The sequence below is a fragment of the Patella vulgata genome, chromosome 3 (genome assembly GCF_932274485.2).
Source record: "Patella vulgata chromosome 3, xgPatVulg1.2, whole genome shotgun sequence".
NCBI classification, from domain to species: Eukaryota; Metazoa; Mollusca; class Gastropoda; family Patellidae; genus Patella; species Patella vulgata.
The window spans coordinates 86,732,309-86,876,487 of NC_065881.2; the positions used below are offsets into that span (position 1 = coordinate 86,732,309).

At 36.8% G+C, this 144,179-nt stretch overlaps 2 protein-coding genes and 1 long non-coding RNA gene across 4 annotated transcripts; 2 read left to right on the top strand and 1 right to left on the bottom strand.

The window, feature by feature from the left end:
- Window positions 1-13,125: 13,125 nt before the first annotated feature.
- Window positions 13,126-83,548, top strand: LOC126814983 (prestalk protein-like). Its single transcript, XM_056099463.1, has 27 exons — window positions 13,126-13,230; window positions 24,047-24,229; window positions 24,817-24,888; window positions 25,895-25,957; window positions 27,909-27,968; window positions 28,173-28,235; window positions 30,218-30,280; window positions 32,115-32,141; window positions 40,004-40,135; window positions 40,854-40,925; window positions 41,281-41,349; window positions 46,653-46,709; window positions 47,017-47,085; window positions 49,202-49,267; window positions 50,360-50,419; window positions 51,218-51,244; window positions 68,926-69,108; window positions 69,953-70,024; window positions 70,577-70,633; window positions 70,872-70,934; window positions 74,071-74,136; window positions 75,008-75,067; window positions 75,785-75,811; window positions 78,630-78,761; window positions 79,469-79,540; window positions 82,162-82,224; window positions 83,448-83,548. Exons 2-27 carry the CDS (start codon window positions 24,175-24,177, stop codon window positions 83,546-83,548), a joined length of 1,851 nt encoding a protein of 616 aa, XP_055955438.1. The 5' UTR covers window positions 13,126-13,230; window positions 24,047-24,174.
- Window positions 83,549-88,605: 5,057 nt separating this feature from the next.
- LOC126814984 (uncharacterized) lies at window positions 88,606-89,991 on the top strand. Its single transcript, XR_007677822.2, has 3 exons — window positions 88,606-88,666; window positions 89,401-89,427; window positions 89,949-89,991. It is a non-coding gene; the product is annotated as an uncharacterized LOC126814984 (long non-coding RNA).
- A 2,672-nt stretch (window positions 89,992-92,663) lies between these two features.
- On the bottom strand, window positions 92,664-105,010 carry LOC126814982 (scavenger receptor cysteine-rich type 1 protein M160). 2 transcript variants are annotated; one of them, XM_050540482.2, is made up of 9 exons: window positions 104,992-105,010; window positions 104,659-104,745; window positions 102,016-102,336; window positions 100,788-101,114; window positions 100,047-100,367; window positions 98,434-98,748; window positions 97,454-97,762; window positions 96,170-96,511; window positions 92,664-95,334 (listed from the first exon to the last, which is right to left on the bottom strand). In XM_050540482.2, the coding sequence occupies exons 2-9, from the start codon at window positions 104,726-104,728 to the stop codon at window positions 95,285-95,287; spliced, it is 2,055 nt and encodes a 684-aa protein (XP_050396439.1). In that variant the 5' UTR covers window positions 104,729-104,745; window positions 104,992-105,010; the 3' UTR covers window positions 92,664-95,284. The 2 variants fall into 2 exon arrangements, with proteins under 2 accessions (XP_050396439.1, XP_050396440.1); XM_050540483.2 differs by lacking the exon at window positions 104,992-105,010 and having other exon boundaries at window positions 104,659-104,967.
- Between the last annotated feature and the right edge of the window lie 39,169 nt (window positions 105,011-144,179).

The window sequence follows — 144,179 nt, forward strand, 5'->3', positions numbered from 1 at the left end:
TTTGATATACTGGACTACACACATTATGAAATTGTTTTTTTATTTAATTTGTAAAGGGATAATTCCAACAACTTTTAAAAGCTTCACGAGAAAACATGACCTAAGACCACCATCACGACCCAGGGCGAGCAAAGTGAATGAAAATAATATAAATAACATATCAACACAAGAAGAAATAGCCAATCAAGGTAAATTGTAGTCATAAGAATGTCCAATAATTGCTCGTTATTGCGACAGACACCAAGGTTATTGACGGATTTCTTTTAAATATGATATGGTGATTGGGTACCTTGTGACGTTTGGTACCATGGTTAGTCCGTCGCTACTTCGTTATCGCGAAAGACACCAGGGTTGTTGACGGATTTCTTTTAAATTTTAAATGTTGTGTGATAATTAGAGACCTTCAGATGTTTGGTACCAGTGTTATTCCCCACTCCCCGTTTATTCTGTCACAACAATTTATTGTTCACTTGGAAATGACTATAATATCAACCAATCGATCATTTACGATCCATGGAGACGCAACCGTTTGGAGAAAAGTTTGAAAATTCAGCCGTGGCAATGACACGCGGTATTCCCTGCAATGCTAGTCCGTAAAAAACAACAACTTCAGTGTGGTCCAATATGGCCTGATCTGAATTAATCGTTAAGTACCGGTCGTCGCGGAGTATGGGGGCCTATTACATACATACAGTTAAACCAGGGTGTGTACGAGGACACACAACACATCCCTATTTTCATACTAAAAATATTTGGTGTACACAAAGTGGTAGGAATACACTTCGACTGAAACACCCTGTAGTCCTAATGAAATACAAAATGGATACACACTGTTTAATTAACGTGTGTTGTTTAATCATAATCAGAACTTATATACTATAATACTTATCAATTAATATTTTACAGATCGGGTATGCAATAAAACACAGTGTGAAATGAATGGTGGTCATTGTTCAATATTGCTCTGTGCAACATTCGGTTAGTAAAAAATCTTGGTCTTCAGTCTAGTATTCTACCATCTTTCTTACCAAGCATATTTTAATTATCTAACACAATTTGTATTAAAAAAATCATAGATTATTACAGTGACAACACGTGAAGACAAATTCCTTATTAACGCTATAGTCAGTGTCTGTAAAGTGATGCCGTGTATTGGCCATATTATTTTGTCATGCTGTTAAACGTACAGTCTGTAACTATATATAGACTATACTTGGTTGTAATACCTGTATATAGATAATATTCCAGCCCCATCATCAAGGTGCATATTTCTGTAATGATATCAGGACAATATATACAATATGATGGGGTCTTTATGTTTTCTGTCTTTCAGAATCAGATTGTGGAAGTGTTGTTTGTAATGAGCTGCAACTGTGTATAAATAATACGTGTACAGAGCCCGGTACGTGTATTGAGTATCCAGTATTTACATTATTTTCAGCAGTGCCTATTTTAAGATTGACGAAGCACGGTTTCCGGAGATGATGAAGGTTTATTGATAGGTATTCCCCCCCCACCCCATTTGTGTTCCGACAAAATGTCCAAAACGTAACTTGATATGCTCAATTTAGCTTCTTCTATCGCCTATATCAGCTCTACGATATCAGAATAAACCTTCTGAAATCGTGACCAATTAGTCGTGACCAAAACGGCTCACCAGAAGTGGAGTAAAAACATCCGGAATTATCAAGAAGCTTACACTTTTAAAACCAAACACGCGGCTGCAATACACAATACGCCGAGATGTTTTAAGAGATGTCCCAATGCCTCGTATCGAAGATGAACCTGAAACCTGTATCGCGTTCACAAGGTTTTTGGACAAGTTTGTTAACTCGAGAACGGAAGGTCACGAATGGTGAATATCGGTAGGTTTTGTCGTCTCATGACCCCAACGTTTCACACCATATTTGAAATAAAAAAAACACAGTTAAAACGGTACCGTCTATCGCTTTCACGATCCTTTCGAGGGGGCTTAACTCCGGAACTGAAGTTCGCGGAATGCTTATTATCGATAGGATTCGTGCTCTCAATTCATCACACTAGAAATCTCACAATCTCACAAGTTAAAATACGCGTTATCGTCTAGTGTCTGACAGGAAAGTAATTTTTTCATCACTCTTTCAATATATTACTTATTCTCTGGCACATTCATGAATAAATGATTTAGAAGAGATAAAACACTCTTTCGTTTGAACAAATAAGGGGGGTTGGATGGCCGAATGATTAGCACTGCGTGCTTTGACATAAGGTCTGCCATTGAGTCAACTGGAGTAGTTTCGATTCCCCGGTTGTACTAGACAGGGAGCAAGGTCGCCTGTCCAGCCTCGTGGGTTTTCTCCTCCGGTTTACTCCCACTGCTAAAGACCCCTACGTGCAAACGAATTATTGAAATAAAATTGAACCATGTGTTAGTCCCGAAATGACCTAGTTGTGTCGAGTGGACGTTAAACCCCATTCCCTCTCTCTTTGAGCAAAGCAATATGTCGCTATCAGACAAAACCTAATTTCGAAAAATATACTACTCTCAATTTATTTTCTTTATCGAAGGCCCGTTCGGATTAGCCATACTACGCACGAGGTTGCACTAGGGTCGCGATCATCGATCGATTTTTCTTATTGCACAATATGCTTATACTCGATTGTCCATTATTGTATAGTGACTTTTTGTATGCCAGGTTGATTTCCGCTCATGTCGTCATAATGTTCCGGTTCGATGAATTTCGAGAAATGTATTTGGAGAAATGTTTTGCAAGATATGCATTTTGACATTTGTATTTGGAAATTTGTTGTTTGAGATTATTTTTAGTTGTATTTCTTTGATGAAATGTAAATGTAGGCTAATTTTTTGATTTTCTAAAAATAAATTATCTTTATATTAAAATACAATTAACTTAAAAAAAAAAAATACATTTTACATATCTAATATGACAAATGTCTGATTTGTGAAACAAATATTGATTTTAAGATATTTTAAATTACTTTCCTGTCAGACACTACACGATAACGCGTATTTTAACTTTTAAATCCCCGCGCCCACCACTAACTTAATATTTAGCGTCATCCAACTGTAATACCCTTTTCAAGCTATGTAAAATTAAATGTGCAAGAATATAATTTACATTTCTGAAAAGGTAAATGAAACTTCTTTTTAGTAGTATTCTGTGTGATATCTGGAATGTGGTAGTATGACCCGTATTTTGACATTTAAGACCCCACCCACCCCCTACCCTTCACTTAACAGAGTTTAATACCGTACACCTTTTCAAGTTATTTCCTGGCACATTTATATTTACATACCTTGAAAAAAAAGATCAATGTTTCACGGTGCTAAACTTTATTAAGTGTGTTTGGGGTGGGGGGGGGGGTCACGGTGGCTAAGTGGGTAAGACGCTGGCTCGCTAGCCCGGAGGTCGGGTGTTCAATCCCTGCATTGGCCGAGAACGTTCATCTTGATTCCCGTGTACACATTGGCGTGCACGTAAAAGATCCCTTGACAGTTGGAATTCGATATAAGAGTAGGCCGTAGTGCCGTATTCCCGTCTTCATTAGCTCAGTTCGGAGCAGAAGAGTGGGACGTTAAACCCCATTTCATTTATTAAATGAGGGGAGGAGTATTTAAATTTAAAAAAACGATCTTAATAAGACATTTTCGATATCTATTTATATACTTCCGGAAGGTATTTATATTTACATAACTTGAAAAAAGAAAAAGACTGACTGACACGTAAATGGGGGGGGGGGTGTATTTAACGTCAAAATACGGACAATAACACGAAATACAAGATATCGGGATGCATACCATTAAGAAGGTCCAAAATACATTTTAAACATTCAAAAATAGTTTCTAACATTTTCATATTTACGTACCTTGTTAAAGCAGATAACATTTGGATCGTCTGAATTCTATTTAGTGAAGGGGGGGGGGGCGTATTCAAAAGTCAAAATACGCGTCTTAATACGAAATTCTAGTCATCGTGTAATGCTTCACCGGAAAGTATTTGCCTATCGCTCTTTGAATATACGAGTATTAGCTATTTTACTGGGACATTCATGATTACATGATTTAGAAGAGGTAAAGTCCTCTTTCGTTTGTGCAAAGAAATATGTCGCTTTCAAAAAATAACATAAGTACTGAAAATAGACTATTTTCAATTTATTTTATTTAATGCTAGATCATATTAACCAATACAGTATGTATTATATACTGTATATTAGTACATGTATATTATATATAGTATATTAGCTCGAAACTCGGCTTTTGCCCAGGGCCAAAGATCTACTTACCGGCCACCTTCCTATCTTGCATGCTTAATTAGCACATATACAGAGTTATATGGAAGCGTAATAGAGCCACATATTTTTTTTATTATTCTATTTTCAATTTTTCAAGTTACTATCTTGAATTTTTTAAAGATACTAACTTGAATTTTCAAGATACTAACTTGAATTTTCAAGTTATTAACTTGAATTTTCAAGTTATTAACTTGAATTTTTCAATTTACTAACTTGAAAATTCAAGTTAGTATCTTGAAAATTCAAGTTAATATCTTGAAAATTCAAGTTAGTATCTTGAAAATTCAAGTTAATATCTTGAAAATTCAAGTTAGTATCTTGAAAATTCAAGTTAGTAACTTGAAAAATTGAAAATAGAATAATACAAAAAATATGTGGCCCTATTACGCTTCCGTAGAGTTACCTTCCATCAACTGTTAATTGCAATAAACAGCTCAACATTGGTTTTTGATTGTGTTTAACTAATAAATTATCTTAAAGGAGAATGCTATTGTTATTGTAAAAGTTTAAATTTATTAATTACTTAGTTCATGAGCTGAATCTAACATATGTTTTAACATAGAAAGATATCACAACTGCTATATCTTGATAGATATAATAGTATTATTAAAATCACGTTCGTAAGCATATAACTCGAAATGCTCCGAACAAAGAGAATGAGAAGCGTAGGTGTTTGTTGATGGAGATCATGTTCGCGCCTCGTTGACATCATAGTGTCATGCTGGTTAATTCGATACCGCATATGTGGGGTGGGGCGAAATGTGATGGGTGGAATGTACACAGATACTTATTTAGATAGATTGTCAGTATATAGCATATCACTGTAAGGTTGATATGGTTGACTAAGCAACAGATAACTGTTATAATGAAAATATACGACACTAAGTCGTCAATTTATAAACATAAAGTGTATAAGTTTGTTAACATGGTTAGTAGTCATTAAGTAGGTGTTTTGTCACTAAGGTGTTACAACTGTGACTATTGAATGATATACACGACTTTTGTCCACGTTTTTGTATTCAGTAGTAATAGTTGTTATAAATGGTCACGCTTCCACACTAGTGGTGACATCTTTTACAGGTAGTTGCACACCTGCTAATTAATGACAACTGTATAATGTCTAACCACTTTCTATAAATACTAAACATTAGTTTAGAATAATGATTACTATTATGATTTAATGACAAAAATTGTCAACGGTATCATATTACCAATGTACTGTCAGTAAATGGTATACTGTCAGTATATATTATACTATCAACATATAGTATATTGTCAGTATATATTATACTGTATGTATATAGTATACTGTCAGAAAAGGAACTATATGCCAGCTGCATCCTCTACAAATTTTGTTAACAAAGTAGGCATTATGATCTAAATAGTGTGACAATTGTTCAACACTGATTATTCCGTTGACTGATAAACTATGTTTTACTTAATTTTTTTTAGATACTCTTTACAGTACTGGGTTATGTAAGACCGTTAAATGTTATACCACTGATCAAGGTATGCCACATCTGTATGTTTGTATACAAATAGTTACAATGATATATTAGGACGCAGTATGTGAAATTTAGATAAAGACCTGAAAGTTCTCGCTATAGTAGTTTAAAAATAGATAATGAACAATGACTGTATTGAAAATTTCAGTACCAAATTAAATTAATCTTAGCGAAGTTATGACTTTTTGGAGAATAATGGAGTCATTGCTACCGTTGTTATGATAATAAAAGACTTTCTGGCCACGTCATTATCCCAGGACAGTGATTTGTCTTTACTAAAGTCGAAAGTTAGATGAACTTAAGTTAATCCGGCTATGTTTGTGATTACAGGTGAATCATGTGGTTCTGGATATTGTACTGATAAATTATTTGAAAAGTGTATTAATAGCGTTTGTAGAGGTCAGTAAAATGTGAAAATATTAACAATTTTGGGTTTATGATTGGGGTGTTAAACATGTAAAATTGATATACTTGAGAACGGGTTTGTTACATTATCACCTCCTACATCCCAGGGCTTGATGAGTGGATATTTAACATGTAATATTGATATACTTGAGAACGAGTTTGCTTTATACGTCCTTACTATAACAATACACTGTCTGCAATACGGCACCAAAAAGGTATAGGTATTCGATGTATTTGCTCCACGTTGTATTAAATTTGACTTCTCCACGGACCTAATATAACTTTAATATAACTACTTTGTAACTCAAGAACACGTCGTTCTTCTGAAATGAGTTGTATATCAAGCACAGATACATAGGCACAAGCCGTAAATGATAGTTTCTATTAAGGTTTTACTGATAGCTACAGATACAATTGTAAATAGATAAACAGTAAATCCGTTTCAAAATCACACCAGTACTTTGGGGGTTGACCTCTCAATTGTAATACTATGTATAAGTTATTTAAGTTCTCTAAATGATGTTCTGTTTAATATAGAAATTCGTTACCTACATGATGTGTGACGAAAACTAGGCTATAACTCACTGATATTTATGCCAGTATCCATTTCTGGAAGGGTGTTACTATCGTCCAGGCATCGGTTGCAGAGATTAGTACAATTAAATAGAAAAATGTTAACGTTAAATGGTGCCCAAACGAAACACTTACCAAAAAGTGGTAATTGTCCCGCCCCAATAGCTGACGTATCTATACTTTTTATATAAAAAGTATATAAGGAGGTTAAATTATCCTTCAGACATCATTTAGACATCATTTAGACATCATTTAGATGGGCATCATAGAGTGATCCCTGGTGAACGTGTAGCGGCTTCGTCTTAAACGCCGGGATTCAGACATAATACAGGGTTCTTGGTTAGAGATCAGGATAGAGACAACATGTAGTGTTTCAGCCGTTAGGTCTGAGTTCTGGGCTTGTTAAACGCATACTGTAGATATTATAGTAAACCATACCGTACTATCATAGATGTTGTAGTTTCCTGTACTATCATAGATGTTGTAGTTTCCTGTATTTCATATTTAAACATAGTGTCCCAGATTTATTTGATGATTGAGGTTTTATACACAACGTGGAAGTCAGAGTTAATTCATAATTGACACATTTAGAAAATACAGTTAAGGTCACATTAGCGTGCACGTGGCAGATGCCTTGGCATTTGGAATTCGATATAGGCCTCATAACACTCTATATGGCGTATGTCCGTCTTTATTTGAACAGTCGGAGCAGAAAGGTAGGACGTTAAACCACATTTCAGTTCATTCTCATACATCAATACCATTGTGTTTGAATATTAACTTTTACGTACCTTATTACTTATATAATAAAATTGAAACCTAAGTCAGGAGTATGTAAACTTCAGTTTATCAAATGTGTATCATCTCGATCCATACAAAATTTTATACACTCATAAATAGTCGGTAGATTGTTAGCATAATGCAACTCACTGACGGTCAGTTGTAGTACTATGCCCTAGCGGCAACCAAAACAAATAGGTAACACCATGGCTATGGGTCGCTGGCTAGGTCGGAAAGTACAAAGCAACAAAAACATCCCACATCCAAAGTGTGAGCCATACTAGCCTTCTGATTGTCTAGTATTGTCTCTGGTTATATTGTAATTCTTTACTTTAGGACTCAACTTTAAATATTGTGCATTTCGCAGCTTGCTAAAGTTGTGATGACAGGAATAACAATACCACCGTTTGTTTCTACATTGTATGCCAAGCACTGGCTGGATACATAGGTTACAAGCTCAGATCAAAATAAGTCATCCTCTCTATCCTACTCCCATCCGAACTCGCCAGTGCGAGTCTGCTGATAGAACTTGCTACATCTTCCCCTCTATAATCTACATGGTATTCTGAAAATCGGCCACAGCTCTGATGGTTTTCTAACCTTAGGTTTCGCGGCTATCGTTTATTTAATTGGCCAAATATGACGTAATTAATTATAATGATTGGCTCTCAAGAGGCGAGCACTGTCCTTAAATGCACAATAGGATATAATTTATCCTTGACCTTAGATTTCATATCGTTCTATGGTTTCTATTTCAGTACGGTGTGATTATTATGGTAATTGTCTACATGGTACTTGTGACACAGGAACAGGCACGTGCAACGGTAAATATGCTAGTTCTTATTATGTTACAGATAGATGGCAACAAGATATGTACCAAATGAATACAGGAGCTCAGACAGTTCCATTAGCATCATTACAACATGGTGTTAAGTTATATATATATTTTCACTGAGAAAGTATTTAATTCAGAACATTCTGATCTCACTGATCTAACCCACCACATTATGCTACCCTCACTAATCTGACAGTTTCTTAACGACATGCTAATCTCACTGAACTGACCCACCACACGGTTTGTTAACAGCATGTTACCCAGCACACGTTTTTTAACAGCATGCTACTCACCACACGGTTTGTTAACAGCATGCTAACCCCACTGATGGCCTTTACCATAACGCTATTTAGAAATCTGAACGGCGGGTCACTTTCTTTAGTCTTGTTTCAACCAATAATGGTGTGAATAGTAGGACCGTAGCGTCGTTGGCTTCGTATTGCGTCCAATTCAAAGAGCGCTAAAGGCGCTCTTTGGGAGAACCGATTGTTTCGCCAATAGGCAAATTGACCATTGAATGCGTCGATTTGTTCAGGACTGTCTAATATCTTTGGTATCAACATGTTACTTTGTTGATGTAAAATAATGATTAATATTTACAGTTCCGTGTAAAACTTACGATGACTGCCATGGTACACAATGCATCGGCGGTTTCTGCTCTGGTAAGTATACAATTTTGTAATTCAACCCAACAACCCACTGCTTTGATTAAAAGTCATCTGTTTTAGATGTGACTGCAATTACTAACTTAATCGATTTAATGAGTAGTAGTAGCCCAGAGTGGTGCTTTTGTTAAACTCCCCCTCCCCTCCCCCGAGGTACCAAGGAAGCCAAAGAACTATTTAAATGATCAGTCTTTCTTTCTGCCGGTCTCGTGAGACTTTTATTTCACGTTACTTTGGTGCTAAATCAGAGAAAGGGAGAAAATCAGCTTCACGTCCATTATTAACGCCATTTCGGGACAAGCGCATAGATCAGTATTATTTCGATAATTCACTTGCGCGTGGGGTTCGTTAACAGTAGGTGAAAACTAGAGGACCCGGAGAAAAGCCACGAGTTTGGACAAGCCACCCTACTCCTTGTCACAAACAAGAGGAGAATCGAAACCATCCCACTTGACTAAATGAAACACCTTATTATCTAAATCCGATAGATAGTGACGTAAGTGTTTATCAGAGGTACTGAAGGTATTGGTCGGTCTTTACCGTCATTGATCTCTCTATCTCTCTCTCTATCTCTTTCTCTCTCACTCCTTGGAATAACCGAACTGATATCACTCCTGATTTCACTACAGAAAGCTCAATCAATCATAGTTGACGATAAACGAGTTTTTATGATAATAATGTTGTTTTATTTATTCCAACTATTTTTGTATGTAATAACGTTCTATTTTGCCTTGGTGACGTAAAGTTTGGGTCAGATTAATATTCTGTTATTTCTTTAATTTTTTTCAATTGCAGCCCCAGCATGTGGAGAACCATATTGCCGTAAGTAAATATACATTTTAATGTTTTCTATAATTTAGAAAACTCAATAATTAGAACAATAGTGGTGGTTATCATAATCAGACCATTTTATTGGTTTCTTTAATTAAGACAACTGATTTATTAGAGTTTAAATTATTAGAGTTCAGATTATTAGTGGTGGTTATCTCCACATAACATTTTTTACAGGGTTCATGTAAAGTCCCACTGTTACATGGCCATCATTATCTCCCAGAACATTTTATACAGGGTTACATGTAAAGTCCCACTGCCAAATGGCCACCATTATCTCCCCGGGACAATTTATACACGGTTACATGTAAAGTCCCACTGTTACATGTCCATCATTATCTTATATAAATGTTCATTTCTTGAGCGACAAATCCATCCATAAGCATGCTCAAAACGCTTTTAACAGCAATAAACTATATACATGTCAGTTCAAACATTTAGTTAACATAAGATTGTTTGAACGAGTGAGTTTTTAATTGGGATTTAAAACTTGTAAGCGTTTTGCTATCTCGAATATTTTGAGGTAAATTGTTCCACAGTTTTGGTGCAGCAGTACTAAAGCTTCTATCCCCGAACTGTTTTAATTTTGATGATGGAATACACAAAATGTTTAGATAATGGGATCTCAAACTGATATGCAGTTAGTAGTTCCGAAATATAAGATCTTGAAGTATATACGTGCATGAATCTGAAACCAATGTATTGATTTCAAGACAGGGGTGATGTGTGACGACTTGTTTGTTCTGGATATGATCCTGACAGCTGTGTTCTGTACTTGTTGGAGTTTGTGCTGTATGACTTGTGTACTACCAGCTAGTAAACTGTTACAATAGTCAATTTTTGATAGGATAGGTGATTGAACTATTGATTTTGTGGCATCTGTGGTATTGATGTTTCTAATACCGCTAATACGTCGCAACAGGAAGTATCACGATCTACACAGATGATCAACCACACCAATGGTTACACTTGTTTCAGTATGTTTCTATCCAAGGTTTTTTTTTTAGTAGTGGTCGCAAAATGGCTTGTTTGAAAATACTTGGGAACACACCATTTCAAAGCCTGTTATTGATGATACAGTAAATACCGATCTGTTTATGTCTTTAATATTACGACAGATTCGTTCAATACGCACATTAGATGGTTTCTACATACACCTATCCATCCTAACAAGGAAATGGTCACATATTTGAATATCACAAACTGATATATCGCTAATGAGGTTACATGTTTCAGGAGAAATAACGAAATCCAGGGTATGACCCAGTCTATGTGTAGGGTAGGAAACATATTGTATCAAACTAAATGATTAAATAAGTTTTCTAACTTACTGTGTAGTTGAATTTGTGGTGTCTTCATAATGAAAATTAAAGTCACCAAGGAATACTGTGTTATCCTTCTTTTGATTCCGAAATAGAGTTTCAAACTCATCCAGAATGCTTGCAAGAGGGAAGTTGTTCTTTTTGGACACAGGTGGACGATAAATACATATAACATGAACTGACACATAGTAGGAAATGATTATAATATGAAGTGATTCGAAACAATCGTATTTCAAGTTTTAGTCCCAATTTGTGGATTACCGCTAAACCTCCCACCAGTTCGATTTAACCAGCCTTTGTAATCTCCAAAATTTTTGAATCATCTCCAGATTCCATGAGCCACGTTTCTGTCAAAAACAAGACATCGGAATCTTCCTCAAGTAATATATCCGCAACATCTAAGGTTTTGTTGCGATACGATTGGGATGTGGGCTGTTTAGGGCGTTACCTTTTTTGTATTTAATTACTTCTGTAGCCGCAAAATTGACCCTACGTGCAAAACGAGTAGTACGAACATAATGTTTCGCTGCACTTCACACACATCAGTAAAATAGTTTGATCATTATATTATGTTTTTGTGTTTTTATTTTACAAAAGGTCCATCATGTAACGGACGTTACTGTGTTTCCGACCCTAAAGGTAAGTTGAATTTAATATAAATTCATCAGGAAGCCATTGATAATATTTAATGTTGCAAGAAACATGTAGAAGCAAATCGGTGTTATTTTTATATTTTATACTATTATATATAATAGTATACATTAGAACAACCACTTATGTAGTACTATCAGTTGTTCAATCTTCAAGATTCAATCTTCACGCTGTGTTTTCTTCCGTGACGAAGTTACAACTACAGTTCGGGTTCTTTTCTTAAAATACTTTATTTCTACAAACTGGAAGTGTTACAATTCTTCCTAGTCTCAAATAACTAAATGACTGGTGTGGCCGGCGGAGTGAGCTCTGTCGAATGCTATTTCCCCACCCTATTTTATAGGTGCCTATTCCTTTGTTTGAGGTGTTAATCTAAAGACTAATAACAACTACGTTCTAAATATGGAAAGGACATGCACCCCAAACTGAACATCGCCAGGGATTGTTACCTTATTTGGTCAACAAATATGATATATGTTTTATAACAAAGAAAAATGTGAATGACCAACATGCTCATTAATCTATAGCTCAGTTAACGTATCAAAATAACCGGCATATACTTTCCATATTTGTGGTTATGAAGTTAGAATCAATAATATGAAAGATAACGCTATTGTTCTAGCCATCATATTTCTGCATTCTTGTCTTTAGACACCATGTCTGGTTATTGTCACAATATTCATAGCCAATTTAATTTGCGTTTCAGAATTTAACTTATACCATAACTAATATATTGACAATGGAGAATAATTAATCAAAATCCTAATATTATTTTACATAGATGTTTCAAAGCACAAATTCTTTCCCTCCATATTACTACATTACCTCCCCTGCTTTAGGATTTGTGCTACTTATAAGTTATGAGACTCCTTGAAAATTTTCATTTTTTTTTTTTTTCTAAGTCAACATCAATATAATTATATAAGTATTAATGCAACATGCAACTATTTAGGATTACTATACGATTACCATTCAATAAAATCATAAAACAAAATCATCAAACAACAACACATAATCAAAATCAAAAATTGCATGCGAATGCTATCCAAAAGTTCTTCCATGCACATCAAGGTCTTATGATAATTCTCTTTAACTTGAATGTATAATAGAACTTTTAAGCGTTCATGATTGACTTTTCTTCCAGTTCCACACACATTTATTCACTATTGATAACCAGTTTGCTACTACACATAATGTGGTAAACCACGTGACACCAACACTATCAACTTCCGGTTTATGTTTTACACTTCACTTTATGTCAAGACCTCAACAAAGCAAGTACTCTTAATTTAGTAACAGTGTTGATTTATCCACTCGTTCACTACATTTGGCGTCGCCGTACAAGGTTTTTTTGTATAAAGTCATTCATGGTAAATTGTTTTATATATGATTTACTGTGATATTTTGCTGATCAACATATATTGTTTATCAGCGTTTACGAGAGATAGTGTTAGATAGAGGAAATAGTTTGCTGTATGTCGTTTGCCTGTCTTCATTAGCCTAGTACAGGAGCAGAAAATTGGACATTAATCCCCATTCTATTTTCATTTTTATAGAATTGTCGTATATAGAAACTATACTGTTTGCTTGCAATATAAAACAGGGTATTATATATTGATATTCTGAATATATTGAGAGCGCACATCGCTACGTCCTTAGAATTGTATTACTACGCCAACATCATCGTCTGCTGTATATGTTCGATAGCGTTCAACACATCATTGGGCTTTTACGCTTTTTGATTGCCTGAATGTTCACATCCAGTATAGCATAGTGGAAACTAGTAATACATTTCTTTAATTCTGATTTATATCGAAGTTCGAGATAATTTATTTTCTACAAAAACTATCTTTGTCATCGGTGTTGAATTGCTACTCACCTCAAGTCGTCTGCTTTGTTTATACGCCGATAGCGTTCTCAATCAGTGGGGATGAAGTGTGAATAATCACTCACTGGTTTACTGAATGTTCGGATCGGGTATAAACTATAACTGAGTAGTAAAAAGCAATTCGATTCTTTATTTGTTAAATCTACAACAGGAATCTAAATTAAATTTGATTAGCCATAACAGAATAAATCATCAGACATCCATAAATATTCGATATTTCTAGTCTGAGAAGTCACGTGACCAGTAAGTTCTGTTCATCTTCACAACTCTTGACTCCATAACCTATTGTTTTGAGTTGACCTTAATAGCTGACTTTATTGTTGGTCCACTAAGGTTAATTCAGCTTCAGCTTCATTAAAAGTGTTCACCATTTTGATCTAGTCTCTATTTGTAACTACCAGTATATAACCTAATATTCTAGGCTTACCTTATAAATTTAAGGACCCCTTTCATTCACAACACCAAATAATCTAAAGCTAACATTGTAATAAAGATGGTTATATACATGCAGACTGCCACCGTGAAAGAATTGGTGAAATTGCCTACCATTGATCACCCAAATGCAATGCAAATAATATCAATAAGGGAGAGGGACGGTAAGCTAAAATTTGAACCTCTTGAAGAGGCAGACGGTTTACCAACATTAGAATGGGAAAATTGGGTGGAGGAACGAAGAATTACATTTCTACTTCCAGAAGACGAGGGGGGAGTTAGTAGGGATCCTTCGTATTTTTATGCCCGACTGAACGCATTAGAGCATGTCATTAATACCAAATTTGAGCAAGTCATGGATGCAATAAACAGGCAGACCAATGCCTTGAGATCTGAGTTTAAACTCGGTAATCCAGCGCCCTCTGATATTCCCGAATACACGTCATCACCCAATCACCTGTACCAATTTCCCAAATCCCAGGCATTTGAAGTAGATAAGGGGGTTCACAATCCAGATGCTCCTTAATTATTAGGTCCGTCCATGTCTACACATAACTTTGTCAAAGTTGATCCAGGAATAAAATTAATATCAAGTATCACCAAACGTAAACACGAGGCTGTCACGAAATGGCCTGTTCCTTTTAATAGGGATAATTTGATCCCCTTTCTTGGATCTATCAATTACCACCGTGGTCATGTTCGGGCATTCGCAGCTCTTGCTTTTCCCCAATATGAGTTGTATCGCAGCAAGTGCTCATACGGATGGACGGGCATACATGAGGAACACTTCAATCAGTTGGAGATGACAACAACGAATGTACATTGTGTTGATTTCCTACCTCCTGGGTATATATTCACCCCTGACACTGAAGCTTCTCATCAAACAATCTATGATGGGTTGTCTCAATTTCGAAATGGAGAAGGGGTGACGACCAGGAAGGAATTACCTGCTATTGCCAAGTTCTGCAGAGAGATTTGTCATCTTCGAGTCGATAATAACAGTCTTGTCTGGTTGTTTGCATTGGAGGTCAAATGGCAAGGTAGTTAGAGGAGATGGCCGCCAAATATAACATGCAGATTATGGATCGATGTGACTGCTACCATGTTGGAAACAAGATTGAGAATATTTCCCGTGGAGGTTGTCATTTCTGCCTGCGACTTCATTTTCAGTTGGAACGGTTTAACGATGACGTCTATGTTGTTCCATTTGCCGTTCGTCATATCGAGGTTGCGTTGGTGGAAGAAAATAACAGCAATGTTTCTAACCTGCGTGCTATATTATCGATGGAAAGCGGAGTCAGGTAGAGAATACTGTCTTGTCCCTGAATGCTTGAGGTCGGAGGTTCTTCACTTCTGTCAGTACTCAACAACAGACGGACATTTCGGTAGAATAAAGACTTTACAAGAGCTTCCCCAATCGCTTTATACCGCTTATATGATGATGTTCCAGCCTATCGGTATATTGTTTGGTACTTCTACTGAGAAACTGTCTGGTCATAATGCTGACGAGTTGATGCGTTTCGTAGCTTCTGCTCTGGTGGAGGTTCATGGGCATGTTTGTCAGTACCTTATGGCTAACACACTTCGCCAGAAACATTCAAATGGCATTGGTCTCTATTATCATTACTTCGCTGTGGGAGACCTTGATTACATTGCTGATCTAGGCCAAGGGTATCAGTTTCCATGGAAGGAACCTTTTCTGGTTGTACGGTCCCACTCACCATTGTATTTGATTAGAGACAGGCGCGGAGGTGAAAATATTCTTCATAACCGTGTCGACACAGATACTTCCTGGTGGCTGAAACGAAATAGACATCGTTACGATGACCCGTGGGTAGTAGATGGTCAACTCTCTGATACCAATGGATCAACTGCAGCCACAGATGTATCTTTCTCAGTTCCTGTTGGACCTACTCTTCTTGAGGATTCTGTGATTGTTGGTTCAGCGTGTCCTGCACCAGCTGACATTCACCTAATGAATTCATCCTCCGGATTGGATTTGAACCTTCTGGATGGCGCTCTACTTCCACGTTTCACCAGAAATCCACTACGCGTTCTGGATGAAATGTACACAAATCATCCAAACTTGATGACTTCGTGTAGATTTTCTCATGCGGGTAGCATCTTAGCCAGTCTGACAGAAGTATGGAATGGATTGGATAGTGGTCTTGGATGGACAATTTTAAATCGTGTTATGCGTAATTTTGTTATTTTTAATGTCTACAATGGGCGAGTTTAATCAAGACGTTTAAAATATACGAGTATGTCTACGTCTCATTTCTGAGGGTTCATGCTTTGGCAGCTCTCAGGATTGTCAAGGTATTTGGATAGCTGAAACTGCCTATAGATTTTATTTTATTTGGGACCTCCTTGTTTGTTTTATCAGAAACTTCCGAGTTTATTTAAACTATGGATTTAATGACTTTTCTTTTATCTTGGACCATTCCTGAGTCTATTTTATCGTGTACAACAAACATTTTTAACATTTGTGTGTATCAACACTGTTTTATGAACAATTGGGAACACTCGACATTTTAGAATTGTGTATACTAACTGACATTATTTCTATTTATATATATATATATATATATATATATATATATATATATTTAATTTGTATGTTCGCCTCCTAACATCAATGCATGTTCGGCTCAACAAGATGGGGAGAATGTGGTAAACCACGTGACACCAACAATATCAACTTCCGGTTTATGTTTTACACTTCACTTTATGTCAAGACCTCAACGAAGCAAGTACTCTTAATTTAGTAACAGTGTTGATTTATCCACTCGTTCACTACAATATTATAGACCACGTGACCTAATGAGTTTTATCTCTATGGTTTATTTTCTGTCATAAAAACTCAGCTCCCGCGTGTTGGGTCACACAGTTGAAATTCTTGTAAACAGCCGAGGTGGAAAGGTCCACCTATGTTAATTGTCAATGATAATAGATGACAGTGTAACAATTAACACTAAATAATCACTTCCACATTTAGATATCACGAAGCTTCCTCGACGTGCTGGACTGCTGCAGTGTTCTACTGGACTGAATATGGATAACACTATCAATAAATGTTGATATATATCGCTATATATGACACAATCACAATATCTAGATAAGCTGTTGAACTTCACGGGCACAAATAACTGCTATTTATCATTATACACACGAAGTCTTTACTTCATGAGTTATTCTTTCACATAGCATAACATTTAAGATAAGCCACATACGCTGGTCGGTGATAACAACTCATCAGTGTACAGGAGCATTGTTATTAAAAACAGACTGTTGGTGATTTTTTTTTCCTTGTCAGTTCTTACGAGGATGCCTTAAACATCTCTTGTAATGCGGTCTGTGTCTGTTCTTCCCGAATTCTGTTACAAAGAGTGATAGGAACTGTTGTCGTCCTTGGTGACTGATTGATGGTACCAATTTCAGGTGTTGACAAGGAGTTTGTAGTATGTGGCGAGAGAGATTCTAATTCTTCTCCATCAATTTTCAACTCGCCTTTTTCAGGAACAGCCAAGGGTTTCTCTTCACTGGTCTCTGTTCGATTTCCACAGATTTTCATTCCAAAACAATGACATAAATTTTTAAATTTTGGGTTGCGTTTATAGCAACATACAATTCCAATAAAAAATAAAAGCGATGAGCCAATAAATATTATTATATAATTCCAGATTGGCCAGGCCTTGTCTTCTTCAAATTGCCTCAAATTATGCAATTCATAAATCAAACTTTCCATAGAAATTTCTCCAACACTTTCTAATTTTGGGGACAACTTAGTAAAGGTATAGTTGATGAGAACTTTATGCAAAGGCCTTTTTTATATTCTTAATCATTTTAAAATCACCTTAATTAATTAATTATTTACGCAAGAAAATATAATATTATAAGAAACTGGCAATAATTTTCAACAACTGTTTCGTCTTTTTGTTCGACGATTTTTTTGGTTTGGATGTATCATTATTCTTTTCATTTTAATTATTTTGATCATTATGAGCCTTCAGACGCTTGGATAATTCCATTAAAGGAACATCTTCATCGCCTGATGTGCTATCATTTCTTTCCCGCCTTAAACGTGTACTAAGTTGGGCTAAAGGTACATTCTCATCGGACTCGCTAGGTTCTATATCTGAGCTAGAATCAGAGCTCGATGGGTCTTCTACATATTGAGCTTTTCGCAGTAACTTTTCCTTATCGGGTTGATTTTCCGGAATTTTCCAATCAAGTTTTGCTAAACGTAGATCTTGTGCGTTCGACTTTGTCGTTCGGCCCGTTAACTGATTATGTATTATAAAGGAAACCGGTGACGTTTGCTCAATTATCCGATAATAAGGAGTCCATCTCTCCTGTAATTTATGTTTTCGAAGATGGTTTTTATAATATACAGGGTCACCCACCTTAAACGGGGTATCGACTGCATTTCTGTTCGCATATTCAGCATTTTTATGCTGCCTTTTCCGTAACCTTTTGTGAACCAAAAGAAAAGCCTGATGTTGGTTCTGGAGGGCTATTTCATGAGGATCGCTGCCTAAATATTTCCGTCGTGGTTTCAAAATGTTATCCAACGGCAACACAGGATCACGATTATACAATAAGTAAAAAGGAGAAAACTGGGTAGTTTCATTTACATTAAATCGAATAGCGGCCAAAGTTTGATTCAAATATAAATCCCAGGTGTTAGAATTTTCGGCAATCTTCTTGGATAATACGCTATTGAGCGTTTTGTGGAAGCGTTCAACGCGCGAATTTCTTTGTGGGTGGTAGAACGAGGTAAGGACATGTTTAATATTTAATTCTTTAAGTGTTTCTTCCACGAGCCTATTGACATTTTCAGAACCATTATCCATAACCAATTCCAACGGAGCCCCATACCTGTGGAAAATTTCCTCTAACAATAAGTAGACAATATTCTCAGCACACTTGCTCTTTACCGCAAAAGCTTCACCAAAACCAGAAAAATGACAAATAAAATAGGAGGTTTTTGTTTAGTTAAAGACCCCGATTGACATAACACGCATTCGTTTACATGATTATTAATGCGGACATACATGTTAGGGAAATAATAATGTCTCTTAATAGTATCGTGTGTTTTATCCACGCCTAAATGTCCGTTATCATCATGATATTGTTTTATAACAGTATTTTGGAGGTGTTGGGGTATATATAACCTCAATGTCGGATCATCATCGGGACTTGAGATGAAATATAATACTTTGTCTATGAGGAGAAATCTATTTTTTGTCTTACCACCACTTGAATTTTTCTCTAATTGTTTTATGATTGCTACAATTTCCGGATCTTCACTTTGTTCTTTTTCTATATCAAAATTATCCACATTTAGGTCTATTTTATCCGATAAATCTTTATCTGGGAGAATACATTTCGCGTATCTTTGCGGATCAAATTTATTTGAATTGAATGCACTAATCTCAAATATATTATTATTTGCGCGGGGTTCGATTGTTCCACTGGAACTATCATTATTATTTGATACTTTTGACGGAACCCTAGAAAGAAGATCGGCTATAGAATTTTGCTTTCCCGGGACATATTCTATTTTACAATCAAATCCCGAAATTCCCAATGGCCATAGCTGAATTTTCTTGTTTTGCATTGGTGATTCCAACAAATATTGCAGCGGCTTATGATCAGTTCGTATCGTAAATTTGGCATTATGCAGATAATAATCCAACTTTTGTAATGCGTAATGAATTGCATATGCCTCACGTTCTACTACACTCCACTTCATTTGTGAATTTGACAGTCTGTGTGATAGAAAGAAAATTGGCCGTTCTACTTTTTCTTTGTTTTCATCCTCATGTACCTGTACTAAAACTGCTCCTATCGCCGAATCCCTCGCGTCTGTATAAAGTATATACGGTAAATTTGGATCTGCATAAGCTAATAATGGAATCGTCGTTAAACTTTCTTTTAAAAATTCAAAAGCGGTTTGACATTCAGATGTCCATTTAAACTTGGCATATTTTTTTTGTTAATTTGATTATAGGTTCAGCAATTGTCGAAAAATTTGGTATAAATCGTCTTTAATAACTACACATTCCCATAAAACTCCTAACTTCTATTACAGTACGAGGCTGGTCCATATTTTGTATCGCACGAACTTTATCTTCATCAGTTTTAATTCCTTAAGGAGTGATCACAAATCCTAAATATTTTGTTTCTTGTTGGAAAAAATTACATTTAGATGGTTTTAATTTCAGTCCATGTTGTCTTAACCTATCAAAAACAATCTTAATATGTTCATAATGTTCTTGATTCGAACAAGAGTATATCAGTATATCATCAATATAGGCTATTGCAAAATTTTCGAGCCCCTTAAGAACGCGTGCCATCAAATGTGAGAAAATACTCGGACAATTGTTAATTCCAAATGGCATGACGTTAAATTCAAACAACCCTCTATGGCAGACAAACGCTGTCTTCTCTTTATCTTTTTCGTCTACCAAAACCTGCTAATACCCTGATTTCATATCCAAAGTTGTAAAATATTTCGATTTGTCTAATCGACTCAACAGATCATCGACGAGGGGCAAAGGCCAGCTCATTTTATTAAATTTTCGAAAATCAATGCAAAATCCTTTTGTTCCATCTTTCTTATCTACTAAGACAATAGGAAACGACCAAGGACTGTTGCTTTCTTTTATTATATTATTACGTAACATCTCGTCAATCGCCTCATCAACAACAGGTCTAGACGTTAATGGTGTTCGATACGCCTGCTGTTTAATGGGAAGATGATCACCTGTATCGATGGTCATCTTTACCGTATCTGTATGTCCTAACTCTGAGTCCCTTACCGCAAATAAATCATGATTTTCCTTCAAAAGATTAAGTAACTTTAATCGCTCAGTATTTGGTACATTAATATTCGCAAATTTTTCATTTATATTGGCATTACCCACGTGCGAAGTCTTCTGTAAGACTTGGTCTACTGACGCTATTGTACTGTCAATCTCAGCGATAGCGCGACCAACAACACACCCCTTGTTTAATCGAAACGTTTTGTTTGTACTATTTACAATACAAATTGGAATCATTTTACCCAACTGTTTAACCTGTTTCATGCTGAACACCGAATGTCTCACCATAAGTCCTGGTTCGTCACTCACAAACCCTTTAGTGGCTTGTTCAACCATGAATACGTCCTGCCTACTGTCATAATTATGTATCTTCAATTTTGCGTTAATGATAAACATCCTCTGAGGTTCTAAAATTACTTCGTTTGCTACTCGCAAAACAGAAGATATTATTACATCATTATCTAAGGAAATATACGTTTTACCAATTTTCATACATCCTAAATCAAAAAACAGTCCACAACCATGATAAACAAGAAAATCTCGACCTAAAATTACGTTTCTATTCATATTGGAAACAACATGAAAAGCATGTCTAACCTTTTTACCCTTAATTTGAAATTCCAAATTTGCCCAGCCTAATAATTTCAGTTCAAGTCCATTTACTGACTGTAATGTAATTTTACTTTTATTTAATTTTGGTTTATATTTTAAAGAATTATACACGTGGTCAGTAATTAAAGATACTTGTGCCCCTGTGTCAACTAATGATCGAAAAAAAAAATTTCTATTTTAATTAAACAAGAACTTGAACAACCAGATATATTTATATAACATAATGGCTTCTGATATTTACTCTTCCCGTCAGCCTCCCTGAAAGAGTTTCTTAGTTTTCCCGTTTGCACGAAGTTTTTGACCTAACCGATGGGGCTCTTTGATAAAACTTCGGATTTAATTTAATATAGTCTTGAAATTCCCTACAGTTGCGTTGGAAGTGTCCTTCTATTCCACAGAACCAACACGCCATACCTCGTCTATTACTCGCTTTAACCTCATTTACTACTCGCTTTTGACGACAATCGCGGCTCACGTGACCTCGACGATAACAAATTCCACACGTGCGGGGTCTTATATGGCCAATATCCATGGGTTCATGTTCCCTACTGTTCTGACTTGGTTGGGTATGCGGCGCTCCTAATCTCAACGCAAACCTTTTTCTAATATTTTGTTCCTGCCTAGCCATCTCAACTGTTGCGATAAATGTTTGCGGATCTTCACGCAATATTTTTGTTTTTATGTACTCTTGCTGCAGACCGTCAACGAAAAAACTAATCAATTGCCTATCAAATTCCGGCTGTCCGCTATAATTTGAAAAGGCTTCATCGGCCAAGGATAAAATCCTCACCGCGAAAACCTGTACATTTTCATCGGGTTTTTGTTTAATTTTCCGTAGTAACGCCAACGCTTGTTGGGTATCCGTAATTTCTGAGAAAGTGTTAATTAATTCTGTTTTTAATGCATCCCACGTCACATTTTCATTCGCTACCATCTGCCTTTGAATAAAATTACTCACCACTCCCCTACTTGATTGAAACGCTACTAACTTTACCTTATTCTCCGCGACTGCAGCGAGAACGCAATATTTTTAACCCAATCTTTAAATTGCTTCGGGTCGCCTTTGTATGGTTCAATTATATTCGCGACCGTATTCGTGGAAATCGAAGAAGACAAGCCTGACAATTGGGTACTTAAATTTCTGAAAATTTCCTCAGCCATTGTTTCAGATAGAATTTAGCGAAAACCAAAAAAGAGATACTCACAGAATAATTAATACTAACTGTCCTGGTATACGGCTCCAAATCTAACTGTAGTACTATCAGTTGTTCAATCTTCACGCTGTGTTTTCTTCCGTGACGAAGTTACAACTACAGTTCAGGTTCTTTTCTTAAAATACTTTATTTCTACAAACTGGAAGTGTTACAATTCTTCCTAGTCTCAAATAACTAAATGACTGGTGTGGCCGGCGGAGTGAGCTCTGCCGAATGCTATTTCCCCACCCTATTTTATAGGTGCCTATTCCTTTGTTTGAGGTGTTAATGTAAAGACTAATAACAACTAAGTTCTAAATATGGAAAAGACATGCACCCCAAACTGAACATCGCCAGGGATTGTTACCTTATTTGGTCAACAAATATGATATATGTTTTATAACAAAAAAAAAATGTGAATGACCAACATGCTCATTAATCTATAGCTCAGTTAACGTATCAAAATAACCGGCATATACCTTCAATATTTGTGGTTATGAAGTTAGAATCAATAATATGAAAGATAACGCTATTGTTCTAGCCATCATATTTCTGCATTCTTGTCTATAGACACCTTGTCTGGTTATTGTCATAATATTCAAAGCCAATTTAATTTGCGTTTCAGAATTTAACTTATACCATAACTAATATATTGACAATGGAGAATAATTAATCAAAATCCTATTATTTTACATAGATGTTTCAAAGCACAAATTCTTTCCCTCCATATTACTACACTTACTACTGCTACAAAACGTTATATAAAGTTTTTGATGTACTGGACTAAATGCTAGATCATTATGACTCTTTTACTTTGATATACTGGACTAAATGACAGATCTTTATGACTCTTTTACTTTGATATACTGGACTACATGCTAGATAATTGTGACTCTTTTACTTTGATATACTGGACTACATGCTAGATCATTGTGACTCTTTTACTTTGATATACTGGACTAAATGACAGATCTTTATGACTCTTTTACTTTGATATACTGGATTACATGCTAGATCATTGTGACTCTTTTACTTTGATATACCTGGACTACATGCTAGATCATTGTGACTCTTTTACTTTGATATACCTGGACTACATGCTAGATCATTGTGACGCTTTTACTTTGATATACCTGGACTACATGCTAGATCATTGTGACTCTTTTACTTTTATATACCTGGACTACATGCTAGATCATTATAAAATTGTTTTTTTTTATAATTTATTAAGAGGTTACACCAACAACTCCTACAAATAACACAATAAAAAATGACCTGAGACCAAAGGAAAAAGAATATTCAGGCCCCAAGAAATTGTCCAGTACGAATGTTGATGGATTACGATCCAAAGCGGGCAGAATGGATGAAAATAATACAAAGAAAATATCAAAACAGGAAGAAATAACCAATGAAGGTAAGTTGTAGTCATAAGAATATCCAATAATTGCTCGTTATCGCGACAGAGACCAAAGTTATTGACGGATTTCTTTTAAATAAGATATGGTAATTGGAGACCTTGAGACGTTTGGTACCAGAGTTATCAACCAACCAATCGTCTACGGTCCATGGAAACGCGACCTTTGGGAGAAAAGTCTGAAAATCCAACCGTCGCTTTCACACACGTTTTCCCGGCTATGCCAGTCCGTAAAAACAACAACTTCAATGTGGTCCAATATGGCCTGATCTGAATTAATCGTTAAGTGCCGGTCGTCGCCGGGTATGGGGACCTGTTAAATGCATACAGTTAAACCTGGGTGTGTACGAGGACACATAACACATCCCTACTTTCATAATAATAAAAAATTGGTCTACATATGTGGTACACAAAGTGTCGGCATACACATCGACAGAAACACATTGTACTCCTAATGAAATACTTCTTTGACAAATACAAAATGGTCATACACTTTTTAATTAACGTGTGTTATTTAATCATAATTGGACATTATTTTATCAATAAGAATTGATATACTATAATACTTATCAATTAATATTTTACAGACCGGGTATGCAATAACACGCTGTGTGATATGAATGGTGGTACTTGTGGTGTATTTACCTGTAAAACAGGCGGTTAGTAAAAAAATCTTAGTCTTCAGTCTAGTATTTTACCATCTGTCTTCCCAAGCATATTTTAACTATCTAACAAAATTTGTATTAAAAACATCATCGATTATTATATTATATATTTTATCATATGGAAGCAGTGACAACACATAAACACCAATCCCTTAGTAACGCTATAGTCAGTGTCTGTAAAGGGATGTCGTGTAATCGCCATACTATTTTGTCATTGTGTTAAACTTATAGTCTGTAATAATATATAGGCTATACTTGGTTGTAATACCTGTATATAGATAATATTCCAGCGCCATCCCCAACGTGCATATTTATGTGTAAGATAAAGCAAGAGACCGAGGTTATGCTGGGGAAAGAAGAACTGAAGAAAATAACCCGAGAAGTGAATGCATTTGGATTCTGATGTGTTGATAAGGACTTTCCATCGCACGCACCATTCGTTAACCTTGTCAAGCAGTAGCTGTAGGCATCTTTTCGCTAACAGTATAATAGTATCCTGTAAGCATATAGTATCCTGTCAGTATATATTACAGTGTATATTATAGTATTTATCTAGGTCTCGAGACAACATCAATTATGTGTTATGTCGAAAATAAATTAGAGGCCAGCTGCATCTTCCACAAATTTTGTTAACAATGTAGGCACCATGATCAAAATAGTGGCCTACACAGTGTGAAAATTGTTCTACACTGATTATTCTGTTGACTGACAAACTATGTTTTACTTATTTTTTCTGATATTGTTGGAATTACTGCATTCCATACAGACCACCATTTTGGTTATTTGGTTAAACGAGGTATGCTAGATCTGCTTGATATATTAAAGACGCAGTATGTAAGATTTAGATAAAGACCTGAAAGTTCTCGCTATAATAGTTTAAAAAGAGATAATGAAAAATGAATGTATTGAAAATTTCAGTCATGATAATAAACATAGTTTCTGATCCAGGACAGGAAAGTTAATCAGACTCTTTCTAACAGGATTGACTTTGTTATTACAGGCGAATCATGTGGGTCTGGACATTGTCCTGTCGGTGCAAAGTGTGTAAATGACGTCTGTAGAGGTCAGTAAAATGTGATAATATTAACAATCCGCCCCTGGAAAGCCTTATTTATTTCAACAGGGGCGGTTTACTGCAAGGTCAATAAATGCAGAGAAAAATGACTTAAGCAACTGTGATCTATTATATAGTTTTGATCTCGTGTTGATCACTGGCTTGAGCAAATATTACTCTTCAAAAAAAGTAGGGGATATTGAAATGCAAATACCTATGGACACTTGAGAGTATGATCACAGATGAAGAACTTATCGCCCCAACAGAACCAATGAGCTGTATGTGCGACACGCAAAAGCGCCATACACGTGGGAAGGGCACATTGACAAATTTGACACTTCAAGGAAGGGTTGATGAAAACTGCCGCGTGCTGGTTTATCATATCCATGTTTGCTTTTCTATCGGTTCTTGCATAAGATTTACTGTTTAGCGTATCTTTGCTTAGGCGTGTTACGTTTAATTTGCAATGAGATGTCTTCAACATGATAAACGTCTACGTGCTATTGGTATGCTTCAAATGGGTTCTACACAGCGAGCAGTAGCCAACATGCTTAATGTTTCACTATGGAACCGGTACCAATAAACACACAATGCTGATGATAGACCTCGTTCAGGTCGTCCCAGAGCCACTACACAAGCCCAGGATCGATACATTCGTACTCAGGTCCTGCGAAATCGAGGACAAACGGCCAATCACCTTTCTGTAAACTTGTACTAAGTTACAGGAATTCGAGTTACACCCCAAACGATTAGAAATCGGCTACATGCAGTACATTTGCATGCGCGACGACCGCGCTATGCCCCCATCAACACTCGCCAGCACATGGCAAACAGGCGCCCATGGTGTAGGCAGCGTAGAAATTGGGGTAATCATCGATGGGCGCGTGTAATGTTCTCAGATGAGTCCAGATTTACTCTGGATTTCACCGATAGGCGTGCTAGCGTTTAGAGGCGTGCTCGCGTTTGGAGGCGTGTAAATGAGCGTCACGCTAACGTTAACGTCAGACAGCATCCAGATTCGGGCGTGGGTCTGTTATGGTGTGGGGAGGAATCACCATGACTTGCATATTGGTGTGTAATACCGTGACCACATCCTGGAACCGATAGTTCTGCCCTTTGCAGCTCGACGTTTCAACTTTCAAGATGTTAATGTCCAGTAACTCTATTAATTGATTGGCTATTATTATAATGTGACTTTCAGCAGATAACCCTGAGCTTCATCTGGATACCAATAACTCAAAGAGCTTAAAAAGTGACTTGAGCACTTGTGTTATGACCGTGATGAATAGGTAGTCCGGTGTATTTGCGTCACGTTGTGTTAAATTGAACTTCTCTACGGACTTAATATGACTTCAATATAACTCATTTGTTCTTCTGAAATAAGTTGTATATCAAGCACAGAGTCATAGACACAAGCCGCAAATAATAGTTTCTATTTAGCTCTTACACGTAAAAAATGTGCTTTTACTGATAGTTAGATATACAATTGTAGACAGCAAATACGTTTCAAAATCACAGCAGTACTTTGGGCCTTGACCTCTCAATTAAACCCCGTCAGTCGGATGACACGAAAAACCGAGGTCCCGTGTACACGTTAGTGTAATACTATGTAGAGGTTATTTAAGTTCTCTAAATGATGCGCTGTTTAATATAGAAATTCGTTACCTACATGATGTGTGACGAAAAGCAGGGGACTATTAAAATGGGTTCGTCCGTCTATCTGTAAGCATATAGTATCCTGTCAGTATATATTACAGTGTATATTATAGTATTTATCTAGGTCTCGAGACAACATCAATTATGTGTTATGTCGAAAATAAATTATAGGCCAGCTGCATCTTCCACAAATTTTGTTAACAATGTAGGCACCATGATCAAAATAGTGGCCTACACAGTGTGAAAATTGTTCTACACTGATTATTCTGTTGACTGACAAACTATGTTTTACTTATTTTTTCAGATATTGTTGGAATTACTGCATTCCATACATACCACCATGTACGTTATTTGGTTAAACGAGGTATGCTAGATCTGCTTGATATATTAAAGACGCAGTATGTAAGATTTAGATAAAGAACTGAAAGTTCTCGCTATAATAGTTTAAAACGAGATAATGAAAAATGAATGTATTGAAAATTTCAGTCATGATAATAAACATAGTTTCTGATCCAGGACAGGAAAGTTAATCAGACTGTTTCTAACAGTATTGTCTTTGTTATTACAGGCGAATCATGTGGGTCTGGACATTGTCCTGTCGATGCAAAGTGTGTAAATGACGTCTGTAGAGGTCAGTAAAATGTGATAATATTAACAATCCGCCCCTGGAAAGCCTTATTTATTTCAACAGGGGCGGTTTACTGCAAGGTCAATACATGCAGAGAAAAATGACTTAAGCAACTGTGATCTATTATATAGTTTTGATCTCGAGTTGATCACTGGCTTGAGCAAATATTACTCTTCAAAAAAAGTAGGGGATATTGAAATGCAAATACCTATGGACACTTGAGAGTATGATCACAGATGAAGAACTTATCGCCCCAACAGAACCAATGAGCTGTATGTGCGACACGCAAAAGCGCCATACACGTGGGAAGGGTACATTGACAAATTTGACACTTCAAGGAAGGGTTGATGAAAACTGCCGCGTGCTGGTTTATCATATCCATGTTTGCTTTACTGTTTAGCGTATCTTTGCTTAGGCGTGTTACGTTTAATTTGCAATGAGATGTCTTCAACATGATAAACGTCTACGTGCTATTGGTATGCTTCAAATGGGTTCTACACAGCAAGCAGTAGCCAACATGCTTAATGTGTCACTATGGAACCGGTACCAACAAACACACAATGCTGATGATAGACCTCGTTCAGGTCGTCCCAGAGCCACTACACAAGCCCAGGATCGATACATTCGTACTCAGGTCCTGCGAAATCGAGGACAAACGGCCAATCAGCTTTCTGTAAACTTGTACTAAGTTACAGGAATTCGAGTTACACTCCAAACGATTAGAAATCGGCTACATGCAGTACATTTGCATGCGCGACGACCGCGCTGTGCCCCCATCAACACTCGCCAGCACATGGCAAACAGGCGCCCATGGTGTAGGCAGCGTAGAAATTGGGGTAATAATCGATGGGCGCGTGTAATGTTCTCAGATGAGTCCAGATTTACTCTGGATTTCACCGATAGGCGTGCTAGCGTTTAGAGGCGTGCTCGCGTTTGGAGGCGTGTAAATGAGCGTCACGCTAACGTTAACGTCAGACAGCATCACAGATTCGGGCGTGGGTCTGTTATGGTGTGGGGAGGAATCACCATGACTTGCATATTGGTGTGTAATACCGTGACCACATCCTGGAACCGATAGTTCTGCCCTTTGCAGCTCGATGTTTCAACTTTCAAGATGTTAATGTCCAGTAACTATATTAATTGATTGGCTATTATTATAATGTGACTTTCAGCAGATAACCCTGAGCTTCATCTGGATACCAATAACTCAAAGAGATTAAAAAGTGACTTGAGCACTTGTGTTATGACCGTGATGAATAGGTAGTCCGGTGTATTTGCGTCACGTTGTGTTAAATTGGACTTCTCTACGGACTTAATATGACTTCAATATAACTCATTTGTTCTTCTGAAATAAGTTGTATATCAAGCACAGAGTCATAGACACAAGCCGCAAATAATAGTTTCTATTTAGCTCTTACACGTAAAAAATGTGCTTTTACTGATAGTTAGAGATACAATTGTAGACAGCAAATACGTTTCAAAATCACAGCAGTACTTTGGGCCTTGACCTCTCAATTAAACCCCGTCAGTCGGATGACACAAAAAACCGAGGTCCCGTGTACACGTTAGTGTAATACTGTGTAGAGGTTATTTAAGTTCTCTAAATGATGCTCTGTTTAATATAGAAATTCGTTTCCTACATGATGTGTGACGAAAAGCAGGGGACTATTAAAATGGGTTCGTTGTCTATCTGTCTGTCCGTCACACTTTTTGGGACACAATAACTCTCCTTCTAATTGAGCTAGAATGTTCAATGCTTTGGGACAAGATAACATTGATTCTATCTGATAGAGAGTGATGAAACTTAGTGTATAGTTGATAATCAGTTTGATTGCTCGATACTTGTGAGAAAAATAGATGTGCGATTAATTAATATGTGTCATCTATTTATTTGGGGATTTCGGCGGGGGACATCAGCCTCACTGTTGACTTGTTAGCCTTGTGATCGTCTAGTATTTCATATCGTTATATGTTTTCTATTTCAGTCCTGTGTACTAATGATTTATGTATGTTTGGTACCTGTGACACAGCAACAGACACATGCAACGGTAAATATACCAGTTTTTATTATGTTACAGATAGGTGACAACAAGATATGTACCAAATGAAAACAGGAGCTCAAACAGTTCCATTAGCATCATTACAGCATGGTGTTAAGTTATATATTTTCACTGCGAAATGTATAGAATTCAGAACATTCTTATCTCACTGAGTTGGAATTCAATATAATAGTAGGCCATTGTACCGCTGTTCTCTCATAACACACTGTATGGCGTATGTCCGTCTTCATTAGCCCAGTCGGAGCAGTAGAGTGGGACGTTAAATCTCATTTCATTTTTGTTAACGCCATGCTAACCCCACTGCTGGCCCTTACCATAACGCCATTTAGAAATCTGAACAGATCACTGTCTTTAGTCTTGTTTAAACCAATAATTGTATGAATGAGCGCTTGAATTAAAATCACCATAATGTAGCAATGACAGCGATAGAGAATCTCAATGCATGCCATGACGACGAAATATCAGATGTTTCCTACCTTGTTGCCGACAACTGTTCCTTGGTTTTCTTCGACATGTTCATGTCAATGAAATAAGATGGGATTTAACGTCCGACGGTTCAGCATCGACTGGGCTCATGACGACAGTGTGTTCTTATATACATACTCTTGAATCAGTTGCAATCTGAACTACGTACATCTTGACCCAAACTACACAATTACGTAGTTGTTTGTTTCATTATTTCAAATTCCCCTACAGTCCAGCATTGACATAAAAATTTGCTTATTTCCAAATCACAAAATCACACCCACCACATAACCATACGGACATAAATGTCTAATTACATCTTCTTTGATTGAGCATAGGTGAATTGAAGTACCCCCCCCCCCCCCGCATATGCGAACTAAAAAGAAACCTTGACATTATTGTATCCCTATATGATATGACTGTCTAATATCTTTGGTATCAACATGTTCCTTTGTTGATGTAAAATAATGATCAATATTTACAGCTCCGTGTAATACTCCCGCTGACTGTGGTGGACAGCCATAGTACCTTTGATTAAAGGTCATCTGTGTTGGATGTGACTGCAATTACTAATTTAATCGATTTAATGAGTAGTAGTAGCACAAAGTGGAGCTTCAGTTATCATCCCCTCCCCCGAAGTACCATGAAAGCAGACAACTATTTAAATGTCTTACGTCACTTTGGTTCTAAATCATGAGAGAGATGGAAATTAAGCTTCACGTCGAATATATATTTCGGGACAAGCACATGGATCAGTATTATTTCGGTAATTCACTTGCGGGTGGGGTTCCTTAACAGTAGGTTAAACCGGAGGATCCGGAGAAAATCCACGAGTTTGGACAAGTAACCCTACTCCCTGTAAATTACAACCATGCCACTTGACTCAATGAAATACCTTATGATCTAAATCGATAGAAAGTGATGTACGTGCTTTTCAGATTGGCCGATCTTTACCATCATTGATCTGCCTATGCGTGTTCCAGAATTTGAAATGATGGCAGGAGAGCGCCCATCTTGGTGTCTATATTGCCAATGAACATTTATCATGCCAATAATTTGCCACCACGTAGCCTCTAATAATTTGCCACCACGTCGTCTCTAATAATTTACGGTGGTACTAAGTGCTACATGTAAACATTACCAACTTGAACGTGGCAGTATATGCATAGGGTGTATCGAGAGAAAATCATTGGTAAAAATTTCAATAAATCGTTAAGAAAAATGCTCTATTTTCTTAATTCACTTTCTTAATGACTTTAACGTAATCAATATAGCTAGTAGTTGTAATAACTTTCTATTTTGTTTTGGTAACGTAAAATTTGAATCGGATTAATATTTTAATTTTGTTCAATTGCAGTCCCATTTTGTGAAGAACATTTTTGCTGTAAGTAAATATACATTTTATTGTTTTCTCTAATTTAGAAAACTGAGGTGTTAGAACACTAGTGATGGTTATCTATGGAAGGATAACGTTGTCAACATTATTTCAATGTTCACTGTACAAAATAACAGTAATGTATTATTGAAAAGTGTATTCTGTATTTTAACACTTTCACATTGGTATTGTGGAGCAATGGAAATTGCAAATTGTAAACCTAAAATACATATTTTGAACTGCGGACACATGTATTTAGCACCGTGTACATTGAAATAATATTGGCAACGTTATCCTTCCATAGTTATCTCCCTAGAACCTTTTATACAGTGTTACGCAAAGTCCCACTGCCACAGCTTCTTTTTCTTTCCTGGATCTCGCCATTTGCTTTCCGACCCTGTATCAGGACTTTACATGGAGAGTACACGAAGATTTATGTGGTAGTGACCACTTTCCTATCTTGATTAATAATAATTGCCCCTCTCCGGTCGAAAGACCCCAGTGGTGGAAGTTGCATAAGGCTGACTGGACTCTTTTCAAATCTTTATGCCTCTTCTCTTTTGGTGCAAAGGAGTAAGAAATGCAGATGAGCCCATAGCCTTATTCACTTCAATTCTTCAAGATGTAGCTTGCAATGAACGATGGTCACGACGCCATGAGCTAGGCAGGAAGGGAAGTTTTATTACTCCAGACATGCGTACAGTATACCTTCGTTAAGGGGAAATAACTCCAATAACTAAACTATCATGTTATGATGTACAAATACATTGCATCCTCTTTCTTTATTTTTTTTAAAAAACTGTAATTAACATTTACTTGAAATAGGGTTGCATCAACCATTTAAATTCGAAAAATATTTATGAAATAACTTCAGAACCTTAAATACAGTATTAAGGTATATTTATGCCGAACAAGGTTAGATATTCAAAGTTCTCTTCCACGAGCTGACTAGATAAGTTCACTAGAACACTGTTCAATAAAAAAAACAAAAGAACAAAAAACACAGTTAATGAGTATCAAGTTCACATATAGTCTTTCAGGTAGCTTGGTCTACGGATTTCTCGACCACGACGTGTCGTATACGTTTGTTCAACATTTTTGTTGAGCGTGATTTGTGACTGCTTTGGATCTGTCACGGACGCGTGTGACTTGTTTCTATTTACGTTTTGACTCGCGGGCACAGGTGTGTCCATTCCGTTCTTTGGTATGTTTAAACCCTGGGGATATAAAACGGTATCAGAAGATACTTTTGCGACATATCTGTGTGGTTCTTCTCGCGTTTTCATGAGTAGTTCTGTATTCCTCCGATATTCGTTCGCTCGATCACCTGCTTTGACAATGTACGATCGCGGTTAAGTCGTTTTTTTCACTAATTCGGCTGGTCTCCATCCTTGAGGTGTTCGAATTCGTACTGCGTCACCTGGATAAATTTCCTCCTTAGCTTTAGTTCCCTTATCGTAGTAGACCTTCTGATGTTGTCGATGACGTAGCAATCGATCCTTCACTTTGCACGGATCTGACGTTTTAGGTTTCCTTAGGTGTTCCGTTATTGGGAGTAGTGTCTTCGCACGTCTGCCCATTAATCGTTGCATTGGTGATCCAATTTCTTCGTCACGAGGAGTGTTTCTCAACTCGAGTAAACATAAATACACGTCGTCTCCCGTTTGTAAGCACTTCTTAATAATGTTCTTCACCGTCTGTACTGCTTTCTCAGCGAGTCCGTTCGACTGTTGATGTAAAAGCGACGATGTCACATGTTTTATACCGTATGCTGACATGAAATCTTTAAATTCTACGCTCGCAAATTGCGGTCCGTTGTCGCTGATAAGAGTGTCCATGATACCATAACGAGCTATATTTTCTTTTAGGTGCTTGATAACGGTTTTAGTTCGGGTATCTTGTAGTAGTGGAGCGACTTCTATAAAGTTTGAAAAATAGTCGACCATAATCAAATAATGGAGCCCGTCGTATTCACATAGATCAGCTCCTACTTTGCTCCACGGTAGCGTTGGAATCGGCTGAATAATCATCGGTTCCTTGGGTTCTTTGTTCGGTACATGAGACACGCTCCACATCGGCTCACCATGTCCTCAATCTGCTTATTCATACCGGGCCAAAACACTAGTTCTCTGGCTCGTTGCTTGCACTTGACGATTCCCATGTGTGACTTGTGAATAATATTGAGGATAACTGATCTCAACTCTGCAGGAATGCACGTTCTTTCTCCGCGGTATACGACTCCGTTGTATGTCGAAAGTTCACCGCGATAGTCCCAATACGCCAACGCTTCTGGGGATACGTCACCTCTGTTTCCGGGCCAGCCATTGCTGATCACCTGTTTTAAAATTTGAAATTCTCTGTCCTTTGTTGTTGCATCCGCGATTCTGACATGGCTACTACACGATAACGTATCGGCCGTGAGCACCATTATCTCGTGATCTATTGTGTTCTCTCCGACTTCGTCCAAGGGTAGTCGGCTGAGGCAGTCTGCGAGTCCTATGTCCTTGCCTTTTCTATATACCAATTTAAACTTGTACGGTTGTAGTTTTAGCACCATTCTCTGGATTCGCATAGGCGCTGTATGAATCGGTTTACGCATTATGTTTACCAGTGGCTTGTGATCTGACTCGATTGTAACATCAGATTTTCCGTAAATAAGATTACGAAAACGTTCGCACCCGAAAACTACTGCCAACATCTCTTTTTCGATCTGCGCGTATCTCTGTTCGGCTGGCGAAAGAGCTCGTGACGCGTATGCGACGACTCCGTCTTGAAGAATTGCAGCACCTAAACCTTTCATGCTGGCATCCACTGTTAAGGCCACGGGTTTCCTCACATTATAGTATTTAAGGACTTTGGTTGACGTTAATGCGGACTTGACGTTTTCGAAGGCCTGTTTCGCGCCTTTGGTCCAGTTCCAATTTTCTTGCTGCTTAAGATCACGGAGAGGCGCATTGAGTTCGCTTAAGTTCGGAATAAACTTAGACACATAGGCTAACATGCCCAAGATAGTTTCAAGTTCGCTGTGGTTTTCGGGATCCTTCATGTTTAAGATAGCCTCTACTAGTTTTGGTGTAGGCTTTAAACCGTTTCCGGTCAGCCGGTGACCTACATAGTCCACTTCAGATTGTGCGAACTCACATTTGTCTCTGTTAAGCCTTAAATTTATTGACCTAGCCTTGGCAAGAACTTTCCGAAGTCTTGCATTGTGCTCGTCCAGTGATTTGCCGTGTACCAATATGTCATCTACGACGACCTCGACTCCGTCTACACCTCCAAAGTGCGTAACCATTTCTCGCTGGAACACTTCTCCTGCACATTTAAGGCCCATCGGCAATCGTAGATACCGATAACGCCCGAAGGGCGTATTGAACGTCGTTACATACGAACTTTCCTCGGTTAACTTTACTTGATAGTAACCCTTGTTCGCGTCAAGCTTAGAAAAATACTTACTGCCATGTACTCTTGTTACTATGTCATCGATGCTGTTCATCGGAAAATTTTCTCTCATTATGGCTTTATTCAAGTTAAGCGGGTCAATGCAGATACGGACTCTTCCATTTTTCTTCCTAACGCACACCATACTATTAACCCAATCGGTTGGGCGCGTTACTGGGGCAATTATACCGCATTTCTGTAAGTTGTCAAGCTCTTGTTTCACCTGATCCCGAATCGCCGCTGGTACCGGTCTCGGCGCGTGTATCGCCGGTTGTGCCGTACCATCAATTTTGATTTCATACTCGCCCGGGAGACATCCGATTTCTTCCCCGACGACGTCACTGTAATCCTTGATCAGATCTAGCGCCGTCACACTGTTTACTCTGGCGATTAATCCTAAACGCGTACTATCTTCTCGGCCAAGTAAGTTTAAGTCTCTCTTCGTGTTTAATATCTCGAATTCTATGTCATGCGTTGAATTTTTGTACGTGCATGGCAGTGTTATCTTTCCGACCGCTTTGATGTGATTACCGCTTACACCGTTAATGAGTACTTCACTTTCGTGTATTTCAGCAACGTCTCGGAATTTGGCTGCTGTTTCCGCAGACATTACGTTACATCGTGCACCGCTATCTATTTCAACCGTTAACTCTTTATCGAACGCGTGCAGCTTGACCGTCCATTCATTATCTGAATGTGATTTTCCTGTTTTTGTGGTAAATACGTCACACGTAGAACAATGGCTGAACATCTCGTTTAGTCGGTCATTATCGTCTTCCTTGTCTGCGTGATGCACGGCACGATTCTCTCCACCGCGTCGGTTAAAGCGTCGTCGTCCTCTGGTACGACCATATCCGCTTCCTCTGGCGCTCCGGTATACGCTTCCACGGTTGTAACTGCGACGAAAAATACCACGACAAATATCAGATTGTTTAAAATGTCCTCTTTCACCACAAATGTCACAACTTTTACTAAATGCGGGACAACGTCGGTATTCGTGATGCCTGCAACAATTTACAAAGTATGGATGATCTCCCTTGTACCCTTGACCCCTGGATGGTCTGTTTGTCGGTCCGCGGCTTGTGTGTGCCACGTTGACAGCAGGGTTTTCCGCATCCAATGATTTTAAATGTGTGTTCGTTAGTTCGACTTGACGGCATGTTTGTATCACTCGGTCGAGTGTTAACACTTCAGCGGGAATTTCCATTAATTTCTCGGAGCATTTTCGGTCGTTGACCCCGTTGATCACCATGTCGCAAATGAATCCTTCCTTTTGTTCGCCATATTGGCAATGCTCTGCCTTACGTTTTAACGTTGCTATAAAGTCCATAATTGACATTGTTTCACGCTTAGTGTTCAAAAATTCTTGCCTCTTAATATTTCTGTATGTGTGAACGCCGAAATGTTGATCAAATTTCCTAAACACAGTCTGTAAGTCGTACTTGTCTTCGGCTACTCGTGCGACCACGTTGTTTTCCTCGTTTGCTTCCACGCCTGGTGCCCAAATAAACGAGTCATAAATTTTCACAGATTCTCTTCCCATATTGGATAAGATGACTCCTACCTGTCGTCTTCCTGGTTTGCTGTCCAGTCCAAGCTCATCCAAGTGTATTAAAAAATCACGCTTGTACAGTTTCCATTCTGGAGCACTGGATTCAGCTGGGTTGAATTCAGACAACTTTCTCAACCCCCGTTGACGACATCTTTTATTACTAGTTGCTATGCCTGTGGCTTACAGTCTTATGCACCTTCGTTGATTCAATATTTTTACCTTTTAAACATCTGGGCTGGCCGATGTTGTAGGATTATGCTGACACCATGTAATGAACGATGGTCACGACGCCATGAGCTAGGCAGGAAGGGTAGTTTTATTACTCCAGACATGCGTACAGTATACCTTCGTTAAGGGGAAATAACTCCAATAACTAAACTATCATGTTATGATGTACAAATACATTGCAGGCGATTCCACAAACCACGCCTGAAACAAAACGTTTCAATAAACAATGGTATAATGACGATTTACATTTTTAAACACTCTTAAAGGAGCTAAATCGCTAACATTTGGGACCTAAAATTGACACAAGTGGGTCGCAATTCATATAATAATGTAATATGAATGTATATAAACTGATTTACATTCAATCGTTTCCGTTTTTACTCTTTTTTTTCAAATCAGTTATGTTCCGTGAAATAAGACAGCAGTCTCAATCGAATGCAAATTCCTAGCGTCTGGTTATTCCAGTCTACATACGCAATATGTCTAGCCTCGTTCCTCGAGTCTCTTGCTAGAACTGGGGCTGAAACGCATTATGGTACACGATTCGTGTACCAATGGTAAAATATTTATTTTGTCTTAAATATTAGATATCAGAAGCCAATCTTTTTCCGGTAAGATCACAGCATCAATGTTGTTTTAAATTGACAAATAATTCGTGTTTTCAATGTTGAAGATTTTGGATGATATTGAGTTAGAGACTTAGCTACTTTAATCTTAATTTTACTGATTCTTTTAACCCGATTTGAGTTGATGGAAATTTCCCTTCTTCGTGGCATGAAACCACAATAACTCCCATACGAATCCTACCAACTATCGTCCGATCGCTTTAACTAGATGTATTTGTAAAACCATGGAGAGATTGATCAATCGAACGGTTGATTGGTACCTTGAGTCCAAATACCGTATTACTGACCTCCAATGTTTATTTCAGTCCCAAAGGATCACTCTTTATCATCTCTTTCCATTTGAAACGTTTGTCCGGGACGCTTTCATCCAGACAAAACATTTAGTTGCAATATTTATCGATCTGGAGAAAGCTTATGATACTACATGGAAACATGGTATCATGCGCGACCTCCATAACCTTGACCTAAGAGGTCTCTTTCCTGTCTTCATTAAAATTTCCTGGAAGATAGGTGATTTAAGGGCTGGGATCAATATTCTCTGACCCATGTTCAATTGTGGATGAAACCAAATTTTTGGGGCTAATATTTGATAAATTATCATTTATCCCCCACATTAAAAGCCTAAAAAGGAATGTCTGAAAGCCCTCAACATATTGAGAATCTTATCAAATACTGACTGGGGAGCAGACCGTAAGGTCTAAACTCGACTATGGGTGTATGGGACTGCAGGGGAGTTTTATCCCAATGAGCTCGACACCATACACAACCAGGGATTTAGGAGCATTTCATACATACATCTCCAGTAGACAGTTTATACGTCGAGGCGCATGAGCCCTCACTGCACAAAAGACGTGATAAACTGATCCTGCAGTATGCTACGAAAATAGCAACTTTACCAAAACATATTCCATATCACACCATATGTAGACCATATCACGAGCATTTATATCTGCTCAAGACTAAAGTTAACCCACCATGCGGTATTCGCATACAACCCCTTTGTCTGATACTGGTATCAGCCATGACAGTATTCTGAATACCACCATGGGCTATATCTCCCCAAAGATCGATTTCGATCTTACTCAACATAAAAATAGATACTAGCTCTGTGGTGTTGCAGTCGCTCTCAGATAGCTACGGTCTAGGTATGGTTATTATACTCACATTTATACCGATGGTTCGAAAGATGGTGATCGGGTAGCTTCGGCTAACGTCACGCCATCCGAGACCATTTCCGTTCGTTTTCCACCTGCGACTTCTATTTTTACTGACTTCTATTTTTACTTGATTGTATTATCATCACATTTAAAACATATAATCTTTTCTGATTCTTTGTCCTGTTTACAAGCAATAAATAATAAAGAGCTTCAACACCCATTAGTAGCAGACTATCATATTTCATCTTGAAGCGAGACTACTGCTATTATATGATTGGTTATACGTACATGCCTAATGACGTCACAGTAATTTCCGCTCACGTGTATTTTAAACAATAACAAACTAGCCTTGACTCTAGCCCTCGTGTCCTGTTATTCTTATAATACTGATAACGAATTAATTTCGTTTCAAATAAACAGACACAAACCGTTATGATTTATACATATTTTGACAATGAAGAAAACACATGATATACGTGTTTATCAAATTATAGTTCATGTCCGTTGGTGTTCATGAATTTGGAACAAATATTATATCGGGGTCCTAATATTGTTAGAGATGACTGTATAGCCATTATAATCTTATACCCACGATAGCTACGTGTAAAACTATGACAGTCTTATAACCATGGTAACGTTATAAATAAACTAACATTGATTGTTATAATCAACACAGATTTATTAAAGATACATTATGAAAGAGCTAAATCTTCCTGTTACGGGTCGTTCTCTTGACCTCATGCCATGCTAGATCATGCTGACTCCTTTACTTTGATATACTGGACTAACTGCTAGATCATTATGACGCTTTTACTTTGATATACTGGACTACACACATTATGAAATTGTTTTTTTATTTAATTTATAAAGGGATAATTCAAACAACTTCTAAAAGCTTCACGAGAAAACATGACCTAAGACCACCATCACGACCCAGGGCGAGCAAAGTGAATGAAAATAATATAAATAACATATCAACACAAGAAGAAATAGCCAATCAAGGTAAATTGTAGTCATAAGAATGTCCAATAATTGCTCGTTATTGCGACAGACACCAAGGTTATTGACGGATTTCTTTTAAATATGATATGGTGATTGGGTACCTTGTGACGTTTGGTACCATGGTTAGTCCGTCGCTACTTCGTTATCGCGAAAGACACCAGGGTTGTTGACGGATTTCTTTTAAATTTTAAATGTTGTGTGATAATTAGAGACCTTCAGATGTTTGGTACCAGTGTTATTCCCCACTCCCCGTTTATTCTGTCACAACAATTTATTGTTCACTTGGAAATGACTATAATATCAACCAATCGATCATTTACGATCCATGGAGACGCAACCGTTTGGAGAAAAGTTTGAAAATTCAGCCGTGGCAATGACACGCGGTATTCCCTGCAATGCTAGTCCGTAAAAAACAACAACTTCAGTGTGGTCCAATATGGCCTGATCTGAATTAATCGTTAAGTACCGGTCGTCGCGGAGTATGGGGGCCTATTACATACATACAGTTAAACCAGGGTGTGTACGAGGACACACAACACATCCCTATTTTCATACTAAAAATATTTGGTGTACACAAAGTGGTAGGAATACACTTCGACAGAAACACCCTGTAGTCCTAATGAAATACAAAATGGATACACACTGTTTAATTAACGTGTGTTGTTTAATCATAATCAGAACTTATATACTATAATACTTATCAATTAATATTTTACAGACCGGGTATGCAATAAAACACAGTGTGAAATGAATGGTGGTGATTGTTCAATAGTGTTCTGTGCAACATACGGTTAGTAAAAAATCTTGGTCTTCAGTCTAGTATTCTACCATCTTTCTTACCAAGCATATTTTAATTATCTAACACAATTTCTATTAAAAAAATCATAGATTATTACAGTGACAACACGTAAAGACAAATTCCTTATTAACGCTATAGTCAGTGTCTGTAAAGTGATGCCGTGTATTGGCCATATTATTTTGTCATGCTGTTAAACGTACAGTTTGTAACTATATATAGACTATACTTGGTTGTAATACCTGTATATAGATAATATTCCAGCCCCATCATCAAGGTGCATATTTCTGTAATGATATCAGGACAATATATACAATATGATGGGGTCTTTATGTTTTCTGTCTTTCAGAAACAGATTGTGGAAGTGTTGTTTGTAATGAGCTGCAAGTGTGTATAAATAATACGTGTACAGAGCCCGGTACGTGTATTGAGTATCCAGTATTTACATTATTTTCAGCAGTGCCTATTTTAAGATTGACGAAGCACGGTTTCCGGAGATGATGAAGGTTTATTGATAGGTATTCCCCCCCACCCCATTTGTGTTCCGACAAAATGTCCAAAACGTAACTTGATATGCTCAATTTAGCTTCTTCTATCGCCTATATCAGCTCTACGATATCAGAATAAACCTTCTGAAATCGTGACCAATTAGTCGTGACCAAAACGGCTCACCAGAAGTGGAGTAAAAACATCCGGAATTATCAAGAAGCTTACACTTTTAAAACCAAACACGCGGCTGCAATACACAATACGCCGAGATTTTTTAAGAGATGTCCCAATGCCTCGTATCGAAGATGAACCTGAAACCTGTATCGCGTTCACAAGGTTTTTGGACAAGTTTGTTAACTCGAGAACGGAAGGTCACGAATGGTGAATATCGGTAGGTTTTGTCGTCTCATGACCCCAACGTTTCACACCATATTTGAAATAAAAAAAACACAGTTAAAACGGTACCGTCTATCGCTTTCACGATCCTTTCGAGGGGGCTTAACTCCGGAACTGAAGTTCGCGGAATGCTTATTATCGATAGGATTCGTGCTCTCAATTCATCACACTAGAAATCTCACAATCTCACAAGTTAAAATACGCGTTATCGTCTAGTGTCTGACAGGAAAGTAATTTTTTCATCACTCTTTCAATATATTACTTATTCTCTGGCACATTCATGAATAAATGATTTAGAAGAGATAAAACACTCTTTCGTTTGAACAAATAAGGGGGGTTGGATGGCCGAATGATTAGCACTGCGTGCTTTGACATAAGGTCTGCCATTGAGTCAACTGGAGTAGTTTCGATTCCCCGGTTGTACTAGACAGGGAGCAAGGTCGCCTGTCCAGCCTCGTGGGTTTTCTCCTCCGGTTTACTCCCACTGCTAAAGACCCCTACGTGCAAACGAATTATTGAAATAAAATTGAACCATGTGTTAGTCCCGAAATGACCTAGTTGTGTCGAGTGGACGTTAAACCCCATTCCCTCTCTCTTTGAGCAAAGCAATATGTCGCTATCAGACAAAACCTAATTTCGGAAAATATACTACTCTCAATTTATTTTCTTTATCGAAGGCCCGTTCGGATTAGCCATACTACGCACGAGGTTGCACTAGGGTCGCGATCATCGATCGATTTTTCTTATTGCACAATATGCTTATACTCGATTGTCCATTATTGTATAGTGACTTTTTTGTATGCCAGGTTGATTTCCGCTCATGTCGTCATAATGTTCCGGTTCGATGAATTTCGAGAAATGTTTTTCGAGAAATGTATTTGGAGAAATGTTTTGCAAGATATGCATTTTGACATTTGTATTTGGAAATTTGTTGTTTGAGATTATTTTTAGTTGTATTCCTTTGATGAAATGTAAATGTAGGCTAATTTTTTGATTTTCTAAAAATAAATTATCTTTATATTAAAATACAATTAACTTAAAAAAAAATACATTTTACATATCTAATATGACAAATGTCTGATTTGTGAAACAAATATTGATTTTAAGATATTTTAAATTACTTTCCTGTCAGACACTACAGGATAACGCGTATTTTAACTTTTAAATCCCCGCGCCCACCACTAACTTAATATTTAGCGTCATCCAACTGTAATACCCTTTTCAAGCTATGTAAAATTAAATGTGCAAGAATATAATTTACATTTCTGAAAAGGTAAATGAAACTTCTTTTTAGTAGTATTCTGTGTGATATCTGGAATGTGGTAGTAGTATGACCCGTATTTTGACATTTAAGACCCCACCCACCCCCTACCCTTCACTTAACAGAGTTTAATACCGTACACCTTTTCAAGTTATTTACTGGCACATTTATATTTACATACCTTGAAAAAAAAGATCAATGTTTCACGGTGCTAAACTTCATTAAGTGTGTTTGGGGGGGGGGGGGGTCACGGTGGCTAAGTGGGTAAGACGCTGGCTCGCTAGCCCGGAGGTCGGGTGTTCAATCCCTGCATTGGCCGAGAACGTTCATCTTGATTCCCGTGTACACATTGGCGTGCACGTAAAAGATCCCTTGACAGTTGGAATTCGATATAAGAGTAGGCCGTAGTGCCGTATTCCCGTCTTCATTAGCTCAGTTCGGAGCAGAACAGTGGGACGTTAAACCCCATTTTATTTATTAAATGAGGGGAGGGGAGGAGTATTTAAATTTAAAAAAAAACGATCTTAATAAGACATTTTCGATATCTATTTATATACTTCCGGAAGGTATTTATATTTACATAACTTGAAAAAAGAAAAAGACTGACTGACACGTAAATGGGGGGGGGGTGTATTTAACGTCAAAATACGGACAATAACACGAAATACAAGATATCGGGATGCATACCATTAAGAAGGTCCAAAATACATTTTAAACATTCTAAAATAGTTTCTAACATTTTCATATTGACGTACCTTGTTAAAGCAGATAACATTTGGATCGTCTGAATTCTATTTAGTGAAGGGGGGAGGGCGTATTCAAAAGTCAAAATACGCGTCTTAATACGAAATTCTAGTTATCGTGTAATGCTTCACCGGAAAGTATTTGCCTATCGCTCTTTGAATATACGAGTATTAGCTATTTTACTGGGACATTCATGATTACATGATTTAGAAGAGGTAAAGTCCTCTTTCGTTTGTGCAAAGAAATATGTCGCTTTCAAAAAATAACATAAGTACTGAAAATAGACTATTTTCAATTTATTTTATTTAATGCTAGATCATATTAACCAATACAGTATGTATTATATACTGTATATTAGTACATGTATATTATATATAGTATATTAGCTCGAAACTCGGCTTTTGCCCAGGGCCAAAGATCTACTTACCGGCCACCTTCCTATCTTGCATGCTTAATTAGCACATATAAAGAGTTATATGGAAGCGTAATAGAGCCACATATTTTTTTTATTATTCTATTTTCAATTTTTCAAGTTACTATCTTGAATTTTCAAGATACTAACTTGAATTTTCAAGATACTAACTTGAATTTTCAAGTTACTAACTTGAATTTTCAAGTTATTAACTTGAATTTTCAAGTTATTAACTTGAATTTTTCAATTTACTAACTTGAATTTTCAAGTTAGCTAACTTGAATTTTCAAGTTACTAACTTGAATTTTCAAGATACTAACTTGAAGTTACTAGTTACTTTTATCCGTTACATATCCGTTACATTTCTGGTAGCCTATATTTGTGTCAAGGCTGCTGTGTGGGCGTATTATCTTTCTTGTATGGCCTTTTACTACCCGGAATTTTCAAGTTATTGACTTACAGGCTTTAAAATTTTTTAGAAAAGAATAAATTAATGGCCCTATTATCCTCTGGGGGGGGGGGGCAGATGTCCTGGGGGGCAAGTGTCCGGTGAGTAAATGTCCGGGGGTAGATGTCCTAAGAGGGAAGATGTCTTCAGGAGGAAATGTCCTGGGTAAAAGTCCTAAAAGGGGGGGGGGTATCCGGGGGCAGATGTCCGGCGGGGGAGATATCCAGGTTGGGTGGGGTGATGTCGTGTATTACGTCAATAAAGACTATTTTTAGGACTGGGAACTGGGACGTTTGATTCGTCATTACGCACCAAATTTAATTTTTCTTTTTGTACTTCAAAAAGGTTTTCTATAGGGCTCAAAACTGTTAAAATGAATGAATGAATGAATGAATGAATGAATGAATGGTGTTTTATGGCTCGTCGACACCGTAATAATCTGGTCAAATTGCGCCAATCTATGTGCTATCGGAGATGATTTGCCTAATGCGCGGGGAGTAAATTCGCTGCAGGGGGAAACCGGAGTACCCGGAGGAAACCTGCGTGATCGAATAGGCTACTTCCGCACCTTGTCATTGAGGTCGGCGAGAACGGGATTCGTACCTCGACCAACCACCCGACCACCCTCAAAACTGTTGGACTAGTAAAATAGAATTTAATGAGATGATTTAAACTAAAGGCAGAACACTAACACATTTAGAACTTAGAATAAGGCCTTTTTTGAACCAGCGAGAGTGGAATTGTCCTATTTAGTATCTTGAAAATTCAAGTTAGTATCTTGAAAATTCAAGTTAGTATCTTGAAAATTCAAGTTAGTAACTTGAAAATTCAAGTTAGTATCTTGAAAATTAAGTTAGTATCTTGAAATTTCAAGTTAGTAACTTGAAAATTCAAGTTAGTAACTTGAAAATTCAAGTTAGTATCTTGAAAATTCAAGTTACTAACTTGAAAAATTGAAAATAGAATAATAAAAAAAATATGTGGCCCTATTACGCTTCCGTAGAGTTACCTTCCATCAACTGTTAATTGCAATAAACAGCTCAACATTGGTCTTTGATTGTGTTTAACTAATAAATTATCTTAAAGGAGAATGCTATTGTTATTGTAAAAGTTTAAATTTATTAATTACTTAGTTCATGAGCTGAATCTAACATATGTTTTAACATAGAAAGATATCACAACTGCTATATCTTGATAGACATAATAGTATTATTAAAATCACGTTCGTAAGCATATAACTCGAAATGCTCCCAACAAAGAGAATGAGAAGCGTAGGTGTTTGTTGATGGAGACCATGTTCGCGCCTCGTTGACATCATAGTGTCAGTATATAGCATATCACTGTAAGGTTGATATGGTTGACTAAGCAACAGATAACTGTTATAATGAAAATATACGACACTAAGTCGTCAATTTATAAACATAAAGTGTATAAGTTTGTTAACATGGTTAGTAGTCATTAAGTAGGTGTTTTGTCACTAAGGTGTTACAACTGTGACTATTGAATGATATACACGACTTTTGTCCACGTTTTTGTATTCAGTAGTAATAGTTGTTATAACTGGTCACGCTTCCACACTAGTAGTGACATCTTTTACAGGTAGTTGCACACCTGCTAATTAATGACAACTGTATAATGTCTAACCACTTTCTATAGATACTAAATATTAGTTTAGAATACTGATTACTATTATGATTTAATGACAAAAATTGTCGACGGTATCATATTACCAATGTACTGTCAGTAAATGGTATACTGTCAGTATATATTATACTATCAACATATAGTATATTGTCAGTATATATTATACTGTATGTATATAGTATACTGTCAGAAAAGGAACTATATGCCAGCTGCATCCTCTACAAATTTTGTTAACAAAGTAGGCATTATGATCTAAATAGTGTGACAATTGTTCAACACTGATTATTCCGTTGACTGATAAACTATGTTTTACTTAATTTTTTTTAGATACTCTTTACAGTACTGGGTTATGTAAGACCGTTAAATGTTATACCACTGATCAAGGTATGCCACATCTGTATGTTTGTATACAAATAGTTACAATGATATATTAGGACGCAGTATGTGAAAGTTCTCGCTATAGTAGTTTAAAAATAGATAATGAACAATGACTGTATTGAATATTTCAGTACCAAATTAAATTAATCTTAGCGAAGTTATGACTTTTTGGAGAATAATGGAGTCATTGCTACCGTTGTTATGATAATAAAAGACTTTCTGGCCACGTCATTATCCCAGGACAGTGATTTGTCTTTACTAAAGTCGAAAGTTAGATGAACTTAAGTTAATCCGGCTATGTTTGTGATTACAGGTGAATCATGTGGTTCTGGATATTGTACTGATAAATTATTTGAAAAGTGTATTAATAGCGTTTGTAGAGGTCAGTAAAATGTGAAAATATTAACAATTTTGGGTTTATGATTGGGGTGTTAAACATGTAAAATTGATATACTTGAGAACGGGTTTGTTACACGGCTGTACATTATCACCCCCTACATCCCAGGGCTTGATGAGTGGATATTTAACATGTAATATTGATATACTTGAGAACGAGTTTGCTTTATACGTCCTTACTATAACAATACACTGTCTGCAATACGGCACCAAAAAGGTATAGGTATTCGATGTATTTGCTCCACGTTGTATTAAATTTGACTTCTCCACGGACCTAATATAACTTTAATATAACTACTTTGTAACTCAAGAACACGTCGTTCTTCTGAAATGAGTTGTATATCAAGCACAGATACATAGGCACAAGCCGTAAATGATAGTTTCTATTAAGGTTTTACTGATAGCTACAGATACAATTGTAAATAGATAAACAGTAAATCCGTTTCAAAATCACACCAGTACTTTGGGGGTTGACCTCTCAATTGTAATACTATGTATAAGTTATTTAAGTTCTCTAAATGATGTTCTGTTTAATATAGAAATTCGTTACCTACATGATGTGTGACGAAAACTAGGCTATAACTCACTGATATTTATGCCAGTATCCATTTCTGGAAGGGTGTTACTATCGTCCAGGCATCGGTTGCAGAGATTAGTACAATTAAATAGAAAAATGTTAACGTTAAATGGTGCCCAAACGAAACACTTACCAAAAAGTGGTAATTGTCCCGCCCCAATAGCTGACGTATCTATACTTTTTATATAAGAAGTATATAAGGAGGTTAAATTATCCTTCAGACATCATTTAGACATCATTTAGATGGGCATCATAGAGTGATCCCTGGTGAACGTGTAGCGGCTTCGTCTTAAACGCCGGGATTCAGACATAATACAGGGTTCTTGGTTAGAGACCAGGATAGAGACAACATGTAATGTTTCAGCCGTTAGGTCTGAGTTCTGGGCTTGTTAAACGCATACTGTAGATATTATAGTAAACCATACCGTACTATCATAGATGTTGTAGTTTCCTGTACTATCATAGATGTTGTAGTTTCCTGTATTTCATATTTAAACATAGTGTCCCAGATTTATTTGATGATTGAGGTTTTATACACAACGTGGAAGTCAGAGTTAATTCATAATTGACACATTTAGAAAATACAGTTAAGGTCACATTAGCGTGCACGTGGCAGATGCCTTGGCATTTGGAATTCGATATAGGCCTCATAACACTCTATATGGCGTATGCCCGTCTTTATTTGAACAGTCGGAGCAGAAAGGTAGGACGTTAAACCACATTTCAGTTCATTCTCATACATCAATACCATTGTGTTTGAATATTAACTTTTACGTACCTTATTACTTATATAATAAAATTGAAACCTAAGTCAGGAGTATGTAAACTTCAGTTTATCAAATGTGTATCATCTCGATCCATACAAAATTTTATACACTCATAAATAGTCGGTAGATTGTTAGCATAATCCAACTCACTGACGGTCAGTTGTAGTACTATGCCCTAGCGGCAACCAAAACAAATAGGTAACACCATGGCTATGGGTCGCTGGCTAGGACGGAAAGTACAAAGCAACAAAAACATCCCACATCCAACGTGTGAGCCATACTAGCCTTCTGATTGTCTAGTATTGTCTCTGGTTATATTGTAATTCTTTACTTTAGGACTCAACTTTAAATATTGTGCATTTCGCAGCTTGCTAAAGTTGTGATTACAGGAATAACAATACCACCGTTTGTTTCTACATTGTATGCCAAGCACTGGCTGGATACATAGGTTACAAGCTCAGATCAAAATAAGTCATCCTCCCTATCCTACTCCCATCCGAACTCGCCAGTGCGAGTCTGCTGATAGAACTTGCTACATCTTCCCCTCTATAATCTACATGGTATTCTGAAAATCGACCACAGCTCTGATGGTTTTCTAACCTTAGGTTTCGCGGCTATCGTTTATTTAATTGGCCAAATATGACGTAATTAATTATAATGATTGGCTCTCAAGAGGCGAGCACTGTCCTGAAATGCACAATAGGATATAATTTATCCTTGACCTTAGATTTCATATCGTTCTATGGTTTCTATTTCAGTACGGTGTGATTATGATGGTAATTGTCTACATGGTACTTGTGACACAGGAACAGGCACGTGCAACGGTAAATATGCTAGTTCTTATTATGTTACAGATAGATGACAACAAGATATGTACCAAATGAATACAGGAGCTCAGACAGTTCCATTAGCATCATTACAACATGGTGTTAAGTTATATATATATTTTCACTGAGAAAGTATTTAATTCAGAACATTCTGATCTCACTGATCTAACCCACCACATTATGCTACATTCACTAATCTGACAGTTTCTTAACGACATGCTAATCTCACTGAACTGACCCACCACACGGTTTGTTAACAGCATGTTACCCAGCACACGTTTTTTAACAGCATGCTACTCACCACACGGTTTGTTAACAGCATGCTAACCCCACTGATGGCCTTTACCATAACGCTATTTAGAAATCTGAACGGCGGGTCACTTTCTTTAGTCTTGTTTCAACCAATAATGGTGTGAATAGTAGGACCGTAGCGTCGTTGGCTTCGTATTGCGTCCAATTCAAAGAGCGCTAAAGGCGCTCTTTGGGAGAACCGATTGTTTCGCCAATAGGCAAATTGACCATTGAATGCGTCGATTTGTTCAGGGGAGGCAGCTGCCCCTCTCGCCGCTACCTACGGGCCTGGAATAGACGCTTAAATTAAAATTACCATAATGTAGCAATGACAGCGATAGAGAATCTCTATGGACGGTATCAGATGTGTTTAACCTTGTTGCTGCACAACTGTTCCTTGGTTTTCCTCGACGTGTTCTTGTCAATGAAATAATATGGGGTTAAACGCCCAACCGTTCTACATCGACTGGGTTATATTCTTATACACAAAACCTTGAATCAGTTGAAATCTGAACTACTGACATTTTGACCCTACCGACACAAGTATGTAGCTCTTTATTTCATTTTTTTAAATTCCCCATACCGACATACCGTCTAATTACATCTTTTTGAATGAGCATAGGTACATTGTACCCACATCTGTCTAATCTAACACGAATTAGTTAATCTCGCAGGTAGCGCTGACATGCGAACAACAAGGGCGCCTTGACAAATTTACCCCTATATGACAGGACTGTCTAATATCTTTGGTATCAACATGTTACTTTGTTGATGTAAAATAATGATTAATATTTACAGTTCCGTGTAAAACTTACGATGACTGCCATGGTACACAATGCATCGGCGGTTTCTGCTCTGGTAAGTATACAATTTTGTAATTCAACCCAACAACCCACTGCTTTGATTAAAAGTCATCTGTTTTAGATGTGACTGCATTTACTAACTTAATCGATTTAATGAGTAGTAGTAGCCCAGAGTGGTGCTTTTGTTAAACTCCCCCTCCCCTCCCCCGAGGTACCAAGGAAGCCAAAGAACTATTTAAATGATCAGTCTTTCTTTCTGCCGGTCTCGTGAGACTTTTATTTCACGTTACTTTGGTGCTAAATCAGAGAAAGGGAGAAAATCAGCTTCACGTCCATTATTAACGCCATTTCGGGACAAGCGCATAGATCAGTATTATTTCGATAATTCACTTGCGCGTGGGGTTCGTTAACAGTAGGTGAAAACTAGAGGACCCGGAGAAAAGCCACGAGTTTGGACAAGCCACCCTACTCCTTGTCACAAACAAGAGGAGAATCGAAACCATCCCACTTGACTAAATGAAACACCTTATTATCTAAATCCGATAGATAGTGACGTAAGTGTTTATCAGAGGTACTGAAGGTATTGGTCGGTCTTTACCGTCATTGATCTCTCTATCTCTCCCTCTATCTCTTTCTCTCTCACTCCTTGGAATAACCGAACTGATATCACTCCTGATTTCACTACAGAAAGCTCAATCAACCATAGTTGACGATAAACGAGTTTTTATGATAATAATGTTGTTTTATTTATTCCAACTATTTTTGTATGTAATAACGTTCTATTTTGCCTTGGTGACGTAAAATTTGGGTCAGATTAATATTCTGTTATTTCTTTAATTTTTTTCAATTGCAGCCCCATTATGTGGAGAACCATATTGCCGTAAGTAAATATACATTTTAATGTTTTCTATAATTTAGAAAACTCAATAATTAGAACAATAGTGGTGGTTATCATAATCAGACCATTTTATTGGTTTCTTTAATTAAGACAACTGATTTATTAGAGTTCAGATTATTAGTGGTGTTTATCTCCACATAACATTTTTTACAGGGTTCATGTAAAGTCCCACTGTTACATGGCCATCATTATCTCCCAGAACATTTTATACAGGGTTACATGTAAAGTCCCACTGCCACATGGCCACCATTATCTCCCCGGGACAATTTATACACGGTTACATGTAAAGTCCCACTGTTACATGTCCATCATTATCTAATATAAATGTTCATTTCTTGAGCGACAAATCCATCCATAAGCATGCTCAAAGCGCTTTTAACAGCAATAACGTCCTGCCTACTGTCATAATTATGTCTCGTCAATTTTGCGTTAATGATATACATCCTCTGAGGTTCTAAAATTACTTCGTTTGCTACTCGCAAAACAGAAGATATTATTACATCATTATCTAAGGAAATATACGTTTTACCAATTTTCATACATCCCAAATCAAAAAACAGTCTACAACCATGATAAACAAGAAAATCTCGACCTAAAATTACGTTTCTATTGGAAACAACATGAAAAGCATGTCTAAACTTTTTACCCTTAATTTGAAATTCCAAATTTGCCCAGCCTAATAATTTCAGTTCAAGTCCATTTACTGACTGTAATGTAATTTTACTTTTATTTAATTTTGGTTTATATTTTAAAGAATTATACACGTGGTCACTAATTAAAGATACTTGTGCCCCTGTGTCAACTAATGATCGAAACATTTTTTTTCTATTTTAATTAAACAAGAACTTGAACAACCAGATATATTTATATAACATAATGGCTTCTGATATTTACTCTTCCCGTCAGCCTCCCTGAAAGAGTTTCTTAGTTTTCCCGTTTGCACGAAGTTTTCGACCTAACCGATGGGGCTCTTTGATAAAACTTCGGATTTAATTTAATATAGTCTTGAAATTTCCTACAGTTGCGTTGGAAGTGTCCTTCTATTCCACAGAACCAACACGCCATACCTCGTCGATTACTCGCTTTAACCTCATTTACTACTCGCTTTTGACGACAATCGCGGCTCACGTGACCTCGACGATAACAAATTCCACACGTGCGGGGTCTTATATGGCCAATATCCATGGGTTCATTTTCCCTACTGTTCTGACTTGGTTGGGTATGCGGCGCTCCTAATCTCAACGCAAACCTTTTTCTAATATTTTGTTCCTGCCTAGCCATCTCAACTGTTGCGATAAATGTTTGCGGATCTTCACGCAATATTTTTGTTTTTATGTACTCTTGCTGAAGACCGTCAACGAAAAAACTAATCAATTGCCTATCAAATTCCGGCTGTCCGCTATAATTTGAAAAGCCTTCACCGGCTAAGGATAAAATCCTCACCGCGAAAACCTGTACATTTTCATCGGGTTTTTGTTTAATTTTCCGTAGTAACGCCAACGCTTGTTGGGTATCCGTAATTTCTGAGAAAGTGTTAATTAATTCTGTTTTTAATGCATCCCACGTTACATTTTCATTCGCTACCATCTGCCTTTGAATAAAATTACTCACCACTCCCCTACTTGATTGAAACGCTACTAACTTTACCTTATTCTCCGGGACTGCAGCGAGAACGCAATATTTTTAACCCAATCTTTAAATTGCTTCGGGTCGCCTTTGTATGGTTCAATTATATTCGCGACCGTATTCGTGGAAATCGAAGAAGACAAGCCTGACAATTGGGTACTTAAAGTTCTGAAAATTTCCTCAGCCATTGTTTCAGATAGAATTTAGCGAAAACCAAAAATGAGATACTCACAGAATAATTAATACTAACTGTCCTGGTATACGGCTCCAAATCTAACTGTAGTACTATCAGTTGTTCAATCTTCACGCTGTGTTTTCTTCCGTGACGAAGTTACAACTACAGTTAGCTACGGTCTAGGTATGGTTATTATACTCACATTTATACCGATGGTTCGAAAGATGGTGATCGGGTAGCTTCGGCTAACGTCACGCCATCCGAGACCATTTCCGTTCGTTTTCCACCTGCGACTTCTATTTTTACTGACTTCTATTTTTACTTGATTGTATTATCATCACATTTAAAACATATAATCTTTTCTGATTCTTTGTCCTGTTTACAAGCAATAAATAATAAAGAGCTTCAACACCCATTAGTAGCAGACTATCATATTTCATCTTGAAGCGAGACTACTGCTATTATATGATTGGTTATACGTACATGCCTAATGACGTCACAGTAATTTCCGCTCACGTGTATTTTAAACAATAACAAACTAGTCTTGACTCTAGCCCTCGTGTCCTGTTATTCTTATAATACTGATAACGAATTAATTTCGTTTCAAATAAACAGACACAAACCGTTATGATTTATACATATTTTGACAATGAAGAAGACACATGATATACGTGTTTATCAAATTATAGTTCATGTCCGTTGGTGTTCATGAATTTGGAACAAATATTATATCGGGGTCCTAATATTGTTAGAGATGACTGTATAGCCATTATAATCTTATACCCACGATAGCTACGTGTAAAACTATGACAGTCTTATAACCATGGTAACGTTATAAATAAACTAACATTGATTGTTATAATCAACACAGATTTATTAAAGATACATTATGAAAGAGCTAAATCTTCCTGTTACGGGTCGTTCTCTTGACCTCATGCCATGCTAGATCATGCTGACTCCTTTACTTTGATATACTGGACTAACTGCTAGATCATTATGACGCTTTTACTTTGATATACTGGACTACACACATTATGAAATTGTTTTTTTATTTAATTTGTAAAGGGATAATTCAAACAACTTCTAAAAGCTTCACGAGAAAACAAGACCTAAGACCACCATCACGACCCAGGGCGAGCAAAGTGAATGAAAATAATATAAATAACATATCAACACAAGAAGAAATAGCCAATCAAGGTAAATTGTAGTCATAAGAATGTCCAATAATTGCTCGTTATTGCGACAGACACCAAGGTTATTGACGGATTTCTTTTAAATATGATATGGTGATTGGGTACCTTGTGACGTTTGGTACCATGGTTAGTCCGTCGCTACTTCGTTATCGCGAAAGACACCAGGGTTGTTGACGGATTTCTTTTAAATTTTAAATGTTGTGTGATAATTAGAGACCTTCAGATGTTTGGTACCAGTGTTATTCCCCACTCCCCCTTTATTCTGTCACAACAATTTATTGTTCACTTGGAAATGACTATAATATCAACCAATCGATCATTTACGATCCATGGAGACGCAACCGTTTGGAGAAAAGTTTGAAAATTCAGCCGTGGCAATGACACGCGGTATTCCCTGCAATGCTAGTCCGTAAAAAACAACAACTTCAGTGTGGTCCAATATGGCCTGATCTGAATTAATCGTTAAGTACCGGTCGTCGCGGAGTATGGGGGCCTATTACATACATACAGTTAAACCAGGGTGTGTACGAGGACACACAACACATCCCTATTTTCATACTAAAAATATTTGGTGTACACAAAGTGGTAGGAATACACTTCGACAGAAACACCCTGTAGTCCTAATGAAATACAAAATGGATATACACTGTTTAATTAACGTGTGTTGTTTAATCATAATCAGAATTTATATACTATAATACGTATCAATTAATATTTTACAGACCGGGTATGCAATAAAACACAGTGTGAAATGAATGGTGGTCATTGTTCAATAGCGTTCTGTGCAACATACGGTTAGTAAAAAATCTTGGTCTTCAGTCTAGTATTCTACCATCTTTCTTACCAAGCATATTTTTATTATCTAACACAATTTCTATTAAAAAAATCATAGATTATTACAGTGACAACACGTAAAGACAAATTCCTTATTAACGCTATAGTCAGTGTCTGTAAAGTGATGCCGTGTATTGGCCATATTATTTTGTCATGCTGTTAAACGTACAGTTTGTAACTATATATAGACTATACTTGGTTGTAATACCTGTATATAGATAATATTCCAGCCCCATCATCAAGGTGCATATTTCTGTAATGATATCAGGACAATATATACAATATGATGGGGTCTTTATGTTTTCTGTCTTTCAGAAACAGATTGTGGAAGTGTTGTTTGTAATGAGCTGCAAGTGTGTATAAATAATACGTGTACAGAGCCCGGTACGTGTATTGAGTATCCAGTATTTACATTATTTTCAGCAGTGCCTATTTTAAGATTGACGAAGCACGGTTTCCGGAGATGATGAAGGTTTATTGATAGGTATTCCCCCCCACCCCATTTGTGTTCCGACAAAATGTCCAAAACGTAACTTGATATGCTCAATTTAGCTTCTTCTATCGCCTATATCAGCTCTACGATATCAGAATAAACCTTCTGAAATCGTGACCAATTAGTCGTGACCAAAACGGCTCACCAGAAGTGGAGTAAAAACATCCGGAATTATCAAGAAGCTTACACTTTTAAAACCAAACACGCGGCTGCAATACACAATACGCCGAGATTTTTTAAGAGATGTCCCAATGCCTCGTATCGAAGATGAACCTGAAACCTGTATCGCGTTCACAAGGTTTTTGGACAAGTTTGTTAACTCGAGAACGGAAGGTCACGAATGGTGAATATCGGTAGGTTTTGTCGTCTCATGACCCCAACGTTTCACACCATATTTGAAATAAAAAAAACACAGTTAAAACGGTACCGTCTATCGCTTTCACGATCCTTTCGAGGGGGCTTAACTCCGGAACTGAAGTTCGCGGAATGCTTATTATCGATAGGATTCGTGCTCTCAATTCATCACACTAGAAATCTCACAATCTCACAAGTTAAAATACGCGTTATCGTCTAGTGTCTGACAGGAAAGTAATTTTTTCATCACTCTTTCAATATATTACTTATTCTCTGGCACATTCATGAATAAATGATTTAGAAGAGATAAAACACTCTTTCGTTTGAACAAATAAGGGGGGTTGGATGGCCGAATGATTAGCACTGCGTGCTTTGACATAAGGTCTGCCATTGAGTCAACTGGAGTAGTTTCGATTCCCCGGTTGTACTAGACAGGGAGCAAGGTCGCCTGTCCAGCCTCGTGGGTTTTCTCCTCCGGTTTACTCCCACTGCTAAAGACCCCTACGTGCAAACGAATTATTGAAATAAAATTGAACCATGTGTTAGTCCCGAAATGACCTAGTTGTGTCGAGTGGACGTTAAACCCCATTCCCTCTCTCTTTGAGCAAAGCAATATGTCGCTATCAGACAAAACCTAATTTCGGAAAATATACTACTCTCAATTTATTTTCTTTATCGAAGGCCCGTTCGGATTAGCCATACTACGCACGAGGTTGCACTAGGGTCGCGATCATCGATCGATTTTTCTTATTGCACAATATGCTTATACTCGATTGTCCATTATTGTATAGTGACTTTTTGTATGCCAGGTTGATTTCCGCTCATGTCGTCATAATGTTCCGGTTCGATGAATTTCGAAAATGTTTTTCGAGAAATGTATTTGGAGAAATGTTTTGCAAGATATGCATTTTGACATTTGTATTTGGAAATTTGTTGTTTGAGATTTTTTTTAGTTGTATTTCTTTGATGAAATGTAAATGTAGGCTAATTTTTTGATTTTCTAAAAATAAATTATCTTTATATTAAAATACAATTAACTTAAAAAAAAAAATACATTTTACATATCTAATATGACAAATGTCTGATTTGTGAAACAAATATTGATTTTAAGATATTTTAAATTACTTTCCTGTCAGACACTACACGATAACGCGTATTTTAACTTTTAAATCCCCGCGCCCACCACTAACTTAATATTTAGCGTCATCCAACTGTAATACCCTTTTCAAGCTATGTAAAATTAAATGTGCAAGAATATAATTTACATTTCTGAAAAGGTAAATGCAACTTCTTTTTAGTAGTATTCTGTGTGATATCTGGAATGTGGTAGTATGACCCGTATTTTGACATTTAAGACCCCACCCACCCCCTACCCTTCACTTAACAGAGTTTAATACCGTACACCTTTTCAAGTTATTTCCTGGCACATTTATATTTACATACCTTGAAAAAAAAGATCAATGTTTCACGGTGCTAAACTTTATTAAGTGTGTTTGGGGGGGGGGGGGGTCACGGTGGCTAAGTGGGTAAGACGCTGGCTCGCTAGCCCGGAGGTCGGGTGTTCAATCCCTGCATTGGCCGAGAACGTTCATCTTGATTCCCGTGTACACATTGGCGTGCACGTAAAAGATCCCTTGACAGTTGGAATTCGATATAAGAGTAGGCCGTAGTGCCTTATTCCCGTCTTCATTAGCTCAGTTCGGAGCAGAACAGTGGGACGTTAAACCCCATTTCATTTATTAAATGAGGGGAGGGGAGGGGAGGAGTATTTAAATTTAAAAAAAACGATCTTAATAAGACATTTTCGATATCTATTTATATACTTCCGGAAAGTATTTATATTTACATAACTTGAAAAAAGAAAAAGACTGACTGACACGTAAATGGGGGGGGGGGGGTGTATTTAACGTCAAAATACGGACAATAACACGAAATACAAGATATCGGGATGCATACCATTAAGAAGGTCCAAAATACATTTTAAACATTCTAAAATAGTTTCTAACATTTTCATATTTACGTACCTTGTTAAAGCAGATAACATTTGGATCGTCTGAATTCTATTTAGTGAAGGGGGGAGGGCGTATTCAAAAGTCAAAATACGCGTCTTAATACGAAATTCTAGTCATCGTGTAATGCTTCACCGGAAAGTATTTGCCTATCGCTCTTTGAATATACGAGTATTAGCTATTTTACTGGGACATTCATGATTACATGATTTAGAAGAGGTAAAGTCCTCTTTCGTTTGTGCAAAGAAATATGTCGCTTTCAAAAAATAACATAAGTACTGAAAATAGACTATTTTCAATTTATTTTATTTAATGCTAGATCATATTAACCAATACAGTATGTATTATATACTGTATATTAGTACATGTATATTATATATAGTATATTAGCTCGAAACTCGGCTTTTGCCCAGGGCCAAAGATCTACTTACCGGCCACCTTCCTATCTTGCATGCTTAATTAGCACATATACAGAGTTATATGGAAGCGTAATAGAGCCACATATTTTTTTTATTATTCTATTTTCAATTTTTCAAGTTACTATCTTGAATTTTCAAGATACTAACTTGAATTTTCAAGATACTAACTTGAATTTTCAAGTTACTAACTTGAATTTTCAAGTTATTAACTTGAATTTTCAAGTTATTAACTTGAATTTTCAAGTTATTAACTTGAATTTTTCAATTTACTAACTTGAATTTTCAAGTTAGCTAACTTGAATTTTCAAGTTACTAACTTGAATTTTCAAGATACTAACTTGAATTTTCAAGTTACTAACTTGAATTTTCAAGATACTAACTTGAATTTTCAAGATACTAACTTGAATTTTCAAGATACTAACTTGAAGTTACTAGTTACTTTTATCCGTTACATATCCGTTACATTTCTGGTAGCCTATATTTGTGTCAAGGCTGCTGTGTGGGCGTATTATCTTTCTTGTATGGCCTTTTACTACCCGGAATTTTCAAGTTATTGACTTACAGGCTTTAAAATTTTCAAGATACTAACTTGAATTTTCAAGTTACTAACTTGAATTTTCAAGATACTAACTTGAATTTTCAAGATACTAACTTGAAGTTACTAGTTACTTTTATCCGTTACATATCCGTTACATTTCTGGTAGCCTATATTTGTGTCAAGGCTGCTGTGTGGGCGTATTATCTTTCTTGTATGGCCTTTTACTACCCGGAATTTTCAAGTTATTGACTTACAGGCTTTAAAATTTTTTAGAAAAGAATAAATTAATGGCCCTATTATCCTCCGGGGGGGGGGCAGATGTCCTTGGGGGCAAGTGTCCGGTGAGTAAATGTCCGGGGGTAGATGTCCTAAGAGGGAAGATGTCTTCAGGAGGAAATGTCCTGGGTAAAAGTCCTAAAAGGGGGGGGGGGGGTATCCGGGGGCAGATGTCCGGCGGGGGAGATATCCAGGTGGGGTGGGGTGATGTCGTGTATTACGTCAATAAAGACTATTTTTAGGACTGGGAACTGGGACGTTTGATTCGTCATTACGCACCAAATTTCATTTTTCTTTTTGGACTTCAAAAAGGTTTTCTATGGGGCTCAAAACTGTTAAAATGAATGAATGAATGAATGAATGAATGAATGGTGTTTTATGGCTCGTCGACACCGTAATAATCTGGTCAAATTGCGCCAATCTATGTGCTATCGGAGATGATTTGCCTAATGCGCGGGGAGTAAATTCGCTGCAGGGGGAAACCGGAGTACCCGGAGGAAACCTGCGTGATCGAATAGGCTACTTCCGCACCTTGTCATTGAGGTCGGCGAGAACGGGATTCGTACCTCGACCAACCACCCGACCACCCTCAAAACTGTTGGACTAGTAAAATAGAATTTAATGAGATGATTTAAACTAAAGGCAGAACACTAACACATTTAGAACTTAGAATAAGGCCTTTTTTGAACCAGCGAGAGTGGAATTGTCCTATTTAGTATCTTGAAAATTCAAGTTAGTATCTTGAAAATTCAAGTTAGTATCTTGAAAATTCAAGTTACTAACTTGAAAAATTGAAAATAGAATAATAAAAAAAATATGTGGCCCTATTACGCTTCCGTAGAGTTACCTTCCATCAACTGTTAATTGCAATAAACAGCTCAACATTGGTTTTTGATTGTGTTTAACTAATAAATTATCTTAAAGGAGAATGCTATTGTTATTGTAAAAGTTTAAATTTATTAATTACTTAGTTCATGAGCTGAATCTAACATATGTTTTAACATAGAAAGATATCACAACTGCTATATCTTGATAGATATAATAGTATTATTAAAATCACGTTCGTAAGCATATAACTCGAAATGCTCCGAACAAAGAGAATGAGAAGCGTAGGTGTTTGTTGATGGAGACCATGTTCGCGCCTCGTTGACATCATAGTGTCATGCTGGTTAATTCGATACCGCATATGTGGGGTGGGGCGAAATGTGATGGGTGGAATGTACACAGATACTTATTTAGATAGATTGTCAGTATATAGCATATCACTGTAAGGTTGATATGGTTGACTAAGCAACAGATAACTGTTATAATGAAAATATAAGACACTAAGTCGTCCATTTATAAACATAAAGTGTATAAGTTTGTTAACATGGTTAGTAGTCATTAAGTAGGTGTTTTGTCACTAAGGTGTTACAACTGTGACTATTGAATGATATACACGACTTTTGTCCACGTTTTTGTATTCAGTAGTAATAGTTGTTATAAATGGTCACGCTTCCACACTAGTAGTGACATCTTTTACAGGTAGTTGCACACCTGCTAATTAATGACAACTGTATAATGTCTAACCACTTTCTATAGATACTAAATATTAGTTTAGAATACTGATTACTATTATGATTTAATGACAAAAATTGTCAACGGTATCATATTACCAATGTACTGTCAGTAAATGGTATACTGTCAGTATATATTATACTATCAACATATAGTATATTGTCAGTATATATTATACTGTATGTATATAGTATACTGTCAGAAAAGGAACTATATGCCAGCTGCATCCTCTACAAATTTTGTTAACAAAGTAGGCATTATGATCTAAATAGTGTGACAATTGTTCAACACTGATTATTCCGTTGACTGATAAACTATGTTTTACTTAATTTTTTTTAGATACTCTTTACAGTACTGGGTTATGTAAGACCGTTAAATGTTATACCACTGAACAAGGTATGCCACATCTGTATGTTTGTATACAAATAGTTACAATGATATATTAGGACGCAGTATGTGAAATTTAGATAAAGACCTGAAAGTTCTCGCTATAGTAGTTTAAAAATAGATAATGAACAATGACTGTATTGAAAATTTCAGTACCAAATTAAATTAATCTTATCGAAGTTATGACTTTTTGGAGAATAATGGAGTCATTGCTACCGTTGTTATGATAATAAAAGAGTTTCTGGCCACGTCATTATCCCAGGACAGTGATTTGTCTTTACTAAAGTCGAAAGTTAGATGAACTTAAGTTAATCCGGCTATGTTTGTGATTACAGGTGAATCATGTGGTTCTGGATATTGTGCTAATCCATACGATGAAAAGTGTATTAATAGCGTCTGTAGAGGTCAGTAAAATGTGAAAATATTAACAATTTTGGGTTTATGATTGGGGTGTTAAACATGTAAAATTGATATACTTGAGAACGGGTTTGTTACACGGCTGTACATTATCACCCCCTACATCCCAGGGCTTGATGAGTGGATATTTAACATGTAATATTGATATACTTGAGAACGAGTTTGCTTTATACGTCCTTACTATAACAATACACTGTCTGCAATACGGCACCAAAAAGGTATAGGTATTCGATGTATTTGCTCCACGTTGTATTAAATTTGACTTCTCCACGGACCTAATATAACTTTAATATAACTACTTTGTAACTCAAGAACACGTCGTTCTTCTGAAATGAGTTGTATATCAAGCACAGATACATAGGCACAAGCCGTAAATGATAGTTTCTATTAAGGTTTTACTGATAGCTACAGATACAATTGTAAATAGATAAACAGTAAATCCGTTTCAAAATCACACCAGTACTTTGGGGGTTGACCTCTCAATTGTAATACTATGTAGAAGTTATTTAAGTTCTCTAAATGATGTTCTGTTTAATATAGAAATTCGTTACCTACATGATGTGTGACGAAAACTAGGCTATAACTCACTGATATTTATGCCAGTATCCATTTCTGGAAGGGTGTTACTATCGTCCAGGCATCTGTTGCAGAGATTAGTACAATTAAATAGAAAAATGTTAACGTTAAATGGTGCCCAAACGAAACACTTACCTAAAAGTGGTAATTGTCCCGCCCCAATAGCTGACGTATCTATACTTTTTATATAAGAAGTATATAAGGAGGTTAAATTATCCTTCAGACATCATTTAGACATCATTTAGATGGGCATCATAGAGTGATCCCTGGTGAACGTGTAGCGGCTTCGTCTTAAACGCCGGGATTCAGACATAATACAGGGTTCTTGGTTAGAGACCAGGATAGAGACAACATGTAGTGTTTCAGCCGTTAGGTCTGAGTTCTGGGCTTGTTAAACGCATACTGTAGATATTATAGTAAACCATACCGTACTATCATAGATGTTGTAGTTTCCTGTACTATCATAGATGTTGTAGTTTCCTGTATTTCATATTTAAACATAGTGTCCCAGATTTATTTGATGATTGAGGTTTTATACACAACGTGGAAGTCAGAGTTAATTCATAATTGACACATTTAGAAAATACAGTTAAGGTCACATTAGCGTGCACGTGGTAGATGCCTTGGCATTTGGAATTCGATATAGGCCTCATAACACTCTATATGGCGTATGCCCGTCTTTATTTGAACAGTCGGAGCAGAAAGGTAGGACGTTAAACCACATTTCAGTTCATTCTCATACATCAATACCATTGTGTTTGAATATTAACTTTTACGTACCTTATTACTTATATAATAAAATTGAAACCTAAGTCAGGAGTATGTAAACTTCAGTTTATCAAATGTGTATCATCTCGATCCATACAAAATTTGAAACACTCATAAATAGTCGGTAGATTGTTAGCATAATCCAACTCACTGACGGTCAGTTGTAGTACTATGCCCTAGCGGCAACCAAAACAAATAGGTAACACCATGGCTATGGGTCGCTGGCTAGGACGGAAAGTACAAAGCAACAAAAACATCCCACATCCAACGTGTGAGCCATACTAGCCTTCTGATTGTCTAGTATTGTCTCTGGTTATATTGTAATTCTTTACTTTAGGACACAACTTTAAATATTGTGCATTTCGCAACTTGCTAAAGTTGTGATTACAGGAATAACAATACCACCGTTTGTTTCTACATTGTATGCCAAGCACTGGCTGGATACATAGGTTACAAGCTCAGATGAAAATAAGTCATCCTCCCTATCCTACTCCCATCCGAACTCGCCAGTGCGAGTCTGCTGATAGAACTTGCTACATCTTCCCCTCTATAATCTACATGGTATTCTGAAAATCGACCACAGCTCTGATGGTTTTCTAACCTTAGGTTTCGCGGCTATCGTTTATTTAATTGGCCAAATATGACATAATTAATTATAATGATTGGCTCTCAAGAGGCGAGCACTGTCCTTAAATGCACAATAGGATATAATTTATCCTTGACCTTAGATTTCATATCGTTCTATGGTTTCTATTTCAGTACGGTGTGATTATGATGGTAATTGTCTACATGGTACTTGTGACACAGGAACAGGCACGTGCAACGGTAAATATGCTAGTTCTTATTATGTTACAGATAGATGACAACAAGATATGTACCAAATGAATACAGGAGCTCAGACAGTTCCATTAGCATCATTACAACATGGTGTTAAGTTATATATATATTTTCACTGAGAAAGTATTTAATTCAGAACATTCTGATCTCACTGATCTAACCCACCACATTATGCTACCCTCACTAATCTGACAGTTTCTTAACGACATGCTAATCTCACTGAACTGACCCACCACACGGTTTGTTAACAGCATGTTACCCAGCACACGTTTTTTAACAGCATGCTACTCACCACACGGTTTGTTAACAGCATGCTAACCCCACTGATGGCCTTTACCATAACGCTATTTAGAAATCTGAACGGCGGGTCACTTTCTTTAGTCTTGTTTCAACCAATAATGGTGTGAATAGTAGGACCGTAGCGTCGTTGGCTTCGTATTGCGTCTAATTCAAAGAGCGCTAAAGGCGCTCTTTGGGAGAACCGATTGTTTCGCCAATAGGCAAATTGACCATTGAATGCGTCGATTTGTTCAGGGGAGGCAGCTGCCCCTCTCGCCGCTACCTACGGGCCTGGAATAGACGCTTAAATTAAAATTACCATAATGTAGCAATGACAGCGATAGAGAATCTCTATGGACGGTATCAGATGTGTTTAACCTTGTTGCTGCACAACTGTTCCTTGGTTTTCCTCGACGTGTTCTTGTCAATGAAATAATATGGGGTTAAACGCCCAACCGTTCTACATCGACTGGGTTATATTCTTATACACAAAACCTTGAATCAGTTGAAATCTGAACTACTGACATCTTGACCCTACCGACACAAGTATGTAGCTCTTTATTTCATTTTTTTAAATTCCCCATACCGACATACCGTCTAATTACATCTTTTTGAATGAGCATAGGTACATTGTACCCACATCTGTCTAATCTAACACGAATTAGTTAATCTCGTAGGTAGCGCTGACATGCGAACAACAAGGGCGCCTTGACAAATTTACCCCTATATGACAGGACTGTCTAATATCTTTGGTATCAACATGTTACTTTGTTGATGTAAAATAATGATTAATATTTACAGTTCCGTGTAAAACTTACGATGACTGCCATGGTACACAATGCATCGGCGGTTTCTGCTCTAGTAAGTATACAATTTTGTAATTCAACCCAACAACCCACTGCTTTGATTAAAAGTCATCTGTTTTAGATGTGACTGCAATTACTAACTTAATCGATTTAATGAGTAGTAGTAGCCCAGAGTGGTGCTTTTGTTAAACTCCCCCTCCCCTCCCCCGAGGTACCAAGGAAGCCAAAGAACTATTTAAATGATCAGTCTTTCTTTCTGCCGGTCTCGTGAGACTTTTATTTCACGTTACTTTGGTGCTAAATCAGAGAGAGGGAGAAAATCAGCTTCACGTCCATTATTAACGCCATTTCGGGACAAGCGCATAGATCAGTATTATTTCGATAATTCACTTGCGCGTGGGGTTCGTTAACAGTAGGTGAAAACTAGAGGACCCGGAGAAAAGCCACGAGTTTGGACAAGCCACCCTACTCCTTGTCACAAACAAGAGGAGAATCGAAACCATCCCACTTGACTAAATGAAACACCTTATTATCTAAATCCGATAGATAGTGACGTAAGTGTTTATCAGAGGTACTGAAGGTATTGGTCGGTCTTTACCGTCATTGATCTCTCTATCTCTTTCTCTATCTCTTTCTCTCTCACTCCTTGGAATAACCGAACTGATATCACTCCTGATTTCACTACAGAAAGCTCAATCAATCATAGTTGACGATAAACGAGTTTTTATGATAAAAATGTTGTTTTATTTATTCCAACTATTTTTGTATGTAATAACGTTCTATTTTGCCTTGGTGACGTAAAGTTTGGGTCAGATTAATATTCTGTTATTTCTTTAATTTTTTTCAATTGCAGCCCCAGCATGTGGAGAACCATATTGCCGTAAGTAAATATACATTTTAATGTTTTCTATAATTTAGAAAACTCAATAATTAGAACAATAGTGGTGGTTATCATAATCAGACCATTTTATTGGTTTCTTTAATTAAGACAACTGATTTATTAGAGTTCAGATTATTAGTGGTGTTTATCTCCACATAACATTTTTTACAGGGTTCATGTAAAGTCCCACTGTTACATGGCCATCATTATCTCCCAGAACATTTTATACAGGGTTACATGTAAAGTCCCACTGCCACATGGCCACCATTATCTCCCCGGGACAATTTATACACGGTTACATGTAAAGTCCCACTGTTACATGTCCATCATTATCTAATATAAATGTTCATTTCTTGAGCGACAAATCCATCCATAAGCATGCTCAAAGCGCTTTTAACAGCAATAACGTCCTGCCTACTGTCATAATTATGTCTCGTCAATTTTGCGTTAATGATATACATCCTCTGAGGTTCTAAAATTACTTCGTTTGCTACTCGCAAAACAGAAGATATTATTACATCATTATCTAAGGAAATATACGTTTTACCAATTTTCATACATCCCAAATCAAAAAACAGTCTACAACCATGATAAACAAGAAAATCTCGACCTAAAATTACGTTTCTATTCATATTGGAAACAACATGAAAAGCATGTCTAAACTTTTTACCCTTAATTTGAAATTCCAAATTTGCCCAGCCTAATAATTTCAGTTCAAGTCCATTTATACTGACTGTAATGTAATTTTACTTTTATTTAATTTTGGTTTATATTTTAAAGAATTATACACGTGGTCACTAATTAAAGATACTTGTGCCCCTGTGTCAACTAATGATCAAAACATTCTTTTTCTATTTTAATTAAACAAGAACTTGAACAACCAGATATATTTATATAACATAATGGCTTCTGATATTTACTCTTCCCGTCAGCCTCCCTGAAAGAGTTTCTTAGTTTTCCCGTTTGCACGAAGTTTTTGACCTAACCGATGGGGCTCTTTGATAAAACTTCGGATTTAATTTAATATAGTCTTGAAATTTCCTACAGTTGCGTTGGAAGTGTCCTTCTATTCCACAGAACCAACACGCCATACCTCGTCGATTACTCGCTTTAACCTCATTTACTACTCGCTTTTGACGACAATCGCGGCTCACGTGACCTCGACGATAACAAATTCCACACGTGCGGGGTCTTATATGGCCAATATCCATGGGTTCATGTTCCCTACTGTTCTGACTTGGTTGGGTATGCGGCGCTCCTAATCTCAACGCAAACCTTTTTCTAATATTTTGTTCCTGCCTAGCCATCTCAACTGTTGCGATAAATGTTTGCGGATCTTCACGCAATATTTTTGTTTTTATGTACTCTTGCTGAAGACCGTCAACGAAAAAACTAATCAATTGCCTATCAAATTCCGGCTGTCCGCTATAATTTGAAAAGGCTTCACCGGCTAAGGATAAAATCCTCACCGCGAAAACCTGTACATTTTCATCGGGTTTTTGTTTAATTTTCCGTAGTAACGCCAACGCTTGTTGGGTATCCGTAATTTCTGAGAAAGTGTTAATTAATTCTGTTTTTAATGCATCCCACGTCACATTTTCATTCGCTACCATCTGCCTTTGAATAAAATTACTCACCACTCCCCTACTTGATTGAAACGCTACTAACTTTACCTTATTCTCCGGGACTGCAGCGAGAACGCAATATTTTTAACCCAATCTTTAAATTGCTTCGGGTCGCCTTTGTATGGTTCAATTATATTCGCGACCGTATTCGTGGAAATCGAAGAAGACAAGCCTGACAATTGGGTACTTAAATTTCTGAAAATTTCCTCAGCCATTGTTTCAGATAGAATTTAGCGAAAACCAAAAAAGAGATACTCACAGAATAATTAATACTAACTGTCCTGGTATACGGCTCCAAATCTAACTGTAGTACTATCAGTTGTTCAATCTTCACGCTGTGTTTTCTTCCGTGACGAAGTTACAACTACAGTTCAGGTTCTTTTCTTAAAATACTTTATTTCTACAAACTGGAAGTGTTACAATTCTTCCTAGTCTCAAATAACTAAATGACTGGTGTGGCCGGCGGAGTGAGCTCTGCCGAATGCTATTTCCCCACCCTATTTTATAGGTGCCTATTCCTTTGTTTGAGGTGTTAATGTAAAGACTAATAACAACTAAGTTCTAAATATGGAAAAGACATGCACCCCAAACTGAACATCGAGAGGGATTGTTACCTTATTTGGTCAACAAATATGATATATGTTTTATAACAAAAAAAAAATGTGAATGACCAACATGCTCATTAATCTATAGCTCAGTTAACGTATCAAAATAACCGGCATATACCTTCCATATTTGTGGTTATGAAGTTAGAATCAATAATATGAAAGATAACGCTATTGTTCTAGCCATCATATTTCTGCATTCTTGTCTATAGACACCTTGTCTGGTTATTGTCATAATATTCATAGCCAATTTAATTTGCGTTTCAGAATTTAACTTATACCATAACTAATATATTGACAATGGAGAATAATTAATCAAAATCCTAATATTATTTTACATAGATGTTTCAAAGCACAAATTCTTTCCCTCCATATTACTACACTTACTACTGCTACAAAACGTTATATAAAGTTTTTGATGTACTGGACTAAATGCTGGATCATTATGACTCTTTTACTTTGATATACTGGACTACATGACAGATTTGTATGACTCTTTTACTTTGATATACTGGACTACATGCTAGATCATTGTGACTCTTTTACTTGGATATACTGGACTAATTACTAGATCATTATGACTCTTTTACTTTGATATACTGGACTAAATGACAGATCTTTATGACTCTTTTACTTTGATATACTGGATTACATGCTAGATCATTGTGACTCTTTTACTTGGATATACCTGGATTACATGCTAGATCATTGTGACTCTTTTACTTTGATATACTGGACTAAATGACAGATCTTTATGACTCTTTTACTTTGATATACTGGACTACATGCTAGATCATTGTGACTCTTTTACTTTGATATACCTGGACTACATGCTAGATCATTGTGACTCTTTTACTTTGATATACCTGGACTACATGCTAGATCATTGTGACTCTTTTACTTTGATATACCTGGACTACATGCTATATCATTGTGACTCTTTTACTTTTATATACCTGGACTACATGCTAGATCATTATAAAAAATTTTCTTTTTATAATTTATAAAGAGGTTAGACCAACAACTTCTACAAATAACACAATAAAAAATGACCTGAGACCAAAGGAAAAAGAATATTCAGGCCCCAAGCCATTGTCCAGTACGAATGTTGATGGATTACGATCCAGGGCGAGTAGAATGGATGAAAATAATACAAAGAAAATATCAAAACAGGAAGAAATAACCAATGAAGGTAAATTGTAGTCACAATTATATCAAATAATTGCTCGTTATCGCGACAGAGACTAAGGTTATTGACGGATTGCTTTTAAATATGTTATCGTGATTGGAGACCTTGGTACCATAGTTATTCCAGACTAGCTGCTACAGTCATTATGAAGTTATCGCCCCTGAGAGTCGGTTGCTCGTTATCGCGAAAGACGCAAGGGGCTTTGACGGGTTTCTTTTAAATGCGATGTGATGATTGCAGACCGTCAGACGTTTGGTATCAGAGTTATCAACCAATCAATCGTTTACTGACCATGGAAACGCGACCTTTGGGAGAAAAGTTTGAAAATTCAACCGTCGCTTTCACACACGTTTTCCCTGCTATGTCAGTCCGTCAGACGTTTGGTATCAGAGTTATCAACCAATCAATCGTTTACTGACCATGGAAACGCGACCTTTGGGAGAAAAGTTTGAAAATTCAACCGTCGCTTTCACACACGTTTTCCCTGCTATGTCAGTCCGTAAAAACAACAACTTCATTGTGGTCTAATATGGCCTGATCTGAATTAATCGTTAAGTGCCGGTTTTCGCGGGGTGTGGGGGTCTGTTAAATACCCACAGTTAAATCTGGGTGTGTACGAGGACACACAACACATCCCTATTTTCATACTAAAAATATATTTGGTGTACACAAAGTTGTAGGCATACACGTCGTCAAGAACAACCTGTACTCCTAATGAAATACCTCTTTGACAAATACAAAAAGGACATACACTTTTTAATTAACGTTTGTTATTTAATCATAAATGGGCATTATTTTATCGATAAGAATTTATATACTATAATACGTATCAATTAATATTTTACAGACCGGGCATGCAATAAAACACAGTGTGAAATGAATGGTGGTATTTGTTTTGTATATAAGTGTAAAAGAACCGGTTAGTAAAAACTCCTAGTCTTTGAGTCTAGTATTTTACCATCTGTCTTACCAAACATATTTTAACTATCTAACACAATTTGTATTAAACAAATCATTGATTATTATATTATATATTTTATCGTATTGGAGCAGTGATAACACATAAACACCAACCCCTTAATAACGCAATATAGTCAGTGTCTGTAAAGTGATGCGTGTAATCGCCATACTATTTTGTCATTGTGTTAAACGTACAGTCTGTCAGTATATATCACCCTGTAAGCATGTAGTATCCTGTCAGTATATAGTATACCGTCAGTATATAGTATCCTGTAAGCATGTAGTATCCTGTCAGTATATATTACAGTGTATATTATAGTATTTATCTTGGTCTCGAGACAACATCAATTATGTGTTATGTCGAAAATGAATTATAGGCCAGCTGCATCCTCCACAACGTGTGTTAACAATGTAGGCATCATGATCGAAATAGTGGCCTACACAGTGTGAAAATTGTTCTACACTGATTATTCTGTTGACTGACAAACTATGTTTTACTTATTTTATTCAGATACTGTTGAATATACTGCATTCCGTACAGCCCGTTTTGGTTATTTCGTTGAACAAGGTATGCTAGATCGGCATGTTTGTTGACAAATAGTTACAATAATATATTAAAGACGCAGTATGTAAAATTTAGACCTGACAGTTCTCGCTAAAATAGTTTAAAAATATATAATGAAAAAAGGATGTATTGAAACTTTCAGTCATGATAATAAACATAGTTTCTGATCCAGGACAGGGCAATGATTTACTAAAGTTGAAAGTTACAATTTAAGTTAATCCGATTGTTTTTGTTATTTCAGGCGAATCATGTGGTTCTGGACATTGTCCTTTCAATGCAAAGTGTATAAATGACGTCTGTAGAGGTCAGTAAAATGTGATAATATTAACAATTTTGGGTTTATGAGTGGGATGTTAAAAAATGTAAAATTGATATTCTTGAGAACCGTTCTGTTTTATACGTCCTTACTTTAAAACGACTATACATTACACTGTTTGCAATACGGCACCAAAAAGAATACGTCACGATCATAACACAGTGCTCAACTCATTTTTTAATGTTTTAAGATAGCGAAATATACTTCCCTACATGTGCTAGAGGATACAGGATACAGTTTTTGTGTTCAAAGCCTTATTTATCTCAACAGGGGCGGTTTACTGCAAGGTCAATACATGCAGAGACAAATGACTTAAGCAACTGTGATATATATAGTTTTGAGTTGAGCACTGACTTGAGAAAATATTACTCTTCAAATTACTCATTATTAAGACAAAAATCAAAACCGTTCATTTTCACTTTTAGACAGTGTATCTCTTTGCGTGTGAAATGAGGCCAGCAGATAAGCCGCCCATATGATCTGTTTATGTATAGGCAAATGGCCTGTTATTAACATACACTGGTTACCTTTAATAAAAGCAGCAGTGCATTTCCGCAGTTTTGTTTTGTTTCTGAATATCCCCTGTATTTTGAAGAGTATATATTTAGCCATTTCAGACTTGAGCGACAAAATAATTAACTATTTACTTCCTAAGCACCTCTCATTATCGTTGAAATATGGGAAGAAGTTTGCTTATTTTTGGGGAATAGTCATTCATACACAAGACAGGGATATTGATAACAGTCCCAGGTGCAGATATACAGGAGTGTGTAGGGGTACACGTTCTGGTTATACTATATTTTCCCAACTATTCTGGGCTGTCGGACAATATTGTCTTTTTGTCTTCATGTATTGGGGATTTCAACTACGGCTCACAAAAGGAGCAGGGCGTTGGCCGATAAGTTGGAAAATTAATATATTACTATTATTTTTAGAAAATTGTTTTGCATCGCTCCGCTCAGCTGTTCTTTTATACATATTAACATAAAATGCACATGCTAAGCTTCAAAGCTTTTAAAGTACTACAGTTGTTCGTTCGGGGTTCTTCTGATATCTCTTTGCCAGGAATGATGGGTGTTTCCATATATCGGTAAATAATCCAAACTACGCTACAGACATATGAAACGGAATTACCACAAACTGTTTTAATGTAAAATGTAACAATTTGTACATTTTAGACCATTTTACCGTGTTTGGAAATATCGTAAGAAAAGGTAAAAAAAAACTGTTTGCATCGCTGCGCTTGACAAGAATCTCATTTGCGCTAACCCCTTTGCAAAAATCCCGTATCCTCCCCTGGGTCTTTTGTCAAATTCAAACTGTATAGGTAGAAATTTTAAAATATAATGCATGTAGTATTTAATGTAACAGACACATTTCACTCAAACATCTTTATTCTTGAACTTGTAACAAGCTTGAAGCAATAATTAGGCTACTCATAGATCAGTACATCATAGAAAGAATGAACTTGTTTAGGCATAACTTTCTTCATAATTTGCAGATCGTTAAAGTTTCACCTGGATATGGGCCTCTTTACTTGAAATAGAGATACCCAATTGACTTTAACATCGGCTTTAACTCTGACTACCAGTGTTTTCCAATCTTGATCCTCAATAAACAACTTGAATAATAAATGTATATTGGACCTATACTGAATCATGCTTATCATGTTTACCGTTCGATCACCCACTTTCTTCCCGGGGCTAATGTTGTTTAAATAATTATCACTTGTGTTATGACCGTGACGAATAGGTAGTTCGATGTATTTGCGTCACGCACGTTGTGTTAAATTGGACTTCTCCGCGGACTTAATATGACTTCAATATAACTCATTTGTAACTCATGTACACGTCGTTCACGTTGTATATCAAGCACAGATTAATAGACACAAGCCGCAAATAATAGTTTCTATTTAGCTCTTACACGGTAAAAAATGTGCTTTTACTGATAGTTAAAGATACAATTGTAGACAAATTAAACAGCAAATACGTTTCAAAATCACAGCTGTACTTTGGGGCTTGACCTCTCAATTAAACTCGACAGACACTTCCGTCAATCGGATGACACGAAAAACCGAGGTCCCGTGTACACGTTAGTGTAATACTAAGTAGAGGTTATTTAAGTTCTCTAAATGATGCTCTGTTTAATATAGAAATTCGTTACCTACATGATGTGTGACGAAAACTAGGCTAATGAAGTACCTCGCATTATTCTACTACTTTCTTAGACTAACTCATTGATATTTATGCCAGTATCCATTTCTGGAAGGGTGTTACTATCGTTCAGGCATCTGTTGTAGAGGTACAATTAAATAGAATAATGTTAACGTAAAATGATGCCCATACGAAACACTTAACAAAAACAAGTTGTAACTGTTCCGTCCATATAGCTGACGTATCTATACTTTGTATATAAGAACGAGCGAGGTTAAATTAATCTTCAGACATCATTTGGAGTTCGTAGAGGGGCATCATAGAGCGATCACGGGTGAAAGTGTAGCGGCCTCGGCTTAGAGGCCGGGATTCAGACATAATACATGGTTCTTGGTTAGAGGCCAGGACAGAGACAACATGTAGCGTTTCAGCCGTTAGGTCTGAGTTCTGGGCTTGTTAAACTGATACTGTAGATATTATAATAACTCATAACGTACTGTCATAGATGTTGTAGTTTGCTGTATTTCATATTTAAACATAGTTATAAAAACAGTGTGTCAGAGTTATTTGATCATTGAAGTTTTATACACAACGTGGAAGTCGGAGTTAATTTTTATTGCCACATTTGAAAAATACCGTTAGTGTCACATTAGCGTGCACGTAGAAGATCCCTTTGCAGTTTGAATTCGATATAGGTCTTTATGGCGTATGCCCGTATTTATTGACCAAGCCGGAGTAGGACGTTAAATCGCATTTCAATTCATTTCATTTCTAAAAGGAACGAGGAAATCTGGACATTCTCATACTTCAATACCATTGTGTTCGAATATTAACTTTTATGTACTACTTATATAATAAAATTGAAACCTAAGTCACAATTAAGTATGTGACGCATACTCTCTCCTCTGCTACATATTTATTAGCTTTGTGATCGTCTAGTATTTCATATCGTTATATGTTTTCTATTTCAGTACCGTGTGGGCATAATCATAAATGTACAGGTGGTTCTTGTGACACAGTAACAGGCACGTGCAACGGTAAATATGCCAGTTATTTTTATTATGTTACAGATAGGTGACAACACGATATGTACCAAATGAATACAAGAGCTCAAACAGTTCCATTAGTATCATTACAACATGGTGTTAAGTTATATATTTTCAGAACATTCTTATCTCACTGAGGTGGAATTCGATACAAGAGTAGGCCATAGGGCCGCTGTCCTGGCTAACCCCACTGCTGGCCCTTACCATAACGCTATTTAGAAATCTGAACAGCCCACTCTCTTTAGTTTAAACCAATAATTGTATGAATGAGCGCTTGAATTAAAATCACCATAATGTAGCAATGACAGCGATAGAGAATCTCAATGCACGGCATGCCATGACGACGAAATATCAGATGTTTCCTACCTTGTTGCCGACAACTGTTCCTTAGTTTTCCTCGATGTGTTCTTGTCAGTGAAATTATATGGGATTTAACGTCCTACGGTTCAGCACCGACTGGGCTCATGACGACAGTATGTTCTTATATACATACTCTTGAATCAGTTGCAATCTGAACTACTGACATCTTGACCCTACCGACACAATTACGTAGCTCTTTATTTCAGTATTTTAAATTCCCCTACAGTCCAGCACTGACATAAATATTTGCTCATTTCCAAATCACAAAATCAGACCCACCACATAACCATACGGCCATAAATGTCTAATTACATCGTCTTTGATTGAGCATAGGTGAATTGATGTATCCCCCCCCCCATATGCGAACTGAAAAGAAACCTTGACAAATTTTAGAGGATAAAAAAAAACAGAGTTCAATGTATCCCTATATGATATGACAGTCTAATATCCTTGGTATCAACATGTTACTTTGTTGATGTGAAATAATGATTAATATTTACAGTTCCGTGTGATACTCCCGCTGACTGTACTGGATTTCAATGTATCGGGGGTACCTGCTATAGTAAGTATACAATTTTGTAATTCAACCCAACAACCCACTGCTTTGATTAAAAGTCATCTGTGTTCGATGTGGCTGCCATTACTAATTTAATCAATTTATTGAGTAGTAGTAGCCCAGAGTGGTGCTAATTCCGATAGAAAGTGATGTACGTGTTTATCGGAGGTCCTCAAGATATTGGTCGGTCTTTACCATCATTGATCTTGTTCAGGAATTTGAAATGATGGCATGAGGTCGCCCAACTTGGTGTCCAATTTGCTGATGAACATTTATCATGCCAATAATTTGCCACCATATGTAGCCCCGAATAATTTATGGCGGTACTGAGTGCTACATGTAAACATTACCAACTTGAACGAACGTTACTGTATATTTTAATAAATCGTTAAGGAAAATGCCCTATTTCCTTAATTCACTTTCTTAATGACTTTAGTGTAAAAAGTATACCTAGTAGTTGTTATATATTAAATATATATATACAAACAATATATTCGTATTGGTCTAGATCATTGTCACCATGGTTACCTAGTAGTTATATATATATATATATATATATATATATATATATATATACAAACGGTCGTATTGGTGTAGATCACTGTCACCATGGTTATCTTCTAACAGTTTAATCCCTAGTTGACAATAAACGAGTTTTTAGGATAACTCTGATAACTATTTTTGTTTGTAACGGATTAATATTTCAATTTTGTTCAATTGCAGCCCCATTATGTGAAGAACAGATTTGCAGTAAGTAAATATACATTTTATTGTTTTCTCTAATTTAGAAAACTGAGGTATTAGAACAATAGTGATGGTTATCTATGGAAGGATAACGTTGTCAACATTAATGACAATGTCCACTGTACAAAATAACAGTAATGGGCAAAATAACTATTATACTGTACTTTGTATTATTGAAAAGTGTATTCTGTATTTTAACACTGTGACATTGGCATTGTGGTGCAATGGAAATTGCAAATTGTAAATCTAAAATACATATTTTGAACTGCGGACACATGTATTTAGCACCGTGTACATTGAAATAATATTGGCAACGTTATAATTCCATAGTTATCTCCCCAGAACCTTTTATACAGCTTCTTTTTCTTCCCTGGATCTCGCCATTTGCTCTCCGACCCTGTATCAGGACTGTACAAGGGGAATACACGAAGATTTATGTGGTAGTGACCACTTTCCTATCTTGATTAATAATAATGGCCCCTCTCCGGTCGAAACACCCCAGCGGTGGAAGTTGCATAAGGCTGACTGGGCTATTTTCAAATCTTTATGTCTCTTCTCGTTTGGTGCAAAGGGGTTAGAAGATGCACATGAGCCCATAGCAGGCGATTCCACAAAAAACGCCTGAACCAAAACGTTTCAATAAACCATGGTATAATGACGATTTACATTTTTCAACACTCTTAATCTTACTGGGTCTTTTAACCGGATTTGAGTTGATGGAAATTTCTCTCTCCTTATCGCATGAAGCCACAATAACTCCCATTCCCTAAACCGGGTAAAGATCATACGAATCCTACCAACTATCGTCCGATCGCTTTAACTAGATGTAATTGTAAAACCATGGAGTGATTGATCAATCGAAGGCTTGTTTGGTACCTTGAGTCCAACAACCTCCAATGTCTATTTCGGTTCCAAAATAATGAGCACTCTTCGTCACCTCTTTCCATTTGAAACGTTCGTCCGGGACGCTTTCATCCAGACACAACATTTAGCTGCAATATTTTTCGATCTGGAGAAAGCTTATGATACTACATGGAAACATGGTATCATGCGCGACCTCCATAACCTCGGCCTACGAGGTATCTTTCCTGTCTTCATTAAAATTTCCTGGAGATAGGTGATTTAAGGTACGACTGGGATCAATATTTTCTGACCCATTTCCTCGGGAAATGGGGATAATTGGGGAACTGTTTTATCTCTTTATGTTGACGACTTTCAGATGTGCTATGGTAGTACAGACATGCGGATTGTTTTATTGCAGCATTGTTTGAATTCACTTCAACAATGGGCAACCGAAAATGGATTTGGTTTTTCGAAATCCAAGACTGTCTGCATGCATTTCTGTCAGAAACGAGGTTTGCAACTTGATCCAGTCGCCTTCCAATTGTAGACGAAACCAAATTTTTGATAAATTATCATTTATCCCCCACATTAAAAGCCTAAAAAGGAATGTCTGAAAGCCCTCAACATATTGAGAGTCTTATCAAATACTGACTGGGGAGCAGACCGTAAGGTCTAAACTCGATTATGGGTGTATGGGTGTGCCCGGGAGTCTTATGTCAAAGAGCTCGACACCATACACAACCAGGGATTTCGAATCAGTTTAGGAGCATTTCATACATATCCAGTAGACAGTTTATACGTCGAGGCGCATGAGCCCTCACTGCACAACAGACATGATATACTGACCCTGCAGTATGCTTTACCAAAACATATTCCATTTAACACCATAAGTAGACCATATCATGAGCATTTATATCTGCTCAAGACTAAAGTTAATCCACCATTCGGTATTCGCATACAACCCCTTTTGTCTGAGACTGGTATCAGCCATGGCAGTATTGCGAATACCACCGTGGGCTATATCTCCCCAAAGATCGATTTCGATCTTACTCAACATAAAAAGAGATACTAGCCCTACGGTGTTGCAGTCGCTCTTTAGATAGCTAAGGTCTAAGTATGGTGATTATACTCAAATTTATACCGATGGTTCGAAAGATGGTGATCGGGTAGCTTCGGCTAACGTCACGCCATCCGAGACCATTTCCGTTCGTTTTCCATCTGCGACTTCTATTTTTACTGACTTCTATTTTTACTTCATTGAATTATCATCACATTTAAAACATATAATCTTTTCTGATTCTTTGTCCTGTTTACAAGCATTAAATAATAAAGAGCTTCAACACCCATTAGTAGCAGACTATCATATTTCATCTTGAAGCGAGACCACTGCTATTAATTATTCAATTGCCTAAATTTATTCAATTAATTATATGATTGGTTATACGTACATGCCTAATGACGTCACAGTAATTTCCCCTCAAGTGTATTTTAAACAATAACAAACTAGCCTTGACTCTAGCCTTCGTGTCCTGTTATTCTTATAATACTGATAACGAATTAATTTCGTTTCAAATAAACAGACACAAATCGTTATGATTTATACATATTTTGACAATGAAGAAGACACATGATATACGTGTTTATCAAATTATACTTCATGTCAGTTGGTGTACTTGCTCATGAATTTGGAACAAATATTACACCGAGGCCCTAATATTGTTAGATATGACCGTATAACCATTATAGTCTTATACCCGCCATAGCTACGTGTATCACTAAGAGAGCCTTATAACCATGGTGACGTTATAAATCAGCTAACAATACAGACTTATTAAATATACATTATGAAAGAGATAAATCTGCCTATTACGGGTCGTTCTCTTGGCCTCATGCCATGCTACATCATTATGACTCTTTTACTTTGATATACTGGACTACACACATTATGAAATTGGTTTGTTTTTTTATTTAATTTATAAAGGGATAATTCAAACAACTTCTAAAAACTACACCAGAAAACATGACATAATACCACCATCACGACACAGAGCGAACAATCTGGATGAAAATAATATAAAGAACATATCAAAACAAGAAGAAATAACCAATCAAGGTAAATTGTGGTCATAAGAATGTCCAATAATTGTTAGTTATTGCGACAGAGACCAAGGTTATTGACGCATTTCTTTTAAATATATGGTGATTGGGTACCTTGTGTCGTTTGGTACCATGGTTAGTCCGTCGCTACCTCGTTATCGCGAAAGACACAAGGGGTTTTGACGGATTTCTTTTAAATTTTAAAGGTTATGTGATAATTAGAGACCTTCAGATGTTTGGTACCAGAGTTATTCCCCACTCCCCGTTTATTCTGTCACAACAATTTATTGTTTACTTGGAGATGACTATAATATCAACCAATCAATCGTTTACGATCCATGGAGACGCGACCGTTAGGAGAAATGTTTGAAAATTCAGCCGTGGCAATGACACGCGTTCTCCCTGCTATGCCAATCGGAAAATACAACAACTTTAATGTGGTCCAATATGGCCTGATCTGAATTAATCGTTAAATGCATACAGTTAAACCCGGGTGTGTACGAGGACACACAACACATTCCTATTTTCATACTAAAAATATTTGGTGTACACAAAGTGGTAGGAATACACTTCGACAGAAACACCCTGTAGTCCTAATGAAATACCTCTTTGGCAAATACAAAATGGATATACACTGTTTAATTAAAGTATGTTGTTTAATCATAATTGGAATTACACATTATTTTATCGATACTATAATACTTATCAATTAATATTTTACAGATCGGGTATGCAATAAAACACAGTGTGATATGAATGGTGGTACTTGTGAAGTAGTGTTCTGTGAAACAAACGGTTAGTAAATAATCTTAGTCTTCAGTCTAGTATTCTACCACCTTTCTTACCAAGCATATTTTAATTATCTAACACAATTTGTATTAAAAAAATAATCGAATATTACAGTGACAACACGTACAGACTGCAATCTCTTAATAAAGCAATAGTCAGTGTCTGTAAAGTGATGCCGTGTAGTCGCCATACTATTTTGTCGTGTTACACTTACAGTCTGTAACTATATATTATAGGCTATACTTGGTTGTAATACCTGTATATAGAATTATATTCCAAGGTTTGTTTAAAAGGGGGTGGGGTTGGATGGCCGAATGGTTAGCACGTGCGCGCTGTATCATAAAGCCTGTCATTGAGTCAACTAGGGTGGTTTCGAATCCCCGGTTGTACGTGACGAGGAGTAGGGTCGCCTGTCCAACCTCGTGGGTTTTCTCCGGGTCCTCCAGTTTCCTCCCACTGCTAAAGAGCCCTACGCGCAAACGAATTATTGAATAAAATTTAAAAAAACATATGTTAGTCCCGAAATGATCTAGTATGTGTCGAGTGGACCTTAAACCCCATCTCTCTCACTCTCTTATTGATAGGTATTTCTCCGCCCCCTTTGGGTTTCGACAAAATGTGCAAAACCTAACTTGATATGTTTAATTTACCTTCTTCGATCGCCTATATCAGCTCTATTATATCAGAATAAACCTTCTGAAATCGTGACCAATTGTTCGTGACCAAAAAGGCTCACCAGAAGTGGAGTAAAAACTTCCTGAATTATCACCAATCTTACACGTTTATAACCAAACAAGCGGCTGCTATACACGATACGGCGAGATTTTGTAAGAGATCGCCCAATGTCTCATATCGAAGATGAACCTGAAACCTATATCGCGTTCAAAGGGTTTTTGGACAAGTTTGTTAACTCGAGAAGGGAAGGTCACGGATGGTGAATATCGGTAGGTTTTGTCGTCCCATGACCCCAACGTTTCACACCATATTTGAAATAAAAAAAAAACACGGTTAAAACGGTACCGTCTATCGCTTTCACGGTGTTTTCGGGGGGCTTAACTCCGGAACTGAAGTTCGCGGAATGCTTATTATCGATAGGATTCTTGCTCTCAATTCATCACACTATAAAACTCACAAACTGTGTTACGCGTTGGGTATGTAAGGTCATTACTCAAGCAGTTGCACCAAAAAATTGAATTCAAGCTAAATCTTTTGATCCCCAGAATCTAAAACGGGCAAACAGTGAATATGAATATTAACATAATTTACAAATTGGTATTTATAGCTGCATATCGGTATCCTTGACAGTCTGTATTATATTGCCAGGCTATACTATATTATATTGTCAGGCTATACTATATTATATTGTCAGGCTATATTATATTGTCAAACTATATTATATTGTATTGTGAGGCTATATTATATTGTCAGTATATATTATATTGTATTGTCAGTATATAATATATTGTCAGTATGTGTTATTAACTATATATTAATTAGTATATTAGTACATGTATATTATATATAGTATATTACCTCTCGTCAACCGTTAATTGCAGTAAAACAGCCCAACATTGATTTTTGACTGTGTTTAACTAATAAATTATCTTAAAGGAGAATGCTATTGTAAAAGTTTAAATTTATCAATTACTTAGTTCACGAACTGAATCTAACATATGTTTTAACATAGAAAGATAACACAAATGCTGTATCTTGATAGACATAATAGTATTATTAAAATCACGTTCGTAAGCATATAACTTGAAATTCTCGAACAAAGAGAATGAGAAGCGTAAGTGTTTGTTGATGGAGACCAGCCCTTCGCGCCTCGTTGACATCATGGTGTCATGCTAGTTAATTTGATACCGCATATGTGGGGGGTGGGTCGAAATGTGATGGGCGAACATACACAGATACATACATACACACTTTGATTTTATTTAGATAGATTTTCAGTATATAGTATATCACTGTAAGGTTGATATGGTTGACTAAGCAGCAAATAACTGTTATAATGAAAATATAGGACACTAATAGATCAAAGTCGTCACTGGAGAACATCTCGTGGCCTGTAGTTCACATGTGGTTTGAAAAATTAAAAGAGAGATACTCTATAATAAATTTTAAATTTAAGCTCATATATTATACTGTCAGTATATAGGCTACTGTCAGAAAATAAATTATAGGCCAGCTGCATCCTCCACAAATTGTGTTAACAATTGTTCTACTCTGAATATTCCATTGACTGGCAAACTATGTTTTACTTATTATTTCCAGCGACTGTTTTAAATACTGCATTATTGTACAACCGTTGTTTGTTATGCCTCTGAACAATGTATGCCACATCTGCATGTTTTTATACAAATAGTTACAATGATATATTAAAAATGCAGTATGTAAAATTTAGATAAAGACCTGAAAGTCCTCGCTATAGTAGTTTATGGTTTAAAAATAGATAATAGAAAATGAATGTATTGAAAATTTCAGTACCAAATTACATTATTCTTAGCGAAGTTATGACTGTTTGGAGAATAATGGAGTCATGGCTACCGTTGTTATGATAATAAACATTGTTTCTGACCATTTAAGTTAATCCGACTGTTCTAACAGGGTTGTTTTTGTTCTTACAGGCCAATCATGTGGTTCTGGACATTGTCCTTTGCATATAAACTGTATAAATGGCGTCTGTAGAGGTCAGTAAAATGTGAAAATATTAACACTATTATGGGTTTATGAGTGGGATGTTAAACACGTTAAATTGATATACTCGAGAACGAGTTTGTTTTATACGTCCTTACTATAACACGACTATACATTACACTGTCTGCCATACGGTACCAAAAAGAATAGGTAGTCCGATGTATTTTGCTTCACGTTGTGTTAAATATGACTTTCTCACGGACCTAATATGACTTCAATATAACTCATTTGTAACTCATGAACACGTCGTTCTTCTAAAATGAGTTGTATATCAAGCATAGATTCATAGGCACAAGCCGTACATAATAGTTTCTATTAAGCTTAGAACCTCTTACACGGCAACAATGTAGAGGTAATTTAAGTTCCCTAAGTGATGTTCTGTTTAATATAGAAATTCGTTACCTACATGATGTGTGACGAACACTGGGCTAGAGAAGCAATTGTAAACAAATTAAACAGCAAATCCGTTTCAAAATCACAGCAGTACTTTGGGGCTTGACCTCACAATTAAACTCAACAGACACTCACATCCGTCAGATGATACGAAAAGCCGAGGTCGCGTGTTCACATTGGTGTAATACTTTGTAGAGGTAATTTAAGTACCCTAAATGATGTTCTGTTTTAATATAGAAATTCGTTACCTACATGACGAAAACTGGGTTAATGAAGTACCTCGCATTATTCTACTACTTTCTTAGACTAACTCCCAGGCAGCTATGCCTCTATCCATTTCTAGAAAGGTGTACAATTAAATAGAATAATGTTAACGTAAAACGGTGCCTATATGAAACACTTACACTTAGGTGTTGTTCCATTTGCTTTTATGTCTCGCCATGGTAACAAACGAATGGTAATTTTGTATTCTATGGTTACGTATCTGGCGTTAGGACAGTGGGCGGTGGCAAGCATAATATTTAAGGTTATTAGCATGAACAGTTTGGTCAGATTTATAAAGATTACTTAAAGTTAATGTCATGCAACAGACGCCCCATCTTATCACATTCCAATATACCAAGCAGATTAATTAGCCTCGGTCAAAGCTATTTATAATAATAGCAATAATAGATATTTATTACCAGGAGGGCAATCAGAAAGCGTGTAAATGATTAAATAGGTTGAAATCGTTAGAAACGCTACAATATTATGTGAACTATTGCTTTGTATGGTTTACATTAGTTTCTATAGATTTCATATCGTTATATGTTTTCTATTTCAGCCCAGTGTGATAATGGTTTATGTGCCGGTGGTACCTGTGACAGATCAACAAACACGTGCAACGGTAAATATACCAGTTTTTATTATGTTATAGATAGGTGACAACAAGATATGTATCAAATGAATACAGGGGCTCAGACAGTTCAATTAGCATCATTACCACATGGTGTTATGTTATATATTTTCACTGAGAAAGGTATAGAATTCATAACATTCTTATTTCACTGAGTTGGAATTCGATATAAGAGTAGGCCATAGTGCCGCTGTCCTGGCAAAATTTCTCTCATAGCACACTGTATGGCGTATGTCCGTCTTCATTAGCACAGTCGGTACAGAACAGTAGGACGTTAAATCTCATTTCATTTTTATACGCCCACATTTTCATGGGGACGTATATTGTCGTCGCCCTTGTCCGTCCGGAAGTCCGTACGTCCGTCCACAATTGTTTGTGGACGGTCTACAGGTCACAATTCTTATCCGATTTCAAAGAAACTTGAAATATAGGTTTATCTCCCTAAGATCGCGGTTCCTTTCGATATTGGTATGTATCGGACAATAACTTCATGGATTATGGCCCTTGATTGTACGTAAATCGCGTACAATCGCGTACTGCATGGATTGTGGACCCTATAGAGGTCACAATTGTTTTCCGATTTCGTTGAAACTTGAAATATAATTTTATAACCCAAAGGTTTCGAACCCTTTCGATATTCGCGCATATCGGAAAATAACTTCCTGAATTATGACCCCTGATTGTACAAAAAATCGCGTTTTTAGCCAGTGGACCTTATAGAGGTCATGATTTTTATCCGATTAAAAAAATCGTTTGAATATATCACCGTTACTCTCTAAGGATGACTGAGTTCGAATTTCGTAAAAATCGGACCAAAACTGACAGACAAAATGGCCGCCCCTCGTACTCAAATAGCGTACAAATATGATATATCAAGCTTGTGGACTCTGTAGAGGTCACAATTTTCTTCTGATGTTAATGAAACTCGACATGTAAGTTTATAACCCAAAGATCTCAGTTCCGTTCGATATTCGCACATATCGGACCGTAACTTCCTGAATTATAGCCCCTGAATGTACGGAAAATCGCGTTTTTAGCTTGTGGACCCTATAGAAGTTATAATTTTTATCCGATTTCAAAAGCCGTTTGAATATATCACCGTTACACCCTAAGGATGGTTGAATTCGAATTTCGTAAAAATCAGACAAAAACTGACAGACAAAATGGCCACCCCTCTTACACAAATAGCGTAAAAATGTGGTATATGAATGTTGTGGACTCTCTAGAGGTGACAATTTTCTTCTGACTTTGATGAAACTTGAAATGAAAGTTTATAACCCAGCGATATCGATTCCTTTCGATATTCGCGCATATCGGACCGTAACTTCCTGAATTATGGACTCTGTACGAAAAATCGCGTTTTTAGCTTGTGGGCCCTATAGAGGTCATAATTTTTATCCGATTTAAAAAAAACATTTGTATATATTATCATCGTTAAACCCTAAGGATGGTTGGATTTGAATATTGTAAAAATCGGACCAAAACTGACAGACAAAATGGCCGCCCATCGTACTCAAATTGCGTAAAAATATGGTATATCAATGTTGTTGACCCGCTAGAGGTCACAATTTTCTTCTGATTTTGATGAAACTTGAAATGTAAGTTTATAACCCAAAGATCTTGGTTAGTTTCGATATTCGCGCACATCGGATCGTAATTTCCTGAATTATTGCCCCTAATTGTACGCTTTTTTGGCATCACGTCCCTCTAGGGGTCAGAATTATTATCCGATTTATAGAAAAACGTTCAAATATATCACGGTTACGCCGTAATTTTGGCTGATTTCATATTTAGCGAAAATCGGACTAAAACTGCCGGACAAAATGGCCGCCCCTCGTACGCAAATAGTGTATAACATCTGGTATATCAAAGTTGTGGACCCTCTAGAGGTCACAATTTTGATCCGATTTTGATAAAACTTGAAATACATGTTTATAACCCAAAGATATTGGTTCCTTTCGATATTAGTGCGTATCGGATCATAACTTCCTGAATTATTCACCCTGATTGTACGAAAAATCACGTTTTTAGCTTGTGCTCCCTCTAGAGGTCACAATTATTACCCGATTTAAAAAAAAAGTTCGAATATATCACCGTTGCACCGTAATTTTGATTGAGTTCGGATTTTAAAAACCGTTTAAATATATCACCATTCCACCAATGAATGTTGAATTCGAATTTCGGGAAAATCGAAATGAAACTCTTTGTACGCAAATTATGTAAAAGTATGCATTACTAAAGTTTTGGACCCTCTAGAGGTCACAATTTTTATCCTATTTTGATGAAACTTAAAACACATCTTTATATCCCAAGGATCCCAGTCCCTTTTAATATTTGAACATTTCGGACCATTACTTTCTGGATTATTGCCCCTGATTGTACAAAAAATCCCGTTTGATTTTAGCTTGTTCTCTATCCATCTCTCGCAAAAAGTGGGCGTATCCTGCCTGGCAGCCGCTGGTTGTTAATGTCATGCTAACCCCACTGCTATGGAGCGGAATTTCCCCCATAATTCTAACTCCTAACCTAGTTATGCGTATGCTAATATGCTTACTTCTATGCATGTAACTTCTTACTAACACATGTTAAATTGGCTATTTACACATGTAAAATGCTAATTTATATGACTTATTTTTTAAATATTGCAGTTAGAATTTGTATTTTGTTCTATTTCCATTATTACTTTTAAATTATTGTAGGCAGTTTAGCTTCGTTAACATTTTGACATTTTACAAATGTTTCGCGGTAAAGGCGCCATAATTCTAAGTTCATTTTGGTAACAGACGGCGCTGTTTACAATTGTATGGTGGCTCATTGGGAACATGAACAATTGACCCGACAGACATGACATTTTTTGTCAAAAATAATAAAAATATTTTACGTACAAAAGCAAACTATTCTAAACTATTTGCGATAAATAAATAGGCTATTTTATTTTTTCACAAACCATGCACTGTCGATTTTTTGGCCTATTTGTTTTCTAAAAGAATAATATTATAGCAAGAACTCATTAGGTCATGCATGAAATTGAATACATAAATATAAATCGGTCATGCTTAGTTTAGCTTATCTCTTCCCCTTAAAATTATGAAATATTTTACGCACACAAATAAAGTATTTATGATATCATTGAAGTAATCTATATCGTGCCAGGCTTCCGAATCGTCGGGAGCCGCGGTGCCTCGGTGAGTAAGTTACTGACTCGGTTACCAGGAGGTTCCGGGTTCCCTCCTGGAGTTGGAAGAGAAAGTTACTGAGGTTTTCCGGCATGCTTTCCACTTGTCAGTGCACCAAGACTAGGCCATCGCGCCCCTGTCCGTACAAAATCCCCAGAAATTGCACACTTCATGGTGTATGCCCGTCTTCATTAGCACAGCAAGGGAGACTGTTGGGGATTGGGCGAACGATTCACCGCCCTTATTGACCCCATTCTATAGGGTCATAACTAAACGAATTTAAAATTGGTATAGTTCTACATTGTTTACACTCTCATCAAAGTCTCATATTATGCTCCCGTTGAGGGGTTCCGGGGTTATTGTCAGCACAACGTCCTACTGTTCTGCTCCGAACTGGGCTAATGAAGACGGGCATAGGCCATACAGTGTGCTATGAGGGAAATTTTGCTCGGACAGCAGCACTACGGTCTACTCTTATATCGAATTTCAACTGTCAAGGAATCTTTTACGTGTACTCCAATGTGTACACGGGACCTCGGTTTTTCGTTCCATTCGAACGACTAGACAGCCGTCCTTGTCAGGCCCTCCGTTCTGCATCACTGACAAGGGGGAACCGCGCCGGAAAATCTGGATGAACTTTCTCGGCCAATGCAGGGATCGAACACCCGATCTCCAGGCTAGCGCCATACCTACTTAGCCACTGTGACCCTCCCATTAATGTTTCCATACGGTAGTATAGACAAATATGGGTTCGATTTTGGCACTTTTCTCACCATAACATTTTGGATTATACGAAAATCGCACGCATAGCTTGCGGGTCACAATTTTTATTCGATTTATTTTTAAACTAAAATTGTGTGTTATATCCGCAAAAACTCGAATAGGTTCAATTTTAGCACATATTTGACCGTAATTTCCTGGATTTTAGCCCCTGGTTGAACGAAAATTGCGTACATAGCTTGTGCGCCCCGAAGAGATCTTTTCTGAAAACATTGTGAACGCCATACAGGCTATAGTTTTTAACAATTTTTTGGGTTTTTTTAATCAAATTAGGTTATGGCCGTTTAGCCGAAAACCCCTTCAATATTCAACCTTCTGTAAAATATAAAATATTGTTTATAAACCAAAAGAGAGAGAGAAATGGGGTTTAACGTCCACTCGACACAAACTAGGTCATTTCGGGACTAACATATGGTTTAATTTTATTTCAATAATTATATAAATTAGCATTTGTACATGTGTAAATAGCCAATTTAACATGTGTTAGTAGGAACTTACATATTAGCATACGCATTACTAGGTTAGGAGTTAGAATTATGGGGATATTCCGCTCCATACACTGCTGGCCCTTACCATAACGCTATTTACAAATATGAACGTGTCACTGTCTTTAGTCTTGTTTAAACCAATAATGTGTGCATGAGCGCTTAGCTTAAAATCACCATAATGTAGCAATGACAACGATAGAGAATCTCAATGCACGGCATGCCATGACGACGAAATATCAGATGTTTCCTACCTTTTTGCCGACAACTGTTTCTTGGTTTTCTTCGACATGTTCTTGTCAAAGAAATAATATGGGGTTAAACGTCCTACTCTTCTGCACCGACTGGGCTAATGACGACAGTATGTTCTTATACACATAACTTGAATCAGTTGAAATCTGAACCTACTGACGTCTTGACCCAACCGACACAATTACGTAGCGCTTTATGTCATTATTCTTAATTCCTGTCTAAGCCAATTGCGCATAGGTACATTGTACCTCCCCCCCACCATCTGTCTAATCTCACATGAGTTAGTCTCTTAGCTAGCACTGTTGTTGAGTTCATTGTACCCCTATATGATACGGCTGTCTAATATCTTTGTTATCAACATGTTACTTTGTAGTACAATGATTAATATTTACAGTACCGTGTAATACTACCGCTGACTGTAGTGGTAATCCATGCATCGACGGTTTCTGCTCTGGTAAGTATACACTTATCTAATTCAACCCATTGCTTTGATTAAAAGTCATGTGCTTTGGATGTGGTTGCAATTACTAATTTAATCGATTTAATGAGTGGTAGTAGCACAAACTGGTGCTTCATTTATCCCCTACCCACATGGATCAGTATTATTTCGATAATTCACTTGCGCGTGGAGATCTTTAACAGTAGGTGAGGCTTTTCAGAAAACCGAAGGACCTGTAGTAAAGCCACGAGTTTGAGAGAGAAAGAGAGAAATTGGGTTTAACGTCCACTCGACACAAACTAGGTCATTTCGGGACTACCACGAGTTTTGACAAGCGACCCTACTCCTTGTAACCTACACGAGGAAAATCGAAACCATGCAACTTGACTCAGTGAAACACCTTATGAACCAAATCCGATAGAAAGTGATGTACGTGTTTATCATTGATCTGTTTATGCTTGTTCGAGAATTTGAGATGATAGTAGGAGGGTTCCCAATATGGGTGTTTAATTTGCTGATCAACATTTATCATGCCAATAATTTGTCAAAGTTGTTTGGCTTATTGTGAATGCTTCTATTATTGCCGTCTTATATTTACGCTCTCTGTCTGGTTAATCTCTAGTACACCATCGCATGTCATGTTGTGCTCTCTCTCTCTCTCTCTCGCTCTCTCTTCTATTTTGTCTTGGTGACGTAAAATTTGGGTCAGATTAATATTCTGTTATTTCTTTATTTTTTTTCAATTGCAGCCCCAGCATGTGGAGAACCATTCTGCCGTAAGTAAATATACATTTTAATGTTTTCTATAATTTAGAAAACTCAATAATTAGAACAATAGTGGTGGTTATCATAATCAGACCATTTTATTGGTTTATTTAATTAAGACAACTGATTTATTAGAGTTTAAATTATTAGAGTTCAGATTATTAGTGGTGGTTATCTCCACATAACATTTTTTACAGGGTTCATGTAAAGTCCCACTGTTACATGGCCATCATTATCTCCCCCATAACATTTTATACAGGGTTACATGTAAAGTCCCACTGCCACATGGCCATCATTATCTCCCCGGGACATTTTGTACGGGGTTACATGTAAAGTCCCATTGTTACATGTCCATCATTATCAAATATAAATGTCCATTTCTTGAGCGTCAAATCCATCCATAAGCATGCTCAAAGGGTTACATTTGGGGATGTTGGCGTTTTATAAAATAAATATATATTTTATGTACCAGTAATTGGTATATTTAAAGTTATAACACCATGTAAAGTAACGTATAACGTTTTAATTTCAGACAATTGAAAAGGCTATTGACCGGAATGCAAAAATAAACAGACATTTTAGTTTGTTATTCCTTTGTTGTTTGTTACATTTATTAATTTGCCACCATGTGTCCTTCAAGCGTTATTGTTAAACACGTGTTAAAGTCGTCGAATATATATTGGTGTACGTCGGTCAATCTATTCCCTGTTACATAGCGCCTCTTTGACAGATATGTTCAGGTGCACTTTACAGAGTAACATTCAAAAAGAAAAATACACCAAAAAGATAAAACTGCATTAAAAAAACAATTATTTAATTTCAATATTAGACAGACATAGAGGTCATTAATACAGTACATGACACTAGGAGCCATATGCAAAATATTCATTCACAAGAAAGTTTTGGGGTTATGCTTATCTTATTTTTTAAAATAAGAAATCAATGAACTCAAATCTGTTCATTGGAAAACGTTAAAGGCCTATTTGAAATTCAATTTTAATAGCTTAAATTATTATTTTACATCTTAATGAGAATTAACTTAACATAAACAAGAGAAATATACAGTAAGCCCTCGAAAAGCAAGCATTGGTCTTGGGGATAAAACAACCAAATGATTTTAATTGAGCAAAATAGGCCTTAACCATTAAGAGGCGTGGCACTTTGACATTTTCAAAAGGTCTATTTTAAGATCTATGTAAATTGTATTTCAAATCAAGGTATTGGAACAATGATTATTTGGTAGATTAGATTCAAGTTATTAAAACCTTTAAAAAAATAATTTACATTCTAGCTAGACAATATTCTAAAACATCACAATTGCGGTCTTTATTCTTCAGTCCGGGAACGTACCAGTCACTACCACGCTATGTATGTTTTAAAAATATAATAAATCACGTTTTATAAATTTCTGAACCACACACACAAATATCATGATTGTAAGTGATAATTCTCAATAGCTTTATTACCGGAAATTAAAAAGAAACAACGAAATTCAACATACACATCCCATTGAAGCCTTTGGCAGGACCCGGTTTGTTTACATCGATTTTAGTGGACAACGATTCCAAAACTTCTAAAAGAAACGGTCTAGCCATTATATTATTAAATTTGTATTGTATACATTTGATAGTGGGACCGTTGATGACGTGATTGTAACAAGAGATGTTACATAATTTAAAACAATGTAACACGTGTTAGGACACACCATGCAGAGAGATGGCAACCAAATTCGAGGTCCATCAATACAAAAATACATTAGTAGATTATACCAATCGGATTTCTCAGCATCAAAGAAGTACCCGGTGTTAGGGAATAGTAAGGATACATAAAGAATCTCCTACCAGTCTTTTTTGATATCAAAAAATATCAACACAAGTTGATAAAGTAACAAAAAACGAGACTCTGCCGATTTTTTTTTTTTACTTATCAACAAGTGTTGATATTTTTTGATATCAAAAAAGACGAGTAGGAGATTTTATTTATCACCCAATCCCTTCTTACATGCACAAATAGATAAATATAATTCTTTGGTGTAGATTTCACTTTTATTGAACATTACGGCGTAGTGATACATCATTTATTGACAGCAATTCAACCATTGCAAAGTCCTTTATATTACCCAGTGTTTCCATCAAGCTCAATTGAATAACAATAGTTCATTTTTAATAAAAAAAAAAGGTACTTTTAATAAGAAATGAACTGTTCTTTGAAAATAAAAAAAGTAGTTCCTTTTCAACTGACCAATCAAATTCATGTAGATTATGAAATGTATCACACAAGCGATATCTACTGTAGAATGTATTATTGGTTTATAAAGTATATTATACACATCACAACCATTGGGATATGTCAAACCCAGAGACGTTCCAGAATCCGGTATGTAGGAAGAGTAAGCATGTTGTCGAGTATAGACACCATCCACCGGGGGATTTGTCAAAACCAGAACCAAAGGCGTATCCAGTGTTCGGAAAGAGTAAGCATGGGACTACTGTATATCATATACAATACGAACAAAGTATGAAAGTGAAAGTAAGATTTGCCCGTAGTATACACGACTGTTTTGATATTCTCTCAGTGTATTCATCTTAAATTCCATATGGTGTGCCATCTAGTAGTTCTAGTGATACGAAAAACCTAAGTTTCGTGTACATGTTCAAATTATCTTGGCATTTTAAATTCGGTTGTAGCGCCGCTGCACGGGCACAATGTGGGGCATAACAAACAGCTTGGCCAACGTCCGTCTTATAGCCCAATCAGTGCAGAAAAGTAGGACGTTAAACCTCATGCTATTTCATTTCCTTTCTGCTATCGATGGATAGGAGTATATCATGCCAGTTTGTAGATATGTACAGATGGACCAGGAAAATACTTCCATATTTCTTTCGTGTTACATGCGCGGGGCGGGGGGCAGTGAGACTGGTCATCACAGTTCAGACCAGCACCTGCAGCCAGCAATGGGATTCTCAGATTTTAGTTTCTGTTTAATGCGGCCGCGACGAAGTCTCTGGGGACTACACCAAACCACTAATGCATGCGGCAATCTGATGATTACCCGTTGCTCCAATGTATGCCCCCCCCCCCCGACAAAATCCTGGATCCGGGCCTGGTGTCATGCTTGGAGTTATCGCCCATTAGTCCTGCCCCACCCCAACCTCCACATTTGAGACAGTATTAGCCAGTGCAAATAATTTCACGCGTGTCATAATATACACCCCTAGACCAGTTGAATAACAACATAACGCTTAGATTGATAGACGGATGGTTTATGTTCATGTATATAAAACAACTACATAAAGAATGTGGCTAACTCATAAAAGTTACTAAAAAATAAGAAAATAATAAAAAAAAATGTGCCTAAAACTAAAACATAAAAGTTACTTAAAAATTAGAAAATAAAAAACTAAAAAATAAATGTGGTTAAAACATAAAAGTTACCCTTGAATGAACCTGTTCATGACCAGATCAGATCACCGATCTTTATTTACTGATGTTCAACATACATTGTAGGTTAAATGAGCTTCAGATATAATATATGGAAACATTATGATTGAAAGATTCACTACTTCATATGTTGATTTCAAACATATGTTGATTTCAAACATCGAAGATACGTACGGGGGTTGGATGGCAGAATGGTTAGCGTGCGCGCGCTGTATCATAAAGTCTGTCATAGAGTCGACTGGCGTGGTTTCGAATCCCCGGTTGTACGTGGCAAGGAGTAGGGTCGCCTGTCCAACCACTGTTTATTTTGCTTATAGTATAGAGTCCAAGATCCAAACCAAAACATCATCCAAAATATGCCAATTTGATGTCACCAAATGTGGCAAAGTGTCATTAAAGGCATATATACACCAATGTACAGTATATTGTACAGTACAGTAAGTAGTAGGGGTCAATGTCTTATTTAAACATATGTTATTGTTCTAAAGACACAAAGGCACAACGTTTACAACTTAAAACCCCATCTTCATTTTATACAGGTATATAAAATATAATCTTAATCGAATACATTACATTTGTAATCAAATCTTTTTTTGCATTTCTGAGTATCAAAAGAAAATAATATAGTAAGTGTAGAAAATTCTGTGAAATTTACTTTCATCATAATTTCAAAGTACACTATCAAATTATTTCAATTTAATTGCATCACGAATCCTTTCAGACCACGTGTGCTTATTAGATTACCTGTACACTATATAATCTCAAATGGATATAATATTAAATTCCAGATAGTAGAAGAATACGGTGTTGGTAGGCTACTATTTAAGTGAAGAAAAATAGCATATTTAGGTAACATACATTATGCAAGAGCCAAACATGCCTATTACAGCTCTATCTTCAGGCCTGAATTGTTATTTAAATTATTGATTAGATATTGATTAAATTATATTCAACTCTCGATGTCATCACTATCCTGTGATATTTAACGGATTGGAATACATTTTATGACAAATAACTTAATCTAGATATGAATTTTATCGTAGTAATGATGATCGAGGCCAGCCTTAAATTCAAAGGCTAATATCTGGGTTTAATTTGACAGAATTTTTTTCAGCATATTTTCTTTACGTTATCTAGTTTTTAACTATTATAGCGAGAACGTCAGTTCTTTATTTAATCTCCCATAATGGCTCTTTAAAGAAGCATTATGTAAGATTTAGATAGCGAACGGGTCCTTCTTGCTATAATAGTTCAAAAATAGGTAATGAATATTTTGAATATTTCATTCAAATTACATTATTGTGAGCGAACATATCACTGTTTGAAGTTTTGACATGGCATAAATTTTCATTATCGTAACAACGCTTATGGTTATAAGAGACATAGATTCGCCTCGCCTTTTTTAAATTAAATCATCAAATGATCACACCTATCTAATCTACTTAAAATTCAAAATCGGAGCCACCGAGTAGCTAAGATAGTTGATCATGGGCTTGGCATGTTGATACATGTTTAAATAATAGTTTATATAACATTTGAATCCATAAGATTAAACTCTTACCTAATTCATCTTTAAACGTGTAACATAAAGTTCAGGGCGTACATATATCATTTAAAGATACATTACGTAAGATTTAGATAAAGAGCTAGCCATTCTTGGTATAATAGTTCGAAAATAGATGATGTAAAATGAATAATTTGAAAATTTCATTCAAATTACTCTATTGCGAGCGACGATATTAGCCTTTGAAAGTTTGACAAGACGTGTGCAATAATTTCAACCACGTACAGGTTGTTCGAAGCCCACTCGACAAACCTCGGCAGATTCCGTTACTCTACATCTAGCCTCGGCTGTATGACGGTAAGTGATATGTACCTACGCCTATACAATTGCGATGCGGCACCGGTTTACTTATTAGGAAAACTTGCCGCTTTTAAAAAGAAGTTATCAAAATTGCGTCGTTCGATGCGTGTGTAGAATTTCAGTGCAAAGTTGTCCTTGTTTGAAGAAAATCGGATAACCTTCAAAGAAAAACAGCTTCAGACTGAAATATTTGTATGATAAAACATTCTTCAAAGACGTCGTCATGGGCAACGCCGTTGGTAATCCGGAAACTTGAAAGTAGTTCCAATGGCGAACTTCGTCATACATCCGAGGCTAGATGTAGGGTACTGGAATCTGCTGAGGTTTGCCGAGTGGTTCGAAGCCAAATCTCGCTCAGCCATTATTAGCTTAAATCAAAATATGGCTGAACTATTTACAATCCTTGAAGGAGGAATTGTGAATATTATCATCACAAGTACTAAAATAACCAACTATGACCCTTAATTTTACATTAAGATACAACAAATATCCACTTAATATTAATATTTGGTTGGTATTTGGTCAAAACAAACTGATTATAAACTTTCGTGCATCTGTTGAAGTTACATCAAAACAATCTGAACAAGGCACATCATAACAAATATCACAGAAACTGGAAAAAAATAAATGCAATTTGCATTACAATAATATAATGAACAGATAATTATATTCTTATATCGTACCTGTCACTGTCACAGTATTTGAACCCATAGCTAATTAATATTTCATCGTGCCTATCACCACCACACTATTTGAACCAATAGCTAATTATATTTCATCGTACCTATCATCGTCAAAGTATATTGTTATGTATTTAAAATATGCTATGTTATACTACGTTCTGTATTGTGCATTTAATTATGCTTATACCCATTTCTTCATTTATATTAGCTATGTAGATGGTTTTGCATAGGAAAAAGGTCCATACAAAATACAAACAGTAATCAACTACATTAATTCATTTGACCGAGGTTTAAAATCCTGCCAAGTGTTAGGGTTTTTTAAGTCTATTATCCAAGTGATAGGACGCAAATTCTAATGGTTTATTTTCTAATGATTATGATGATGCCTTAAAATGTGGTCACGCTCGGACTATTGTTAACAGGATATATTTCTGATCAAAACACCATCTCTAATATTTAATAATGAACATCTTTATCATTGTAAAATAAAAGGGAGGCAGGTACAATTATTATAAAGCAAGGGCATTAACTCTGTCAATAATTTTCGTCATAACATAATCTTCTGTATTTTTTCTATTTATCTGATGACGTTTTACTCCACATCTACGGAACAGCTATTATTTAGAACATATTTATTCTGTTACATAATAGTTTATATATTTTAGCTGACGGAGTTTATACCCCGCGTGTGACGCCCGACTCTAATTTCAAACTTATTAAGCTGCACTATTTACAAGTTCTAAACTGAATAGAAGATGCACAAACCTTGTATGTTCCGCCCATTTGAGCCACCTGTTGGTCCATCACCACATTCAACGACAGCTTTTCCTGACGTACATCCAACACCAGTACCAGTAAATCGTGACGTACAATCAGCTGTAGAGTTAGCACCTTTGGGGCATTTAAAATCGTGAAACCCCAGCGGCGTAATACTAGGAAAAGGTCTCTCATTAACCCCCACAGCTTGGTGGAATCCCAGCTGTCGACATACGGCATCCCCTTCGGTCTTTGTAATTCCATCAGCACAGATGGCATAGAACTTGTTATATTTGTACTGTACAACATCTCCCTTTTTTAGAACACTACCGTAACTTCCAACTAGTTTCACTGCAATCACAAAACAATTCTAACATTGAGAGTATGTCTAAAACTTTGATAGAGCCGGAAATTACACCTTAAAAGATTCCGTAAAGAATAACATCAAACTGACATGGAATAGGATTAAAGTCCCATATTGCTGCATCAAACCGACTAATAGTTTTGCCCTGATACTAGCGCTACTACAACCTAATCTTATTTCGTATTCCAACTGCCACATGCTCTTTTACATTCACACCAGGCCCTCCGTCACTAACGAGGAATACCATGAAGGAAAATCTTTAAGCACTTCCTCCGTGGCGCCAAGAGACCCAATATAGTAATCTCTAATAATGATACCGAGCGCTATTATTTCTACGAAATATTTTTAAATATATAATTCAAATATCAAAAACATATATAATTCAATTTAGATCTTAACATAGTAGCTAGCTTTATGTATATATGCATATACGTGCGTTTGTTCGGTGTTTTATGCATGTTATGGTAGTAAATGTGATTGATGTATTTGCATATACCCTGTGTGCACTCGCGTGATTTATGTTTTCGTATGCTTTGTTTGGGATACTAAAGTGATTGGGAATTCTATGCTGTGCTTTTTGGTACAAATATGATTTGGGAATTTTATGCTATGTTTGTAGTACTAATGTTTGATTTATGTATTTGTATGCTTTGGCTTTGATACTATAACTTGATTTATGTTTTCATTGTGGTACTTATGTGTTTTCGGTACTTGTATGCTATGTTTTTGGCACTGAAAGTGGTTTATGTATTTGTATACTATGTTTGTGGTACTAAAAGTGTGTGTGTGAAATAGCTTTATTTAACGTCCGCTTCCACCGAAGTGATATCGCAGACAAGTACTAAAAGTAAAGTGTTTTTTTATTTGTATGCTGCTCCCCGGGGGCGTTTGTATCCAATACAAATTATCTAATTTTCGTGTACACTAACCTTTTCCGTGACAATAAACAGAGAGATATTTCTGTTGAACTGGTGATGTTTTTGTCGTTGCATTCTCTGGTTGAAGACGTGGGAAACTAGGGTACTGCTGATTAGTAGAGACATCCCACCAGTATGTAGCAGAAGTTTCACCCATCTGGTAAGGTAGACCACCATGAAAACCAAGACTATTACATGCAGCTTCAGCCATATTATTTGGATCTGCTCCATTAGAATCAATTACATAACCTGTGTTACCATCCTTCATCACCTGGACATATCCGTAGTTAGATCCACCACCAGATAAAGAGTATTTAAAAGCTGAAATGAATATGATTTACAACAATTAGTATAGACGTTAGACGGGGCACGTCTTGGTTAAACTAACATTAACCGATTTATAATTAACAATATTATATCCGTAGTTGGTCCCATAAGAGAGAGAGGGAGAGAGAGAGGGGGAGAGAGAGGGCGCATTAACATGAAGTCTAAAAGTTCATAATATTATAATACTGGCGTTAAAAGTGTTTTATGCCCACGTGTGTATTTTCACACATACGTCACCCACGAGTTCAATATAAATGACACTCAGTATAACTCGTGGTATACTATACAGAACATAAATAATAGAAACAAAATGAAACGGGGTTTAGCGTCCTACTTTTCACCTAATAAAGACGGTCATACACTATCCAGTGGGGTATGCGTGCAATGTTGCTCGTGCAGAGACGTCCTAACCTACTCTTAAAGCTAAGCCAACGTGTCACGCGGTCCAAAACAGGACCTGGGCAGTGTACGTGGCTGTTATACTCATTCGGAACCAATTAGAATCAACGGAATATAAATTTATATTTGTCACAAACTGACTTATAGAAACACATAAGATATATAGCATTTAAAGAAAATTTCTTTAATGGTATTTTCATTTATAACAGACTTAATCACATGCAAAAAATGCAGTCCAGTAATTTCACTGCCATAAAATATCTTACTATCATTGTAGCAATAGGCGATGGCTTGATGATCCGAACTACAGTTAAACTTGGTTCCATCTGTTGAAAACTGGCAGGATTTTAGGTTGTTCTCCTTTCCAGTACAATTAACATCATATATCCACGTCACGTCAATAAAACTCATGAATCTAGTTATGGCCTTGGCATGTGTTGAAGTGGTTCCACAGATAACTTTAGCCGCATTATCATCCCACCGATCTACACAGATAGACCCCCAGATACCATGATACATGACTTCAACGCCGCCCCATTCTATAGGACCATTGAAGTTATTAATTCGTGTTACTCCATCTTCTGAAATAATCATTGTTCAATATGTTATCTTGTGTCAGGGGCGTGGTGCGGGAGAGGAGATGGGGTGGCAGTCCCCACAGTGTCACAGGGCAATATTAAGCTGTGTGGAACATGCTGGAGTCGATTTGTAGCATATCTGACCTGCGGTATATGTTTGACACTGGTTGGGCATCATAATTATGATTAGAATGTTGAAACCCGCATTGAAACCGCGTGATTTTTTGCCATTTACGACGGACGCAAAAATTCAAAGGGGAACAAAAACTAAAAACCATGACGCAAAGCTCGACACTGCGACCCTCTGCCTTGTGTAATAGCCAAAAGGCACCCCACCCCCAATGTAATACAGATGTTAACAGGTTTGTATTGTGTAGTCATTGCATGCAGAAGATTTTACTGATGTTGTATTATTATACAGAAAGATTTTACTGATGTTGTATTATTATACAGAAAGATTTTACTGATGTTGTATTATTATACAGAAAGAAAAATGTTAAGCATCCCATGTATTTTTCACGATAAACTTGTCTTGCGTGATTTATCGCTGAGACCCTGATAATATAATTCGGAAAAACAATGATGCTGTGGCGACCCTGCCGTGGCCTGCAAAAAGGTCCTGACCATAATTTGTTAGAGCTTGTTTCGGACAACTTGGGGTGACGAGTACAGGCATTGAACCTACATGTACACACTCTGACTCAATTAGATGCATTTCGTCATAGAAATGGCAGCAGTTGCCATTGAGCAGATCAGACGACGTACTAGAGGAGTGAGACGACTGGTGGAAGCTGTCATCCGAGCATGTGGTGGGTTTGCCCACTATTGATGATTTGTGTCATCAATGTCATTTGTGGAATCTAAATGACATTTTTCATCTTCATTCACGATGTTAAATTGTGTTTCTGACTCTGTACCTTCATATACTGTGACTCCTTTTTGGCTCAAATACAGCATCTTGAAATTATTTAAAAAATCATGATTTAAAACTCAAGATTGGAAAAACTCTGCATGCTTTCTTATTGTCAAAGATCTATTTTTTGCAAACCACATTTGTTTTGCTGGGATTATGTTTTCGGGGTTTCAACACCAAACCTCGTAAGACAAGCCATTGTGAGGTATACATAGGGGGCTTAACTTCTTTCTTTGTGTATATTATGTGCAATTCGACAATTCGCTCTATTGTCTGTTTACTCATGATGTAGAAGCCAAACATTGTAAAGGTAAAGAGTTCTATTTGGGGGAAAATTGTCAAAATCGTCCAGGCTGTGATTTCGTTTTTAAAACAGACGTTAACTTACCAGTAGAGTTAGAATCAGGTTGGCATAATACAGATGCTCCTATTTCATTTGGACAAAACTGTTTTGTAGTGGAAGGACAATCTCTTAATCTACTTTCTGTACCAACACAATTAAACGATTTCTTTAGGGTGTCTTTATAAGCAGTTCGAATATCGTGCAAATTGGATGGCGATGGAAATAGAGCGCCGTTTTCACCAAAACCCATATCCCGGCACACTACTTTGGCGGTGTTTTCATTAAAACCATCGGCACATAAAGTCATAGTTTCGCCTTGATCATCATAAACTTTAACAACTCCATATCCAATGGGCATCCTGCTGACTGAAGATTTAAAAACGTACACATTTTAAATAAGATTTTTATAAATGAATTAGTACTCATGTCACTAGCATATCTTCTAATATATATCAGGTGTCACTGATATATCGTATAATGTACATCCTGTATCAATATAGTATATATTATAATGTACATCCTGTGTCGTCACTTGCATATTTTATACTGTACATCATTTGTCACTGGCATATCTTATAATGTGCATTCTATGTCACTATATATTCTGATGTAAATTATATAGTTATTCTAACAATTAAAGTGTTATGAGGTGTTCAGATATGTCAATCATAAAGACAACCGACCAGCAAGGTTTAACCAGTGCTTATTTTAAGAAGCATGAATTACATTTTAACAAATAAAAATTACCTGTCTTCACCTAATATTAGTATGAATAGCTGGACTCACCTTTATCGGTTATAGTAAGATCTCCCTCACATGTGGCTTGAGCAACAGGGTAGCTATTAGTACAACTAGCTGAAGCTGGAACTGTTGGACAATCGCTAAGAAGAGACTCACTGCCAGTACAATCATAGATTGTGTTCATCATCGTATCGTTGCGGATACTAGATGAAGAGGATATTCGCCCGCTCTTGTAACCAAACTCTTTACAAAATACCTGGGCTGTTGCGTCTGTGAAACCTTCCTGACAAACTGTCTGGTATTCCTTCAGGATAGCATTGTAGACAGATACATGTCCATTACTTCCTCTATTATATCTATTTGTAAATTTAACTGAAATTATAAATCCTGATCGTAAACAAAACAAATTTGATATAACGTGTAAACATAGTCGAGGTATATTAAGTTTCGCTCATAGCACACTGTATGGCGTATGCACGTTTTCATTAGCCCAATCGGAGCAGAACAGTAAACCCAATCTCATAATCTCATTTCATTTTCCGCTCCAAAGTTATAATTAGTTTACTGACCCACTAAATCACTATACATCAAGATTTAATATCCAGCTTTTACAGGCAATAATCCCGAATCCCCTCCGCACCCCACCCGCGACGATCTGCCCCAGCGTTCTAGTTACCCAACTAATGTGTGTAGTAAGGTCATTAGAACCACCCGATCTGGGGCAGAGCTCTAGCTACCCAACTGATCAACACTTCGAGCATATTATTTGATTACACTAAAGATCTGTACGCTCTTGGTGTCTAGTGTTCTAAAGGATGTGTGGATCTTTTATCATTTTGAAATAGAAGAGGAGAGACAGGGTTTAACGTCTACTCGACACAAACTAGGTCATTTTCAATTTTATTTTAATAGTACGCTTGCGCGTAGGGGTCTTTAGCAGTGTGAGAAACAGGTAGAACGAGGATATTCATCATGTTGGTCAGCGTGGGCAGGCGACCACACTCCTTGCCATGCAGATGCCGGGGTTCGATACCACGATACGTAACTCAACGTCAGGTCTTATACCTATGGTTTGCGCAATACCCCCCCCCCCCACATAAACAAACTCAAAACTTTCGCCGGCAACACCGGGACCTCCGGGTAACCGAGCCAGAGCCTTATCCACTGAGACACCACGATTGGGAATTATATACTGAACCATAGGCTAACCTGGCCTCATGTCTCTATTGCTAGATCTGGTGAAATTAAGAGTGACGATTAAATAATTATTTACCATTTTTAAAACAATATATTGTTGTGAACAATTTTGTTTCACATGTTTCAGTCTCTAACCATCCTGTATTACTACACCCCATCAAGCTAACATCGTCTGGACTACACGTTATGTTGGATTTCCAATATCCTATTGACTGATCTATCATAACATTTGAGATACCAGCCGATATATAACCCAACTCCTTACATACTAAATCTCCTGCTAGTGACTCCAGGAAATATGGTGTTACATCACAAAGGTATTTCCAAACACCGTTACGGTTCACTTGTATGGCCCCTTCATTGGCATTAAAGCCACCAATTAAACGGACTTGTTTTTCTGTAAAAGTGTAAAAAGTAGAACAAAAATACACATTAGAACAATAAATGTTATAAATAGATGAGCTCTATTTACTAGTCTTAATCCAAATACTGGGTTTATTGTCAACAAAGTTCAGGGCATCATCTAATAAAGATTATCCCGTCTTAAATGAAAATAACACTTCCTTCTTGCTCGTAACAATCTGATTAAAATACAGATCTATAAGGTTTTTTTATACTTCCGATGGCTTCACTGCTCAAAGATCTGACCAGTTGTAGTGGGAGTTCGAGCCAGGGCTCATACGAGCGGCTATTGACCTATGACATCACACATTTGATTATCAATCAACGTTGATGTTTCTAGCAGGATACCCACAGTTCCTTGCATAGTACGGTTAATCCATCACATCAACAAGAACGCGGATTATATAACAACACCTCCAGATCCTAATTAAAGACAAGTTAAACGAAATGTTGAACTATAAAAAAGCGAAACAAAATAGGATCTGTGTTTTAATCAGAAGACAAGTAAAACGAAATTTTGAACTATAAAACAAAAACAAAACGAAATTGGACCTGTGTTTTAATCAGATTGAGCTTGTAAGATATCTGGGTAATAATTCAAATTCGCGATTGGGCAATTTTGGACACGTTGTGTTTTGCAAGGATGTTGTTGTATTTACGTTAATACTCTAACGCGTGCAATTTAAATCATAAGATATGTCAGTTAGAGAATTGGCGTTGCAAGGAGTCGCGGGTTTCTCCACCCCCGCTCACTTCTAAAGACTCCTTCGCTTATGTAAATTATTGAAATAACATTGTACAGTGTTAGTCCCGGAGAGGCATAGTTTGTATTAATTGGGCGTTTTAACCCCATTCTATCTTTCCAATATTTCATACAGATATATTTTGTCCAACCGGATGGTCAGAATGGTTGAGGCGATTTAATGTGCGAATCCTGAACATATTCAAAATACTTATCTATATCTATGTCATTGAGTCAATTACGGTTAGTTCTAAAAGTTAAGACCCGCAACATAATGATTTGGTCAAAGGTCACGAGATGTAAACAGGGCTAACGCTAACCCTAACCCTTAACCTACAATCTCCTCCAAGCGTGCCCCATTTACATCTGACGACCTTGACGAAATCTGAAGTGGACCTTAACTATGAGAATTTGCCGTCAATAGACGTGACAAGATCTCGTGGGTTTCTAGGTGTCCCACCCACTGCTAAATATCCCTAAGCTTAGCAAATTATTAAAAAAATAGAATAATCTTATTCTATGTTAGTCCCAAAATAACCTAGTTTGTGTAGACCTTACGGTAAACCTCATTTTCTCATTTTTATATCAATATCAATCAATAAATTATAGTTAATACAAACAATAATTCGGGATAGATTGAATTGAGTTACAGGTGTTGGTATTTTGGTCGTGAATATTACGTACAATTCAATCAATTAGGTGAAATAAAATGGAGTATCTATTTGAATTACTCATGTCGTAATTGCCGGATTAATAATATCATTGTTTTGAAAAGGAAACGAAATGTAATCAAATGTATTTATGTCTTACTTTTCAGTTCCATCGTGGCTAACGAAACGAGATTATTAAGGGCGTATCACAAATATATGACATGGAATGGAGTTCAACAAAATTGACAATATCTGACGATAAATGCGAGACCTGTGCCCTTTGGAATTAAACAATTTGGTGAAATAAAATGGGATTTTATGTCCTACCTTTCTGTTCCATTTTAGTTAGTGAAGACGTGGATATTAATTATGAATCAATTATGTGAAATGAAGTGGGGTTTAGCAACATGACGAAGCGTTTAATGTAATGACAATATCTGATGATAAATACTGGCTTGTGCCCCTTGATTACAATAACAGCCTTGAGACAGGAATTATCAATGTGTTGATCTGTTGCATGTCTTAAAGTTACGACCATACTGGGTCCGATAATCGAGAATGCAACGAAGCAACATGTCTTGTTACCTGGCTACTACCTACGTGACTAATAATGAGTGCAGGTAGACCACGGCACACATAAACAAGACATGCAAACGCCATACAGTGTGCTAGGAGGAAACTTTTGCCAGGACAGCGGCGCTAGGCCTACTCATATATCGAATTCCAACTACCAAGGGTTCTTTTAAATGCAGGCCAATGTGTCCCATAAGTTTTCCATTGTCAGACCCATTCTTCTGTATCACTGACATGGGGGAACCACGTCGGAAAACCCGATGAACTGTCGCGACCACCGTCGGGATCGAAGACGGGACGTCCAGGTTACCGAATCGACGTATTAATAGAGCAAACAGGTATACTAACTTACCGTTAGCCGCATTTACAGGTATAATGAACAGCGCCAATACAGGTAAAAGACAGGTAAAATTAATTAACATCTTGATCCACGACGTAACTTAAAATACAAATAAAAATATCAAAATGAATTAAAAAATGGCCGACTATTTTCACAGCGATATATTATAACGTCTAGTTATCTCGAATCATTTTCCATTTATTGATTCCGAAAGCTAGTAATCTCTCAATTTATAATCACTTGTGAATAATCGCAAGACACGTTGTTACACATAGACATTATCATGTTGCAATATTTGTTAATAAACGATTTCCAGACAGGTGTGTTATGTACTTTTACACTCACGCACTCTATCCTTTATGACTAAATTAGGTCGGTTGGTGTTTTGTCCCCCCAGCCGTGTTAACATTGTATAGCGTATGTGACTATAGGCTAGGTTACAGAAGACGGCAGCTCTATTGATCATGTAAAACTGAGTAAGCGCTATTGAGATATGTAGGGCAATCAAGTCTATTTATAGATTTCATATACACATCACTCGCACCTACGATACGTCACGATGATCGACATTATCGGTGTATGCAATAGATGTAGTTACTATCTTGCACTATTTTCTTAGTAAATGTGAGTGCCCCCGGTTTTATCGTAGTCATTTGAATTGAATGTAAGTCCTAGGCGGGGGTGTTGTTCATGTTTGAAAACTATTTATTAAATTGAATGTGAGTACCAACCGGGCCATATTATGCAACTGATACGTGCCAATTAAGCCACGCCCATACCACTAACCTGGTCATCTATTCATGAAGCCACACCCCCTTACAATACCGTGATTCGATAACTAAAGCTTTGGAGCGTTTTTATTTCTTTTTTTTATTTACGAAGGTTTACAAGCATGTTAAGCACATTCATATTTAAATTTAAATAACAATACGTTAATTAAAAATATTATTTATGACAGCCAAAAGCTACTGAAAAGTGGGAAGACATTTTAGATATACAGTACTGGCCAAATTAATAGCAATTTTTTCTAAAAACGTTGCAGAATTAACTCACTAAAATTGAAGTATGAATAAAATCATACACCGTGAATATATTGAACTGAATATTCTTACACATAACCATATTGACATCTACTTCACATTGATTGCATGGTTGGTCGACGCAATGCCGTGTAGGGCCTATAGATAAAGTTGCGACATCTGTGAAGCCAGGAATTTCATATGACGTCATGCAAACTTATTATCTATTTATATGACCTATTATATTGTTGGATGTCATAGATTTCAGCGAATAAGTGTCTATAGGACATAAAACATACACTTTTTAAACGAAAAGTATAGCTGAACATACTATTATTAGTATTATACAACAAGAAGCGCACATTATTGTTATATAGCCTTATTCTATAAGAAAAATCAAAATAAAAGATACACTAGATAAAAGTACTATTAAACATATTTAACTTGCATTCGCTTTTAAAGGAGCTAAATCGCTAATATTTGGGACCTAGAAAATGTCACAAATGGGTCGCACTAACAGCGACATTTGTTTCAGGCATATTTGTTTCATCGGTGACACGTCTGGTGTCATGGAATGCAACGACAACAGCCTGGTTGATTGATTTGTTGATTCGAGTTCAGATGTCTACATTAAAATCGACCACTTTCAGGTTGCCGTATTCACGGTCAGGCAAGACCGACTTGAAATTTCTAGAAATTTTTCTGGGGGAGACAGGCCCCAACAAATCCCCCAACGGTGCGTTTGACGACTTCGGCGCAAGACGGTGACCTTGAAGAGGCGTCGAAAACCATTTAATAGACATAGTAAAAGTCATATCTTAGGAGATTATCGCTGGTCTTGTCGGAAAATGCTATTTTATATTTGACAGTCATTTTGAAAGAAATGCCCGGCGCCATACATGTGAAAAATACATTTTTTGATTTTTGTCAAATTCGGTTTTCGGCACATTTCGCCTCTATGACCAGTTTGTGTTTGAAAAATTTAAAAAGAAATTATCTATTCCCCCACCATTAAAACACACTAATTACGAAATTTCGCTCTCAGAAAGTTCATGGTTTCTTTTGCAATTTGTTTGGGGTAAGACGTTATCGCCCCCGCCTATGTATAAATAATATCAATCTGTCTACCACACAAAATTTAACAGATACAAATGCATGTTATTCCACAGGTAGACAGACAGGGCCTCCTTTGAAGGGACTCAGTGAAGGGAACGCGGTTGGTTTGGAGTTTGTCTGACCCCTTTGAATATTTGCGTCTCATCTCCAATGAAAACAATCATGTTGCTCTCATGCTGTTCTCAACCAGAATCAAACATATATCGTACCTGAGATTTATTAGCATGTTCAACACAACTCAACATTTATCGGCACCGGGATGAAGGTTATATATCTTTGTTTCTAACGCTTATTGGGAATACGCCACGGAAACTACAATAAAAACTTATTTACAAAAACATTCTAAAGAGTGAAAACTGACATATTTCATGTTTTACTGTATTTAAGGAAATAAATTAAATCAGCCGGCTGAAACCCCGTCTCCGCTATTTGTTCAATCATTCTTTAGGTATAGTGCCAGTTTCCACCGACAATGATATCGCAAACATGTGTCCAATCTATAAAAGCATACATTACTACAAAATGTTTCTTTAGTCAAGTGAAACAATAAATTCATAACTAAGCGAGGGTGGGGTGAGTAAATTCGTGGTAACAAGTCTGAATAGGCTAATCGGACAATAGAGCAAGTTCACCTTGATGTTGACAAATACGTAAGACGATATGAACATCAACTAAAAAGATATGTAATGTGATTCGACTGTAATGTGATATATGCATTGATAATTAAAATCTCTATTCAAGTTAACCCAACTGTATCTATTTATATTTAAGTCTTACGTCGAGCTGAATACATTTTAGGATTTATTGTCATTAAAACATCTATTGGTGGTTAACAGTGTGTAACTAAAAACTAAAATTGGATCTTATTATTGCCAGACCTGGACGTAAACAACTAAAACATAACCTTGCCTGTCTTACAAAGTCAAATCTTTCATTGAATGCAAGAGCACTTAAAACTTTACAGACACACAAGGGATGCGATGGGTGTTTACACTACAAACAAGGCCTTTTATATGCTATATCATAAGGTATGAACTTATACTGATTTACAGCGAGACTTTCATGAGAGCGTGGGCTAGAGCTAGTTGCAAATGATCCTCTTGGTTGAATATAACTTGGTCTACTACTACTACTACTCTTGGATCGGTCGCCAGAAAGAGCTAATTTTCCATAAGTAGGATCATTTGCCTTAGATGCCTCTGCTTTCACCAAGTCTACAAGTAGTCCGAAATGCACGCATCTTCCCTGTTCCTTGGTATTTTGATAAATGTTCCGCCATTTAACACACGAATAGAATTATTTGACCTTAAAGCGTGAAAACATTCCACTAATAAAACTGACAAAACCTCCAGTCCCTTTGGGTCATCTGATCTTACTGTGGGCCACCTGAGGGCTTTCTCTACATATCTATTCGCGATCACTTCATCATCCCCGTACTTCTCTTCGAGGACTCTCCAAGCCGTACGAAAGGCTCTATCCGCTGGTAGGTGACTGTAGCTTTTAACGTCGTTATTGGCCTTATACCTTGTAAACTGGTCAAGATAATTTAGCCGTTCGGCATCGGTCTCACAGTTCGGCAGAACCACACTTTTAAATTGTCTTATAAACCTGTGGTAGTCCAATACATCACCTTCAAAGGGGGTTACGCTTACTGTTGGTTTTTTTATTTGTCGAATCACAGACGTTAAGGTTTCCTCAGTACTCTGCTGAGTATAAGGTCTCTGATCATATAAAGGTAGCGTAAAAATCTTGCGATATCACCTCGGTGGAAGCGGACGTAAAATACAACTAATTCATCATCATCTTGCGATGGATAATCACCACCACCATTGGTAACTCTAGCTTGCGAGAGATTTCTGTTCTCACGAGTAAGTTCATGCTCCATCAACAACTTCAATTCCTGTTCCTTGAAGGATAATTCAAGCGTCACAGTATCTATTTCCCTCTGTTTATGAAGGATATCTATTTTCGCAGCAAGTTTTTCATCAAAACTACCATTACAAGTGGGTCTGTATAGATCAGGACGCAACGGAGAAATTGCACCATTACAAGCACCATCACTGGAACTGAACAAGGATTCAGATTTTGAAGTACCACTTTCCATCCTGAGCCCAACACAACAGGCTATCACAACATGTGAGTCTATGAAGATCAAAGTCTTATCAGAGAAATTGCACCGCTACATTATAAGCACAACAGGGATTCTCATTTTGAAGTACCACTCTCCATTTCCCACATGGGCCCAGACCAGCAAAAATGTCATTGCATATACCACGCACTCATTTTAATTCAGTTTTTAAAATGCTTTTAATTCTCTAAATTAATTCTCCACCAAGGCAGCATGTTCAATGTTTAATGTTTAATGATTGACTGAAAAATACAATAATACAACAATAAATATCTGTTATAAATAAAACTAATATGACAGGTAGGGTGTACCTGTAAAGCCTTCTATTGGAATTCAAAACATAGCCTAGATAGGCCTAGCTTCGCACGGAGTGAGAAACATTAATTTGGCACTTGCAGTAGGACATAAATAGCTGTATGGCCGTCAGTTTGCAATTCAGGCCGTAGCCTAGATAGGCCTAGATCTGCACTGTGTGGGAAACGTTACTATGATACTTGCAGTAAGACACAAATAATCAATAAGCCTTAAAATACTACAATAATGTATAATACTATAAACGGTAATAACATCGTGCGTGAAACAAAACATTTTAACGGAATTACGACTTTGGGCATTACTGCGCCAAAACCCCTAAAACTTGACTTACATAAAACTGGCTGTTTTGGGGGACATAATTTATATAGCTGACCTTAAAGCAATATAGGGTGTAAGCGTAAGGTGTGGGCCCTAGTTTGCATTGTTTCTCACCATTTTGTATGCTGATCTGGGCTCCAAGAAATCTACCAACAAATTTTAAGTCATGGCGTCTCTCCAAGCAGACACAACAGCCTCGATTATCAAGACTGAAATATGACTAAACAAATTACGTTAAATTTAGACTGGACAATCAGGTATCTGTTACAGAAGCCCGCACAAAATATTGGTGTCGTACAAATTTCGCACTTAAAAAATATTGCGAATTACATATGTGGAACGAAATAAGAATTTGCATCTTACAACAAGCATTGTGGAATCTTCCCAAATTTCCGTTGAAAATGAGGCGAAAAGGGTTATGATATCAATCAAGAACGAATGGTCCCACAAATTATACCTTAGACACAATATGAATTGGAGCAAACTGAGAAATAAAAACATGGCACTCATTTTGGCAGATTGGATGTCCAAGGAAGATAAAATAATACTCCCTAAATATCAAATAAAATTATTTAAAGGAGAACCCGAAAATCAAAGATCACGTCGCGAGGAACAAGTACTTTCTAACATCAATGCCGACATTGAATTAATGAAAATGCGATGTGATACACAGATGGAGAAAACACAAAATATAGACATCGAAATGATCAATTTAATTACATCAAAACCATCGGCCCAAGTAAGTGAAACACTAATTATTAAGTGGAAAGAACTCTCAAAGAAATGGTCAAAAATGGAAGCGTGGTTAAAGAATTATGCGGAAAACTTTAAGCCCGAATCGACCACCAATAGACCATTCTTCAAGGAATTCAAAATTAAAGAAAAGAAAGTTCCTGAAACCAACAGAAGAATCAGGCTACCTTCAAGGAGGCGACCAAACACTACTTCACCAACAGTTAAGGAGGGGAGGGGTAAGTACCCCCAAAAAAATAACCAATGGGAAGTAGTTAAAAGTCGTAAAAAGAAAAATACAAATGTGAAAAACTCCGTCAATAATAGAACGGAAGAACACCGGGAATATACAAATGGCAATAATAGAAAAGCTCATTTTTTAGGAAAGCGCCCCTTCCTCCGACGGGGAGGGGGGAAATCGAACCAAAAATCATCAACTTATCGAAACGAAAACAAAATCCCAATCAGATATTCATCTTACAAAAAGGATTAAAGTTCACACCAACACCTCAAAAACATAATATTAATGAAGTAAAGGAAGACATAGCCGAATTCATAAGAAAACTTCAAAATTTAGAGTATTTTAATGGTAGTGAAAACAAGCCAACAGTGAGGCTGATGTCCCCCGCCCAAATTGCAAAATAAATAGATGACACATATTAATTAATCGCACATTTATTTTTTTCACTAAGTTTCATCACTCTCTATCAGATAGAATCAAGATTATCTTGTCCCAAACCATCGACAAATGAAATCGATTAGCTCTGCTTAGCTTCAGCTCGAAATGTTAATTATTGAACTCAGTCAAGACATTCACCTAATGAACATCTACATATACATCAAGTTTAAACATTCACCTAATAGACACCTATGCCAAGTTTGAACATTCTACCTCAATTAGAAGGAGAGTTATTGTGTTCCAAAGTTTCTACCAATCAAATTGCTTATCACTCTGCTTACCCTCAGCAAAAAATGTTCATTATCGAACTTAGTTAAGGTATTCATATAATAAATCTATACACCAAGTTTCATCAATCTCACTTAATTAGAACTAAAGTTATCGTGTCCCAAAGCATCAACCAATCAAATTGCTTATCTCTGCTTACCCTAAGCAGAAAATGCTCATCTTCGAACTCCATCAAGGCATTGACCTAATCAACACATACACCAAGTTTGAACATTCTAGCTCAATTAGGAAGAGAGTTATCGTGCCCCAAAGTATCAACCAATCAAATTGCTTATCTCTGCTTACCCTAAGCGGAAAATGCTCATCTTCGAACTCCATCAAGGCATTGACCTAATAAACACATACACCAAGTTTGAACATTCTAGCTCAATTAAAAGTTATCGTGTCCCAAAGCATCAACCAATCAAATTGCTTATCTCTGCTTACCCTAAGCGGAAAATGCTCATCTTCGAACTCCATCAAGGCATTGACCTAATCAACACATACACCAAGTTTGAACATTCTAGCCCAATTAGGAAGAGAGTTATCGTGTCCCAAAGCATCAACCAATCAAATTGCTTATCTCTGCTTACCCTAAGCGGAAAATGCTCATCTTCGAACTCCATCAAGGCATTGACCTAATAAACACATACACCAAGTTTGAACATTCTAGCTCAATTAGGAAGAGAGTTATTGTGTCCCAAAAAGTGTGACGGACAGACAGACGGACGGACGGACGGCCGAACAGACAGACGGACGAACCCATTTTAATAGTCCCCTGCTTTCTTCGAAAGGCGGGGGACAATAACGATAAATCCATCGTAAGAAATAAAAGTGATTGGGGAGCACCAAAAGGTCGTAATAAAGCATTAGATGATTTTTGTCAACAAATATCGAATTTTCCGGTAATACCAAACGACCACATAAAGATACGTAAAAATACAGCTAAAAAACATTGGAAGGAGATACTAACTCTATCAAAAGATGAATCCATAGTGATAAAACAAGCAGATAAACATAGGCGTACGAGCCAGGGGGGCAGGGGGGCAGCTGCCCCCCTAACTTTCGGGCAAGCTGACTTTTCGGGCAGACGGGTAAAGTGAAAACAAAAATTTATTTCATCTACTTGGCAAAATAAAGTGCCCGAAATCTAATAAAACACTAATTTTACGGGGTGGAATAGCAGGAAAACGCGTTTGCGGCTGTCAAGTATTCCAAAATTTTCTTGCAGGGTCCATACAAGGTCAGTTCCGCTTCTTCGCCTCTCGAAGAAAACCGGCGCCGCTGTCTGTAAACCCGAAAATTTTTTCGGGCATTTCTAGTTTTGCTTCCCTTACTGTTATCGAGCCCTAATATAACACTAATTTTACTTTTCTTTTAATTGAATGCCACGAATTTGTACAGAGTTGACTATGGATTAAAAAATGTTGCCTGGAGTCACTCTACTTTGTGCGACATTTTTCGGGCATCGATTATTATTTGTGAATGCAGCTGCAACAGTCTGATTGGATGGTTGGAATTCAAAGTGGTATTTCGGTTGCAAAACCATTGGATACTTTTAGAGTTTACACGTGCCAGAATAGCAGAAAACGCATTTCAAAATTTTCTCCGGGAGGGTATACCCCCGAACCCAGCGACGATTGATTGGTTGTTTGGAATTCCGGTCAGCCAGGTAGGCTATATTGGACCAAATTGAACTTGCTGTATTCACAGGCTGGAATAGCAGGAAAACACGTTTGTGGCAGTTAAATTTTCAAAATTTTCTCCCAACGGTCCCAGCTTCGTGGACTGTAAACGATTGATTGGAATTCGAGTCAGCCACCTGAGGGGGTGGGGGGCAAGGTAAGCTCCGCTCTCTTCGCCTCTCAAGGAAGACAGGCGCTCTCTGTAAACCCGAAATTTTTTTCGGGCATATCGCGTTCTGCCCCCTAGCGGTCATCGAGCCCGTACGCCTATGCAGATAAAGGTGGTGCAACAGTCATTTTGGAATCGGAGAACTATAAAAGAATGGTATTAGACATATTGAACGATACCAACTACTATAAAAAATTAAACTCTCCGCCACTATCCAGAAATATGACCGCACTACGTCGACTGATATGGACACAGTTCCTGTTTAACGGAGAAAGAAATCAAATACTTACAAGAGTTTAATGTGAAAACCAGTAATATTTATGGTTTACCCACGATTCACAAATGTAAAGAAATACACACAGCATATGTAAACCAAAATTCGACATATATTGAAGTGAATCATCCTCAAGATTTGAAACTCCGACCAATTATAGCAGGTCCAGCATGTGAAACTCATCGTTTAAGCAATTTGATAGACATCATACTTCAACCTTATATTAAACATGTCAAAAGTTATACTCGAGATAGCGTAGATTTTTTGAATAACTTACCCGAAAATGCCCCACAGAACGCCATCCTAGTTACTTTCGATGTTACAAACCATTATTCCAATATACCACATGTTGTAGGATTAACAGCTGTAAAGCACTGGTTATCTAAATATCCAAACGATAGAGAAGAGCGTTTTTCGGAGTCATTTATATTAGAAAGCATCGACTTTATATTAGAAAACAATTGCTTTTATTTTGATTCTAACTATTATAAACAACTTATTGGCTGTGTAATGGGTAATAAATTCTCACCCTCGCTGGCAATTTTAGTCCTTGGATATTTAGAATTAACCATTGCTACGAAAGTAGAAGAAACATTTGACTTGGAGACCAGAATATATTTCGAAAAACAGTGGCAACGATACTTAGAGGATTGTTTCTTCATCTGGCTCCAATCATTTGATAATCTCCTTTTATTTTATAACATAATCAATAATATTCATCCGAATATCCAATTTACAATGGAAACTAGTACAGATAGAATACCATTTTTAGACATAATGGTAATCAAAAAAGGGGACATTATTGAATCTGATATATATTATAAAGATACTGATACTAAACAATATCTCGAATTCAATTCGTGTCACCCTAAACACACCACAAAAACGGTTGTACCATATAATTTTGCTAGGCGTATCTGTACCATCGTGTCTAACACAGTAACTAAATTTCAAAGACTACAGGAATTGAGAGAATTTCTGCTAGCCCGCAAATATCCCTCCACATTAATTAATGACGGAATTCAAAGGGCTAGTAGAATACCGATAACGGAATTAAGGCCGGTAAAGTTAAAAGATCCAAATCACAATATAATTGCATTTGTCACCACCTTTAATCCTCACAATCCTAATTTTTCCAGCGTAATTAAAACACATTTTCCACAACTTCAACAAGATAAAAAAAATTAAAAAAATTATTGATACACAAACATTTATCCCGTCAAAAAGACAACCTAAAAACCTTAAATCACTGTTAACTAGGGCTAAATTTGAATCATTCAGTCCAATTAAGGAAGTTGTAAAATGTGGAAGGGATAATTGTGGCACGTGTAGATATTTAATTGAAGGTAAATCATTTATATTTGACAGTGGAAAAGAATTTTTTGTCAATGAAAGTGCTCTTTGGTAATATATAATTGAAATTAAAGATGGCAAAATAAAACTACATTTTACAAAACTCATTATGGTATGATTATAATGATTTATATATCACTGTGAGTTAACCTAACGTTTTATATAAATACAATAACTAAAAATACTTACTCAAGTAGACTTATATTCTTGTATTGGTGACCGTAACTTTAAATGATCTGGTCGTAGGCTCTGGGAAGATACATGCCTTGGTCACGATTAAGGGTCGGGTTTGTCCATGTGGGCGTATCAAAAGGCGACGTAATCGTCACCGAAAATGGAAAAGGAGTACAACGGAGTCGTTTATCAAATATTATGCTTAATAGCCAAGTCATTTATGCGTCACACAGTCTAATCAAGTTATAAAACGTATAGTAATAGATTGTATAAATTTAATTCAGCTTGTTACCATGGATAACGTTCTCTCATGTTCGAGAGTCGTGAAAGTGTTTTCGTGTTCTTCCGTCGTTCACGAACCTGCGCGAACACCGTTTCGAATACACCCCTTGTGTATTCTGTACGTTTTTTATCTTCGACCAATTAACTTTGGGGTGACGGTTGGTTAGATGGGTGGCGACATCATCTTTCCATTACTGTTTAGGTTGTTGATTTTCACACAAAATTCTGCAGTCGTTGATGAAGGAGTCTGCATGCTTGCCTAGAAAGGAGAGTTGTTTGGATCTGTTATTATACTCATGGTATTTGTGTCGTGTATAATAGCGAATTTGGTATTATTTCTGTCGTGTATAATAGTGTGTACTTCAATATCTATATCAAGGAGTTTTAAAAAGGTATCCCGACTTGTTTGTATATAATCTGATAACTGATGGTTAGATTTTTTAAAATTATATTTTCCAAGAATGGATCTTTGTCTTAGGGCGTGGTCGGGCAGACTTTAGAACGAGCTACAGTTACATGGCTGAAACTTACCAGAAACAAAGATCTGTCCGTGTAAAATATAATTTTCAAAAATCTAACCACAAATTGGGGGGGGGGGGGCTTTCCCCAAGTCGGGTTCCTCTAAAGTCTGCCCGATGAGGTCATCAGTTACATGGCCGAAACATAAATATAGATCAGTGCATAGACAAAGTGATTCTTGAAAATCTAACCATAAATTTGGGTCTTTCCTCAAGTCAGGGTGACCTTTATAACTTAGCTCCACCCGATTCCCTGTATGTAAAGCTTATAATCATGTAATAACAATGATACCTTTTTGAACCGCAGCAGGATTCACAATACTATAACAAAAGAAGAACAAATGTTGTCAGCTATGTGGAATCCTCAAATGAGAAATGGTATCAGGTGTTGTAAAAGAGTAAGCATAAGATGCCCAATTCACTGGACACAGCACTAATTATAGCTAAATTATAGGATTAGTATTAAAATTATGTCTTCAAACATTCTGTTTTCCCTTTCTGGCACATCACAACCCCCCTTTAACAGTTATTCAGAATGTTATTCAACATTATACAACATAGTGAAAAACACAAACAAATATTTCAAAACCATGTTGGAATGCTGTAATATTTGGAGCTCTGATTTGTTCTATATGGTTTTTGCTTTTCAACCATATGTTTGGCGCAATATATCCCGGTTGGTGCTGACGTGCCATTAAACCGCATTTCATTTCTTTTTATTTTGCTTTTCTGAATCTTTGATAACGTATAAGCTCCTAATGGATTCTAGAAAATGTTAGTGACAGTTGAATTATTGAATTTATGAAAACTATTCATTTACACTATATAATTCGAGTTATCCTTCCGTTATAAAATATATTTTTTCAATGTAGTGTATATAATATGAATGAAATAGTGATACATGTTGTCACTCTAAAATATAAGAAACCCACTCACCCTCCAAAGTTACTTAGATTTAGATTTCAATGATTAGAGCAGTTTCTGTACTCAAATTATATAATTTGTTGAAGCCATCAGATCAAATGTGCATACCTGTTGACAAACTATAATTAACAGCCAATTTACTCTCTTCAGTTTGGTCATTAGCTGAATTTAAAATTTTAAAATTCAGTATATGACATCATAAAAGAAGTTAGTATTAACAAAATACCGAAGAGAGTGGTGCTGTTTTTCACATATTCGATTAAAGACAAAAAGATAAGTATCCTTTATTACTGTCGTCACAATAATATCAATTAAGGGAAGATTGTATACATTATGCAAGAGCTAAATCTCTCTATTGTAGGTCTTTCTTTAGGCCTGAAATGTTATCTAAATTATTAATCAGACATTAATTAACTTATCCAGACCATAATCAACTCTAGATGGCATCGCTAGCCTGTGATCTTTAGTGGATTATGAGCCGATTTACTGCATAGCTTTCCTTCGCGATTTAACGATAAAATGGATAGTCGAGGCTATGCTGTTTGTCGTACTGACTTTAGTAATGATGATCAGAGTGGATCAATTTGACTGAAATTTTCAGCAAATTGCCTTTACATTATCTAGTTTTTAACTATTATAGTGAGAACTGTCAACTCTTTATCGGATCTCCTATAATGTATCTTTAACTATTATTTTCATTTATACCAAGAAGAAAACTTGCCATGGTTCCGACTGGTGAATTATCAATTAATCGACGGGAGAAAAAAATAAGTTTATCAATTTCGACGAAATCATATATAGTACCCATTCCTACAGAACACTGTAGTGACCCAATTTCCAAATATAGAATACTACAGTATTCTCTCCTATACATAACTGAAGAATTCCCTACAGAACGCGCAATAAGACACTGAAGTATTTTCCTACAGAAATTTTCAAAACATCTGTAGGAAAACCTATAGAATATTCTCTACATAAACTGCAGAATATTTGGGGTCGTTTCTTCCTACAGGCCCCCGAAATTCTGTAGAATACGATAGAAATGTATCCTATAGACAATGGGGAAAGTCCCACACCCCACCACCCCCAACAAAAAACCCAATTCTATAGAAACTTTCTATATAATTTTATAGAAAAATATACCGGTATCCTATCGGACTTTTTGCTAAGGATTTTGTACAAATTGATATCAACTACGATTGGTAAACGAGGCAAGCGCTACGACGACACACGTCCTTTTGACAGTCATTCTCCACTGCGAATCCATAACATTGGAAGCATACAGTATAATATGTACACATACAATGGAAGCATGCGATGATCTATACAATCATGTACAGCGGTGTTATATCAGTGATGCAGGACGGATGACCTGACAAGGACAGCTGTCTTGTCATTCGGATGAGACGAAACACCGAGGTCCCGTGTACACATTGGCGTGCACGTAAAAGATCCCTTGACAGTTTGAATTCGATATATGAGTAGGCCGTAGTGCCGCTGTCCGGGCAAAATATCCCTCATAGCACACTGTATGGCGTATGCTCATCTTCATTAGCCCAGTTTGGAGCAAAACAGTAGGACGTTAATCCCCATTTCATTTATATGTTGCATATATACAATAATGATATATGTATACATATATAAGAGACCTATTTTAATTCTTAAACCTGATACAATAGATGACTATGATATGATTTGTAGCCTAGCGTGCAGTATGTAAAATGTACATACGGGTCTGCTTTTTGATTATAGGGAAGTATTTCATTTACGTCATTATTATCTAAAGCTCCGCCATTTGTAGGCGTATCTTCTCTATATTATTTGTGTTTTTTATTCATGGTAAGTACAATATATATTATTTCTCTTTCATGTTGATGACATAAAGACTGTAAGACAACAGGGTATATCTCTATCCTATCATAAAACTACCTGTGAATTGAGTGTCTTAAAGGGGCAATAACACTCTTGCTGGCTTGAAAGCTCCAGAAAATAAATAATATCTCTATGTAAGTACTAGATGTTTAAGTGTCCTACCGGTTGTATAAATTATCCATTACATCCTATTTTACTTGTCCACAGGGTTCGAAAATATTTTTAAATCGAAGTTTCATTTGAAAAGGTTTACGTTAGACGTTTTCAAAATTTTTAAATAAGGTGTGTTAAGATGAAATTTGTATCATCAATTAATTGAAATATTCTAAAATAGTACAATTTGTTGACCAGAATAAAGATTGGGACATATTATTCAGTTGCAACAAGAGTGGTATTATTGAGCCTTTAATCAGGGTAATTATGTGTTTATTAGGTTAATACCGTCTCATCAACCCGCCGCTGAACTCCAGTTTGACTCGCTACGTTGATAATCGGCCCTCCATCATCCCAATATCAATTTCGTTACGACGGGCTTGTTGTTATTTAGAATTGTTTCTACTATTCCTATTTCGATATAAAAACAGCTATATATAGCAGACACGTCATATTGGGAATACCCCTTTTTTGTTCGCAATTTTGACAACCCCATTATCAATTGTGTGACTAGACTGAAAGAGTATGAGCTAGTTAGTTGTTTGTTATTCACCAGATGTGGAATCAATAATTTAATAAATGCACTTTTATAGGAAATACGCCAGGAGTGGTTTTTTTATGAGTCTAATTGGTTTATAACACTTCAATGTCATTGGAAATAGATTCTAACAAACTGTCTTTCTACCCGAATAACGAGCTGTTTAATATTTGCGAATAACGAGTTATAGGACTGCAGCCAAAATTTCTAGCGTGAAGTTCCGCTACAAGGTCCTCCCTACTAAAGAAACTATAAACACCAGGAACACAAATCCAGAGAGTTCCAAGCAAAATGTTTTCAATAACTCGATTTAGGGCCAGGTGAAAATTGTGATATTTATGTTCTTAAACACATATTAAGAGCCTAAATAAGCAAAGTTATACAATACATAGTATTGATCGATTTCATTTTATATTAATTCGTATTTGAGTCAGTGATTTTCATTCTTAACTTCAACCTTCCCTTAATCAAGAGTATAATGTGGTATAATTTAAGCAACTAATTACTAATGAAATACATCTAGCTGACTTGATGTATGACAAGTCGAGCGTGCAGTATATGTAAAATGTATATCCAGGGGTGTGGTATTAAACCGAAACTAGGGCTTTTTGTTTATAGGGAAGCATTTCTTTACGTCACTATGACCTAGATCTCCGCCATGTGTAGGCGTATCTTCTCTATTTTATTTCTGTTTTTATTCATGGTAAGTAAAATATATCTTACTTCTGTGACATATTGATGACATAAAGACTGTATGACAGTGACCTATGTCTCTAACCTATATTTATAGTGTATTGGGCATATTCGTTTTTATACGCCCACATTGAAATGTGGTCGTATATTGTCGTCGCCCCCGTCCATCGGTCCGGCGTCCACAATTGCTTGTGGGCGCTCTAGAGACTGAAGTTAATATCCGATTTTCTTGAAATTTATACGCAGTGTTTGAGGTTTTGAGATTTTCAATGAATTTTGATAACTTGAACAGCTAAATCCATGATATTAAATGTTTCGTATACTAAACGTTAGCATGGGGCATAACTTTATAAAAGCCAAACAAATTCTAATGATTTTGTGATAATTACTTAATGGGTTTTTACTATTAATCAGATTTTAGTGTATTATAAATGTTTTGTTAACGAAAAAAGTAAAAATATGAGACACCTCTTGTTGACTGACTGGACGATTTAGCTGCTGTGGGCGTATGTGTCGTTGCCTGACAACCTATTTTAGTGTATTATAAATGTTTCGTTAATGAAAAAAGTAAAAATATGCGACAACTCTTGTTGACTGCCCGGACGATTTAGCTGCTGTGGGCGTATGTTTCGTTGGCTGGCAACCTATCTTTCGTTATTGCTGGATAACGCAAAATAATCTACTCGTTTTTAGATATTGACGTAAAATAATTATCTCAATTTTCGATATTGGCGAAAAACGAAAAACAAGCTACTCGTTTTTCATATTCGATAGTGCCAGATCTTATAGTAAGGATGATTTTAGAGCTAGATCTAATAGTAAGGCGTGATTTTATATATAATAGTAAGAAGTGAAATTAGATCTAATAGAAAAATAATATAGTAGTTGGGCTATATTAGAGCTAGATGCGATAGAAAAATAATATAATCTGTTGTAGTTAGATGGGGAGGGGAGGGGTTTGGCGTATTAGAACTGGTGATATTTTGTGTAGATCTAATAGTAAGGGAATATATTTATTGTAGATCTAATAGTAAGGGGTTGTATTTTTGTGTAGATCTAAAAGTAAAGGGTGATATTATGGCTAGATAGAACTAATAGTAAGGGGTGATATTAAGGCTAGATGAAATTAATAGTAAGGGGTGATATTTGGGCTAGATAGAAATAATAGTAAATAGAGGATATTTGTCGTTTTGTCGTGAATAACATATTTTATTTCATCGAGAAGCATTCGTGAAAATATAAACGTTTTCTTGCTTAGAGATGAAATAAAATATGTTATTCACGACAAAACGACAAATGTTCTATTTATTTTATGATTTTACAATCACTTTAGGTAAAACCAACATGGACTACTGCTAGCCAGTGGAATAACACTTTTATTTCACTGATAAAACGCGGTATTCCACTACTGATAATAAAATAAGGGGTGATATTAGAGCTAGATATTAGAAATCATATGGAAAGACTTCCCACATCCCCCAAATCATGCCCAGAGACTTTAAAGTAGCTAAGTCTCTAACTCAATATCATCCAAAGTCTTCGACATTGATCAACATTGATCTTGTGATCTTACTGGGAAAAGATGGGCTTCTGAGATCCAATATTTAAGACAAAATAAACATTTTACCATTATCGTGTACCATAATGCGTTCCAGTGCCATTTGTAACAAGGGATTCGAAGAACGAGGCTACACATATTCCACAAGTCATGTCAAACGGTAACGCCATATTTTTATATGGGGAGCTTGCGCAATAAATACTATTGTTACACGCAATACTAACAAAAGGAAGAACAATACATATCTATTACCTCATAAAATTTAATGACATCAAAAACTCACATACACTTATTATACTCGTAGACAATACCCCCATAGACAATCGATTCAACGGTGATCTGATTTTCCAGAAAGTATCATACCACTTGAGAGAATACTGCTTTACATGCAATACATAGCCACATATGGGAACTATATGTTAGAAATATCTTATTGATAAAGTCCCTAACTAGATATGATCTAATAAAATAAACGAACCCACGTCTTGCATAAAACTAACTAATTAAACATAGTTAAAACATATCAAATTAAAGATTTTGAAACATAAATAATATCAATATATACAAGTAAAAATCGATTTTAATCATGAAATAGAGTTAACTCCCCTTGATTACCCTAATTAACATTAACATTGACTACCTCTCCCAAAAATACTAAATTATTTCAGGCACATACAAAATATGACCAAGAAAGTGTAAGGCAAGTAAAATTGAATGTTTCCCCTACAAATAAATATAATTGCCTATAACATACGACAACGTACCTTTCTATGCAACGATATCAAAGTAAGTATACTGAGACGAGAGTAAAAGCGGTTAATACAAATTTAGGAATGTTAAACATGTGGCGAAATGCAAATTTGTCACACTACCCAAGCCTCGAAGCTCGATCGTCCTCGACCGAAAAGACCCATCTAAATACAAAATGTCAAAATGTATTAAAATGATTATAAAAGGGGTAAATATCAACTCAACTCACAACCTGGAATAAAAGGTTATAAAAACATCTAAATAAAATGAAAGAACAATAAAGTTCAAAATGTCATTCTCAAAATATCCATCAAAAATGAGATTCTAACTTCTAACAGTGTGTGCGACGTGTGTTCCCGCGCACTGAACACAGCAAGTATCTACAGGTAATACATTCCAGCGCACTGAACATGCCACCATACCATGACACGCGTAAATGTAATATTAACTTATAATAAATATCAGTCACAGATCTTTCTGTCGGAGACGCAATTCGTCTTCCTTTTCGATAGGTGCAGGTCGTGGTCTGTCCTTCGGCCAATATAAGGAATGAAGTTTGGTGGTATAACTGGTTACTTTTCCAAACATATCAAAATGGTGTATTAACGAATAGACTTTGTCCCCATCCTCCGTAGTCAACGTGGTAGTGGCTTCAGGAATCTCAAAGTTAAATCCACCCTGCTTAGGACGCATAATGGGAGATCTTTCTTTATGCTCAACCACCCGGACCATTGACAAAGCCTCTGGCTCAGCTACACCGGTGTGTGTATGAGTTAGCACTGGTTCACAGATGTTAACATCCGGTTCTGGTCCAATGTCATCCGACCCTTCAGACATAAAAGTGAGTATAAAGGCCTCAAAAGCCTTACCCGCTTTCTCTGTCTTCGGTAGATGTGTCAGAAGATGCCTTCTCCAGTTATATATACTCCCCAGTCGCTCACCACATTTTGAGACTGGGCACTTGATTATTCCAGGAGGACTTGGTGCTGATAAGGGTTGCCAAACACGTCTAAGCTTATTGCTGCAATTAGAAGACGACTGGTGTATTCTCGTGTGACTTTCAAGGTCACAGGCAAATTCAAACAGCGCTCTACACTCATCGCAGACACCAGGATACCCGGAACCTGCGACTTGAAGCCCGGTTGGGACTATGGGTTCTCGTTCCACTCATTTCAAATTCCAATTTAGAGTACGTCTTATCCTCTCCTAAATGTCCCCCTTCGAAGGTATGTCATGTACCAACTTCAACAATTCATTTCTCCAATTAGATGGTACAACTACTTTGTACACCTCCTCTTCATCTGACATAGAAACCCATCTACGAAACAAAACTCCATCCTTAACATTCAACAACTTCCATTGAGCCCATAAAGCTTTTAAATCTGGATGTTCACCCGATACAACATCTCGGCTAGGTCTTGCATCATTAATCCAGCCGATAATTTTCTTTAACAAAGGATCTTGCCTTTGTAATTCACCAATGTGTCCGATATCAGGAATCAACTGAAGTAAAAAGACGCCTTTCTCATCAGAATTAGGCTCATCGTCAAAACAATGACACAATGAACAGTGCTTTCTTGATAAAGCATCAGCATTTGTGTTCAATTTACCTGGACGGTGGATGATTTCAAAGTCATAGTCAGCTATAACCTCCAGCCATCTCGCCAGCTGTCCAGTGGGATTTTTAAAATTCATGATCCAACGCAGACTAGAATGGTCAGTTCGGACTTGAAAATGTCGCCCATATAAGTAAGGACGAACATGTTGCAGGAAGTATACCACAGCAAACAACTATTTCCTTGTTGTGCAGATTACGCTGACAACGATTTAAAACTTTACTCGAGAAAGCAACAACTCTCTTAATTCCTTCATCGTCAACCTGACTGAGAACCCCACCAATTCCAGTCTCACTGGCATCGGTATCAAGCAAAAATTTCTTATCCATATCAGGATGAGACAGTAAAGGTGCGGTTACAATCATCGGTCCATTTGAATGCTGACTTCTTGTCAGTTATCTGAATAGGGGTTCAGCTATTTTAGCAAAATCGCGAACAAATCTCCTATAGTAACTGGACAAACCAAGGAAACTCCTGACCTCTGTAATGCAAGACGGAGTCTTCCATTCTTGAACACAGGAAATCTTTTCAGGATCTGTTTTAAGGCCTTCGCGATTAACTATGTAGCCCAAATATCGATCTTCACTCGAGAAAAGTTGACATTTCGTTGGTTTCAGCTTCATACCAGCACCAATCAAGCGCTGAAAAACTTCTTCCAATCTCGATAGATGCTCTTCAAAACTAGTCGCAATAACAATAATATCATCCAAATAGATAAGGCAAGTCCTCCAGTGGAGTCCAGACAAAACTCGCTTCATCAGCCTTTCAAAGGTCGCAGGACTGCTACACAGCCCCATCGGCATAACGTTAAACTGATACATCCCAAGGGGTGTTGTAAAACCCGTTTTTGGTCGGTCTTTCGGATCAAGATCAACCTGCCAGAATACAGCGTGGAAATCAAGACAGGAAAACCACTGAGCACCATTCAGGCAATCCAAGGAGTCATCTATCCTGGGAAGAGGATACGCATCCTTTATTGTCACTTCATTCACCTTTCTATAATCAATACAAAATCTTGTGGTCCCGTCCTTCTTAGATACCAAGACAACTGGGGAAGCCCAAGGTCCGTGGCAGTCTTTAATTAAGTCACGTCGAGATTATTCTTGCAAATGAGTCCTAATTTGCTCCCTAGATGCGAAGGGCAGTCTCCTCAGAGTCTGACGAATAGGCTTAGCTGAACCACTATTTATTGTATGTGTAATCATATTAGTCCTTCCCAAATCATCATCTGATTTAGCAAAATCTTCTTTATTTCGGGCCAACATCTCCAAATCTCGTCGATATTGATCAGATGTCAACCCCTGACATGGATTCAAAACATTTTGAACCCAGTCATCTTCCGTTCCTACTTCAAGTGTAGCTTTTCCGTCATGAATTATAGATGCAGTCTCAAAAAGACCAATGGTTTCATTCTTTTTTATAACTTTTTCTTCTGCCTCTCACGTATACAGAACCATCTTCAGCAGGCCTCACCAACGTCCTGCCAATGATTGATTTATTTTCTAGTCCTTCCACGATTCCCTCTACAGGTAAAATAGCTCTTTCAGTTGATCGTACTTTGGCAGGAATTACGCACTCCTGTCCTGGCAAAATTATACAATCCTCCGTAACCTGAACACGAAAAACCCCAATTTCTCCTTTCAGTTTACACGGAAGAACAACGCTTTATAATAGAACTCTTGGCCAGCGATATCAACGATCATCTCCTTTTCCACTAGGACATCCAGTCCTAAAACAACATTCGTCGAAAGTTTCAGGACAACACACTTTATCTGCACGTGGACGACGCCAAGCCTGAATGAAGAAAAGATGCCTTTCCCAAATACTTCCATGAGGGAACCATCTGCCTGTTTAATTATATAAGGAGACTTCGCCAACGGGGGTTTATTTTTTAACTGGTTGTAAAAATCAATCGATATCATCGAAATACTTGCACCTATGTTAACTAAAAGATCAGTTCCAACCAGGCCCGTAACTAGAAGGGGCGCAAGCCCCCCCCCCCCCTGTGAAAAAATTTTCAACCATAAAAAAAATAGATATACATTGTCCGTCAATATTACAGCACCCCCGAGAACACTTCCCGCCCCCCTCGTTGCTCTGAGCTAGTTACGGCCCTGGATCCAACACCTTCTACTTCTGATTCTAAAAACCGTCCTTGATCGGACTGGACCATTATCTAATACAGGCTGTGAATTCTGGAAACCAGTAGCACTCGGATTCTGTAATGAAGACCTCTTAGAGCAAGCCGAGGCGTAATGACCTCTTTCCAAGCATAGCCAGCATGTGACAGGCGGAACAGGTGGCTTACTTATGGACTCCTTTTCTATTCTACCAAGGATACTTTTCATCATTTCTCTCAGCTCCCTAATTTCTGCTTTTATGTCCTTAAGATCATGTGACTCTGGTCTCGCTTTTATCTCTTCCTTGTTGTTTCCTTTCGGGGATTCCGTATTTTTAGATGACATATGGAATGCTGATTCTTGTAGCACTTTGGCCCTTGAGACAATTTTGGGTCTTTATAAAATTGTCTCTTCAATTTTGACTATAAAGTCAAATCACAAGTACTAAATGAACGTGGATATAGTTATTCGTAACAAAACAGTGATGTTTTGGTCAAATTATAATCATTGTCAAAATAGTCATCAAATTCTAGCTGTTAATCGACCTATGGTTGATAGACCAAAAATAGGTAATGTTTCCTATCTTATTTGTGGGAAATAAAGAGTTTTATTCCCTATATGGCGTGGAAATTAACGTCAAGGTTATCGAAGACCTGCAGAAATTAGGGGGGTATAAATTAGGGTGTAGAGGCCAGCTGGTTTAGAGCTCACCCAGAAATTCCTGCCAGCCATTACCAATGAGAACGAGGAACCTGCAAAGCCAGTACAACTTAGAAATAAAATGGTGTTATTATTTTATGCTGTAGTCTTATTAAAATCACCAGAAAGTAAATAAGAAGTCCTATAGTATTACATTCTTCGTATCGTTTAAAATCTGTTTAGGTTCGAGCTATTGCTTCCATAGATACAGCTAGATGGAGTGCTGTATTTAAATCGTGCGGTTTCGCTTGACTTATCAGCATTCTTGTGTATGTGTCCACAACATTTTCTAGAAAATGGTCAAGGGCTAAAATTTCTCTCGTTTCAGATGTTGCCTCCGGATACGCTAAGCTGACTAATCTTCGAATAGCTTGCGCATATTCAGGTAAAGATTCAGCTCTACGCCTCTTTCTACTCCGAAACTCGGTCTTATAAACCTGGGTAAGCTGAGGCGGTGCAAACCTTTCCTGAAGGGCTTTCATCAAGAGCGTCTGAACTCAAGGTATCTAATAATTCTTGCACAGGACCAATCAGGCTTACTGCTAAAAATCTGCCTTCTCTGTATTATTCCAGTCGTTTATTTTCGAGGTTACCTCAAACTGCGTTAAGTAATCACTTAACCTTGAATTTCCATCATACTTATTTGGTGTTGAAATCGGTTTACTGTGTTTCATAGGACCCGCCTCCTTAATTTCATAACGGCGCTGGGCTGTCACAGGAGTACATGTGTCCTGTGATGAAACCCTCTGCATATCTGGCATAGCAGGTGTGGATGTTGGACGCCTCGGCAAACCTGACAATGTGTGCCCTGTGGCTGTCGATATCTGTGAACTCTCAGGTATACATGGAACAGTTGACATATTGCCAGGATCTGAAAACAACGATGGTGAGAACCGGTTGAATTCTGCTCTTCTCTGATCTCTTAAATATGTGGACGACGGAGAAATATTCAGTCGACTCTCATGTGATTTAATCACTTCCTCCAGACTACGAAGATCACGTTGCCACTCAAGACTCTCAAGGGTCATTAAAGTCACATCCTGCGGCACAGCATGAGATTTCTTCATTGCAAACTGCTAATCAGGAAACGAAGCGATTCAATTTCCAAAATAAAATGTGATCCTCCTTCCGAAAATAAGTTGAATCCCACCTCTGTCACCAAAAAGATATTTATACTATATATAAATACTTTAGTGTTACACGCAATACTAATAAATGAACACTAACAAGAGATTACGGCACGAGCGGTTTAATCGTAGTAAAGTAAGGATGACCTCTAACATTCACCTTCTTATAAAGGACGAACAATACATATTACCTCATAAAATTTAATGACATCAAAAACTCACATACAATTATTATTCTCGTAGACAATACCCCCATAGACAATCGATTCAACGGTGATCTGATTTTCCAGAAAGTATCATACCACTTGAGAGAATACTGCTTTACATGCAATACATAGCCACATATGGGAACTATATTTTAGAAATATCTTAATGATAAAGTCCCTAACTAGATATGATCTAATAAAATAAACGAACCCACGTCTTGCATAAAACTAACTAAACATAGTTAAAACTTATCAAATTAAAGATTTTGAAATATAAATAATATCAATACATTGTATATACAAGTAAAATCGATTTTAATCATGAAATAGAGTTAACTCCCCTTGATTTCCCTAATTAACATTACAATTGACTACCTCTCCCAAAAATACTAAATTATTTCAAGCACATACAAAATATGACGAAGGCAGTGTAAGGCAAGTAAAATTGAATGTTTCCCCTACAAATAAATATCATTGCCTATAACATACGACAACGTACCTTTCTATGCAACGATATCAAAGTAAGTATACTGAGACGAGAGTAAAAGCGGTTAATACAAATTTAGGAATGTTAAGAATGCGTTTGCGAGAGAACCATGCAGGGACCGGCACATGGTGGGTGACCGATTTTCACCATTTTTTTATGTATGATGGGTAACCCCTCCAAACCCCACTGCCACAATTTTAGATCAATCGAACTATTTTTAGAGTGTAGAAAAAAGTTGGAAATTTTAAGACCGAAAAAAGCCAAAAAAATCATAATTTTAAGGCCACTTTTCAATTATGGCGTACAACTAAACTACGGCGAGTAGATTAATGAAACTTTATAGGGTAGCAGATATGGTTGGTGAGTATACGTTCTGAACGTTTGATGGACTTTCATTGAGTGGTTTTTGGTATAGGGACTTAGTGCTACAAGGTACCAAAATAGCTCAATTTAGGTATGTCATTTTATTCTATCTATATCTCACCCACTGCGGGTTTAAGTATGTTTTGGAATGCTGACTGAAAAGGCAATAATCTATAGTATTAAGATCAAGAAAAAAATTGGGTGGCACTCGACCCGTTTAGTAGTAAATAATTTCCATTTTTGTCCAAAAATAACGATTTTCAACAAAAATGACGAAATATAAACCGCTTTTTTACACACTGAAAAGTATTTCAAATTAAAAAATATCGCTATACTTTACTATCTATCTATCTATCTATCTATTTGTCTAATAAGTATCTAATCACGAAAACTGAGCTCACAATTACACCGTTAAAATTTTGACAAGCTTAATTTACTGTAAATGCCAAAAGAGCTGTTCTTGGTAAATACAATTAATCCCTCTAGACTATTTTTCAACATTTTATTAATTCGGCAATATAATCTCATGATCTAGTAGAAGGATGATGAATTTTTAACAGCAAATCGTAAAAACTAAATAGTGTAGTAGTCATGTACATCTGTCTATACGTGGCAAACGAATCAAGCGATATTTCAAAAGGATAAAAACAAATAGTATATGAGCGTAAGGTCACTGTTGTAGCATACTCCCCGCAGTGTTTCGTTTGATTAGACCTAATCCCACTCAACACTACCGTAATGAAAGCAAATGTCTGTTCAAAATTATGACTCGTCAATAGTCCCATTAACAACCAATACCTAACTGCGTAACAATATCATTCGGGTTTAAACAGAGCTCCAAATATGTTTACATGACGTTACGTCATGATTCACGAAATTTATTATGCCCATTGACCAGTGCATAGCAGAATATTGCAGAAAAACTAATTGCTTGACAAACGAGGCTATCAAAACGCCTACAATGTAAACAATACTGTTTGGAGACGAACAATACTTTCGTCGTTTTTAATACCTTAAACCACTCTCTACATTTTTAGGGAAGACCCCAGATTAAACGAAAGACTGTACTTAGGAGCGATTTGATTGCACGGGAAGAATAGACACACTTCTCCAAAAACGTAAGTATTAGAAGTCAATCCAGCAATGTCCAGAGCGGTATTTCTCGGGTTATTGTTCAGGAATATGCTATTGTAGTGTCTTTCGGATAACTGGCTACTAAACCGCATTTTATTTGTGCAAAATACGGGAAAATGAACAGCTGATTACAGCCGCCATCTTGGATGCTGGAGTGCAAATCTAACTTCGGCATGACGAATACTAATAATAATATTTACATTTATATAGCTCACGTACTCCATGTACAGAGGCATGTCCACTGCACATACAATTAAATTGATTTAATTAATCCTGTTAACTAGATGAGTTTTAAATCTTGATATAAAACAAGAAAGGATTTGAGATGATTTAATTATCTCTGGAAGATTGTTCCGCAGTTTAGGCGCATTCACTGAGCACGATCCGTATCCAAATGATTTTAATTTCCACCTTGCGCAAAACAACTGATGAAGGTGTGTTCGGCCGGAGGTTACGCGAGGGAACTTGTATTTGCATAAGGTTAGATAAGTATATTTAAACTAAGCCATTCACACACTGATACGTCAAAGACAGACTTTTGAAGAAGATTCTTTCATGAATTGGCAGCCAATTGAGTGATTTCAGAACAGGAGTAATATGAGAGTATTTTGATGATCTGGTGAGAATTCGAGCTGCGGTATTTTGTACAGGTTGATTTAATTTTTAATATTGACACTAGATGTTTCTACTAACATGCTGTTACAGTAGTCAATCCTTGAAAATTCTAAAGAACATAAAAGTGTAGCAGCTGCTTCCTAGCCAATGTTCCTGGACCGAAGATAACGGTTTCGACACATTTCACTAATGTGACTGTCCATGCTCAAATTGGACCCTAAGAGGACTTCACAGTGTCTCATGGTACAAATATTGCATCTCGTACAACCACATCATTTGAACTTGTATTTTTCAGATGTGTATTTGGACCACATAAAATACATTCTGATTTACTTAATTCAATTAAATTTAATTTCAACATATTTCTTGTCATCCTATCTGTAATCTTAGAACTTAGAACTAGTATTCTAGTTCTATGTCGTGTACAATTAGGGGATGGAACAGTTTTTGAAAGGGAGTAATTTGCAATCAGCTGTATATCATCTGCATAGTTGTCCTAAATTCTTAGTATACATTACATAAAAGACAGGTCCAAGGACTGATCCTTGTGGAACTCCGAATCATCTGGAAGTCGGTTGCTTGGGGCATTATCTGGCCTAAAAATCCCTGCAATGAATGATTTTATTGGAAAAATGATGTCAAAAATGAAGTCATTTTCTCCAAGTTTGACCTTCAAATTTAATATGAAAGAAATCCGTGCCAGTCATTTTGTCAAAACCAAATATTAGTATTAGTAGTCCCCAACTTCCATTATTAATAGAATTGTCCTCAGCCCAGCAGTGGGTGAGATATAGCATCATGAAATTTTATGTTTTAGCATATAGCAAAAACTACATCTCAAAAGGTTTCGGAAATTTTTAAAAAATAGTCATATATATTGAAGTAGTAGACAAGATCATTCATAAAAAAATAATTTAAAAAAATTAAAAATCAATAGGCAATTTATGGGAAATATTTGAATTTAGGGATTTTTTAAAAAAAAATGACGTTTTATTTTACTCTAAAATGGCCATAGCTGGTTCTCCGTAACTACAAGGTTGGTGAACCTCATATTTCATGTGGGGTATACGGGGTACCCAATGACCAAATCTGCAAAGTTTGGTCAAAATCGCCTGACACCGCTTGTGCCGGTTTTTTTTAAATTGTGCATGATTCTCTCGCGAACTCATTCTTAAACATGTGGCGAAATGCAAATTTGTCACACTATCGGTGTAAACTGGAAAAACCTGAAGCTTGAGATTGCCATTTGATTGAGATTTCTTTTGTATTTCGCCGAACATAACTGTTTGTCACTCAATAAGTTTTTCTGCAATATTCTGCTATGCACTGGTTACTCTGGCATAATAAAATCGTGAGTCATGACGTAACGTTATGTAAACATATTTGGTCCAATTTGGAGCTCTGTTTGGTATTGTTACACAGTTAGCTATTGGTTGTTAATCGGACCATGGACCAGTCATAATTTAGAACAAGAATTTGCTTTGTTTACAGCAGTGAGTAGTGGGGTTAGCTCTAATCAAACGAAACACTGCGAGGAGTATGTAGGACATGCTATTGTTGACTTTTGTTGTGTCATTAGGTGGTCAGCTATGGCTTGAAGCGCGACAACCCCTCCCACATCCCAGAATATACATACTTCTTAACTTGGAAGCAGTTAGATATAATGGGAAATATTTAGTGGTGGTGTTGAGTCTGGGATGGAGTGTGTGTGTGTGTGTGAAAGTAGTTTAATGCTATTGTGATCTATTGAAATTATGCATAAAGAAATGTTTCAAAATAGTTTAATGATATTGCGATCTATTGCGGTTGTGCACAAAGAAATGAATACAGTATTGAACATATCGATATTAATATAATACAATTCGTACTCTAGTCAGCTTAAGAGAATTAGACTTATAATTGGTGCAATCTTCAACATGTTGTTCAAGTATACCAACGTAACACGACAATAAGCGGCGCATACAAAAACTCTCTGAGAAACGATATTTATAAGCGATAGAATTATTGTGGATGTTTTTAGGTGTTAAGCTGGTTTTTATATTTATGGTAAGATTTATTATTAATTTTTAGCTTGTTCTCTATCCATCTCTCGAAAATGTGGGCGTCTCCTGCCTGGCAGCCGCTGGTTTCTGATTTTGATGAAACTTAAAATGTAAGGTTATAACCCATCGATCTTGGTTCCTTTCGATATTTGCGCATATGGCCCCTGATCGTACGAAAAATCGTGTTTTTAGCTTGAGGTCCCTCTAGATGTCACAATTATTATGCGATTAAAAAAACGGTTCAAATATATCGTGGTCACATCGTGAAAATCGGACCAAAATTGCCGGACAAAATGGCCGCCCCTCATACACAATTAGTGTAAACATCTGGTATATCTAGAGGTCACAATTTTGATGAAACTTGAAATGTATGTTTATAACCCAAGGATCTTGGTTCCTTTCGATATTCGGGCATATCGGATAGTAACTTCCTGAATTATGGCCCCTGATTGTATGAAAAATCATGTTTTTAGTTTGTGGTCCCTCTAGAGTTCACAATTATTATCCAATTTAAAAAAAACGTTCGAACATATCACTGTTACACCGTAATGTTTATTGAGGTCAAATTTTGTGAAAATACGGCCAAGACTGCCGGACAAAATGGCCGCCCCTCGTACGCAAATACATATAGTGTATAGCATCTGGTATATCAAGCTTGTGGACCCTCTAGGTATATCCGAGTTGATATACGGGTTTATAACGCAAAGATCTTAGTTCCTTTCGATATTCGCGTGTATCGGATCGTAACTTCCTGAATTATGGCCCTTGAATGTACAAAAAATCACGTTTTTCGCTTGCTATCCATGTAGTGGTCACAATTTTTATCCGATTTTAAAAAACACCATGTGAATATATCACCATTACACACTAAGATCTCGGTTCCTTTTGATAATCGCATATATCCGAACGTAACTTCCTGGCTTGCGGATTCACATTTTTTTACCCCGACTTTCAGCTTGTTCTCTATCCATCTCTTGCAAAATGTGGGCGTATCCTGCCTGTCAGCCGCTGGTTACGTTACATTTTTCATCGAAACATGTATTCAAATCCACTAAATATCGCAGGCAAACGATGGCATCGGGAGTTGATTATGGTCTGGATAAGTTAATTAATGCCTAATTAATAATATCTCGGATTAGGTATATTTGTATTGTTTATGCTATACCTCAGTTCAATATACCGCAACACACAATGCAGATGAAAGTTGCTAAATAAACAACTCAATATTTTCCATAATATTAGAAACTAAAAACACGAACCAGAATTAAATATTGGTCAATTTCAATCAATGTTGATGCTGTTATCTTGATGTGAAAATATGGGATCCTATTATACAATAAACATATTATAGTAACTACACGAGATGTGTATTCTATGGTTTCGTGCGCAATTAGTAATGAATAAAGCAAACATGTCATACATGATAATGCGGCAGTACATTAATTAGACCGGTTCACGAACGACAAAATAATAATATAACAAACCTAAGTAGAATGGACTAAGCAGGCATAAACCTTGTAGGCCAAAAGATGTTACTGCATTGACATGCGACGATGCATCCTATTGATTTGCATCGATTTTGGATAGGTAATAGTCTTGAGTTATTACCCTTGGTCAATATTATGGGCTTTGGTCGCTATTCAATATCTCATTACTAATGTTATCTGATCTGCTTGAAATGTATACACAATGTGTTCATACGATACAGAAGTTTATTGAGTTCAATCTGATCAAGGTCACTCGTTTATACAATAAAGTTGGAAGTCGATCAAACTTTGATATGTGAAATAATTAATTCATTAATTCATCATGCGACAACCTTTGTGGACTGCTAAAACTATGACCCGTTGCACGGCAAAATATATTGTCCATTGCATTAACACGGTATCTACTGAATTTTCATTTTGTTTTTCAAATACATTATATGTTAAATAAGCTCGTCCTTTATGTATACAAATATAATTGTTCAATACTATTCCCATGACGAAAACCATTTGACAGTCAACAAAGATTGTCGGTTGACGTTGACGTCGACGAACATGTCTCCCGATCATGTCCCAGACATGCTCTATAGGGGAAAGGTCTGGACTCATGGCTGGCCAAGGCATGTGGACAATAGGTTGACGTTGGGGGTAGTCATTCACGACACGAGCGCGGTGGACACGGGCATTATCATCTTGAAAGATAAAACCATAGACCGTGTATTGATGGGCAGGCAACGCCCACGAAGTCTTTAGAATTCTGTGCCGCGGCAAAAGAGGGACCTGACAATCGTGACTAAAATAAAATTACCTCCCCTCGCGCAATTACCAGTATTATGTCTAATAAGCAAAGAAACAGAAATCAATTCATAATATTTTTATTAATCTTGCTACTCTTTTTTTTTTTTGAAATCCATACATAGATAGACTACTAACTGATGATTTGGGTGTAAATGTATCAAAACATCGTCTTTACTTCGGACGCGCCCATGTGAATCGGATAAAAAAACATGTCGAGTTTTCGTTAAAAACAAACTTACTAAAACACTATTTTAATTTTTACATCTGCACAATTAATCAGCATTCCGGACAGTATTACACCTGAACTTTATTTTCATAATTTTAAAATCCTTCATACATACGGGAATTTGGGGTATTAAGCAAAACCAAAATGCTTACAAAAACTACGAAAATATTGAAATCGATAATTTCACAATTTTCAACTGCTGCATTTGGAAATTCCAAAGTTTCAAACTGGACAAATTCGTCACTACCGGATAGGAATACTTATCGGGTTGAAAAACTACCGTGTAACTATAAGAATGCCGTAAATTCCAAGGAGAATTCGAGAAATTAATCTGTATAAAATCCCTCAATTTCAAAATTCATTTCGCTCGATTTGCCGTTGACATCGAGATCTCGCCGTGTCTCGCGCGAGCGGCAGAGAATCCAACCAACGGGACTCGTTGCCTGTCCATCTATACACGGTCCATGGTAAAACGTCGACCTGCACGTTGAGCAAAGGGCATAACAATCGGTGCCAGGATGTGGTCACGGTAGGACACACCAGTGACCCTTCCTTGAACAATATGCAAGTCATGGTGATACCTCCCCACACCATAACAGACCCACGCCCGAATCTGTCATGCTGTCTGACGTTAACGTTAGCATGACGCTCATTTACATGCCTCCAAAAGCGAAAACGCCTATCGGTGAGAATATTACACATTACCCCAATTTCTACGCTGCCTACACCATTGACGCCTGTGCTGGCGAGTTAATGGAGGCACAAGACGCGGTCGTCGCGCATGCAAATTGGCTGCATGTAGACAATTTCTAATCGTTTGGGGTGTAACTCGAATTCCTGTAACTTGGTACAAGTTTACAGAAAGCTGATTGGCCGTTTGTTCTCGATTTCGCAGGACCTGTGTACGAATATATCGATCCTGGGGTTGTGTAGTGGCTCTAGGACGACCTGAACGAGGTCTATCATTAACAGTGTGTGTTTGTTGCTACCGGTTCCACAGTTTGCTGATTACAGATTGTGGCGCATTAATATAAGCATGGTGGCTACTGCTCGCTGTGTAGAACCCATTTGAAGCATGCCAAATTAAACGTAACACACTAAAGCAAAGATACGCTAAACAGTAAATCGTATGCAAGAACCGATAGTATAGCAAACATGGATAGGATAAACCAGCACGCGGGCAGTTTTCATCAACCCTTCCTTGAAGTGTCAAATTGGACAATGGCCCCCTCCCACGTGTATGGCGCTATTGCGTGTCGTATGTGCAGCTCGTTGGTTCTCTGGGGGCGATAAGGTCTTCAGCTGTGAACATACTCTGAAAGCATGTCAAGTGTCCATGACTATTTATTATATCACGACCTGTATAGGTATTTGCATTTCAATATCCCCTACTTAGTTTGAAGAGTATATAATGCCACCCCCCCCCCCTCCTCTCAATCACAAATAAAGGGATTTAAATTCCGCTAAAACAAGCACTGGGAATACAATAGATGTGTTCTACACAATATCCCTACGTCAACCCCCAAAAAGATATAATTTAAATATATCTGAATATAATAACAGTCAAACTAAGCACTAATAATATTAATTATGCACTAAACTGAACCGTGCTACAAACAAAGGGAATATTAGACATTAGACATACACAGAACAACTAACCAAAGTCATACGCAGAAGTTATAAAAGTGTATATAACCCTTTCCTCATTAAAAACAAACATAAAAGGGGTGCTCATTGATTACAGGTTATTACAAATTAAATGAAATAAAAATATCAAAGATAATGGTAAATATTAAACAATATGTACAAAATATTTAAATACAAGTCATAAGCCAAGGGATGGGGCCACATTGCTTCGGTGATTATAAGGCGTTAAAAAGTAAATACGAAACAGTTATAGGAAGGGACATAATTATGAGTTTTAAAATGATAAGTTTTGCAAAAAAGTAACAATTATATTTAAACTGAGAGTAGAGTCATCAAGATTTCTTGGAATTACGACACCGTCCTGCTCATACATGCCCTTTAAGAAGAGAGTAACACAGAAAAGATAGCAAAGGAAATATTCCCTTTAAAAGATTATGCATTAAAAAAAACATTTACAGTACATAAAAGATAACTAATATATAAGGTACAGGACAAATAATTATCGATTGATAAAATGAATAAAGAATAAAAATCAAAGAAAACGGAGAATATTAAACATTTTTAAATGTAAAAAAAATATTGAAGAGTAAGACCATCTCATATAAGAGAAGCATTAACAATTGAAATGTTCACCAATTGTTTAAAAATAAAGGTTGATTTCATCATACAATAATACATCCGGGCATCTTACTTCACAAATATTTAGAGAGGGTGTTGTGTGTCACATTAAACACTAAAAGGCGATTAAAGTCAATAGTGACAAATAACTTTTGAGTTTCCACAGTATGATCCATAAAAGAATTTGATGGCTTTATATTGAGAATGTAGGGATGGCTTCTTTCTTTTGTATCAATATTTGCTAAATACATGTTAGTCCGGGAGCTAGGTGGGTTTTGTTCAACATGGAAGGTTTGGTATACTAGTGGTGTATGGCTGGGTTAGAAGACCCCAGAAACCCAATTCTTAAGTTGCGCCAGTGGTGGGTGTGGTAGGGGGAGCCACCCATAGTACCCCCCAAAATGGGTTTATTCAACATGAAAGGTGCAAGTTCCACTTCAATGGCATTTGATAGAGGAATGTGCCCTGAATTAGGAAATATAACTTAAGAATGGGATTTTTGGTGGAAAGGTCACTTAAGAAAAGGTCAGATGTCACTAATTAGCAATTTTTCGATTTTACTGAAAACGATTTTTCCATTATCTCGTGATCTATTCCAAGTATATTGCACAAAACTACATGGACATTTTTGATAGTGCTAGGAGCAAAAATATGAGACATAAAATAAATGAAGTTTTAGCTAAAAGTATGAAATAATCTCACAAATAACGAAAATATCACTCGACCCCCATCGGTAATTAAAATGTCAATCAACATGAAAGATGCGAGTGAGAAACCAAGCCTAAATTGTACGGAATGATATCAGAAATCATTATCATCAACTTAAGAATGAAATATCTGGTGGTCAGTGTACTTAAGAAGAGAATAATGCTGGTTTGCACCGAATGACCCGTAATTAGAAATTTAATTAACATGAAAGCTGCGACATTGGAACAAGGTGTCAAATGTAGGGAATGATCATAGGATTCACAACCACTAACTTAAGAATGACTATTTAGGTGGTAAATGAACTTAAGAACAGCAGATGTGACCAATAACCTTAAAAAATCAGTGTCAAGCGGTGCAATATGCCCACAATGCTAAGTTTCCTCTTGATCTCTGATAGTAAGACTGATTAATTACCGCCCACTTCCTTCATACTAAGAGTCATTTACAACATAGATCTATGTCATGTTATTGCAGATATCAGTCAACACTTAATCAACCAGAACCTAACTTAGATGAGGCAACCATATCCATCAAATTAAGCATCATCAGATTCCTCATTCCTTCCTCAACCAATGACTCCCATAGTTCAGGACCATTAAACCATAAGATTTCATACTGTCTTCTGGCCATGGGTGCTGGTTAATTCCTGATTTATCAGCATTTCCCTATATCTTTGTGACCAAAAATGCCCTTTTCATCTATAGTGACACTTTTGTTTCGCAGGGAGGAACCATACTGCCATTGATGCCCTTTTCAGTTTCTCCAGAAGATTTTTACATCTTGCCGTAGACCCATTACGTCTTCACAAACATGGTGTAGCGATGCCTGTTGACTGAGGAGATTGCTTGTCGCTTAGCACCATACATCTGCACGGTGAATGATATCGCTACATCGTGTTTGAGAAGACGCGAAGGGCCAAAGGCAAGCTGTAAAAAATCTTCTGGAGAAGCTAAAGGGCATCGATGATAGCAGGAGTCCTCCTTGCGAATCAGAAGTTTCACTACAAATCAAAAGGGACATCTTTTGTCGCAAAGATGTCGGGAAGCGCTGATAAATCAGGAATTACCCAGCACCCATCGCCGGAAGATAGTTGAGAGAAGGACAGAATGAAATCATGCGTTTTAATGGTCCTGAACTCATGGAGTCATTGGTTGAAGAGGACATTGAGCAGAATGATCAGGATACCTCTGATGATGACTTTGACACTGCTTCCTCTGATGAAGACATTTGCCTTTCCTAAGTAAGGTTCTGGTTGATTAGGTCTTGATTGATATCTGCAATAACATGACATAGATCTATGTTTTAAATGGCTCTTAGTATGAAGGAAGTGGGTGGTAATTAATGTATCAGTGTTACTATCAGAGATCAAGAGGAAACATAGCATTGTGGGTATATTGCACTGCTTGTCACTGATTTTTTTAAGGTTATTGGTCACATCTGCTGTTCTTAAAGGACAATATTGGTGTCAGTCATTATAAAATATGTGACAGCTCGTTAAATACATCCCAAATATAATTTTAACACAAAGATCATTGCTACGGGGGACTTGTAACAAGCACGTGAAGAAACGGGAAGTGACGTCAAACATGACAAACACGAGTTGTCGTTCTATATAACTGACTGAAGTGACGAGCGGTAACAGACAAACGATCGAATTTCATTTCACTGATAATTCCGTTGAAGATGAAAAGTTGTTATATGAGACGATGAGAGGATATCTGACAATTCAAAAAAAAGAATTGGCTGTCAGTAGATAAAAGATAACGAACACATTAGAAAAAGTCCGTGCATTACCGTGTTTTTATTAAGAACAGAATAAATAAAAACGGGGAAATGCGCGGGATTTTTCTACTTTTTCTCGTGTCTCTTATCTAGTGACAGCCAATTCTATTATTGAATTGTGAGATACCCTCTCACCGTCCCATATAATAACTTTTCAACTTCAACGGAATTATCAGTGAAATGAAATTCGATCGTTTGTCTGTTACCGCTCGTTACTTCAGTCTGTTATATAGACGGACAACTCGTGCTTATCATGTTTGGCGTCACTTCCCGTTTCTTCACGTGCTTGTTACAAGTCTCCCGTAGCAACGATCTCTGTGTTAAAATTATATTTGGAATGTATTTAATCAGTTCTATCACATATGTAATAATGACTGACACCAAAACTGTCCTTTAAGTTCATTTACCACCTAAATATTCATTCTTAAGTTAGTGGTTGTGATTATCAGTCCCTACATTTTATACCTTGTTCCAATGTCGCACCTTTCATTTTAATTAAATTTCTAATTAGGGGTCATTCCTTGCAAACCAGCATTATTCTCTTCTTAAGCACACTGACCACCAGAAATTTCATTCTTAAGAAGTTGATGATAATGATTTCTGATATCATTCCGTACAATTTAGGCTTGGTTTCTCACTCGCACCTTTCATGTTGATTGACATTTTAATTACCGATGGGGGTCGAGTGATATTTTCGTTATTTGTGAGATTATGTCATACTTTTAGCTAAAACTTTATTTATTTTATGTCTCATATTTTTGCTCCTAACACTATTAAAAATGTCTATGTAGTTTTGTGCAATATACTTGGAATAGATCACGAGAAAATGGAAAAATCGTTTTCAGTAAAATCGAAAAATTGCTAATTAGTGACCTTTGACCTTTTCTTAAGTGACCTTTCCACCAAAAATCCCATTCTTAAGTTATATTTCCTGATTCAGGGCACATTCCTCTATCAAATGCCATTGAAGTGGAACTTGCACCTTCCATGTTGAATAAACCCATTTTGGGGGATACTATGCGTGGCTCCTCCTACCACACCCACCACTGGCGCTACTTAAGAATTGGGTTTCTGGGGTCTCCTAACCTAGCCATACACCACTAGTATGCCAAACTTTCCGCACCTTCCATGTTGATAAAACCCACCTAGCTCCCGGACTATGTACTTCTCCAAGGATGTTCAAGTCTGAAAAATATAAAAGTGATGATTATAAATACACTTATAGACAAATTGGGTTTCGATATGGTCTTTACTTGGCATACCAGTAATGGGCACAGAGGAATAATTTAGATGACAGAATACAAGTAAAATAAAAATTAATGAGCCTAGGGAGGGAAATGAATAGAATTTATTTTATCAAAAGATATTATTTTGAGATCCTATGTGAATGAAAGGGGACGTACTTTTTAGTCAGGTAGCATTATTGCTTACTCCTCTTTCAAACTCAAATGGCTGTGGAATCTTTTACATGCATCGCCAATTTGCACATTGAACCAAATGCCATATGAGTCAAGAACCACACCAAGCAAATATCCAAATACTCATTTGAAGTTTACATCTGTTTCTGATGATTAAGTTTAATATAGGTGTTTAGAAAGTCTTACCTGCACTTTTTCTATAATATATTTTATTATCATTTCTGTTCAAGACCCTCTGTACCTTATGGTTGGGAGTGATACAATGCAATTACCAATTTTCGATGTTTTTGGCCTGAAGAAATAAAATAATAAAAGTCAAGTTTTTATTATTATGCAATTGGATAAACACAATTCTCGGATTTGAAGTATCGGAAGCATAGTTTGTTTTAGAAACCCGTAAACATTCTTAAATAATGAAATGTTAAGACGATCTATTGAACTTGACAAGTTTTACTTATTGCATATTTACTCATGTATTTTCTGACCACTAGAATTCCGCAAAACGTTTCCACAAACCACAAAGTCCAAAAAAATGGCATTTGAGGGACCAAGTCAGCGCCACCTTGAGACAAAGTCCCCTCAGGTCCAGTTCCAAAAAATTAAAAGCTCAGTTACATGATCTAAATTAATTCCGCGCCTAATTCTATTTTGTCATTATTCTTCAACTCCTATGTATTATACAATCTCCTCACTATCATATTCCCAGTTAAAGTGAATCGCCCAGTCCACAAAAATTAAAAGGTCAGTTACATAATCTGAAATTGTTTCGCGCCTGCGCCGCTAGATTCCATTATGACATCATTCTTCCATTCTCTGTTGTCTTATACTGCCTCAACACTATCATATTCACGGTTATAGTGAACTGCCCAGTTAGTAGTTCCACTGATGCGTGGGCCGTGGGGTGTCAGACTGTACAAATGTTTTGACAACGCTTGCAAAACAGGTGGAATTTGAGAGGGGCGGACTTCCAGATTCTGTCCCATTGACTCCTATTTCTGGTTCTCTTGTTGACAAGAATTTGCTCCAAGCAATGACCTCAAATGCCAGGGTATTGATTCATAGACACTGCCCCTAAGCTTCACATACATTTAATAACAAAATCAATAACAGGCATCATATTATATGACATAAACGTTATGCCAATTTGAATAAAACTGCTTTCCGACGAGATAACGATGGGCGAACAACTATATAGGCAATACGATATATGTTATAGCCAGTAGTTTTTTTACATTCATTGTGGGCAATCTGAACGACAGACTCACCATACCTGCAGAGAAGTGACTCTAACACAGTGAATAGCCCTGATATCCATATGACGTTATCTACACGTCACAGGTCATGGGGTCAACGCTTCGACGAACAGAAATGAAATGAAATGAATTGTTGTTTAATGACACGTCAGCTCCAACCGGCTTATTGCACCAAACATATGGTGAATCTAACGAGACAAATTAAAAAGATATCACATGAATGAATGTATATATGTAAATAAAAACAAATATCACAGAAAATATATTAATTAAAAATAAATATAACAAATCTTGTACATATATAAATATTTAAAACGATATACCTGATTAAATATATACAATTAAAATTGAGAATACAAGTTTGTCTCTTTTCAAAATCTCAGCACTTTATCATATAGTTCCGGTTGAGCAAACAGCTGACGTAAAGACCGGCGACGGTAGTATTTAGATCTAATATACTTGAGATGTTCGCACTCAATCAAGATGTGTGTCACTGTCAAAGGAACATGACAGTGAACACATTCCTTTTGAGGCTCTCGCTTCAAAATGAAAATATGAGTTAAAGAGGTATGACCAATGCAAGAGCGATACAAAACAACGTCATCCCTCCTGTTGGTTATATAGGAGCTTGGCCAGTCTCCTAATAGAGGCTTAATGTAATGAAGTTTATTTGTGTCTGCAAGATCCCAAGACCGTTGCCAGCGGCCATAAATAAAATGATTTATACATGATTTAAAATCTTTATATGGTAATAAAAAGGGTGATTGGCAAGATCTAAAGCAGCTTTGGCAGCAAAATCTGCTTGATCATTCCCCTTTATATCAACGTGACTGGGGAGCCAGCAAAAGACAACGTCTTTACTGCTCAACTCGTAAGATAGTAGCAGACGATAAACATCTGCTACTAATGGGTGATCAAGCTGTTGTAATTAATTGCTTGAAGACAGGTCAAAGAATCAGAAAAGATGATGTGTTTTAAATCTGTTGTGGACCGAATGAACTCCAAAGCTTGGAGAATAGCCTGGAGTTCAGCTGTAAAAATAGAAGCAGCAGGTGGTAAACGAACAGAAATGGTCTCAGATGGCGTCACGGTAGCCGAAGCTACCCTATCACCATCTTTCGATCCATCTGTATAAATGGGAGTATAATCACCATATTTAGACCTTGGCTCTCTAAAGAGCGACTGGAATACCGTAGAGCTAGTGTCTCTCTTTTTATGTTGCGTAAGATCGAAATCGATCTTTGGGGGAGATATAGCCCACGGTGGAGTCCTAAAGAAAGGGGTATTCGCAATACTGTCAAGACTGATACCAGCCTCCGGAAAAAGGGGTTGTATGCGAATACCGAAAGATGGAATGACGTTAGTTTTAACCAGATATAAGTGCTCATGATATGGTCTAAATATGGTGTTAAATGAAATATGATCTGGCAAAGATGCTATTTTCGAAGCATACTGCAGGGCCAGTTTATCCCGTCTGTTGTGCAGTGAGGGCTCATGCGCCTCGACGTATAAACTGTCCACTGGAGATGTACGAAATGCTCCTAAACTGATTGTTTTTATTTACATATATAAATTCATTTATGTGATATCAGTTTAATTTGTCTCGTTAGTTTCACCACATGTTTGGAGCAATATAGCCCGATTGGAGCTGACGTGCCATTAAACAACATTTC

Coding starts and splice junctions, on each gene's coding strand:
- LOC126814983 (XM_056099463.1), top strand. CDS start 24,175: ATGGATGAAAATAATACAAAGAAAATATCAAAACAGGAAGAAATAACC. Junction 74,137..75,007: donor AGTAACAGGCACGTGCAACG/GTAAATATGCCA, acceptor TAATATTTACAG/TTCCGTGTGATACTCCCGCT. Junction 82,225..83,447: donor TATAAATGGCGTCTGTAGAG/GTCAGTAAAATG, acceptor TTTCTATTTCAG/CCCAGTGTGATAATGGTTTA.
- LOC126814982 (XM_050540482.2), bottom strand. CDS start 104,728: ATGTTAATTAATTTTACCTGTCTTTTACCTGTATTGGCGCTGTTCATT. Junction 102,337..104,658: donor ACCTGTAAATGCGGCTAACG/GTAAGTTAGTAT, acceptor ACACTTTTACAG/AAAAACAAGTCCGTTTAATT. Junction 100,368..100,787: donor TCTTACTATAACCGATAAAG/GTGAGTCCAGCT, acceptor TTAAATCTTCAG/TCAGCAGGATGCCCATTGGA.